This window comes from Haliotis rufescens, unplaced genomic scaffold (genome assembly GCF_023055435.1).
Source record: "Haliotis rufescens isolate VD_foot unplaced genomic scaffold, xgHalRufe1.0.p SCAF_2, whole genome shotgun sequence".
In the NCBI taxonomy this organism is placed as follows: Eukaryota; Metazoa; Mollusca; class Gastropoda; order Lepetellida; family Haliotidae; genus Haliotis; species Haliotis rufescens.
Window position 1 is genome coordinate 41,423,310 of NW_025963890.1, and position 124,607 is coordinate 41,547,916.

A 124,607-nucleotide genomic window follows, 5' to 3' on the forward strand; every position below is an offset into this window, starting at 1 on the left:
CAGCATAACCAGAGAGCATATAATATCTATTATATTGTCTCTGGCATAACTGGGGCGGTCGGGTAGCCTAGTGGTTAAAGCGTTCGCTCGTCACGCCGAAGACCCGGGTTAGAATCCCGATATGGGTACAATGTGTGAAGCCCATTTCTGGTGTCCCCCGCCGTGATATTGCTGGAATATTGCTAAAAGCGGCGTAAAACCATACTCACTCACTTACTCACTCTGGCATAACTAGTAAATGCAAAGTTCTGAGTTTATAGTGAAACTCGGGGTGTTATGCTGCTGAGTTTATGATGAAGTACAAGTTAATAAATGGTGTTAACCCCAAGCCTTTGGCCTTTGGCATTCGTGTAAGGACAACAGATAACCCGTAATTCCGAGTTTCGACAAGGTTATTCCTATATTCTCCAAAGAAAATTTGGGGATAAGGAAATATGAAAGTTGTCAGCTTTGGAAATTAAGTGCCAGAGATAGAACGGTGATGAACGCCTGACCTCTCCTGCTTCAAACTAGTAGACCACACAGCCAGACGCAGCCAAAATGTCCAATGTGTGTCAGTCTGCGATTTGCAGACTTTAGAACAGGTTTCTGCCTAGGTCAACACAAAATGGTAATGATCGGCCCCGCAAAGGGCGGCCTAGGTCAAAACACAAGTCCAGGATCGATAAATCAGAAAACAGGCTTTACGAATCTAAGAACTTATAACTCGCTTGCCTCGGGAAGATGGGTACCATAAGGTTTGTGCCCACCGTGCACGTATCGTAACTGCGACCGCCTTCAGCAGCAGAACATCACTAGAATGCAATGACCAGCCTTGGAACCTGAACTTTCCCCCTCATAAATAAAGCGACAAAACCCTTTCCATATCCAATAGAAATCTCTGTATAAAGCAGAATCGATGGTATGATTCCCACTATAATATCATAAACATGTGTTTATGAATCACTATCAAATAGTAATGATACCAGGTGTTCGCGAAAAGGTGAGCGTATCTTGCCCCACCGGTGGCACCCGTCACAAACACCTGCAAAGGCAAGTCATTTGTTCATTTGGAAAATACACGGGAACATATGGTACAAGACAAAATAGGGAATTGCATCCGACATCATTTTTGTCACTGATGCGTCAAAGTTGGACATGTCCTCCACATATCTACCATAAAACGTTTTGAAAGCTTTATAGGCCTTGAATGTTGTAACCTTGATCATACAACTTCTCAGCAAGAGTTGTATGACGCTCTTTGAAATCTTGGTAGAAAGAGCGTGCTCAATTGTATCTCAAAAGTTGTGAACTGTAAACACCAAAGGCTGGAGCTGCTGGAATATTGCTCGACACGAAGGGAAAGTTGACTATTGGAAAGTTGAAGTTATCCCTCTTGTCATACAGTCTTGTGCACGGAGAGTGTTTTGTCACCCATGAGACTGTCTCATTGGTCTCCTCTACGTCTTGTTCAGGTAACGCCAAGAACATGATCAGCATTCGTGACCAACTCGTGTTATTCCGAGACAAGCCGAAGAGCGACTCGTGCCCCTCTCATGGCCATTTTTGCGACCGGGTTCCGTCTTAGCGCAAACGGGCATACCTAAAACAATTGTCAATTCGTTGCGTAATTGTTCACATGTCTTTCCCCATATATTATATATATTTCAGATGTAATTTAAAGCACATCGGGACGTGAGGAATTATACAGTATGACTGAACACATTTAACTGTGTCTTGGGTATATTTTTAGATGCAAGACATATGTAAAATCAAAAATTGTTTCTGAGGGATTCTTTGACGAAGAACTTGAAATCATACGCGCATTCTGATTGGTTTGTCGTATTTTCGCACATTACATTCATTGATAGGGGGACGAGTCTTCTTTCAGGTTACGGAAAGGGGCGAGTGGTGACGAATGTATGATCAGGAGACCGACGTCAAAGGCCACCACTACGTTAACCGAACTGGGCCTGGCGCTGCAAGAGGAGTGGAGACCTGACACCCTCAAATTGTCACTGGGAGATTGATTTGGGCCATGCCACGTCGTATATGTTTGACTAATCGTGGGGACACGAGCCACTATTGATCAAGTCACCACAAAGGTTCTTTTTTTACTACACACCCCTGTCGTCTTTCGTGGTTGTTTGCTTTGCACCCTTACAATAAACCACAATAAACCAAAATCGCTGTTCTGTTTACTGTCATGTTACACCTAGCCCTTCCTTTTTTCTTATCCACCCAACCGCCTCCGTGGTCTAGTGGTAGAGCGTCCGCCCGGCGAGCGGAAGGTCCGGGGTTCGATCCCCGGCCGCGTCATACCAAAAGACGTTAAAAGATGGTACTTGTTGTTACCCTGTCTGGCGTTCGGCATTAATGGGCTGAAACAAGGACTGGTCAGTATACTGTGTCTGAGTGGGGTATTCATGTTAAGCTGCGGCATGGTATCTCAGTGAGCTAGCACTATAAATCGGCATCAGTCCGGTCTAGTACAAGCAGCCACACAAACACGTGCATGCACGTCGCTATATAAGTGCAATAATCTTGGACGCGACGTTACACCCCATTTCACCTCACCTCACCTCACCTCACCTCTTATCCACCCATTACCGTCACTCGACACCTCTTTGTATTTCTGTAACCACCTGTATTGACCACACATGATTATTGAAAACAGCCTGAGGGATGTTGTTCTGAATGTCAACGAAAGATTGGCCTAACTGAGCTCCGTTACCGACTGGTTCTAGACCTGTCGTAGGCGTCGGACCATCACATCCCAGATATGTTCTATGGGGGAGAGGTCTGGAGAATTGGACGGCCATGGCAGTACAGCAATGTTAAGCTGCCTAAAAAAGTCTGTTACAACACGTACAATATGTGGCCGGGCACGTTCCTGCTGCAATATGTGACGTTACGTCCCTGCATTTGCGCAAAGGGTAGAACATGATCTCGAACGATGTCGTCCTGGTCGCGTACGCCATTGAAATAGCCATTAACAATGATGAGTTGTGTTCTCGTATGAGTTGTGAAGCTACCCATACCATTACTCTTCAACCACCAACTTATTTGTTTGTTTGTTGTTTAACGCCGCACTCTGCAATATTCCTGCTATATGATGGCGGTCTGTCAATAATCGATTCTGGACCAGACAATCTAGTGACTGACATCATGAGTATCGATCCACGCAATTGGAAAACGATGACATGCATCAACCAAGTCAGCGAGCCTGACCACCCGATCTCGTTAGTCGCCTCTTAAGACAAGCAATGTCGCTTTTTACGGCAAGCATGGGTTGCTGAAGACCTATCCAACCCGGATCTTCACGGGTCTCCACCAAACTAACGATGTTGAGTAAAGAAAGCGTCACTAGAACGTTCTCATGGGCGCCTGTAGACCCTTGCACGACCATCTTATCTGTCCAGATGAAACCTGGACTCACCTGTGAACAGTACACTGTCCCAGTCCTATCTTCTGAACCCCATACTGTTGCTGTCTATGCACCAAGCTGACCGTGCCTGAAGGTGACGTGGAATAAAAAAAAAATGGGCGTATCGCTGGACTTCGGGGCCGGATGGCGTGCTCCCTCAACCGGTTGCTATACCGGCTATGTCACTAATTGGTCTTAACCCAAGAACTGTCCGAGCTGTTCAGGTGGCAGTTAGGTATCGATTCTGTAGATGCACCAACCGAATATGGTTGTCTTGTTGACGTGACGTCACAAGTGGACGACCGGCTCGTGGCAAGTCATGAGTGTTTCCCTGCTGCATGTGTTTCCCGTCTTCATGGGGATGATATTGTGTTTCGATGAACATTAAAATGTCTGGCAATTTCGTTTTGCGACATTCCTATTTGCAGCATACTCACGGCGCCTTGACGTAGCATTGTGTAAGCCTTATTTACGGTTAAACAAAAGTGTTTTTATCAACATTTGATAGCAAAACACCAATTGTGTGGTGTTCGCATTAATCATGCTCCTAACAAACATTTTAACGTCAAATTTTGGGAGACATGTGTTCATGAATATGTATTGAAGGATGCATTATATAATTTCAGAATATATTTTAACTGAACTCTATGTGAAGCACGTTTTATTTCTGTCAGTATTGAACGGCCTGTGTTGTATTATTGTGCTTAACAATGTCACTGATTTAGTACAGTTATCTTCAGGTTTTAGTGTGTTTATTATTAAAAGTAGCAGTCTGTGAAGTTAATATTTTTTATGTAATTATTTATAAGAATTGACTTCCGTATGTTTTTGCGTTTATGGAGGTAAAAGCGTAAATATCGGTATCACACTGTTACGCGGATTTAGGCTATGCACACCATAAACGCAAAGAAATTATTGATGTAAATTCTTAAACATTACCTGGGTTTTTTTTAGTGTGTGAGTGTGAGTGTGAGTGTGAGTGTGTGTGTGTGTGTGTGTGTGTGTGTGTCACTCCGAGAGTAAAAGGCAGCCTGTATTGTTCAGATGACGTCATGTAAACAATTTGTGAATTTTCTCAACATAGAGCGCTGTTACGTGTTTTGGCTTCAATTGACTAATCAACATTGGGAATCCCTAAAATGCACATTTGCAAATATCGGACACTTATTACACACGATCATTCATTAGTCCTCGCCTCTTGAAATAGAATCACGAAATATCGCGATGATTAATTAACGAAGAGAGCTGCGTGTGTGTTTATACTAAGTCTTATACATGCAGTAAACATAAGTCATTCAACCGATAGTGAATATTACTACCAGTAAAGACAAAAATTGTAAAGTGCGCTTTCAAGAAACATCCTTTTTGCTAGCGGTAGACTGTTTTTGACCATGCCGTTCATGTAATGGCCACTCGTTAACTACCTCTAATTACCAATGCCATACTTTATTTTAAACGAATAGGAAATTTTACAATCATTTTTCAAAATGATCAGTTGTTTTGCTTTCTGTCGAATACATTTGGCAAAAACAATTATAAAAGCTTTAGGGACCTTTCAAATCATATTATTAGAGCATCTTAACTGTCCAAGTTTTCATATATTATAAAAAATAAAATAAAACTCAAGACCAGAACGATTTGGCAAGTCTAGATTGGCTCACTGCTACGCCTGAAACTCTGGGCTCCATTTGGATATTAGTTTTTATTTTGTTGATATATATTTTCAAATAAGAGAACAATATTTCTGGGACTAAATGTAAGTCAATATCAGAGAAGTAGAAACATGAAATGTTTTGTGCGGACAACGCGACACGCCATAAATTCACGCTTTCCGAAAGATCATGTGATATTTAAACATTCAATCTGCCTGTTTTGGTAATTATCAGTATATAATTCCTTCAGCAACGACCGATTCTTAAACTCTAATGGTGACTTAACTGCATTACTTGCTGAAAAACAAACCAGTCCTGTTTGTTTTACACAGCGTTTGATAGCTTTTAACAATTCATTCATAAGAACGACTTGTAACGCTTCAGAATCCCTGAGCTCCGCAGCACTGCATGCTTCTGTTGAAGATGCATTAGATGTCTGTTAAATCAATACTCCATACTCTGTGCAGAAAGGTGGTCGTTTGCTTTGAAATTATATTAAGTTAGCCTGCACTTAGATAAGAGCGGGCCAAATGATTTCCCTGGTGGCTGAATTAGCGAAACATTGGTAGTCTAGCTAGCTTAATAGTAGAAAAGTAGGTTATATGGTTTTTACAACCTAACCCCCCCCCCCCCCCCCCCCCCTCCCAACACACACACACACACACCCTTCCCCAACCCCCCTCCGGATCAGACAAACAAGTGACTGATATAATGAGCAACACCACACTCACTTAGACACTGTATACTCTTAGTAACATGCTGTATTTCATCATTGATTCCAAACACCAGTGGGGCGGTGGGGTAGCCTAGTAGTTAAAGCGTTGGTTCGTCACGCCGAAGACCCGGATTCGATTCCCACATGAGTACAATGTGTGAAGCCTATTTTCCGGTGTCCCCCGCCGTGATATTGCTGAAAAATTGCTAAAAGCGGCGTAAAACCATACTCACTCACCCACTTGTCAGCTTAATGTGGGAGGAAAGCCCGAAGTGATGCAGGTCTCAGACGTTTACCACTTCAGTGAAACCCACTAGCATGGGTATGGTGCTGACATACCTAGAAACATAATCGGGGCGAATCGGGATTCGAACCCAGGATCATAAGTTTCTGGCAGCCCAAGGGACACAACTCCGCACAGCGAATCGCGGCACCTTAGACGACTGGGCCACCTGTGCCCCGACAAACTTTAGGAAATTTTGTGATGTTGTAATTCGGGTTTAGAAATCGTGGTTGTGTTGAAAATATATAACCAAGATGAGTTAATTACAGCGTTGTTATTAGTTGACTGTATCACCAATGAAACTTCCAAATGTATGAGGGGCATTGGGGTAGCCTAGTGGGTAAAGCGTTCGCTCGTCAAGCTGTCGACCGGGTTCGGTTGCTCGCATGGGTACAATGTGTGAAGCCTATTTCTTGTGTCCCACACCGTGCTATTGCTGGAATATTGCTTAAAAACCGACGTAAAACCATACTCACTCCAAATATTGAAAGGTTTTAAATTCAGGAATGCCTATCCTCGGACACTTTACAGCAAGAAAACCCATTTATCGACTCTAGATCATCCAAATTGTAGAGCGGAAAGGCGCGAAATGACAACGTGAGATGTGATGTATCGCTATGGTGAAACATCATTGTGTAAGATGAGCCAATGTCATTTCCCGCCAATTCAAGTTTATGCTTCCTCAGTCCCGGACTTATCACAGCATTTCCAGTAAAGAACAGACAGAAATAGGTCCCAGCGGGAACGCGAGTGTTGTCATTCCGATTATCAACCGATCCATTCATGGGCGAGCAGTTCGGAGATGAATAAATGGAACTCGCATCCAAATGTAAGGTGAGGTAAAATAGGTTTTATTGGAGGTTTAACGCGCCGTTAACATTATTGCAGTGATATAACGACGTGTGTGAGTTGTGTACGTGCGCACTCAAGCACTGGTGTTAAATTGTGCTGGATCAATGAAATAACATACCCATCCGACCAGTCCTCGATTTTTTCCTTCATGCCGAGTGCTAAGCATGGATATGACGCGGTCGTTTCAATTCGATACTCAGCTTGTTTTATTTTGTTGTTTAACGCCGCACTCCAGCTATACGTAGCGAGGTGTGGTGAAATTGGGTTTAACGTCGCGTCCAAGTTTATTGCACTTATACAGCGACGTGCATGTACGTGTGTGTGTTTGTGTGGCTGCTTGAACTAGTCCGGACTGATGTCGATTTATAGTGCTAGCCCACTGAGATACCATGCCGCAGTTTAACATGAATACCCCACTCAGACACAATATACTGACTCCGAGCCGACCAGTCCTTTTTTTAGCCCCTTAATGTCGAGCGCCAGACAGGGTAACAACAAGTACCATCTTTTAACGTCTTTTGGTATGACGCGGCCGGGGATCGAACCCCTGACCTTTTGCTCTCCGGGCGGACGCTCTACCACTAGTTTACGGTGGCGGTCACTCAGAAACAGCATGCCATCCGACCAGTCCTCGTTTTTTTCCTTCATACCGAGTGCCAAGCATTGATATGACGCGGTCGTTTCAATTCGATATTCAGCTTGTTTTGTTTTGTTGTTTAACGCCGCACTCCAGCTATACGTAATACCTGTGTCTGAACCAGACAAACAAGTGATTGATGTAAACAGCAACACCCAAGCCAAGCAATATACCAAGTCACCGAATCTGACCTCACGATCCATTTACTCGCTTCTTGGGACAAGCATGGGGTATAAGTGTACGAGAGAGTGAGTAGCCGCCAGCAAAATTCCACCTCCAATAGTTTAAATGGTGGATGTTCCAGTAAGTGTTGATGACACTAGAGCTGGCCTTACCGACGCCGAGCAGTCCTCGTTTTCCCCTTTATGAAATGCCGAGGGCCAGGCAGGGAATGAACAAGTAACACGACGCGGTCGGGGATCGAATCACCGCCCTTCCGCTCTACGGACTGACGCTCTATCCACTACACCAAGGCGGTCTCACGTAAGAGCGGTTTAACTATTCTGATGACACATAATCGTCCCCAACAAAGTTCAGATCCCCAAGGTAGATGTCGGAGTCTCATTGCATGCATCATTATTGAATTTGTAGCTGCAAACCCAAATTATATTTAACAGGTACAATTAAGCAGTTAGCCTACAGGTGCGAGGTCACAACATTGTTTCTGGGGTTGACACTTCAGGTTGAAAAGGTAGGTTTATTTCTCCAGGATCTTTCGACGCTACTTTATCCCGGTCTTTGTCACATGCCCTTGTATCTTTGCTTAAATGTTTTTAGATCTATTAATTTCCCAAGTGTTTCAAAAGTATTTATCTATTGAACAGTATTTCAATTATATAAGGGTTTATCAGCTTGATGTTGGAGGCAAGCCGGAAGTGATGCAGGTCAGACCTTTACCAGTTTGGTGAAACCCACCAGAAGGAAACAGAAACCTAATCAGGGTGAACAGCCTGTCAAACCAACCATCATAGGATTCTGGCACCACCAAGGGACGCGACTCGCATTGCAGGTCCAGAGAACTGGTCCTTAATGCCGCACTCAGCAATATTCCAGCTTTATGACGGCGGTCTGTAAAACATGGAGTTTGGACCAGATTATTTATTCAGTGATTGACACCATGAGCATCGATCCACGCAATTGGGATACGATGACATACATCAACCAAGTCAGCGAGCCTGACCGCCCGATCCCGTTACAGCAAGCATAGTCGCCATCCCAACTCAGTGAGTTTCTGACATTCACATTATGCCCAGTACGGTATATTCCTACTAGTTTACTTATGTTTAATCTGTTCCATCACTCCATCAGTACATTGGTCCATCAGTGCATCGGTACATGAGTCAATCAGTACCTGGGTACATCAGTCCATGAGTCAATCAGTACATGAGTCAATCAGTACGTGGGTCCATCGGTAAATGGGTAAATGGGTACATGAGTACATGACTTCATTAGTACATGAGTCAATCAGTACATGAGTCCATCAGTTCATGAGTCCATCAGTTCATGAATTCATTGGTACGTGAGTCCATCGGTACATCAGTCCATCAGTACCTGGGTACATCAGTCCATGAGTCCATCAGTACATTAGTCCATCAGTACATGAATTCATTAGTACATGAGTCCATCGGTACATCAGTCCATCATTACGTGGGTCAATCAGTACATCAGTACGTGGGTACATCAGTCAATGAGTCAATCAGTCCATGAGTCCATCAGTACATGAGACCATCAGTACATGAGTCCATCAGTACATGAATTCATTAGTACATGAGTCCTTTGGTAAGTGGGTCCATGAGTCCATCAGTCAATCAGTACATGAGTCCATCAGTCAATCAGTTCATGAGTCCATCAGTCAATCAGTACATGAGTCCATCAGTCCATCAGTACATGAGTCCATCAGTCAATCAGTACATGAGTCCATCAGTCAAAGAGTACATCAGTCAATCAGTCAACCAGTATATGAGTCCATCAGTCAATCAGTACATGAGTCCATCAGTCCATCAGTACATGAGTCCATCAGTCAACCAGTATATGAGTCCATCAGTCAATCAGTACATGAGTCCATCAGTCAAAGAGTACATGAGTCCATCAGTCAACCAGTATATGAGTCCATCAGTCCATCAGTACATGAGTCCATCAGTCAACCAGTATATGAGTCCATCAGTCAATCAGTACATGAGTCCATCAGTCAATCAATACATGAGTCCATCAGTCAATCAGTTCATGAGTCCATCAGTCAATCAGTACATGAGTCCATCAGTCAATCAGTTCATGAGTCCATCAGTCAATCAGTACATGAGTCCATCAGTTCATGAGTCCATCAGTCAACCAGTACATGAGTTCGTCAGTCCATCAGTCCTTCAGTCAATCAGTTCATGAGTCCATCAGTCAACCAGTACATGAGTCCATCAGTCAATCAGTTCATGAGTCCATCAGTCAACCAGTACATGAGTCCATCAGTCAATCAGTCCATCAGTCAATCAGTACATGAGTCCATCAGTCAATCAGTACATGAGTCCATCAGTCAATCAGTACATGAGTCCATCAGTCAATCAGTACATGAGTCCATCAGTCAATCAGTCAATCAGTACATGAGTCCATCAGTCCATCGGTCAATCAGTACATGAGTCCATCAGTCCATCAGTCAATCAGTACATGAGTCCATCAGTCAATCAGTACATGAGTCCATCAGTACATCAGTCAATCAGTACATGAGTCCATCAGTCAACCAGTACATGATTCCATCAGTCAATCAGTACATGAGTCCATCAGTCAACCAGTACATGATTCCATCAGTCAATCAGTACATCAGTCAATCAGTCCTTCAATCAATCAGTACATCAGTCAATCAGGCAATCAGTACATGAGTGCATAAGTACATCACTACATGTCACCAATCCAACTGATATCCATTTAAAAGAAAATCAAGTTTTTTTAAAGCTTTCTTTATTATTGGAAAATATATGAAACACAAAAGCTGTTGTACAAGGCAGGCCAACATATATCTAAGTATCTTTTCTAGAATGGGAAAGAGATGACGATAAAAAAAACCCATCAATATTTCCACAATGCCAAACATTGAAGGAATATGTAAAACATAAAATCACAGTGTATGTGACTGTGCCATATAGAAACAAACAACCGACGATCTGCAAAATGCGATTAATCATTCTGTCATCTCTCTTCTTTCTTTTTTATCTCCTGTTCATAAAGGAATAATGCCTTATTGAAGTGATGAAAGTCTCAAACGGTTACCATATTGGTAAACCCACGAGCACAGGGAACCTTGAAACATAATCAGGGTGAACCAGTATTCGAAAACACAATCAGAAGTTCCTGGTGTGCCCAAGGGAGGCAACTCTGCACAGTTAATTGCAGTTACTTAGACAACTCACCCACCTTCCCCCCACAGGGAAAAGAGATAACAGAATTATCCTATATAGAGATAACAACTGCCACTGTCAGGTAATAAGCATTTCTTCACATAAATCTCAATGACTGAAAAAACCCAGAGATTGTAACATAAAAAAACATGAAATGATAATACATTATGTAACATTGTAAAGTGACTGGATATTTAAACAAGGTAAATAAACATGCTAAACATTTAACTATTGTAAAAAACATTTTCATGGTTTCTCGTTTCTAAGTGAAAATGCAAACATATGGTATTATGCTCAGTCTGTTTTGTAGGGTCTGTTTCAAAAGGCCATTCAATTGCTAACCATGCCATATTAACAGGGACGTATCTACACCTGCACAGAGGCAGATATTTGGGCCCCAAATCTGATGCAATTGTCAGCAGAAATGTTATCATACCTCCATGTCAGGGAGATGAGATCTGATTGGTCCATGTGATCTTGATAAAATACTGTGTCACCCACCCTGGAGGGTAATAAATTTCTCAGCGGGGTAATAAATCTTTTATACCACGCCACAAGCACTACAAGCTGCACGTGCATTTCTGAGTTTCAAAGCAAAAAGACGCATGCTTTTTCTGAGTCCATGAATGTCATGTGACATAGTGCAAGCTGACCTCAGCTCAATCAAGCAGCTGTTTTCTATCAATTTGGAATTTATTTGAATTATTTTACAATGTCATTTGAAAACATGTCGGTAAGATAAATTCGTTGTAGCAGGATCACTAGGGGTACATGGGGTTTTATGCATCCCATGCTAAGTTTTATCAAACCTGACGAGGGACATAAAAAAAAACATGTACCCCGAGTACCGTAATCGACATAATAAGCGCCCAACTCTAATAAGCGCCCACGGTGACATTTGCTAACATATTGACTAGTGAACAATCCCAATTAGCACCCCTTCCGATTGATCAATGTACACAAGACTTATTTATTCGAGTATAATACGCACTCGTGTGTTATATGCACCCTTATTTATGGGCAATTAAATTCTGGAAAAATATATGTCGTACATAAACATTTCAGGCTGTCAGCATAATCCATGAAATTTATCTTTCAACTCTGTTTTTTTCACAAAAATAACATTCTAACAAGAGCCCCCTATTTCTAATTTTGAGAGCGCCCTGGGAGCTTATTACGTTGAATACGGTAATCCTGCTGCAACTTATATTATGTTATTGTATTAATAACTAATGTTATGGCTTTTCCAAGGTGACTTGTATTCCACAGGACCACTAAACCAGAAGAGACTATAATGTTTAGTTTTATGTTTTTGCATTGAATGAAATAATAATCTATTTATGAATTTTAAAAAATGACTTTCAAACAAATTCCAAATTTTGAATAAACATTTTCCCAATTTTGTTGGCAAAGGGCACGTGGACTCCTGGGCAAACCTCTCATTAAATACCAGTGAAGAACCACCCATCTTTGATCATTGAAGCGAATAATAAGATAGTCAAATACAATTGACCGATAAATTGGACAATGACCAGCGTTAGAAATTGGCACTAGTCCTGCAGTCCTTGCCAGACTGCCCAACGGTTAAGGTATCATAAGGACTAGTAGAAATATGCCCTTTTTAAGTGTTTTGCTATATGTTATCATTATATGGACTAGTGGACGAAAACTGTTAGTTTCTACCGCTGATGACAGTAAATTGTTTTTTAAGTTAGTCAAAATTATTTACACATTTGAACGCTTGATTATGTTAATGAAAAACCTGCATGAACAGGAGCAGGAAGGTACAAAAAGGTACTTTTCAAGTACAAGCAGAAACACGATTCACAAACACATCTCAAGCTATGGCTCTCAGCCAACCACTGTCTCAAAGAAAATAACTCTAGCGGTTTACTCACAATATCTTAATGCTGTCTGTGAGTGATGAAAGTGAAAACATACAATTTTATTGTATCAATATGTCTGATATGTCAAATACGTATACACAGAGGTAAAGTGAAATGGGGTTTAATGTCGCGTTCAAGATTATTGCGCTTAAATTGCGACGTGCATGCATGTGTGTTTGTGGTGTGTGTGTGTATGTGGTGTGTGGTGTGTGGTGTGTGTGTGTGTGTGTGTGTGTGTGTGTGTGTGTGTGTGTGCATGGCTGCTTATATTGGTTCAAACTCATGCTGGTTTTACAGTGTTAGCCCACTGAGATACCATGCAGTAATTTCACTCAGACACGGTATGCTGACTATGAACCGACCAGTCCTTGTTTATCCCCCTTATGCAGAGTGCCAGGCAGGGAAACAACAAGTACCATCTTTCCTTGTCTTTTGTTATGACGCAACCCAGGGGATAGAACCACCAACCTATCCACAACACCACAGAGGCAGTCAGGTGATTGAACCACCGACCTGCTCTCCAGGCAGACCCTCTATCCAGTACACCATGGAGGTGGCCAGGAGATCAAACCACCGACCTTCTGCTCTCCAGGCAGACCCTCTATCCACTACACCATGGAGGTGGCCAGGCGATCAAAAACTGACTTTCCACTCTCCAGGCAGACGCTCTATCCACTACACCATGGAGATGGCCAGGACATCAAACCACCGACCTGCTCTCCAGGCAGACGCTCTATCCAGTACACCATGGAGATGGCCAGGAGATCAAACCACCGACCGGCTCTCCAGGCAGACGCTCTATCCACTACACCATGGAGATGGCCAGGAGATCAAACCACCGACCGGCTCTCCAGACAGACCCTCTATCCACTACACCATGGAGGCGGCCAGGTGATCAAACCACTGATCCTTTGCTCTCCAGGCAGACGTTCTATCCACAACACAATGGAGGTGGCCAGGAGATCAAACCACCGACCTGCTCTCCAGGCAGACGCTCTATCCACTACACCATGGAGATGGCTAGGAGATCAAACCACCGACCTGCTCTCCAGGCAGACGCTCTATCCAGTACACCATGGAGATGGCCAGGAGATCAAACACCGACTTTCCACTCTCCAGACAGACCCTCTATCCACTAAACCATGGAGGTGGCCAGGAGATCAAACCACCGACCTTCTGCTCTCCAGGCAGACGCTCTATCCACTACACCATGGAGGCGGCCAGGTGATCAAACCACTGATCCTTTGCTCTCCAGGCAGACGCTCTATCCATTACACCATGGAGGTGGCCAGGAGATCAAACCACCGACCTTCTGCTCTCCAGGCAGACGCTCTATCCAGTACACCATGGAGGTGGCCAGGAGATCAAACCACCGACCTGCTCTCCAGGCAGACGCTCTATCCACTACACCATGGAGATGGCTAGGAGATCAAACCACCGACCTGCTCTCCAGGCAGACGCTCTATCCATTACACCATGGAGATGGCCAGGAGATCAAACACCGACTTTCCACTCTCCAGGCAGACCCTCTTTCCACTACACCATGGAGGTGGCCAGGAGATCAAACCACCGACCCTCTGCTCTCCAGACAGACCCTCTTTCCACTACACCATGGAGGCGGCCAGGAGATCAAACACCGACTTTCCACTCTCCAGGCAGACACTACACCACGGAGGCCCTACCCCAAACAGAGGCTTGTCAATACAATTTACTACCTAACAGGTTGATAATAGGAAAAAGATTCATTTTGGCATCATGAATGTTAGCATAAATGTTTTGTACAAATTGTGAGACTGTTAAGTGATGTGAACCTCTAGCTGATATGTTTGTATTACTCCATTTATAGCACTCAGATACAGGAGGTTCAACATCTGTTGCATCAGGATTGATACACCCAGTTAAGATCAGGCTATAGGCGAGGAGCTGTGGCTGATATGTTAGTACTACCAAGATTGTATATAAGGTTAATAAGCTTTCTTTCAATTACTCGTCTCATAGTGAAAGCTTTATCAACACTTAAGCAGCTCTCATACTTTGCCGAGGTGGTTGCCGAGCTCTCTTGAGCCTAACTCGGTTAGGACTCAGGAAGAGACTTTACATATATGAGTATCATACGAGTACGCTACGAGTGTGTTACGAGCCCCATAGGAGTCCAATAGGAGTCCAATAGAGTTTCTGGCGGCCGGACTGTTTTGAGCAGTTCCAAAGCTCTTGTAGATCAGTGTGAGGTATCCTGAGTTACCCCGAGTTTAGTATGACCTCACTACCAGCTCCATACGAGTACCCCCGAGTCAGCTCGAGTCCATACTCAGGACCTAACTCGGCAAAGTGTGAGAGCCCCTTTAGATACCTGAGATTAAACATATGCAGCATCAGTATCAAGGATCCTACTAATATCCCCTCTGCAGTTAAGAATATATGTGTATACTTGTCAGTGAGCTAGTGGATGACAAGAATTGGTTCAACTGCGCTTTCTATGTGGAGAATCACCTCTTCTAGTAACTCCAGCCCCTCCGGCTACCCTACTGCTTCTAGTAACCCGACCATCCCTAGTTACGCACACCTTATAGAAACCACACCCCCTCCGGCTACCCCATCCACCTCTAGTAACCCATCCGACCTCTAACCCCACCACCTAAGCATGAGCTTGGCAACACCCCTGCAGCTACCCCACCCCACCTCTCCAGGACACCCATCCCACCAACCATGGCTCCACCTACCCCGACCCCTATGGCTACCCTACCCCTTCTAGTAACTTCACCCCTCCAGCTACTCCATCCCCCTCTAGACTGCCCAACCCCTCCAGCTATCATACCCTTTCTAGTCTAAAGACTCCCTTGTAGCTAGTCACCCCCTTCAGTGACTACCTACAGGACAAGATGGTCTAGAGACCCGCTTCTGCTTGCCAGGTGTTGTGGAGATTCTCTTGTGTTGATTGCTCCTGGATCGGCCATATTGGCAGACAATTCTCGACTCACTATTTGTCCCAATCCATCGTCGAGACTGAAGGACTCATATTCTGAAATGGAAGCCACACCATGCTCTGTAATTTACAACATTGACAACAGTGCACTAATCATCACTACCAGATTACAAATTCGATAAATGACAAATCTTATCATTGTCTCAGAGCTTGACTGTCGTATGCTTATGTTAAACTATGGGACTTACGATCACCTTAGCGCTACAACTGTCTTAAGCCTATGTTAAACTATGGAACTTATGATCACCATGGTACTACGACTGTTGTAAGCTTATGTGAAACTATGGAATTTACGATCACCTTAGCGCTACGACTGTCTTAATCCTATGTTAAACTATTGAACTTACGATCACCTTAGTACTACAACTGTTGTAAGCTTATGTCAAACTATGGAACTTACGATCACCTTAGCGCTACGACTGTCTTAAGCCTATGTTAAACTATGGGACTTACGATCACCTATATAGCGTTAAGATCACTCTGTGGAACGGGGCCTATAGTTATCAAATTATTCAATGAAAATACTGTATTAATCTTTCATTCTTTATATATTATATGCTGGATAGCATGGTAGACTATTAATACTTTCAACTCATTTATGCCTTGATACTGTAATCATTAAAAAATAAGATTTGATATTTTATCGTAAAGATAATCTGTATTTTGATGATAAACTGCACTTAAAAAGACAACAACATTTTTTCATTTTGGTTGACTTTGGCACTTTAATCAGCACAATTTGACAAAATTTATAAAATGTAACAATCATATATGAAACAAATTTCATAAGTCATACATAACATCTTTGGCTGATTGCATATCAATTCCACATTAGAACATTTAATACTGATGCCATGGCAACCATACATGATGGCAATTAGTGGTGGGACGATACACCGATGCATCCGTGGATCGCGATATTTTACTTCCCGATACAAGAATCAATCACAGTCGCACACTAAGTAAAAAATATCGATTCATACCTTAAATGTTTACTTTAAAGGCTGTTACACTGAACACTAATAAGTAGTGAAAATTAGCATTAAAAAAGTAAATATTTTCATCCATTGACACTGGCAGCTGTGAATCGTCAGTGTGCCAGGTATTTGGCCATCTTGTTTATGAAAAAGATGGCTTACACAGCACAGATAAGAGTGAGTGAGTTGGGTTTAACAGTATTCCAGTTATATCGCGGCGTGTCAGCTAAATGTGGGAGGAAAGCCCTAAGTGATGCAGGTCTCAGACGTTTACCACTTTGGTGAAACCCACGAGCACGGGTATGGTGATGACAAACCTAGAAACATAATCAGGGCGAACCGGGATTCGAACCCACAATCATAGGTTTCTGGCGTGCCCAAGGGACGCAACTCTGCACAGCGAATCGCGGCACCTTAGACGACTGGGCCTCCCGTGCCCCCCACAGATAAGAGCACATACAAGCATAGTGATACATATCGGATCGTGATACGTATCGGATCGTATAGTTGGTGTATCGTCCCATCCCCAATGGCAATGCAATCACTATGAGTGACAACATGAATTACTGATTTGTCATATTAAAATCATGATAAATGTTGATGAGATCAACCGATTTGTGTAAAAATTATGCAAATGATTATCAAATACCATTCAAAACAATCACAGCTGACAATAAGTCTTTGGAGCAACGAAATCACTGTGTAAAATTCAGCATTTGTACAACACACTGAAATGATGGGACATTATTAATGATTAATGAAAGTTTATGAAATCATTCATTGTTTGACACATATATAATATGGTATATCATCTATAATTTCCTACCAATCAATACAACATTGAATACATTCGGTGAGCAACTTGTGTAGAACATTAAGGGACTATATCGCATGGCAAAATATGCCTACATGACAACAAAGGCTTGATATGTGGGTCTAACTAAAGCTAGATTTTGATCTATTGGACACATTGGGTATGTTTACCCAGGTGATACCCAGGTGATACCCAAGTGACCTCGTTAACCAGCCACCTTGATACCCAGGTGACCTAATTTAACCAGCCACCTTGATAACAAGGTGACCTCATTTAACCAGCCACCTTGATACCCAGGTGACCTCGTTAACCAGCCACCTCGATACTCAGGTGACCTTGTTAACCAGCCACCTTGATACCCGGGTGACCTCGTTAACCAGCCACCTTGATACCCAGGTGACCTCGTTAACCAGCCACCGTGATACCCAGGTGACCTTGTTAACCAGCCACCTTGATAACAAGGTGACCTCATCTAACCAGCCACCTTGATACCCAGGTGACTTCGTTAACCAGCTACCTTGATACCCAGGTGACGATGTTAACCAGCCACCTTGATACCCAGGTGACCTCATTTAACCAGCCACCTTGACACATTGGGTATGTTTAATTACATATGAAACATGCCATGCTAAAACACATTTGACTGTTAACAGTCATACAATGATTATTGTGATCTAACTAAAACATTGTAACAATATGGCCATGCTGCACAGCATCAATCCACCACCATCAACCATGTGCTTGAAAGCAGGGATTATTCATTATTCTCGAAAATCCCAGTCAAGGAATCAAATGCAGGGATTCTGCTGATTTGGTTGTGATTAGGGAGGAAGCCATCAGATTGTAGTAAATTTGTGGTCACTTAAATTTGCAGATCTGAGGAAGATTTACATCCCTGAAAATGGGAATTTTGACATTTTGAAGTTTCCAAGCAGCCGTTATTTTGTTAACTACTGTAATTGTCCAGAAGTGAAACAGATATATTGTTGATGGATTTTGACCAGTTGTTTCAGGCAACTCGAGGCCAATAACATCATGATGTCCAGGTTACTTTAATACATAGACACCTTGATACCCAGGTGACCTCGTTAACCGGCTACCTTGATACCCATATGACCTTGTTAACCAGCCACCTTGATACCCAGGTGACCTCATTAACCAGCCACCTTGATACCCAGGTGACGATGTTAACCAGCCACCTTGATACCCAGGTGACCTCATTTAACCAGCCACCTTGATACCCAGGTGACCTTGTTAACCAGCCACCTTGATACCCAGGTGACCTTGTTAACCAGCCACCTTGATACCCAGGTGACCTTGTTAACCAGCTACCTTGATACCCAGGTGACCTTGTTAACCAGCCACCTTGATACCCAGTCGACCTTGTTAACCAGCCACCTTGATACCCAGTCGACCTCATTAACCAGCTACCTTGATACCCAGGTGACCTCGTTAACCAGCCACCTTGATACCCAGGTGACCTCGTTAACCAGCCACCTTGATACCCAGGTGACCTTGTTAACCAGCCACCTTGATACCCAGGAGACCTCATTTAACCAGCCACCTTGATATCCAGGTTACCTTGTTAAACCAGCCACCTTGATACCCAGGTGACCCTGTTAACCAGCCACCAGGTCCAGTTGTAATCTTGTCAAAAAATTAATCAGAGGAGCCTAAGATTAAACTTCTGGAGCTAAAAACACTACCGGGCCTTACATAAATACCACATAGACTGTCACAGCAAAACTAAATAATATATTGAGAGAGTATCCAAATTTCTTTTGGGGGGACACAAGACAGTAACTGAGGCAAGCAAGCAGGACTCTGCCCTGAACACTTCCCTCGATGGAGGCCTGCTTCACAGTTCATCAAGCACATGCTGTGAAGATGTGGGATTTGCTGAGTCGTTGAGCTCATGATCAACTTCCTCCTGCCTACAACCCACTTCCTTGCTGGCATCTCATCCCAGAGCAGGATCAGATGCAGTGAGTCACCAGTACTATAATCCAGGCCAGTCTGTTGCCATGGTTACTGTGACTTCCTGTCAGCCTTAGTCAAGTCAGTACAACATACTTCATGTTGATACGGGTAATATTCATTCAGGGTAAAACATGTAAAAAAAATTCATTATTACCCCTGTAGAAAATGATCAAACCCTTGCGGAAGTTATCAACTTTTATCTAAAAACATATATATATTAAAAAGTTGATTTTCACCTATCAAAGCACAGCCAATCTATGAATTTGACTCACTTTAATAAAGTCAACAAGCTCCAAATCAGTGTCCGAAATAACTGTCTGCCCACCTGCCCGTGGCTGGTAACATTTTTGTCGGGAAGTGTTCCTCCACCTGCCCGACTGTCTGGCACATAATTTCAAGACTACTCTCATATTCAGACTTATTATAACTCCTTGTAAATTTTCAAGTAATTTTTTGCAACATTTCAACTGAATCATGACATGATTTGTCTCTTATTTTTGCAATTTTTCAATATTAATGCTGAATGTTAGCAGGTAACATTGAAGATGGGCAGGTAACATTGAAGGTGGGCTTTTAGAAACATCACCCAATGATTGGATGTGCAGTGTTTAGACATCAAGGTGAACATTATCGAGGGACCCACTAAATCTTTATTTTTTAACCTGAGGTTTAGCATCCCTTGACTTTAATTTTAATAAGCCTTCAAAATTGATGCTAGTCTGATGGCCCGAGGCTATTAAAATGTGCTGTGGACATAACAATTCAATGTTAATCCTCATTGACGTGCAGCATTATAATTCTGAACCAGTTCTCAATGTTTCAATTTTCTGAGAAATTGAAACTGATAAAACTGACAGTAATATAAACATAGTAAACAGTCTTGCTTCGTTCAAACAGGACTAGCTACAAACTCCAAGGACTAGTGAAATAAGGTCTACACAGTCCTCATGACTAGTCTTAAAAAAATTGATATTGACTAGTCTTAAAAAATTTGATATTGACTAGTCTTAAAAATAATTGACATTGACTAGTCTTAATTTTTTTTGACATTTTCTAAGTTTGTCAATGTTGAATATGCTGGCTGATAGATTCCTGACTATCATACAGATAAGCACTGTAAAGTATATGTCAATTGATTCACATGACTAGTCTAACATCCCCTGTCCCGATATGAGAGCAATTCACACACTGATATGCATGCAGTATAATTAACGATATAGCACAAGTCTAGCAGAATTGCAGTTAGATCCGCAATTTGTCATAGATCTCCTAAAGCCAAGAGATGCAATAGCGAAGGCCAAACTAACTCTATTTCTGAGAGATGGACAGCTACTAACGTATATAAACAGGGCAACCAAGGATAAAAATGAAATTATATCAATATTCGAAAATAATCATATCAATGCAAAAACAGAAATTATGTGAATACCAAACTCACAATAGATATGTGTACCCTTCTCACAGACCCAAAGAGGGACAGGTCAACCGAAATTGCTTAGGCAGAAGGCGACCTCTTAAACACTTAATGCAACAACAACAACAACAACGTCTAGCAGAGACATCCAAAACAAGCAGATCAATGTAAAATGTAAAATATATCTACATGAAGGTAAAAATCATTTCACATCATCATAAAAAAGACAAGTTATCTACAAGTCGAACATCGGATCTTTGTACATGAAGTAAACATTATCATGTTTCTGCTGCTAGTACATTGTATGAGACCAAGGTTTGAGCTGGTTCATGTGTTTACAGTCTTCAGATTTTCCATCTGACATCAACAAGTTTCAGGGATTTGAAGCTGGTCCAATTGTCATATATTTACTCGATGAATGAAATGCAGGTAAGACTGTGTCAGTTTGTATCACTCCTTGATAGGATGGTGTTCCACAACTCTGTCGATGATTTTAGTTTTTCTGTTTAAAAATAACTTTTAAAAGTCAAGTTAAGAGTTGGGAAACGTCACAAAATTGAAAGAAGTAATTTGTTATCTGACAAGAAAGTTAAGGTGAGGTGAAATTGGGTTTAATGTCGCGTCCAAGATTATTGCACTTATATAGCGACGTGCATGTACGTGTTGCGTGGCGGCTTGTACTAGTCCGGACTCAGTTTAACATGGATGCCCCACTCAGACACAGTTTACTGACTCCAAGCCGACCAGTCCTTGTTTTAGCCCCTTAATGCTGAGCGCCAGACAGGGTAACAACAAGTACCATCTTTTAACGTCTTTTGGTATGACGCGGCAGGGGATCAAACCCCGAACCTCCCACTTTTCGGGCGGACGCTCTACCACTAGACCACGGAGGCGGTCGGACGCTATTTAAAGACAAGGCTAAAAGTGTAAAAGACACTTATACCCCGACTTCGACTCCAACATATTCTAACTTCAAAACATGAAAAAGCAATATTTTCTCAGAAAATCCACTTATCAAAATCACACTTTGCACTGCACCCCTCTTATTGGTATAGAAACTGTACCCTCAATTGAAAAAGAATCCATGAAGTAGTTTTCAAGTTAGAGGTCACACAAATGTTGAAGTAAAATAATAACTAAAAACATAAACAAAATCATACTTTCTCAGAAACATCAAATTTTGCACTGCACCTCTTCTATTAGTATGGAAACCTTTGTTAAATTTGAAAAGAATCCATGCAGTAGTTTTCAAGTTATAGCCCGCACAATTGTTTAAGTAAAAAAATTCTAAGTAAAAAAAATAGTATTTTAAAAAAAAATCCAAATAATGAAATCAAACTTACACTGCAGTTCTCCTATTGGTATAGAAAGTGTTAACCAAGTTTGAAAAGAATCTATAAAGTAGTTTTCAAACTATTGGTGGCACAAAACAATGTGGGATGGACGGACAGAATTCCTTGGCATAACTATATACCCCCTCCCTTTTATGTCCGGGGTATAATAATCAGAGGTCTCCTACATTAAAGATTGACATATGACAGTTGTACAATCTCATTAAAATCAGATCTAAGTTTTCGCTACTGCTAAACAAAGATCTGAGGACATCCCAGTACGGGTCACGTCAGAACGACTTTTCATGAATTTTGACTGACCAATGAAATGACTGACAAGAAATCGACATTAGCCAATAAGAAGGCAGCTTTCTCGAGCTTTACAACACAAGTTTCAAACTGGTGACTACGCTTCGAAACATATTTTGACGTATTCTCGATTAAAAAAAATTAAAACTGAAAAGAAGAATATTCTGGAATGGCTTATGGATGGCCTAGATTGTATGGATATAATCATAAAACCCGTAACTGTCGTTCGGAATACCCCGTGTCAAATATTTCGTGGTTGCATGATTAGAAAACACTTTCCGACGGTCACTTTCATGATCTGGTAAGCGACGCTCTGATTGGTTGGATGAGAGGTCGTTCTGACGTGACCCTTAATGGGATGTCCTCAGATCTTTGTTTAGCAACAGCAAGAACTAAGATCTGATTTTAATGAGACTGGACAGTTGTAGTGTTAGAGATTTCAATGTATATCGCAATAGATTTTCAATGTTGATACTTTACCCATACAAATTTATAAAAGTGATTCTAAATTACTGATTACCTGCCACAGAATTGTTTACACGTATTAAGAGTACTACAGTGAAGATGGAAAAATAAATTTTAATATATCAGCCTGGTTCAGATTTAGCATTACCTTATTCAACGTAATAAGCACCCAGGGGGCTCCCAAAATTAGAAAAAGGGGGCTCTTATTAGAATATAGTTTTGTTAAGAAATAAAACCCAGAGTTAATATTGTGGTGTATGCTGACAGCCTAATATGATACAAAAGAAAAGTCTGTGTGTATTATACACGACAGATATATTTTCAAGAATTTAAAAGCCCATAATTAATGGTGCATATAACACACGAGTGCGTATTAGGAACGAATAAATAAGTCTTGTGTACACTCATTAATCGGTAGGGGTGCTAATTGGGATTGTTCACTAGCCAATATTTTAGCAAGTATCGCCGTGGGTGCTTATTACGTCGAATACGGTAAATGGATTAATTGCAGGCCTACATTGATAATTTTTATCTATACATATACAGAGTAATTAATGTTAATGTATGTTAATGTGTATATATTCAAGTATATTTCTGTTATCTAAAGTGTGCAGTGAGGCCGTCTTATTGTTGATAGTCATTTTTGAGACATAAATGCAAAGTTAATTATGACCACTCACATTTTTTGCATTTGATTAACGCTCGCGTTAATTTCAAGATTTACAGTATATTGAGATATCCTGATACTGTAGACCCCTCTATGTAGAGCTCAGATCAGTTCAGAGAACAAAGTATTGGACCTCCCACAACCTGGCCCCAGCATCACAAAGCCATCTTAGTTGCCTGCTCAGCTCCCTGTCATGTTTGATATTGTGATAATGATGACAGCAAGTACCATGAAACAGCAACTCAATCAACAGGTGACACGTGTACCGATAACAAAAATATATTCGAAAAGGATATTTCTAAAACCGTAATTTGCATTTTCATATGTAAGTATTTATACCATTGATGAAAAGGACGGAGTTTAACTGAGAAACTACTGATTATGCAGAAAACCAGGACATGACTGCCAATAGAACATGCGATACGTTGCTTGTGTCAGACAAAATCTGAAAATGTTTGCAAGAAAGGTAAAATGTTTAAAATATTGACAAATAATTCAAATTTAAGAATCAATCATGTATGTTTATCAAACTCACGTAAAACAAAGAGTTCAGTTAAAATAAGAGTATGTAAACTTTATAAAAATATAGAAACATGATAAAGGGTTCTACAATGTTAAATATAAAGTCATTTCATCTGCTAAAATTAGGACATAGTTTAAACATGATCAGTACATTAAAATGAAAATTGTTCAATACAGAACAGAGAGATGTGTCCGATGAATACTATACTATGAATGACATACAGAATGTGACTGCAAGATATTGAACTGTATGTATACAACAGGAGAGGGTGAGTCTAGGTCTCCACTTCACTGTATGTATACAACAGGAGAGGGTGAGTCTAGGTCTTCACTTCACTGTATGTTTACAACAGGGGAGGGCGAGTCCAGGTCTCCACTTCACTGTATGTTTACAACAGGAGAGGGTGAGTCAAGGTCTCCACTTCACTGTATGTTTACAACAGGAGAGGGTGAGTCCAGGTCTCCACTTAACTGTATGTTTACAACAGGGGAGGGTGAGTCCAGGTCTCCACTTCACTGTATGTATACAACAGGGGAGGGTGAGTCCAGGTCTCCACTTCACTGTATGTTTACAACAGGAGAGGGTGAGTCCAGGTCTCCACTTAACTGTATGTTTACAACAGGGGAGGGTGAGTCCAGGTCTCCACTTCACTGTATGTATACAACATGAGAGGGTGAGTCTAGGTCTCCACTTAACTGTATGTTTACAACAGGGGAGGGTGAGTCCAGGTCTCCACTTCACTGTATGTATACAACATGAGAGGGTGAGTCAATCTCTGTCAATACAATACAGGGACTTAGCATATATGCTTGTTATCATAATTATCCATGCCATTTGAATGTTCCAAAGTTAAATTTTGTTATACACATACCAAGGTCTTGAAAATGACACAGACATAAGTGAATGTTCTTGCTACGTTTACAAGAATTATATTTGGGCTTCGGACTTCGGTGAAAGTCAGTCGGCATCAGGAAGAAGTTTAGAATTTTAAAACCTGGCTATTTTGGACCTCTTGACACATCCAACTTTACTCTCTCGGTGGAGCTGACTGTATGAAAGATATTACTGTGAAACATGTTCATCCAGACACAGCCAAAATGATCAAGATGGACATGTTTCTATCACAAACATAATACATCTTTGCACTGATGAGGATCCATTTATCAACATCTTTGTAATACAATAATATTCCCTACTAAACATGCTAAAGGACACAAACCACCAAAGAACATGTTCCCATGGCAACAATAACCACTTTCAATAATTGTTACTATGATGATTGGTTTCTGAATGTGGGCATATTACAGAGGTCATATCCCGATGGTCATATCCAATGGTCATATTCCAGTGGTCATATCCCAATGGTCATATTCTAGTGGTCATATCCCAATGGTCATATTCCAGTGGTTATATCCAATGGTCATATCCCAGTGGTTATATCCAATGGTCATATCCCAGTGGTCATATCCAATGGTCATATTCCAGTGGTTTTATCCAATGGTTATATCCCAGTGGTTATATCCAATGGTTATATCCCAGTGGTTATATCCAATGGTCATATTCCAGTGGTTATATCCAATGGTCATATTCCAGTGGTCATATCCCAATGGTCATATTCTAGTGGTCATATCCCAATGGTCATATTCCAGTGGTTATATCCAATGGTCATATTCCAGTGGTTATATCCAATGGTCATATCCCAGTGGTTATATCCAATGGTCATATCCCAGTGGTCATATCCAATGGTCATATCCCAGTGGTTTTATCCAATGGTTATATCCCAGTGGTTATATCCAATGGTTATATCCCAGTGGTTATATCCAATGGTCATATCCCAATGGTCATATTCCAGTGGTTATATCCAATGGTCATATTCCAGTGGTTATATCCAATGGTTATATCCCAGTGGTTATATCCAATGGTCATATTCCAGTGGTTATATCCAATGGTCATATTCCAGTGGTTTTATCCAATGGTCATATTCCAGTGGTTATATCCAATGGTCATATCCCAGTGGTTATATCCAATGGTCATATCCCAGTGGTTATATCCAATGGTCATATCCCAGTGGTTATATCCAATGGTCATATTCCAGTGGTTATATCCAATGGTCATATTCCAGTGGTTATATCCAATGGTCATATCCCAGTGGTTATATCCAATGGTCATATCCGATGGTCATATTCCAGTGGTCATATCGCAATGGTCATATTCCAGTGGTCATATTCCAATGGTCATATCCAATGATAATATTCCATTGGTTATATCCCAATGGTCATATTCCAGTGGGCAAACGAAAGTGAGCAAAGTACAAGCCACATCACTGTGATGGATGCTACCACTGCTACTGTTATCATTAATGTAGTCATTGTTTACTATGGAAGTTGGGAAGAGGGTGGAGTTTGAGAGAGGGTAAAATGAAGTCTTACATTTGAGGTACTTATACAAACGGACTCATGTCAGTACTGTGCAGCATCATGACTAGAGGAATATTCATTCCATACGTTCTATCAGTCCAAAGACTTTTCACAAATTGAAAGTCAAATGATTATGGCCCAAATACATTTGCTCTCTTATGCTGTGAAGGGGTTGTACAGAATCTGTCAATGATAATGAACAGGTGGGTATGAATATATATGCATATACATTATATTATTTATATTCAGCAGATTTGGCAAGATGTAAGAAAAGCTGCCTGATCATGCTGACCTACAGTTTTGAGCTGAAGAAAACTAGTTAACCCCTAGTTAACTCTCTTGAAGACAAAAATGAGAATAATAACTACTAGTTAACTCTCTTAAAGACAAATATGTGAATAATAACTATTCATTATCTCTCTTAAAGACAAATATGTAAATAATAACTACTAGTTAACTCTTTTGAAGACAACATGTGAATAATAACCATTAGTTAACTCTTTTGAAGACAAAATTGTGATTAATAACTACTAGTTAACTCTTTTGAAGACAAAATTGTGAATAATAACCACTAGTTAACTCTTTTGAAGACAAAATTGTGAATAATAACTACTAGTTAACTCTTTTGAAGACAAAATTGTGAATAATAACTACAAGTTAACTCTTTTGAAGACAAAATTGTGAATAATAACCACTAGTTAACTCTTTTGAAGACAAAATTGTGAATAATAACTACTAGTTAACTCTTTCGAAGACAAAAATGTGAATATTAACCACTCATTAACTCTTTGGAGACAAAAATGTGACTAATAACCACTAGTTAACTCTTTTGAAGACAAAATTGTGAATAATAACTACTAGTTAACTCTTTCAAAGACAAAAATGTGAATATTAACCACTCATTAACTCTCTCGGAGACAAAAATGTGAATAATAACCACTAGTTAACTCTCTTGAAGACAAATATGTAAATAATAACTACTAGTTAACTCTTTTGAAGACAAAATTGTGAATAATAACCATTAGTTAACTCTCTTAAAGACAAAAATGTGAATAATAACCACTAGTTAACTCTTTTGAAGACAAAATTGTGAATAATAACTACAAGTTAACTCTTTTGAAGACAAAAATGTGAATATTAACCACTCATTAACTCTCTCGGAGACAAAAATGTGAATAATAACCACTAGTTAACTCTCTTGAAGACAAATATGTAAATAATAACTACTAGTTAACTCTCTTGAAGACAAATATGTAAATAATAACCACTAGTTAACTCTCTTGAAGACAAAAATGTGAATAATAACTACTAGTTAACTCTACTGGAAATGATATTTCTAGCATTAAGTGAACGTTTTTTAGTTAATGTCAATAATAATGTTAATAAGGCTAAAAAAATAATAGTCTTGGTTCTCAGGCACTGCCCCCATCATCACGTTTCAATTTTATTTCCATTTTAAAAACAACAACAAAAATCCTTAAGTAAGTCCAAAGAGAGTCAAATACTGTATTCCAGTACTTTAACCATCAAGGAATACATTTATATAGGGAGGCCCTTTCCAGGTTTAGGGAACACAACTGTTTATTTGGTTAAATACTAGTTTGAACAACCCCACCCCACCCCACTCCACCCCATCCCCCCAAAATAGAAGAAAAAAAAGCACCACCCGCCCGCACTATATTTTCAAAAGTCATTGCCTGAGAAACAATTCTTTTATTTTTTTAAGCTTAACCTTTAGAAACCTCGCTTGGACAAAGAAAAGTGAATGATTACAAACCAGTGAATCTCAAGCTCAAGAAAACTGACTAGGACATGGAATTGTCAAACTCTGAAAGGCCAAATATTGTCATTTATCCCATGGCTCCTGCTGTAGCTTGCAACACAAACCCGTTGTGCCCAAAACATTCACTCATACATCTGTTGATATGATATAACCACAGCCACATTATGACGATTCTGATAGCCCTGTGTTGGTAAAGCAACTTCATGGAAAGACAAAAAACTACAGGTTGCATGTTTCCATATAGATGGGTTTAACATCATTTTGAACTTTATCAGTTAGCATGATTATACCAAGTCATGTTTTATTAATGTGGGAGGCAAGTCCCAACCATCTTTCCGAGGCAAGAGAGTTAACTGACTTTAAAAGGCCAGTTTCCACCCTTGCGGAACTAGGCTGGAATTCCTGGGCTCAATCATAGCGCCACCAGTGGCTATTACAAGTTATGTCCCTTCTAAGCCTCTTCTATGGACCAATCAGATTCCGAGCGAAATCTGCATGACAGTTTACGAACCGGATTTCGATTTCATTGGCGATTTTGATTGGACTATGCATAGACTCGTTAGTCCAGCCAAAGTATAACCCAATAATACCAGCCTAGTTCGGCAAGGGTGGTAACTTGACTTTCATAGTCAGTTAATTCCCTTGCCTTGGGAAGATGGTCCAACTGGCTATCTCATAATGTCAGGGTGCACATTTCCGGTCCTAGTAGTCTATTTGAAACTGTTCTACTATGGAGCCATTGCTGGACGGGGGGAGGTCTATACCTTTCGACACGGGTCTCCGCGGCGGCAGCAGGAAGAGGATGGAGAGAGACATCAGCATGTGCCACACGCTGTGTGTGTACATATAGTTCTCCTGGGTCTCAAAGAAGGAAAACACCACCAGCCCAGCGCCAGCTAACAGGAACCCTGGGAGAAGGAACTTGATGTACCGCCATTTGGACGGAAAACAGGTTCGACGCTTGAACCAGACTCTGGCCTGCAATATTAAACAGGCAACATGTTCATGAACACTGTCTCCCTATAGTGTCATCTCAGTGACCTTGACCTTCTACTGAAGGCTATGGTTATTGGCAATAACACAATGATCATTACATACTTAATGTTTGGTTGTAATCAATTATTTATCATCAAAAAAGTTTCCAATCTCATTAAAATCAGATCTTGGTTCTTGCTAGGGCTAAACAAAGAGGACATCCCATGAGGGGTCACGACCTTTCATCCGACTAATCAGAGCGTCGCTTACCAGATCATGAAAGTGATAGTCGGAATGTAATTTCTAATCATGCAATGTCGAAAACTTTAACACGTGGTATTCCGAACACTAGTTACGGGTTTAACGACTGAATCAGTACAATCTAGACCACATATTTGCCATTCCAGAATGTTCTTTTGTTCAGGTTTCAAATTTTTAGTCAAGAATTTGTCAAAATAGCGTAGTTGCCAATTTGAAATCAGTGCTGTAAAGCACGAGAAAGCTGTCTTCTGATTGGCTAATGTCAACTTCTTGTCAGTCTTTCCATTGGTCTGTCAAAATTCGCGCAAGGTCGGTCTGACGTGACCCGTAATGGGATGTCCTCAGTTCTGTGTTTAAGCGATAGCGAGAACTAAGATCTGATTTTAATGAGATTGAAAAGTTTCATACCTTTACATTTCTTAAAAGTGACTTTGGTATTGTTCTGATCAGGCCAAAAATAGGACCCTCTCCAACAGTACTGTTTCATTCGTACAAGACATCCACGCAGGAGTCACTGAGTCTGACTCCCAATGCATTAAGGTCACCTCCATTGACAAACATACCCAGAACCCCATGGTATACGCCTAGGAGTGAGTGAGTGAGTGAGTATGGTTTTACGCCGCTTTTAGCAATATTCCAGCAACATCACGGCGGGCGACACCAGAAATGGGCTTCACACATTGTACCCATGTCGGGAATCGAACCCGGGTCTTTGGCGTGACGAGCGAACGCTTTAACCACTAGGCTACCCGACCGCCCCGATACGCCTAGGAGTAGAATACAGAAGCATATGATGTTTGTTTGTTGTATGTTCAACGCCACACTCGGCAATATTCCAGCTATGTGACGACTGCCTGGAAATAATTGAGTCTGGACCAGACAATCCAGAGATTGATTTTGTGAGCATAACAACTAAGTAACAGCTTGACCACCTGATCCATTTGGTTGTTGTTGTTTGTTGTTTAACGCCGCTCTCAGCAATATTCCAGCTATATGATGGCAGTCTGTAAATAATCGAGACTGGACCAGAAAATCCAGTGATTGACATCATGAGCATCAATCTACGCAATTGGGATACGATGACATGCATCAACCAAGTCAGCGAGCCTGACCATCCGATCCCGTTAGTCGCCTCTTACGACAAGCATAGTCGCCTTTTACAGCAAGCATGGGTTGCTGAAGATCTATTCTAACCTGGATCTTCAAGGGACGATCCATTTCTTATGACAAGCATAAGATGCTGGGGACTACTTCCTACCTGGAATCCCCAGAGAGGAGTAGCATATTGTGACAGCAACATCCAAAGTTCCATGGCACTTTCATAGTCAATACAATTCAAACATATCTCACCCATGAAATAAGTAGTATCAAAATGCCCCCACCAATGGGCAGGACGGACTCCCACAGGCCGTGTCTGTCGAAGTCCATCATTACAGAGATGCAGAGCACTCCCAGCATGTGCAGCAGCGAGCGTAGCTGTGGATGCAGGCGCGACATCGCCATCAGCGTCATCCAGAAGGACATGATGGAGCCCATGAAGTCAGCGTAGCTGAGGGTGTCATACTTCATGATGCACAGGATGTAGATCTTGCTGCTGTCACAGGCGTGGTAGAACTGTACACAGAAACAAGAGTGAGTGAGTGAGTGGGTGAGTGAGTGGGTGGGTGCAAGAGTGAGTGAGTGAGTGAGTGAGTGAGTGTGAATGAGTGAGTGAGTGAGTGAGTGAATGGGTGCAAGAGTGAGTGAGTGAGTGAGTGGGTGGGTGGGTGAGTGAGTGGGTGGGTGAGTGAGTGGGTGGAAGAGTGAGTGAGTGAGTGAGTGAGTGAGTGAGTGGGTGCAAGAGTGAGTGAGTGAGTGAGTGAGTGAGTGTGTCATAGTTCATGATGCACAGGATGTAGATCTTGCTGTTGTGGAAAGTGTGGCCAAACTTAACACGGAAACAGATTTAGAGCAAGGCGTGAGTTTAATGCAACTTTGTATCCCAGTATCTGAGTTACAAGTTGGCGTTTCAGCTTGATCTCAGAGGAAAGACTGAAGTGAAATAGATCTGAGACGTTCACTGCTTTGGCAAAACCCAACAGCTTGGGAATGGTGCTGCCAAAACCAAAGATCATAATCAAGGCTGAGATTCCACAATCAGTGGATTCTGGCAAGAGAAAGGGAAATAACTCTGCACAACAGCTATTTAAGATCCCTCAGATGACAGAACCAGAGAACAGTAGTAAACCTATATCACAGTGATTCGAAATCCCAAAGTGATTGAGGTGGTGGACATTAACCAACTGTTGGGTGAGTCTGGGAGTTGAACTCCAAATCAGCAGATCCTGGAACAACTAAAGGGTGCAACTCTGCACCACAAAGAGCAATCACTCGCTCAGCCATTCCCCTACATGTGAGAGGACACAGACAAGGCAACAACCCTTGTAATACATGGCCTTAACAGGTCAGAAATATTTAGTAAAACATTCATTATTTCATGAAGGATAATCCCTTTCTAGTTACTGACAGGATAAAAATTGCAGCTCCCAAGTGACAGATGGCTTGGTCTGTTTTTGGAAGTGACATTCTCTTTTGCTCCCAGCTGTGTTTTTTTATATGTCCATAGCCAAGTCTAATGCCAAATTAAAAGTTTGTGCCAAATTTAGATCTCATTAACTGAAGGCAACCAAAACGTCTCAACTCACTGTTGAAAAAAACATGTTGAATAAGTAGACCAACGCTTCCACAAAGTAGCGTCGATGAAGAGCCACGATGATGCCAGGGATGAAGAAGAGGTTGCTGAGAGACAACAGCAAAGTCATGGCCAACTCTGTTGTGTCCGAGTTTGCATGACTTCCATCTGTGCAGCCATACCCCCGCCAACCTGTGAAACAAGGAAAGTTGCCATGGTTACTGAGGGATAACAATAAAGTCATAGCCAACTCTGTTGTGTCCGAGTTTGCATGACTTCCATCTGTGCAGCCATACCCACGCCAACCTGTGAAACAAGGAAAGTTGCCATGGTTACTGAGGGATAACAATAAAGTCATAGCCAACTCTGTTGTGTCCGAGTTTGCATGACTTCCATCTGTGCAGCCATACCCCCGCCAACCTGTGAAACAAGGAAAGTTGCCATGGTTACTGAGGGATAACAATAAAGTCATAGCCAACTCTGTTGTGTCCGAGTTTGCATGACTTCCATCTGTGCAGCCATACCCACGCCAACCTGTGAAACAAGGAAAGTTGCCATGGTTACTGAGGGATAACAATAAAGTCATAGCCAACTCTGTTGTGTCCGAGTTTGCATGACTTCCATCTGTGCAGCCATACCCCCGCCAACCTGTGAAACAAGGAAAGTTGCCATGGTTACTGAGGGATAACAATAAAGTCATAGCCAACTCTGTTGTGTCCGAGTTTGCATGACTTCCATCTGTGCAGCCATACCCCCGCCAACCTGTGAAACAAGGAAAGTTGCCATGGTTACTGAGGGATAACAATAAAGTCATAGCCAACTCTGTTGTGTCCGAGTTTGCATGACTTCCATCTGTGCAGCCATACCCCCGCCAACCTGTGAAACAAGGAAAGTTGCCATGGTTACTGAAAGACAACAATAAAATCACTGTTGTTTCCCCAAGTCTGCAAGACTTCCATCTGTGCAGCCATACTGAAATAAGAGCCTTACAAATATCTCTTAACAGCAAAACTGATTTCAAATAATGCATCCATCACATTGCTTTTATGGGATCTTAATCTTCATTGACTAGGAATGCATGTATTGTAAATGTCATGAATTATAGTCACTTATTAAGGATTCCTCTTTCTGAGAATGTCATCGAAGTGTGTTCAAAATGGATCAGGGGCCCGTAGTACAAAACAACCTTAGCACATCTACTGTTGAAAACCTATGTTAAGATATGGGAGTTATGATCACCTTAGTGCTAAGATCGCATTGTACAATGGCACCCTGGAAGAAAAATCACTCTGAAAACCTGGAGAATCTTTATGAAGTTCCGTTTGAAGCTGCACCAACGACATACCTGCATAGCATTCACAGGAGCTGAAGATGTGGACACCGCTGATGTATTCCTTGCATTTGCCGTATCGGCCGCAGCGCTCCTCAATACACGGGGACAAACTCACCATGAACTCTACCAGCGGGGCACTGTAACATCCCCCCTGGGGCTTGCTGAAACAGAAAATAAATACAATCACAGTTTAGCATGTTTAGGTAGATGTGCTACAACAATTTCTTTTTCAGAATCTTATCAATTCTTGGAGAAGCAAGTGAGGTGAGGTGAGGTGAGGTGAGGTGAGGTGAGGTGAGGTGAGGTGAGGTGAGGTGAAATGGGGTTTAATATTACGTTCAAGATTATTGCACTTATATAGCGACATGCATGCAGGTGTGTGTGTGTGGCTGCTTGTACTAGTCCAGACTAATTCTGGTTTTATTTCGCTAACCCATTTTAACATGCTGCAGTTTAACATGAATACCCTACTCAGACAGTATACTGACTCTGAGCCAAGTTAAGCTGAGTTAAGCTGAGTGAAGCCAAGCCGAGCCGAGCCGAGCTGAGACAACTTATCCTTGACTTATCCTCTGAACGCAGAGGGCCAGGGAGGGTTATAACTAGTACCATCTCTTGACGACTATTGGTATGATTTGTTTGTTTGTTTTGTTTGTTTGTTTGTTTGTTGTTTAACGCCCCACTCAGCCTGGACCAGACAATCCTGTGATTGACAACATGAGCATTGATCCATACAATTGGGATCGATGACATGCATCAACCAAGTCAGCCAGTCTGACCACTTGATCCCGTTTGTCGCCTCTTACGACAAGCATAGTCGCCTTTTACAGCAAACATGGGTTGCTGAAGACCTATTCTACCCCGGATCTTCACGGGGGCAATAGCCAATAAGAAGGAGATTGTAGCAGGCAGTCTGTAAGGACAGGTACCTACTGTGGATGTGAGAGATTGTAGCAGGTGCTCTGTAAGGACAGGTACCTACTGTGGATTTGAGAGATTGTAGCAGGTGTTCTGTAAGGACAGGTACCTACTGTGGATTTGAGAGATTGTAGCAGGTGCTCTGTAAGGAGAGGTACCTACTGTGGATGTGAGAGATTGTAGCAGGCACTCTGTAAGGGGAGGCACCTACTGTGGATGTGAGAGATTGTAGCAGGTGTTCTGTAAGGAGAGGTACCTACTGTGGATGTGAGAGATTGTAGCAGGTGTTCTGTAAGGACAGGTACCTACTGTGGATGTGAGAGATTGTAGCAGGTGTTCTGTAAGGAGAGGTACCTACTGTGGATGTGAGAGATTGTAGCAGGTGTTCTGTAAGGAGAGAGGTACCTACTGTGGATGTGAGAGATTGTAGCAGGTGTTCTGTAAGGAGAGGTACCTACTGTGGATGTGAGATTGTAGCAGGTGTTCTGTAAGGAGAGAGGTACCTACTGTGGATGTGAGAGATTGTAGCAGGTGTTCTGTAAGGACAAGTACCTACAGTGGATGTGAGAGATTGTAGCAGGTGCTCTGTAAGGAGAGGTACCTACTGTGGATGTGAGAGATTGTAGCAGGTGCTCTGTAAGGAGAGGTACCTACTGTGGATGTGAGAGATTGTAGCAGGTGTTCTGTAAGGAGAGGTACCTACTGTGGATGTGAGAGATTGTAGCAGGTGTTCTGTAAGGAGAGGTACCTACTGTGGATGTGAGAGATTGTAGCAGGTGTTCTGTAAGGACAGGTACCTACTGTGGATGTGAGAGATTGTAGCAGGTGTTCTGTAAGGACAGGTACCTACAGTGGATGTGAGAGATTGTAGCAGGTGTTCTGTAAGGACAGGTACCTACTGTGGATGTGAGAGATTGTAGCAGGCAGTCTGTAAGGAGAGAGGTACCTACTGTGGATGTGAGAGATTGTAGCAGGTGTTCTGTAAGGACAGGTACCTACTGTGGATGTGAGAGATTGTAGCAGGTGTTCTGTAAGGACAGGTACCTACTGTGGATGTGAGAGATTGTAGCAGGTGTTCTGTAAGGAGAGGTACCTACTGTGGATGTGAGAGATTGTAGCAGGTGTTCTGTAAGGAAAGGTACCTACTGTGGATGTGAGAGATTGTAGCAGGTGTTCTGTAAGGAGAGAGGTACCTACTGTGGATGTGAGAGATTGTAGCAGGTGTTCTGTAAGGAGAGGTACCTACTGTGGATGTGAGATTGTAGCAGGTGTTCTGTAAGGAGAGAGGTACCTACTGTGGATGTGAGAGATTGTAGCAGGCACTCTGTAAGGGGAGGCACCTACTGTGGATGTGAGAGATTGTAGCAGGTGTTCTGTAAGGAGAGGTACCTACTGTGGATGTGAGAGATTGTAGCAGGTGTTCTGTAAGGACAGGTACCTACTGTGGATGTGAGAGATTGTAGCAGGTGTTCTGTAAGGAGAGGTACCTACTGTGGATGTGAGAGATTGTAGCAGGTGTTCTGTAAGGAGAGAGGTACCTACTGTGGATGTGAGAGATTGTAGCAGGTGTTCTGTAAGGACAAGTACCTACTGTGGATGTGAGAGATTGTAGCAGGTGTTCTGTAAGGAGAGAGGTACCTACTGTGGATGTGAGAGATTGTAGCAGGTGTTCTGTAAGGAGAGGTACCTACTGTGGATGTGAGATTGTAGCAGGTGTTCTGTAAGGAGAGAGGTACCTACTGTGGATGTGAGAGATTGTAGCATGTGTTCTGTAAGGACAAGTACCTACAGTGGATGTGAGAGATTGTAGCAGGTGCTCTGTAAGGAGAGGTACCTACTGTGGATGTGAGAGATTGTAGCAGGTGTTCTGTAAGGAGAGGTACCTACTGTGGATGTGAGAGATTGTAGCAGGTGTTCTGTAAGGAGAGGTACCTACTGTGGATGTGAGAGATTGTAGCAGGTGTTCTGTAAGGAGAGGTACCTACTGTGGATGTGAGAGATTGTAGCAGGTGTTCTGTAAGGACAGGTACCTACTGTGGATGTGAGAGATTGTAGCAGGTGTTCTGTAAGGACAGGTACCTACTGTGGATGTGAGAGATTGTAGCAGGCAGTCTGTAAGGAGAGAGGTACCTACTGTGGATGTGAGAGATTGTAGCAGGTGTTCTGTAAGGAGAGAGGTACCTACAGTGGATGTGAGAGATTGTAGCAGGCACTCTGTAGGGAGAGGTACCTACTGTGGATGTGAGAGATTGTAGCAGGTGTTCTGTAAGGACAGGTACCTACTGTAGATGTGAGAGATTGTAGCAGGTGTTCTGTAAGGACAAGTACCTACTGTGGATGTGAGAGATTGTAGCAGGCAGTCTGTAAGGACAGGTACCTACTGTGGATGTGAGAGATTGTAGCAGGCACTCTGTAGGGACAAGTACCTACAGTGGATGTGAGAGATTGTAGCAGGCACTCTGTAGGGAGAGGTACCTACTGTGGATGTGAGAGATTGTAGCAGGTGTTCTGTAAGGACAGGTACCTACTGTGGATGTGAGAGATTGTAGCAGGCAGTCTGTAAGGACAAGTACCTACAGTGGATGTGAGAGATTGTAGCAGGCACTCTGTAGGGAGAGGTACCTACTGTGGATGTGAGAGATTGTAGCAGGCACTCTGTAAGGAGAGGTACCTACTGTGGATGTGAGAGATTGTAGCAGGTGTTCTGTAAGGACAGGTACCTACTGTGGATGTGAGAGATTGTAGCAGGTGTTCTGTAAGGACAGGTACCTTCTGTGGATGTGAGAGATTGTAGCAGGCACTCTGTAAGGAGAGGTACCTACTGTGGATGTGAGAGATTGTAGCAGGTGTTCTGTAAGGACAGGTACCTACTGTGGATGTGAGAGATTGTAGCAGGCACTCTGTAAGGACAGGTACCTACTGTGGATGTGAGAGATTGTAGCACGTGTTCTGTAAGGACAGGTACCTACTGTGGATGTGAGAGATTGTAGCAGGTGTTCTGTAAGGACAAGTACCTACTGTGGATTTGAGAGATTGTAGCAGGTGTTCTGTAAGGACAGGTACCTACTGTGGATGTGAGAGATTGTAGCAGGTGTTCTGTAAGGACAGGTACCTACTGTGGATGTGAGAGATTGTAGCAGGCAGTCTGTAAGGACAGGTATCTACTGTGGATGTGAGAGATTGTAGCAGGTGTTCTGTAAGGACAGGTACCTACAGTGGATGTGAGAGATTGTAGCAGGCAGTCTGTAAGGACAGGTACCTACTGTGGATGTGAGAGATTGTAGCAGGCACTCTGTAAGGAGAGGTACCTACTGTGGATGTGAGAGATTGTAGCAGGTGTTCTGTAAGGACAGGTACCTACTGTGGATGTGAGAGATTGTAGCAGGCAGTCTGTAAGGACAGGTACCTACTGTGGATGTGAGAGATTGTAGCAGGTGTTCTGTAAGGACAGGTACCTACTGTGGATGTGAGAGATTGTAGCAGGCACTCTGTAAGGACAGGTACCTACTGTGGATGTGAGAGATTGTAGCAGGTGTTCTGTAAGGACAAGTACCTACTGTGGATGTGAGAGATTGTAGCAGGTGTTCTGTAAGGACAGGTACCTACTGTGGATGTGAGAGATTGTAGCAGGTGTTCTGTAAGGACAGGTACCTACTGTGGATGTGAGAGATTGTAGCAGGCAGTCTGTAAGGACAGGTATCTACTGTGGATGTGAGAGATTGTAGCAGGTGTTCTGTAAGGAGAGAGGTACCTACTATGGATGTGAGAGATTGTAGCAGGCAGTCTGTAAGGAGACAGGTACCTACTGTGGATGTGAGAGATTGTAGCAGGTGTTCTGTAAGGAGAGAGGTACCTACTATGGATGTGAGAGATTGTAGCAGGCAGTCTGTAAGGAGACAGGTACCTACTGTGGATGTGAGAGATTGTAGCAGGTGTTCTGTAAGGAGAGAGGTACCTACTGTGGATGTGAGAGATTGTAGCAGGCAGTCTGTAAGGAGACAGGTACCTACTGTGGATGTGAGAGATTGTAGCAGGCAGTCTGTAAGGAGAGGTACCACTGCCCAGCCTCTGGGTAGGGAATGTACAGCATGGCAGATGAGTTCTCCTCCGATGTTGTGTTGACAGTCATCAGAGCACCATCTGGACACCCCAGAAGCGTCTCCTTGTAGGGGACACGCCCCTTCATCAAGCACAGCCAGATCCTGTAGCCTTCAATCAGGTGCTGTTGCAGGAACAGATGATAACCATGGCAACACTTCAGACACTATCAGGGTATTCACTCATGGGGCATGGATGTTATTTGTAATTACCACCTCAATCAAGTCAGGAGGAGAACATTTAGCCTTAAAAAACATATTATCATCCAAAACTGGCTCCCACATGAGATATCGCTACATTGTAGATATTGCTGCGATGAAATTGCATCACAATGCTTTGCAGACCATTGTGACGCCATTGGTTACCATGACGTCACAATCAAATGACATCACTAATGGCTCTGCTACTGAAGCTGTTAGCAGTACTTTCTACACTTAAGACACTGCTTATTACTGTCAACAAACAGAAAAAGTTGGGAGAATGATGTTGGATGATAAATAAAATCTCACCCTAGTATCTTTTGATATCAAATACATCAACACTCACTGATAAAAGTGGAAAAAATCCTCGGCAAGACTTGGAGTTTTTCCCCTTTTATCAACTTGTGTTGATATATTTGATTTCAAAAGGCACTCGGGTAAGATTCTCTTTATAATCTTGGTTCTCAGGTACCGCCTGCATCATCATAAAGTCTGCCACACGTTTTGGTTTTATTTCCATTTTCCAAAACAAATAAAAATCCTAATACTAAAAACAATGTGATCCAAAATAGCATGCAGTTACTTCCGTTTACTTGCGCACTGTCACAACCCTCTGGCAATTAACCAAGATTTGGCCTAGAGCTGAGACCTAGAGAACCACACTCCGTCGCAGTGGTGACTCAGCATAACACCACTGCCACAGGCTAATTTGCATATCACGTGACCAGACTTTTCTCTTGTTTGTAAACAAACGCGCCTTTTCAGAAACCAGTATAGAACGGACTAATGTAAGTATTTGGGGGCGCTTTACATATTGTTTTGCATAACTATATAGATATGCTACTACAACTGCGACAGTGAGTTGCATGACAATATATATTTATGCATCAAAGTGACCGTGTCGCTAGCTCTCTGTTGCGCTTCGATGACAGCACGTGGAGCCGTACAACCAATGTAAACATAGGATAACTACGCAAAAACAAGTAGATTTTTACGTATTTGCATACTTTCTCAATGAAAGTTAACCATTCTTTGACATTTGTTTATGAAAATGTGTAGACTTGTCAAACATGAAACGGATGAAAAGCATATGCAATATCTTGAATGGACTGTGAAAGATGTGACGAATCGTCACATGGCGCTGGCCTGTGGCAGAGGTACTATGCTAGCTGGCTGCCGGCCACATGGAACTCTGGGTAGGAGAGTGCTAGAGAACACCTTGATAAATCCCAAGTAGCATACATATAAGTAACATATCCCAGCATGCACTCACTGCGCGATCCTCGAGGACAGCCAGGCTGATCTTGAGCGTGCCGCCTGTGTCTTCCACTTCGTCCAGGTTGAAGCTGGTGGAGAACGACCACTGGCTTGATAAGAGAATCTGGTTCTGTGGGATAGGCAGCTCCCCATAGTTGTGGATCACAAACACTCCTGAGAAGTCTATCGGTGCAATCTTATATCGGCCTAAAGAATTAGACGTTACACATTTTGCTTTCCTTGTTGGACGTTCTTGCCTGTAGGGTGAGTATCTCACTATGCCATCTGTGGTGTTCTTCACGCCCATGTCTACGAGTATGGTGGGCTTGTCGCATTCTGAAACACAGAAACATTCAGCTTTGTAACCAGGGTAACATGGCCAGAAAAAACCTCAAATTCTAAGACAGATCTCGTTTTTCCGTTCAAATCAAAATTAATAAATGTATCTGCCGAGATATTGCTGCAATACTGCTTATAACAGCATCATGTAGTTATGATATTAATACCAAATTACAGAACAAATTTCTTGCTCTGTCTATTTATACATAATTCAGCATTAATAGAATACATATTTCTCCAATCGGCCCTCTTATCATTCATGGGGGCAATGGTGGCCGAGTCGTCTAAGGCGCTGCAATTGGTTGTGCAGAGTTGAGTCCCTTGGGCAACCCAGGAACCTATGATCGTGGGTTCGAATCTTGATTCGCCCCGATTTGGTTTCTAGGTTTGTCAGCACCATACCCGTGCTCGTGGGTTTCACCGAAGTGGTAAACGTCTGAGACCTGCATCACTACGGGTGTTCTGGAGAACTATAGCCAGGAACATGAAATGTTCGCTGGGAATACCACTGGGAGTTAACTAGGAGCATTCGTGCGAACGCTGAGTGCTTCGCGGATTTTGTAGTTCGTGTAAATCGTGCGGCACGTGAAATTGCCTATGTATAGCAAAGCTTTGTGAAAATAAAGTCAGTTCGAAAAACACTGCGTAACAAATGGTAGCAGAGCGTGGTTTCGGATAGTTTAGAGCAGTGTTATCTGGGTATAGGGTGCAGTGTGCACGTTAGTAGAATAGTTGCATGTTATGTCGTGTGTTGACATTTAGTTAGGGTTATAGTGGAGTTTGAGTCACAGTTTATAGAACAAACAGGTTTTGAACTTATTTGTTGACTGTTTCTTTAAATCTCGTGCACCAAGTCATGTCGCAAACAGGGTCTAAAAAGTCAGCTCATGACTTTCCTGACTATGTGGCAGAAATAGCAGAACTTAGACGCAAGAAGGCTATAGTCAAATCAGCATTCACTAAAGCAACGAATAGACTTGAAAGACTAATTGATGAAGAGAATCGTTCCACTCGGACAGAAATCCGAGACGCGATTGACAAAGTTAATGATTGTCAGCTGAAGGCTATCGAGATAGTTATAGCATTGTCTGAAACATTTCACACAATAGGTGATCAAGATAGCATGACGAAAGTTACTGGCGAGGTAACACAGATAGAGGAGATAGGGAATGAAATACAAGAACGAGCTCAAGAATATTTGCGAAACAGGGCAGATACGAGATCGTTCAGCAGCGTTAGAACAGGATTATCCAGATTATTTACGGCTGAAAAAGAAAAGCATGTTACTGTTGTTACTGCTTCTCACGTAGAGCAAGCGGAACCACAGTGGGGTTTAGATCAGAGGTCACAAACAAATGTCATTGGGTTAGGTCGGCGGCAGCAGACCAATGCAGATGAATTTAGTCATATGAATAGGCCAGAACCCATCACACAGAAGAATGTTAGACATACAATTTCCCCAGAAACTGTTGGAAATTCGAGAAGTTACAATTTGGGAAATGATATGTGGAAACAGTTGCGACGTGTTTCCATTCCTACTTTCTCGGGTGATGCCAAATCATATGAGGGTTGGAAAGCGGCTTTCATGGCTTGTGTTCATAAGGCTCCAGCTACACCTGAGTACAAGCTTTTACAGTTGCGTCAGTACTTAGCTGGGGATGCAATGAAAGTCATACAAGATTTAGGTCATAGTGCGGCTGCATATGACGTAGCACTAGATAGATTAGAGAGGAAGTATGGTGGCAAGAGACGCCAAATTACATTACAGTTGGAGGAAGTGTGTAACTTTAGGCCATTTCGTCCTGGCAATGTCAAGGATATTGAGCGGTATGCTGACATGTTAGACACTGTCGTGGTGAATCTTAGAGATACTGACAGACTAGAAGAGTTGGGCAATGGAGCATTATATAATCAGTTACTGAAGAAAATGACAGAATCTATGTTAACTGACTATCAAAGATGGGTCTTTGATCGAGAGCGTCAAGAATCGGTAGACACATTGCGTGAGTGGGTGTTGAAAGAAACTGAGTTTAATGTTGTAGCATCAGAAACTTTGCATGGCATTTCCCAAAAGGGAACGATTACAGTTAGAGGTCAGAGCAAATCAGGTTCATACTTTGGCGATCGACAGACTGACACGAACGCTCAGTGTGTGCTCTGTAAAAGGGGTCATCATATTTGGAACTGTAAACAGTTCAAGACAATGACTGTTCCCACAAGATGGGAAACTGCTAAACAATTGAACCTTTGCTTCAGGTGTTTGGGCACTAACCATCGAGGTAATAGTTGCAGACGCAGAATCACCTGTGGAATAGATAACTGTACCGCAACTCATAGTAGATTTCTTCACTCAACAAAGAGAACTTGTGACAATGTTTCTAAAGCTGAAACTCCTGAAAGTGAAAAGCAACATGGAAGTCATGGTCCATCTGTAGTTACAATGTCTTCCACTAAATCTAGCAAGTCAACGCTAGTATCATTGAGAACAGTGCCAGTAGTTCTAAAGAATGGAAAGAACAGAATTGTTGTTAATGCACTATTGGATGATGCCAGCACACAGACTTATATTAATCAAGATGTTGCCTCAGAATTAGGGTTATGGGGTCCTACAGAGAAAGTTTCAGTTAATGTCCTCAATGGACAACATGAAACATTGGAAACGATGTCAGTTCAAGTTGGACTAGAGAGTTTGGATGGTTCAGTCAATACAACAATATCTGCCTTAACAACTACCCGGGTCACGGGACAGATGCAGGTTGTTGATTGGCAGAAGTTTGCAGGAAGATGGAAACACCTTGACAGCATTGAGTTTCCAAAAGTCAAATCTCCTCATATAATAGATCTTCTTATTGGAATGGATTATCTTGAACTGCATAGATCCTATCAGGATATCCCAGGTCACGAAGGTGAACCAACAGCACGGTTAACTCCATTGGGTTGGACCTGTGTTGGTAGGATACCAGGATTAAGTGATTGTCAGAATTCGGGCACATTCTTCACTGACAGTAGGGAAGTTGAATTAAGTTCAATATTGCAGAAATTCTGGGAAGTTGATGAAGTTCCCCCTTTGACATCTATCCTTTCCAAGGATGATGAATATGTGATTGAGTCTGTAAAAGATACAATCAGATACCAGAATGGTCGGTATCAAATTGGCATTCCATGGAAGGAAAATGCAAGTCCTTTACCAGACAATTGGGAAATAGCTTACAAACGTCTCTGTTGCACAGAGAAGAAATTATCAAAAGACAAACAGGTTGCTGATACTTATGATGGTATCATATCTCGGTATCTTGAAAAAGGTTACATTGAAAAGGTGTCCATTGATGAAACAGATGTACCCTGTGGATGGTACTTACCTCATTTCCCTGTAGTGCGTCCAGATAGGGAAACTACCAAGGTTCGCATTGTCTTTGATGCATCAGCAAAATGTGAAGGTGTATCATTGAATGACAGTATCCATCAAGGTCCAAAGTTACAAGGTGACCTATTTCAGATATTGCTCAGGTTTAGAAGGTACTCGGTAGCCATAGTATGTGACATTGCAGAAATGTATCTTCAGATAGAAATGTTGCCAAAGGACAGGTCATTCTTTCGATTTCTTTGGAGGTCAAACAATCAGAATGACATGACACAGGTTTACCAATTCTCAAGAGTAGTCTTCGGTGTTAATGCCTCTCCGTTTTTGGCACAGTACATATCACAAGAACATGCTAGAAGGTTTCAAGATACTCTACCCAAAGCTGCTGAGACTGTATTAAAGTCGACCTATATGGATGACAACATAGACTCTCTTCCAAATGAGATCGAAGCCATAGAGCTGTTTGAGCAGCTTACAGAGTTGTGGGGAAAGGCAGGCATGTGTGCACGAAAGTGGTTAAGCAATTCACCTGAAGTCTTACAGAAAATTCCCATAGAAAATAGGGCTACTGAGGTTGATCTTGGTAGGGATGAGTTGCCAACTACAAAAACACTTGGTCTGACGTGGGTGACAAAAGATGACGAGTTTAGCTTCCGAAGTACTAGTGCACAAAACAGTTGGATACTTACAAAGAGGGGTTTTCTTAGAGAAATGGCTAGGGTATTCGATCCGTTAGGATTCCTTGCTCCTTTCATCATCAAAGCTAAAATCATCATGCAGGAAGTCTGGCTCAAGGGTTTAGATTGGGATGAAGAGCTTGATAATGATTTGAAACAGAAAGCATTGCTTTGGCTCAATCAAATGAAAGAGTTGGAGACTGTTAGATTCCCGAGATGCTTGCAACTCAACTTCAAAATTGAGAACAGGAAATTACATGTTTTCGTTGATGCATCTGAAAATGCATATGGGGCAGTAGTCTACAACGTGACTACCTATCAAAATGGGATGGTGTCTAGTCGCTTGGTGGCATCAAAATGTAGAGTAGCACCTCTGAAATCAGTCAGCATTCCTCGAATGGAGTTAATGGCAGCAGTATTAGGAGTAAAGTTGATCTTGACTGTAGTCAAAGCTCTTGAAATACCAATGACTAGTGTGATTCTTTGGTCAGATAGTCAAAATGTGCTATATTGGATAAAAAACCATAGCCGCACGTTCAAAACATTCGTAGCTAATCGGATAGCTTTTATCCAAGAAAATACTGTTCCTAGTCAGTGGAACTACGTTCCTTCTGTTCAGAATCCAGCAGATATCCTGTCTAGGGGTACAACAGTTGCTAATTTGAACAAAGCATGGAATTCTGGACCTGACTTTCTAGAAAAAGATGTGACAGAATGGCCTTTACAGATGGTGAACAACCAAACATTAGATGATTCTGAAGCCAGGAAACCTGTTATGTCGACAAAGCAGTTCTTTGCAATGGCAACACCTGACCGGTGTTGGAGATTAGATCCGAGAAGACACTCAGATTGGCAAAAACTACTTAGGGTTACAGCATGGGTTTATAGATTTGTGAACAACAGTCGTTCTGACTTAGGTTTGAGAATCGCTGGGGGGCTAAGCCACGAAGAGCTTAGTGATGCAGAGATGTATCATTTAGGTAGTGCACAAAAGGAGGGATTCACCAAGGAGATATCGGCACTTGAATGTGGGAAACAATTGCCATCAAATAGTAAACTCACTGGACTTGATCCCATACTTGATGAAGATGGGTTGATTAGATGTGGAGGTAGACTGCAGTATGCAAATTTTCTCCCATTTGATGCACGGTTCCCGATAGTATTGCCCAGAAGAAATTGGGTAACAAAGCTAATCGTGAAGAAATATCATGAGGATGGAAAACACATCCTTGGTACAAATCAGATCCTTGCTCTACTATCTTCACGTTTCTGGATCGTTTCTGCTCGTGAAGAGATCCGTGAATATGAAAAGGAATGTTCTTGGTGTCGCAGACTTAAGGCAAAGCCTGGTGTGCAAATCATGGCTCCACTACCAAAGGTTAGACTGAAATACTCATTGAGAGCATTTGATCAAACTGGTGTTGATTTTGCAGGACCTTTCATCACAATACAAGGTAGGGGAAAGCAGCGAGTTAAACGCTACCTTTGTCTCTTTACTTGCCTGGCAACTAGAGCGGTGCACTTGGAAATGGCATACGGTCTTGATAGCGACTCGTTCATGAATGCCTTTTACAGAATGGTCAACCGTCGAGGCTTGCCAAGTGTAGTGGTTTCAGATAATGGGACTAATTTCACAGGAGCCGTTAAAGAGCTGAAACAACTTAGAGACAAACTTGATGAGGATTACATTAAAACCTCCTTGGCCAATCGTGGAGTTACTTGGAAGTTTAACCCACCATATTCACCACATTTTGGGGGTGCTTTTGAAGCAATGATAAAGTCTTCCAAACGAGCTATATATGCAATCCTTGGCAATGGCGACATCACTGACGAAGAACTTGTGACTGCCTTTACCGGAGCTGAATCACTGATCAATTCAAGGCCTTTAACTTACCAAAGTACACATCCACATGATGACGTTCCACTAACTCCTAATCACTTTCTTCATGGTCAGATGGGTGGAATATTTGCTCCTGAGTCGGTTGATAAGACAGGGTTCAATCCGAAAAAACGTTGGCGAAGAGTGCAAGAACTTGTACGCCACTTTTGGAAACGGTGGATGTCTGAATGGCTTCCTTCTCTACAAGCAAGGAAGAAATGGTTTATACCAAACCGTGATCTTGAAGTAGATGACGTCGTTCTGGTTGTCTCCCCTCAGTCACCTAGAGGCAGTTGGATCACCGGACGAATCATAAAGACACATCCTGGAAGAGATGGACACGTTCGAGTCGTTGACATACAGACAAGTAAGGGTGTTGTCACAAGACCAGTGACAAAAGTGTGTCCACTGGAATGGAATGTTTCAGGAACTGCAGCTGGAGAAGGCTTCAAGAACGGAACGGAACAGCAGAAGGATTCGAGGAACGGATAGAAGAATTCGTGAATGGAGGATTCAAAGAACAGCAGAAGGATTCGAGGAATGGATAGAAGAATTCGTGAATGGAGGATTGACAGAAGAGGTCATGTATAGAAGATGTTATTCAAGGATGAACATTCAAGGAAGTATTTCGAGTGACTGAAACATTAATATTTTTCATTTTGTAAAACAGGATGTGTTCTTTTTAACAATGAACATTATACTTACCAGTGAATTGACATACTTTCAAGTGGAATATTTCTTATTTACAGAGATGTGGACGTTGAAATGACTGCTTTGTTTTTCAGGACATGTGTGGACTTTTTTATGAACAATCTAGTCTCATATTATTTCATGTATGTACATATACTATGTTGTGATGGATAGCTACTATTAGAAATGATAGACTGGGATCTATCATTTGTAGGGGGGAATGTTCTGGAGAACTATAGCCAGGAACATGAAATGTTCGCTGGGAATACCACTGGGAGTTAACTAGGAGCATTCGTGCGAACGCTGAGTGCTTCGCGGATTTTGTAGTTCGTGTAAATCGTGCGGCACGTGAAATTGCCTATGTATAGCAAAGCTTTGTGAAAATAAAGTCAGTTCGAAAAACACTGCGTAACAACGGGCTTTCCTCCAACATTAAGCTGGCACATCCTGATATACAGGGATGTGGGCAGGTTTTCCCGAAAAAAAAGAGGAAAAGTCTAGGGGGGTCTGGGGGCATGCCCCCCCCCCCCCCCCACAGAAATTTTTTAAACATTTGATTGCATTTTAAGCAATTTCGTGCAGTTAGGACAACATTCACACCAAGAAATGTAATAAGTCAATGGCGAGAGTCAATAAGTCAAATAAACAGGATGGCAGATGCAGTAAAATTTCGAAGTTAAATCAGTACTTTTAAAAAATCGGGCATAGCTTTCGTGCCCCGGGCTACCCGCCAGGTCTGGGAGCAATACTGCCATAAACTTCAACCCCCATCCCCTAGACACAAGGACAACTGTCACAGCGTGCAATGTCTGACCCTTTCCCCATGTTGAAGCATATTGAAAAAAAACTTACCTTGTACTTACCTTTTGGTGAAAAAAACAAAACTCCATTGCAAACATAAGACATTAATACAACATATATCCCCATGTTATGGGGTTTTGGACGCTGAAGAAACATTCATAGTTTTCTCGCTAATCACATGAACAACTGTAAAACATCTCATTCACTTACAGGCTAAAAGACAACTTTATCTTAAAAACAAGCCATCAGCTGACTCTGAGTATTTACAATTTCTGTGTGACGCCACACCCCACGTTATAGTGCAAGTATTCGTGATAGAAAACGTATGATGTCCGAAAACCTATGCTGGTGAAGATTTCACATCCCTGGATATAACTGGAATACCGTTCAAAGCGGCGTTAAACCCACTCACTCACTCTAATCACTCACCATAAGTCATAAAATGAAGAATAAATGACAAAGTCTTCACTTCAGGCAATGCTGGGTTCCGAATGAACTTGATGTAAGTGGGCTCCAGAATGGGAGGTGATGTCATGGGGTAGATGCACGAGCTGTTGCTGACGCTGCAGTTGACAGTGACGGAGGTGTTGGAGGGAACCACCTCGTTGGAGAGCACGAAGCTGATGGGGCATGGTGAGATGGCCTGAGTGGTGTTGCCCTGCGTCGTCTCGCAACCACTGATCTGTATATCATACAGCACTGTGAAGTCCGGCGCTCTGAACCTGGATGAGAGGATGAGAGGAAAATAAGTCAACCCTAATTCCTATTTCTTGACTTCCGAGGCCTGCTGGGGCGGTCGGGTAGCCTAGTGGTTAAAGCGTTCGCTCGTCACGCCGAAGACCCAGGTTCAATTCCCGACATGGGTACAATGTGTGAAGCCCATTTCTGGCGTCCCCTGCCTAATATTGCTAAAAGCGGCGTAAAATCAAACTCACTCACTCACTCTGAGGCTTGCTTCACATCGTCATCTTGCCAATTCAAGTTTATGATAAAGTTTGTGAAATACTACAAAAATACAGAAACACCTTCTTGTGAAGTCTCTCCCTGACCTGACTATACACTAATGGAGGTACCTACTTGTGAAGTCTCTCCCTGGTCTGACTATACACTAATGGAGGTACCTTCTTGTGAAGTCTCCCCCTGGTCTGACTATACACTGATGGAGGTACCTACTTGTGAAGTCTCTCCCTGATCTGACTATACACTGATGGAGGTACCTACTTGTGAAGTCTCTCCCTGACCTGACTATACACTGATGGAGGTACCTACATGTGAAGTCTCTCCCTGACCTGACTATACACTGATGGAGGTACCTACATGTAAAGTCACTCCCTGACCTGACTATACACTAATGGAGGTACCTACTTGTGAAGTCTCTCCCTGATCTGACTATACACTGATGGAGGTACCTACTTGTGAAGTCTCTCCCTGACCTGACTATACACTGATGGAGGTACCTACTTGTGAAGTCTCTCCCTGGCCTGACTATACACTGATGGAGGTACCTACATGTGAAGTCTCTCCCTGACCTGACTATACACTAATGGAGGTACCTACATGTGAAGTCTCTCCCTGACCTGACTATACACTGATGGAGGTACCTACTTGTGAAGTCTCTCCCTGACCTGACTATACACTGATGGAGGTACCTACATGTGAAGTCTCTCCCTGACCTGACTATACACTAATGGAGGTACCTACATGTGAAGTCTCTCCCTGATCTGACTATACACTGATGGAGGTACCTACTTGTGAAGTCTCTCCCTGACCTGACTATACACTGATGGAGGTACCTACTTGTGAAGTCTCTCCCTGACCTGACTATACACTAATGGGGGTACCTACATGTGAAGTCTCTCCCTGGCCTGACTATACACTGATGGAGGTACCTACTTGTGAAGGCCCTCCCTGACCTGACTATACACTGATGGAGGTACCTACTTGTGAAGTCTCTCCCTGACCTGACTATACACTAATGGAGGTACCTACATGTAAAGTCTCTCCCTGATCTGACTATACACTGATGGAGGTACCTACTTGTGAAGTCTCTCCCTGACCTGACTATACACTGATGGAGGTACCTACATGTGAAGTCTCTCCCTGGTCTGACTATACACTGATGGAGGTACCTACATGTAAAGTCTCTCCCTGACCTGACTATACACTAATGGAGGTACCTACTTGTGAAGTCTCTCCCTGACCTGACTATACACTGATGGAGGTACCTACTTGTGAAGTCACTCACTGACCTGACTATACACTAATGGAGGTACCTACATGTAAAGTCTCTCCCTGATCTGACTATACACTGATGGAGGTACCTACTTATGAAGTCTCTCCCTGACCTGACTATACACTAATGGAGGTACCTACATGTGAAGTCTCTCCCTGACCTGACTATACACTGATGGAGGTACCTACTTGTGAAGTCTCTCCCTGGCCTGACTATACACTGATGGAGGTACCTACTTGTGAAGGCCCTCCCTGACCTGACTATACACTGATGGAGGTACCTACTTGTGAAGTCTCTCCCTGACCTGACTATACACTAATGGAGGTACCTACATGTAAAGTCTCTCCCTGATCTGACTATACACTGATGGAGGTACCTACTTGTGAAGTCTCTCCCTGACCTGACTATACACTGATGGAGGTACCTACTTGTGAAGTCTCTCCCTGGTCTGACTATACACTGATGGAGGTACCTACATGTAAAGTCTCTCCCTGACCTGACTATACACTAATGGAGGTACCTACTTGTGAAGTCTCTCCCTGATCTGACTATACACTAATGGAGGTACCTACTTGTGAAGTCTCTCCCTGATCTGACTATACACTAATGGAGGTACCTACTTGTGAAGTCTCTCCCTGATCTGACTATACACTAATGGAGGTACCTACTTGTGAAGTCTCTCCCTGATCTGACTATACACTGATGGAGGTACCTACTTGTGAAGTCTCTATCTGAGCTTACTATACACTGATGGAGGTACCTACTTGTGAAGTCACTCACTGACCTGACTATACACTGATGGAGGTACCTACTTGTGAAGACTCTCCCTGACCTGACTATACACTAATGGAGGTACCTACTTGTGAAGTCTCTCCCTGACCTGACTATACACTGATGGAGGTACCTACTTGTGAAGTCTCTCCCTGATCTGACTATACACTGATGGAGGTACCTACTTGTGAAGTCTCTCCCTGGCATGACTATACACTGATGGAGGTACCTACATGTAAAGTCTCTCCCTGACCTGACTATACACTAATGGAGGTACCTACATGTGAAGTCTCTCCCTGATCTGACTATACACTAATGGAGGTACCTACTTGTGAAGTCACTCACTGACCTGACTATACACTAATGGGGGTACCTACATGTGAAGTCTCTCCCTGATCTGACTATACACTAATGGAGGTACCTACTTGTGAAGTCACTCACTGACCTGACTATACACTAATGGAGGTACCTACATGTAAAGTCTCTCCCTGAGCTTACTATACACTAATGGAGGTACCTACATGTAAAGTCTCTCCCTGAGCTTACTATACACTAATGGAGGTACCTACATGTAAAGTCACTCCCTGAGCTTACTATACACTAATGGAGGTACCTACATGTAAAGTCACTCCCTGACCTGACTATACACTGATGGAGGTACCTACATGTAAAGTCACTCCCTGACCTGACTATACACTAATGAAGGTACCTACATGTAAAGTCTCTCCCTGATCTGACAATACACTGATGGAGGTACCTACTTGTGAAGTCTCTCCCTGATCTGACTATACACTAATGGAGGTACCTACATGTAAAGTCTCTCCCTGATCTGACTATACACTGATGGAGGTACCTACTTGTGAAGTCTCTCCCTGACCTGACTATACACTGATGGAGGTACCTACTTGTGAAGGCCCTCCCTGACCTGACTATACACTGATGGAGGTACCTACTTGTGAAGTCTCTCCCTGACCTGACTATACACTGATGGAGGTACCTACATGTAAAGTCTCTCCCTGACCTGACTATACACTGATGGAGGTACCTACTTGTGAAGTCTCTCCCTGATCTGACTATACACTGATGGAGGTACCTACTTGTGAAGTCTCTCCCTGGCCTGACTATACACTGATGGAGGAACCTACTTGTGAAGTCTCTCCCTGATCTGACTATACACTAATGGAGGTACCTACTTGTGAAGTCTCTCCCTGATCTGACTATACACTAATGGAGGTACCTACTTGTGAAGTCTCTCCCTGACCTGACTATACACTGATGGAGGTACCTACTTGTGAAGTCTCTCCCTGGCCTGACTATACACTGATGGAGGTACCTACTTGTGAAGTCTCTCCCTGGTCTGACTATACACTAATGGAGGTACCTACTTGTGAAGTCTCTCCCTGGTCTGACTATACACTAATGGAGGTACCTACTTGTGAAGTCTCTATCTGAGCTTACTATACACTGATGGAGGTACCTACTTGTGAAGTCACTCACTGACCTGACTATACACTAATGGAGGTACCTACATGTGAAGTCTCCCCCTGATCTGACTATACACTAATGGAGGTACCTACTTGTGAAGTCTCTCCCTGACCTGACTATACACTAATGGAGGTACCTACTTGTGAAGTCTCTCCCTGACCTGACTATACACTAATGGAGGTACCTACTTGTGAAGTCTCTATCTGAGCTTACTATACACTAATGGAGGTACCTACATGTGAAGTCTCCCCCTGATCTGACTATACACTAATGGAGGTACCTACTTGTGAAGTCACTCACTGACCTGACTATACACTAATGGAGGTACCTACTTGTGAAGTCTCTATCTGAGCTTACTATACACTAATGGAGGTACCTACTTGTGAAGTCACTCACTGACCTGACTATACACTAATGGAGGTACCTACATGTGAAGTCTCCCCCTGATCTGACTATACACTAATGGAGGTACCTACTTGTGAAGTCTCTCCCTGACCTGACTATACACTAATGGAGGTACCTACTTGTGAAGTCTCTCCCTGACCTGACTATACACTAATGGAGGTACCTACTTGTGAAGTCTCTATCTGAGCTTACTATACACTGATGGAGGTACCTACTTGTGAAGTCACTCACTGACCTGACTATACACTAATGGAGGTACCTACATGTGAAGTCTCCCCCTGATCTGACTATACACTAATGGAGGTACCTACTTGTGAAGTCACTCACTGACCTGACTATACACTAATGGGGGTACCTACATGTGAAGTCTCTCCCTGATCTGACTATACACTAATGGAGGTACCTACTTGTGAAGTCACTCACTGACCTGACTATACACTAATGGAGGTACCTACATGTAAAGTCTCTCCCTGAGCTTACTATACACTAATGGAGGTACCTACATGTAAAGTCTCTCCCTGAGCTTACTATACACTAATGGAGGTACCTACATGTAAAGTCACTCCCTGAGCTTACTATACACTAATGGAGGTACCTACATGTAAAGTCACTCCCTGACCTGACTATACACTGATGGAGGTACCTACATGTAAAGTCACTCCCTGACCTGACTATACACTAATGGAGGTACCTACATGTAAAGTCTCTCCCTGATCTGACTATACACTGATGGAGGTACCTACTTGTGAAGTCACTCACTGATCTGACTATACACTAATGGAGGTACCTACATGTAAAGTCTCTCCCTGATCTGACTATACACTGATGGAGGTACCTACTTGTGAAGTCTCTCCCTGACCTGACTATACACTGATGGAGGTACCTACTTGTGAAGTCTCTCCCTGACCTGACTATACACTGATGGAGGTACCTACATGTAAAGTCTCTCCCTGACCTGACTATACACTGATGGAGGTACCTACTTGTGAAGTCACTCACTGACCTGACTATACACTGATGGAGGTACCTACTTGTGAAGACTCTCCCTGACCTGACTATACACTGATGGAGGTACCTACATGTGAAGTCACTCACTGACCTGACTATACACTGATGGAGGTACCTACATGTAAAGTCTCTCCCTGATCTGACTATACACTGATGGAGGTACCTACATGTAAAGTCACTCCCTGACCTGACTATACACTAATGGAGGTACCTACTTGTGAAGACTCTCCCTGACCTGACTATACACTGATGGAGGTACCTACTTGTGAAGTCACTCACTGACCTGACTATACACTGATGGAGGTACCTACTTGTGAAGTCTCTCCCTGGTCTGACTATACACTGATGGAGGTACCTACTTGTGAAGTCACTCACTGACCTGACTATACACTGATGGAGGTACCTACTTGTGAAGACTCTCCCTGACCTGACTATACACTGATGGAGGTACCTACTTGTGAAGTCTCTCCCTGACCTGACTATACACTGATGGAGGTACCTACTTGTGAAGACTCTCCCTGACCTGACTATACACTGATGGAGGTACCTACTTGTGAAGTCACTCACTGACCTGACTATACACTGATGGAGGTACCTACTTGTGAAGTCTCTCCCTGGTCTGACTATACACTGATGGAGGTACCTACTTGTGAAGTCACTCACTGACCTGACTATACACTGATGGAGGTACCTACTTGTGAAGACTCTCCCTGACCTGACTATACACTGATGGAGGTACCTACTTGTGAAGACTCTCCCTGACCTGACTATACACTGATGGAGGTACCTACTTGTGAAGTCACTCACTGACCTGACTATACACTGATGGAGGTACCTACTTGTGAAGACTCTCCCTGACCTGACTATACACTGATGGAGGTACCTACTTGTGAAGTCACTCACTGACCTGACTATACACTGATGGAGGTACCTACTTGTGAAGTCACTCACTGACCTGACTATACACTGATGGAGGTACCTACTTGTGAAGTCACTCACTGACCTGACTATACACTGATGGAGGTACCTACTTGTGAAGTCTCTATCTGACCTGACTATACACTAATGGGGGTACCTACATGTGAAGTCTCTCCCTGGCCTGACTATACACTGATGGAGGTACCTACTTGTGAAGTCACTCACTGACCTGACTATACACTGATGGAGGTACCTACTTGTGAAGACTCTCCCTGACCTGACTATACACTGATGGAGGTACCTACTTGTGAAGACTCTCCCTGACCTGACTATACACTGATGGAGGTACCTACTTGTGAAGTCACTCACTGACCTGACTATACACTGATGGAGGTACCTACTTGTGAAGACTCTCCCTGACCTGACTATACACTGATGGAGGTACCTACTTGTGAAGTCACTCACTGACCTGACTATACACTGATGGAGGTACCTACTTGTGAAGTCACTCACTGACCTGACTATACACTGATGGAGGTACCTACTTGTGAAGTCACTCACTGACCTGACTATACACTGATGGAGGTACCTACTTGTGAAGTCTCTATCTGACCTGACTATACACTAATGGAGGTATCTACTTGTGAAGGCCCTCCCTGACCTGACTATCCACTGATGGAGGTACCTACTTGTGAAGTCTCTATCTGAGCTTACTATACACTAATGGAGGTACCTACTTGTGAAGGCCCTCCCTGACCTGACTATCCACTGATGGAGGTACCTACATGTAAAGTCTCTCTCGATCATGGCTGAGGTGAATTTTGTGACTTTTATCCATGGAAAGGTCCCAGACATCTTCGACCACCTTCGTCACAGTGATCACAGACAGGCTGTAGGTACAGTCTTTGGTTAAACCCTGCAGGGACATAAAACATCTCAATCTTAAACATGGGCTGTGTATCTATTGATACTGATAAGAGTATCTGCCTTTTCCACATTGTTCATTCTGGCTGCAAACAAGTTGGTCTCTAATACAAGCACCCTCCACACTCACCTGCCATTGTGACCTGAAAATCATTCTAGTCACCTGTAAGTTCACCTTCTCGAGGCAAGACTGTCTACTAGCCTAGATATCCCTAGAGTCAAGTACTGTTTGTTTCTTGTTTAACGCCGCAGTCAGCAATATTTCACCTATATGACGGCGGTCTGGAAATAATCAAGTTGGGACCACACAATCCATTGATTGACATCATGAGCATCGAACCACACAATTGGGATATGATGACATGGATCAACCAAGTCAGGGAGCCTGACACCCGATCCCGCTAGTCGCCTCATAGTGGCCTTTTTACGGCAAACAAGGGTTGCTGAAGACCTCTTCTACCCCGGATCTTCACATGTAGAGTCAAGTACTGAAGGAGAAACCACTGGGACCTTATAACACCTCTTGATTTTGAACTCTGTAGAGAAGTTGTCATCCATAAACTGTGTCTAGCTTGTCATCCGTCATCATGCCTATTATACAATTCAACTGTAATCACCATATATTATTAGACGCCAAGGCTTCTATTTATTTCGGACAAGCCTTTGACCCGGCGTCAATTAGAGGCCCGGCGTCTATTGGAGGCCCGGCTTCTATTAATACCCCAATTTCACTATGACCATGAATTTAAGTACCAAAAAGGGATCATTAATTGTATCAATTGATCGACCCGGCTTCTATCTTTTGCACTGAACAATTGAACCGACTTCTATTAGAGGCCCGGCGTCTTATAGAGGAAATATGGTATGATAATTAACAAAGCGCATACTGACCCTCTGTCTGATGTCGTCAGAGCTGTAATGATTCATGATGGCTGCAGCATACCACTTCCCAGAAAGGGGGGAGGGGAGCGTGGCTTCAACGGACGCGTTAGACGAGGGCACTACATACTCCTTCTGCTGTCTCTGGTGCAGATGGAAATAGTCCGGGAACGTCTCATTATTGGGACTGATCACTGGATACCTGCCCCGCTGAAGGAAACTGGGAAAGCAGGACGTCTTAAAAGAACTGTGGAAAGTTACTCAGCTGAACCTGACAGCATGTGGACAATACAAGTAGACGATCGAAGATGCAAGAACAGATGACCATTTACCATGTTTACTTCATTGTATTCCTTGTTTTGTTTGTTTGTTTGTTGTTTAACGCTGCACTCAGCATTATTCCAGCTATATGAGGGCAGTCTGTATATAATCGAGTCAATCCAGTGACATCATTCACCAATCTCATTAAAATCAGATCTTTGTTCTTGCTACCATGGCTACCGCTAAACAAAGATCTGAGGACATCCCATTACGGATCACATCTGACCGACCTTGCGCGAACTTTGACTGACCAATGGAATAACCCTTTAGAAGGCAGCTTTCTTGTGCTTTATGGCACTAATTTCAAATTGGCGACAACACTTCGTAAAATATTTTGACAAATTCTTGATTAAAAATTTGAAACCTGAACAAAAGAACATTCTGGAATGGCTAAGAGATGGTCTACATTGTATGGATTCAGTCGTTAAACTCGTAACTATCGTTTGGAATTCCCCATGTTAAAGTTTTAGAGATTGCATGATTAGAAATCACATTCCGACTGTCACTTTCATAATCTGGTAAGCGACGCACTGATTGGTCGGATGAAAGGTCGTTCTGACGTGACCCCTAATGGGATGTCCTCAGATCTTTGTTTAGCGGTAGCGAGAACTAAGGTCTGATTTTAATGAGATTGGGACAATAAGACACATGAAATAACAGATGTCTACTTACACCTTAACCTTCCTGACAGCACATTTGTCATCCGAAGCAAATGCTCTGAATGTCCAGAAAACCTGCTCCGTATGTAGAGGAATTGTGATAGTGACCAGTGACACGTCCTTGTAGGAGGAGTATTGAGTGACAGGTGCCCCCACCGTCCATTGAACCTCTGCTATATAATAACCATCTGAAACACAATCATATCATCACTTACCAAATAATAGCTTATATTCCAATATTTTAGGTGATTAAGTCTTGTAAGTTCCTAAAGCATGGTATCATAGTGCGTGACCCATTTGCTTGGGTGGTGACCATGGTGATCCTGGGATGTGTTTGGCTGAATTGTTTTTTAGAGGCTTGAAACTTTATTCAAGCACATTTCCATAAAGGATCGAAACAAGAAGGAAGAAATACATAGTGTGAGTTAGGATAAGTTTCAACATTTATTTTTATTACCTTTTTCCTTTATTGGATTTGTCCAATTTTTACTTTTTTAGAAATATTTTGTGCATTTGCATAATCAGTAATGAAAAAGATCCTTTAAAAAATTGTACCTTAATATAGATCTTTTTCTAGGTCTCTGTACACGATCATATCATCACTTACCAAATAATAGCTTATATTCCAATAAATTTGGTATCACTATCTGTTAAATATGCAAATTAGGTAGCATATCAGGAACTACTTAATAATAATAATAAACATCAATTATCACCACTCGCCCCTTTCTGTAATCCACCCGTGAAGATCCGGGGTAGAATAGGTCTGCAGCAACCCATTCTTGCCGTAAAAGGCAACTATGTTTGTCGTAAAAGGCGACTAAAGGGATCGGGTGGTCAGGCTTGCTGACTTGGTTGATGCATGTCATCGATCCCAATTGCGTGGATCGATGTTCATGATGTCAATCATTGGTTTGCCTGGTCCAGACTCGATTATTTACAGACCGCTGTCATAGAGCTGGAATATTGCTGAGTGCGGCGTAAAACAACAAACCAACCAACCAACCAACCTTTCTGTGACCTGTAACCTATCAAATGAGTGAGTATGGTTTTATGCCGTGTTTAGCAATATTCCAGCAATATCACAGCGGGGTACATTGGAAATGGGCTTCACACATTGTACCCATGTGGGGAATCGAACCCTGGTCTGCATGTGGGCCCAGCCAACGCTTTAACCAAACCACTAGGCTACCCCACCGCCCTGTAACCTATCGATGAATGTTTTGTGAGAAAATATGAAAATGTAGACTGTGTAATCCAACACCTGCTATTCTCATCTAACATTCAGTAAACACTCATTCTACACTTAACAAGGATTAATCCACATTGAACCAAGTTACTTTTCATGCTTGGGGCAACACGAGGGTTAACCACAGTTGTTTTCTGAATTGACAGACTGGAGTACACATGGTACATACAAACTAAGTGAATCTCCGAGGGTACATTCAACCATGAAACTGTGTTTACTCCGATCCGCCCTCCCCCTTCCTGAGCAGTGTCAGATTACATAGAGTCTACTGTATTAGGAACACAAACTATGCATGAGGCGACAGTAACCAGGAGATGACAGCCAGCCATCCACTGTGACCAGGGAACATGTTGCTAATCTAGGAATTGGAGCATGGCTGGCTATACACATGAATGTAGACTTCAGCTGCTGGGGCTTCTCTGGAACAACTCATTTGTCTCAATTTGTAAAACTGTTTTCTGCGCATCTAGGTCACTCTTATTTTCATAACAATATCTTACACAGTTCACTTGGAGTGTGGCTCTCAACAGCAAAAAAAAATATAACCTACTTCATCATGTACTTCATTACATTTGCACAAGAGAATTCCCATGAAGAATGAGTGGAGAAAGATTGTATTACCCTATTCGACGTAATAAGCGCCCACGGCGGTATTTGCTCATATATTGGCTAGTGAACAATCCAAATTAGCACGCCTTCCGATTGATCAATGTTCACAAGACTTATCTATTCGCGTACAATACGAACTCGTGTGTTATCATGGTTATATGCGCCCTTAATTATGGGCAATTAATTCTAGAAAAATATATATGCCGTACATAAACATTTCAAGCTGTCAGCATAAACCACAAAAATTATCTTTCACCAAAATAATATTCTAATAAGAGCCCCCTATTTCCTCTTTTGAGAGCATCCTGGGTGATTATTACGTCGAATACGGTAAATTAAATACCTACCCACGAGGAAGAAGTATGGAAATATAAACTATCATGTCGAGCTGACCTGTTTTGATATTCTATAATTCATACAACACTTACTCCTCATGTGTTATACAGCATATAAATGTTATATCAAGAACTGAGAGAAGAAATACAGTATGTAATAAGGATTGGATCGGTCCCATTATCTCCCCTTCAAGGATAATTAATCCAGCTGGCATCGATTTGATCACTGCTTACTACCAATCAGTGATAATTTAACTCCTGGCTTCCATTGCTTATCACCAAACTGCTAATTAACTGTTGGCTTCCCCTGTTAAGTGTCCACCTCTGTTATCTTCTTACTTTTGTTGTATTTTACGAACCGTATTCGATGTAATAAGCGTTCCGCTCCAATAAGCGCCCACGGCGATATTTGTTAATATATCGGCTAGTGAACAATCCCAATTAGCACCCCTTCCGACTGATCAATGTACACAAGACTTATTTATCAGTGTATAATACCCACTCTTGTGTTATATGCACCCTTAATTATAGGAAATTAAATTCTGGAAAATATATCTGTCGTTAAAACATTTCAGGCTGTGAGCATAAACCATGAAATTTACGATCTTTCAACTCTTGTTTTTTTTTCACCAAAATAATATTCTAATAAGAGCCCCCTACTTCTAATTTTGAGAGCGCCCTGGGCGCTTATCAGGTCGAATACGGTATATGCTCTCTCACCCTTGCATTCATTCACCTGATGAAGGAGTAAGCACACTCTCTCTTATCATTTGCTTATGTGTATCCAGAGCTACAGATAAGCAGCGTATTTGCGCAAAATACCTCCCCCCAAAAAATATTCAAAACACAACTACTTTCGTTGGTTGGTTGGTTGGTTTGTTGTTTAAAGCTGCACTCAGCAATATTCCAGCTATATGACGACGGTCTGTAAATAATCGTGTCAGGACCAGACAATCCAGTGATCAATGTCATGAGCATCGATCCACGCAATTGGGATCGATGACATGCATCAACCAAGTCTGCAAGCCTGACCACCTGATCCCGTTAGTCGCCTCTTACGACAAGCATAGTCGCCTTTTAGGGCAAGCATGGTTTGCTGAAGACCTATTCTAACCCGGATCTTCACAACTACTTTCAACTGACTTGTGTACAAAAACACATGCATTAAATATAAAACTCAAATGGTTAAAAACAGCACGCCTAAATACCTAATGAAACTTTTAGCATGCATACAACGGTGCTAATATCTTGAACACAATTACAAGCTAATTAATTTCCCAAGTCAAGTCTATATTTGGAACTGTTATCATGGTAAATACATTTAAAACATTATTTCATATTTATTGAAATGTAATGTACATAAGGATTCTCTTTCGGAAGATCGAAACTGAGAGCACAAGCACCAAGAATCAACTTGTACACTTTTTCTTCATTTTTACTGACATGGTACAATAGCAGGTTGCGTCAAGGGGAATGTTGATTCTGAATGACTTTTTTACATAACAGTTACCATGGTTACATAGAAAAATATTTGGACATAATGGCATTTCACCAAATGAGAGCTTACATGTGATACCGAGAATGTGTCCAGTGAAGCGCATATTATTGCCACCAACAGATACCTTCAGCAAAGCTGTACCTAACAACTGTTTGGGTGTAAGCGAGTTGGGTTTAACGCCGCCTTTAACAGTATTCCAGTTATTTCACGGCGTGTCAGCTTAATGTGGGAGGAAAAACCAATCAGCTTGGGTATGGTGCTGACAAACCTAGAAACATAATCGGGGCGAAGCGAGATTTCGAACCCACAATGATAGGTTTCTGGCGTGCCCAAGGGACGCAACTCTGCACAGTGAATCGCGGCGTCTTCGACGACTGGGCCACCCGTGCCCCCCACAACTGTTTGGATATGTGTTGATGTCCAGTTATGTACACAAGTATTTTGTACAACAATGACCACAGATTGCATGAACATATTTCTGTTTATCCCCCGATATTGACCTCAAACAATGTTACATATACAAGTGTGTAGATAACCCCAGTTTCTGTGTGGATACCACTAGCTTGATAACGATGTTAGTATCAACACTGAAGCATTCCGTTCTTTGAAATAAAGAAGTTGTATATCTCCTTGAAGTTGAACTGTCTCCTTAATTCATACCAACTTCTAAATGCCACTTTAAAAAATGTTGCATTTATATGACATAAGTTTACAACTAACTTAAGTGAAATAGTTTTATATAAATTCAGTTGCCATCGCTTTGCCTACAGTCACCACCATGGCAACCTGTGTTCTGTTTTTTTGTCCCCAAACTCAAACTCTGGTCTGACAAAATTGAATTTCACATACACACATTGATACTCGAAATCTAATTTTCAAACACATTATTGACTTTAATAAGTCTAATTTTAAATAACTTGCACTTACCGTATTCGACTTAATAAGTGCCCTGCTCTAATAAGCGCCCACAGCGTTATTTGCTAATACATTGGCTAGTGAACAATCCCGGTTAGCACCCTTTCCGATTGATCAAAGCACACAAGACTTATTTATTCGTGTATAATACGCACTTGTTTGTTATATGCACCCTTAATTATGGGCAATTAAATTCTCGAAAATATATCCATCGTGTATAATACACACAGATTCTCCTTTTATATCATTTCAGGCTGTCAGCAAAAACCACAAAATTTACAATCTTTCAACCTCGTTTTTAATCTCACCAAAATTATATTCTAATAAGAGCCCCCTATTTCTAATTTTGAGAGCGCCCTGGGTGCTTATTACGTTGAATACGGTATGCCAAAACCATGCACCTCCGATGCTGATTGGGTAGGGGAGGTATTTGCAGCAAGATGATGAGGCTATTGCCCCAAAGATTGAATGAACCCATTGCTCACTGAACCTATGAAAAGTACTTATTCAAGGGTAGAAATAAACAGGTAAAGCAGGTAATACAGGTAGTGTAACAAAATCAGTTTATACTCTGATTACTCAGCATGCTCAGAGGCAAGTGGATGCCAGGTAATTTGACATGAAACAACCCCATCCTACCCAAACAAAAGGATTGAAGAAGTAAAAACACTAAACTCTAAGAATGGTAAAGAGAGCTTGTTTGACCACTGACAGTGAATGCAGTATCATTATCCTGTACATACTGACAGATTGTGACTATATATATTCATTCTAAACATTGCGAAAGTTATGAAGGACATGGGGATTCCCCAGAAACGTCATGGGGATAAGCCATAACATGGTCTTTCGGTTTCAGTTCCTTTCTGCGTAATTTTCATTTTAAAAATCAGCCATCAAATCGTAGCTATTTGTTTGATCTTATTCATAATTAGAATAGACATAACCATAAACGTTGTTTTACAATAGAGCACCATCATGATCATAATGATCATAATAATCATATTGCACATGACCAAAGTTCATTCACTGTCAGTCGGCTGTATTGGAAACTTACTTCCAAGAGTCACCGCTTCACACAGGACAAGAAGCACGACGACAATCAGAACACTCAATCTGGTGCATTTCAGCTGTCTGCTTCCATCCTGATCGTCATGATTAAAGCCCATATTTTCTCATTTCTTCATCTTGTCTTACAGTCTAACATGTGACGTCACACATAAACTTCCGGGGACAAGCTCCTTTCCAGCGCGTGTCATCTTCGTTTCCTCCCGGATAGAGAACTCCACGAAAGGGATATCGCTGTGAGGAGCTCGATCCGGGAACCACGAAGGGAGGTAACTATCATACAAAGTGTTGTTCATACCACAATTCTTTAATATTAAGGGTTCAAGGATGTATTTGACCAATTCACGTTAGCCTGCTGTGGATCAAAAACATATTTTGTACTAACTTTAGCCAAAATTAAGCGCTTAAGACTTTTATGATAAGGAAATCGATCACATATCAAATTAAAGAACTATCTCACAGACTTTGCAACTATAACCCCCTTTCGAGCATCACGAGATAGCTCTATCTTAACGTCTATTTACGGTGACAGAAAGGGACGAGGTTGGCCGAAAGGAATTAGATGTATGGCACATGCGCATGTGACGTTTGGGGGCCCAAGGAAAGACTGATGAGGTGAATGTTGTTTAACGCGACAGTCAAGTCACAGGATGTTATTCAACATTAGGGCGCCGGCCCACAGGCAATTAATGGTTCAGGTCACTTAAAAATATTCACTTGACATCGCATTTTTAAGATTCCAGATTCGGAAACGGTACGTCAACAATACCTACCTTCACAAACTGACTTTGTAATGTAACAAATGTTATATTTGGAGTAACACTTTCTTAGTAAAGTACAGATTCTCGTACTCTTTGTGGGCTGAGTCCCGTGCGGGATTCGAACCCACACTGCCAGAGTGAGGAACCTACTAATCGCCAGCACATTAGCTGCCTCACTCTGGCAGTTTGGGTTCGAATCCCGAACGTGACTCAACCACCCAAAAGTACGAGAATCTGTACTTTACTCATCTTCCCGGGGCAAGGGATTTAACTGACTATAAAAGTCCAGTTTTCACCCTTTCCGAACTAGGCTGGTATTATGGAGTTACGTTTTGGCTGGACTAACGAGTCTATGCATAGCCCAATCAAAATCGCGCACCGAAATCGAAATACGGTTTGTAAAGTGTCATGCAGATTTCAGTCGATTGCAGGATTTGCAATGCATGTGCGCCGCCAACTCGTGATCAACAGATATTTTCTAAATCTTTTCATGTTTTTAATCAAGGTTCTCACGTGATTTGATGCACTTCGCGATGTAAGACTCGTTTTACCACAATATCGATCTTGATTATCGATCAGATCATATTGACAGGGCGCCACCATTTTGTTTGAAGCAAATGCATGTGATACAAGAGCTGGAATTTGGTTGGTCCATAGGAGATGCATGGAAGGGACATAACTCGTAATAGCCACAGGTGGCGCTACGATCGAGCCGAACAATTCCAGCCTAGTTCGGCAAGGGTGGAAACGTGACTTTTAAAGTCAGTTAACTCCCTTGCCTCGGGAAGATGTAATTTACTAAGAAAGTGTTATCCCAAATATAACATTTGTTACATTTGACCACTTTCTAAATGACATTGTGTGTTCATGATTATTTAATCTTTAACACAAACACAAGTGTAGGCATCATTTCGAAATCAGAAAACACCACATGAAAAGTTTACATGTATAGGAATTCGTAAGCAGTTTGACAAGGGTGTAAGATGGTTTCATGTAAATATAAGCGTCAGAGAACAACCAGTCTCGATTATCCACCGAAACCGATATTCCACTTGGCGTAAAAGGCATAAATAGCGGTGAAAATGATATAAATAGATCACTGTTTTTGCGAAAAGGGTAAGCACGCCCTTACCTATCAGTGTCAATCGCCACACACACAGCTGCAGTAAAATGTATGCGTTTATTGCCCGACACCGACCAGCAGTACTCATGCCATGCGACGGCGGCATGTAAATAAACCAGACAAGCAGGTGATGGATCATAGGAAATTCGGTAACACCACAGCGCATTAAACTGTTTTGAAAGAGTTGGAAGATATATACTCTTCCCCCAAAAAACCCGCACAGGTAGATTTTTAGTAAATTTACTGTGCCTAACAATTTAATATCATAGATACAAATATGAAATTTTGGAGTTTGATAGTCACTTGTTGTCGTTGTACAAATTAAGGCATTGAAAACTGTTCATTGCCATAGCACATAAGGCTACAAGGTAGCGCTGAACTGAGTATCTCGTGTGACCGCCCGGGCAGCAATTATGCCCCCCGTGTCGCCCCAGCCCCAGCCCCAGCCCCAGCCCCATAAGAAGAATGGACCTGACCACGTAACTTTTCCTCAAAACTATAAAGCTAAATTACATGTCACAGTCTTTATGATATATCACAGTCTATACGATATGTCACAGTCTGTAACATGTCACAGCCTATGCTATATGTCACAGTCTATAATATATGTCACAGTCTATAATATATGTCACAGTCTATAATATGTGTCAGTCTAGGACATATGTCACAGTATATAGCCTATGTCACCATCTACAGCATATATCATCGTCTATAACATATGTCACAAACTATAACATATGTCACCGACTATAATACATGTCACAGCCTGTGATATATATGTCATCGTCTGTAATATATGTACCGCCTCAGTGGTCTAGTGGTAGAGCGTCCGCCCGGAGAGCGGAAGGTAAGAGGTTACCAGGTGATACTTGTTGTTACCCTGGCGCTCGGCATTTAGGGGCTAAAACAAGGAATGGTCTGCTCGGAGTCAGTATACTCTGTCTGAGTGGGGTATTCATGTTAAACTGCGGCATGGTATCTCAGTGAGCTAGCACTATAAATCAGCATCAGTCCGGTCTAGTACAAGAAGCCACACACACACGTACATGCAAGTTTCAATAATCTTGGACGCGACGTTAGGCCCCATTTCACCTCATGTAACTGAAGCTGAATCAGTTGTCAAGGCACTTCCGTATCTTCACTGACAGCACACATCTCTGTGTTTCCCCTGAAAGTTGATAATTAACAAGGTATTAGTTGTCCAATAATACAACTGATGCTATTTTGTGTGGTTTAGACTTCAGGTCAGGTACTGTTAAATAAAACACAACAGGGAACAACAACACCTCTGATGATATCGACTGCTAATATCCTTAATATGTTCACCCTTATAACAAAGTGATAGCTGGAAATCATGATCTCCCACGCCAGGGCAACGTTTCACAAAGCGATCTCAGCACTAAGACGACCGTAATGCCATACCACATGGACTTACTACAGGCGTAGCGCTAAGATCGCTTTGTGAAGCGTGGCCCAGCTGTATTGGTGGGGTAAGGGGAGTAGGAAAGGGAGAGGAGGGAGGAATGGGAAGTTTGCAAATAGGATGGGGGGGGGGACAATAGAACGTGCTGCTAAGAGAAGGGAAGTAACTGCTGTTTGCTGATTAGGCCTATTGTTTTCACGTGGTTCACATTATATGTACAGTAAAGTACGGTTATAACGAACTCAAAGGGACTACTTATTTTAGTTCGTTATAACCGTAGTTCGTTATAAGCATATATACAGCATAATTACAGCAAATGGTCGGGACCAAAAAAGTAAGTTCGTTATATCCGTCAGTTCGTTATAAGCGTGTTCGTTATAACCGTAGTTTACTGTAATTAGACAATAGATCGATGGTACAAACAAAAGACAGGATGTAACATTAACATGTAAGCTATATAGTATAGGACAATGGAAAATCATCTTCCCGATTCAAGGGAGTTAACTGTCTGTAATAGTCCTGTTCCCTTGCCAAACTTGGCTGGCATTATGGAGTTATGTTTTGGTTGGACTAACGAGTCTATGCATAGTTAAATCAAAATCGCGTAACGGCATCGACATCCAGTTCGTCGACTGGTCGTCTACAGATATTTTTCAAAGTTTTCATGTCTTTAATCAAGGTGCTCACGTGATTTGATGCACTTCGCGGGGTAAGACCCGTCTATTACCATATATATCTTGATCACCGATCAGATAACCTTGATCTGACCAAAGTGTCCCCCCCCCCCCCCCCCCCCCCCCAACACACACACACACACACACACACACACACACACACACACACACACACACACACACACACACACACACACACACACACACACACACACACACACACCGTACAACCAACACCACCTATCCACCTACCCTGGGATAGTAGGATAGTACTCAGTGGGTGTTAAACAACAATCACACCATTGTTGGGTTTCGCGGAACTACAGTCAGTATTAGACTAAATTTGAGCTTCAGTGTTGACAAACTAGGGCAGCTATACTACGTCATCCAGATCCGGATATTCTACTTCCTACTCCGACGCTGCAATATTCAATCAGTAATTATGATGTGTTTTGTGCATACCAACAGTTTATGTAAACTATAATGGACGCTAGCATGCAATGTTTTATCATCAGCTTAAAATTCATTTTTCATATTTTCTTTTGGATTGAATATTGTTGACCCTCCGAACTGCATACGCCCACTCGCATATCAGTGGCCTATACATAGATAAAGGGAAATTTCGTGTAGTTTCCTTTTAAGGAATGATCCACCACGTGACTTCAGAATAAATTTCAGACAACCTGAAGGTAAGACGCTGTTCACAGTGATATTTTGGTTCATGTACACACTTTGAATGAATAGTGTCATCTCTAATCTCTTCTTTCATTCTGTCTTTATCGTTGTTCGCAGTGATATGTGGGTTCATGTACACACTTTGAATGTATAGTGTCATCTCTAATCTCTTCTTTCATTCTATCTTTATCGTTGTTCGCAGTGATATGTGGGTTCATGTACACACTTTGAATGTATAGTGTCATCTCTAATCTCTTCTTTCATTCTATCTTTATCGTTGTTCGCAGTGATATGCAGGTTCATGTACACACTTTGAATGTATAGTGTCATCTCTGATCTCTTCTTTCATTCTGTCTTTATCGTTGTTCGCAGTGATATGTGGGTTCATGTACACACTTTGAATGTATAGTGTCATCTCTAATCTCTTCTTTCATTCTATCTTTATCGTTGTTCGCAGTGATATGCGGGTTCATGTACACACTTTGAATGTATAGTGTCATCTCTAATCTCTTCTTTCATTCTGTCCTTATCGTTGTTCGCAGTGATATGTGGGTTCATGTACACACTTTGAATGTATAGTGTCATCTCTAATCTCTTCTTTCATTCTATCTTTATCGTTGTTCGCAGTGATATGCGGGTTCATGTACACACTTTGAATGTATAGTGTCATCTCTAATCTCTTCTTTCATTCTATCTTTATCGTTGTTCGCAGTGATATGCGGGTTCATGTACACACTTTGAATGTATAGTGTCATCTCTAATCTCTTCTTTCATTCTATCTTTATCGTTGTTCGCAGTGATATGCGGGTTCATGTACACACTTTGAATGTATAGTGTCATCTCTAATCTCTTCTTTCATTCTATCTTTATCGTTGTTCGCAGTGATATGTTGGTTCATGTACACACTTTGAATGCATACTGTCATCTCTAATCTCTTCTTTCATTCTATCTTTATCGTTGTTCGCAGTGATATGTGGGTTCATGTACACACTTTGAATGCATACTGTCATCTCTAATCTCTTCTTTCATTCTATCTTTATCGTTGTTCGCAGTGATATTTTGGTTCATGTACACACTTTGAATGCATACTGTCATCTCTAATCTCTTCTTTCATTCTATCTTTATCGTTGTTCGCAGTGATATGTGGGTTCATGTACACACTTTGAATGCATACTGTCATCTCTAATCTCTTCTTTCATTCTATCTTTATCGTTGTTCGCAGTGATATGTGGGTTCATGTACACACTTTGAATGCATACTGTCATCTCTAATCTCTTCTTTCATTCTATCTTATCGTTGTTCGCAGTGATATGTGGGTTCATGTACACACTTTGAATGTATAGTGTCATCTCTAATCTCTTCTTTCATTCTATCTTTATCGTTGTTCGCAGTGATATGCGGGTTCATGTACACACTTTGAATGTATAGTGTCATCTCTAATCTCTTCTTTCATTCTATCTTTATCGTTGTTCGCAGTGATATGTGGGTTCATGTACACACTTTGAATGTATAGTGTCATCTCTAATCTCTTCTTTCATTCTATCTTTATCGTTGTTCGCAGTGATATGTGGGTTCATGTACACACTTTGAATGTAGAGTGTCATCTCTAATCTCTTCTTTCATTCTATCTTTATCGTTGTTCGCAGTGATATGCAGGTTCATGTACACACTTTGAATGTATAGTGTCATCTCTAATCTCTTCTTTCATTCTATCTTTATCGTTGTTCGCAGTGATATGTGGGTTCATGTACACACTTTGAATGCATACTGTCATCTCTAATCTCTTCTTTCATTCTATCTTATCGTTGTTCGCAGTGATATGTGGGTTCATGTACACACTTTGAATGCATACTGTCATCTCTAATCTCTTCTTTCATTCTATCTTTATCGTTGTTCGCAGTGATATGTGGGTTCATGTACACACTTTGAATGTATAGTGTCATCTCTAATCTCTTCTTTCATTCTATCTTTATCGTTGTTCGCAGTGATATGTGGGTTCATGTACACACTTTGAATGTATACTGTCATCTCTAATCTCTTCTTTCATTCTGTCTTTATCGTTGTTCGCAGTGATATGTGGGTTCATGTACACACTTTGAATGTAGAGTGTCATCTCTAATCTCTTCTTTCATTCTATCTTTATCGTTGTTCGCAGTGATATGTTGGTTCATGTACACACTTTGAATGTATAGTGTCATCTCTAATCTCTTCTTTCATTCTATCTTTATCGTTGTTCGCAGTGATATGCGGGCTCATGTACACACTTTGTATGCATACTGTCATCTCTAATCTCTTCTTTCATTCTATCTTTATCGTTGTTCGCAGTGATATGTGGGTTCATGTACACACTTTGAATGTATAGTGTCATCTCTAATCTCTTCTTTCATTCTATCTTATCGTTGTTCGCAGTGATATGTGGGTTCATGTACACACTTTGAATGCATACTGTCATCTCTAATCTCTTCTTTCATTCTATCTTTATCGTTGTTCGCAGTGATATGTGGGTTCATGTACACACTTTGAATGTATAGTGTCATCTCTAATCTCTTCTTTCATTCTATCTTTATCGTTGTTCGCAGTGATATGTTGGTTCATGTACACACTTGAATGCATACTGTCATCTCTAATCTCTTCTTTCATTCTATTTTTATCGTTGTTCGCAGTGATATGCGGGCTCATGCACACACTTTGTATGCATACTGTCATCTCTAATCTCTTCTTTCATTCTATTTTTATCGTTGTTCGCAGTGATATAATGACAGCTGTCCCTAGCACGAATAAAGCGTTGTTTTAAGAGTTCGGCTGCATGGCCGTTAATAAATATCCTCGCAACGACTCATCTAGTAGCAAGCTCCGATTTCATACAGTTTGGCCCTTACTCTATGAAAACACTGCAGATGGAGAAGGCTTAACTTGGAGACATACGGGTGTGTAGAGACACTGCCGATTTAGTAGGGATAGTGGCTTAACTTCGATATAAAGGTGTGTGTAGAGACACTGCCGATTTAGTAGTGATGGTAGCTTAACTTCGAGATATAGGGATGTGTATAGACACTGCCGTTTTAGTAGTGATGGTAGCTTAACTTCGAGATATAAGGATGTGTAGAGACACTGCCGTTTTAGTAGTGATGGTAGCTTAACTTCGAGATATAGGGATGTGTAGAGACACTGCCGATTTAGTAGTGATGGTAGCTTAACTTCGAGATATAGGGATGTGTATAGACACTGCCGTTTTAGTAGTGATGGTAGCTTAACTTCGAGATATAAGGATGTGTAGAGACACTGCCGTTTTAGTAGTGATGGTAGCTTAACTTCGAGATATAGGGATGTGTAGAGACACTGCCGATTTAGTAGTGATGGTAGCTTAACTTCGAGATATAAGGATGTGTAGAAACACTGCCGTTTTAGTAGTGATGGTAGTTTAACTTCGAGATATAAGGATGTGTAGAGACACTGCCGTTTTAGTAGTGATGGTAGCTTAACTTCGAGATATAGGGGTGTGGAGAGACACTGCCGATTTAGTAGGGATGGTGACTTAACTTCGAGATAAAGGTGTGTGTAGAGACACTGCCGATTTAGTAGGGATGGTGGCTTAACTTCGAGATATAGGGGTGTGTAGAGACACTGCCGATTTAGTAGTGATGGTAGCTTAAATTCGAGATATAGGGATGTGTAGAGACACTGCCGTTTTAGTAGTGATGGTAGCTTAACTTCGAGATATAAGGATGTGTAGAGACACTGCCGTTTTAGTAGTGATGGTAGCTTAACTTCGAGATATAGGGGTGTGGAGAGACACTACAGACCTAGTAGGGGTGGTGACTTAACTTTCGGGCATTGAGATGTTTTATAGACACTACAGACCTAGTAGGGGTGGTGACGTATCTTCGGGGCATTGAGATGTGTATAGACACTACAGACCTAGTAGGGGTGGTGGCTTAACTTCGGGGCATTGAGATGTGTATAGACACTACAGACCTAGTTGGAATGGTGACTTAACTTCGGGGCATTGAGATGTGTATAAACACTACAGACCTAGCAGGGGTGGTGACTTAACTTCGGGGCATTGAGATGTGTATAGACACTACAGACCTAGAAGGGGTGGTGACTTAACTTCGGGGCATTGAGATGTGTATAGACACTACAGACCTAGTAGGGGTGGTGACGTATCTTCGGGGCATTGAGATGTGTATAGACACTACAGACCTAGTAGGGGTGGTGGCTTAACTTCGGGGCATTGAGATGTGTATAGACACTACAGACCTAGTAGGGGTGGTGACTTAACTTCGGGGCATTGAGATGTGTATAGATACTACAGACCTAGTTGGGGTGGTGACTTAACTTCGGGGCATTGAGATGTGTATAGACACTATACAGACCTAGAAGGGGTGGTGACTTAACTTCGGGGCATTGAGATGCGTATAGACACTACAGACCTAGTAGGGGTGGTGACTTAACTTCGGGGCAGTGAGATGTGTATAGACACTATACAGACCTAGTAGGGGTGGTGACTTAACTTCGGGGCATTGATATGTGTATAGACACTACAGACCTAGTAGGGGTGGTGACTTAACTTCGGGGCATTGAGATGTGTATAGACACTACAGACCCAGTAGGGGTGGTGACGTATCTTCGTGGCATTGAGATGTGTATAGACACTACAGACCTAGTAGGGGTGGTGGCTTAACTTCGGGGTATTGAGATGTGTATAGACACTACAGACCATAGTAGGGGTGGTGACTTAACTTCGTGGCATTGAGATGTGTATAGACACTACAGACCTAGTAGGGGTGGTGACTTAACTTCGGGGCATTGAGATGTGTATAGACACTACAGACCTAGTAGGGGTGGTGGCTTAACTTCGGGGCATTGAGATGTGTATAGACACTACAGACCGAGTAGGGGTGGTGACTTAACTTCGGGGCATTGAGATGTGTATAGACACTATACAGACCTAGAAGGGGTGGTGACTTAACTTCGGGGCATTGAGATGCGTATAGACACTACAGACCTAGTAGGGGTGGTGACTTAACTTCGGGGCAGTGAGATGTGTATAGACACTATACAGACCTAGTAGGGGTGGTGACTTAACTTTGGGGCATTGATATGTGTATAGACACTACAGACCTAGTAGGGGTGGTGACTTAACTTCGGGGCATTGAGATGTGTATAGACACTACAGACCCAGTAGGGGTGGTGACGTATCTTCGTGGCATTGAGATGTGTATAGACACTACAGACCTAGTAGGGGTGGTGGCTTAACTTCGGGGTATTGAGATGTGTATAGACACTACAGACCTAGTAGGGGTGGTGACTTAACTTCGTGGCATTGAGATGTGTATAGACACTACAGACCTAGTAGGGGTGGTGACTTAACTTCGGGGCATTGAGATGTGTATAGACACTACAGACCTAGTAGGGGTGGTGGCTTAACTTCGGGGCATTGAGATGTGTATAGACACTACAGACCGAGTAGGGGTGGTGACTTAACTTCGGGGCATTGAGATGTGTATAGACACTACAGACCTAGTAGGGGTGGTGACGTATCTTCGGGGCATTGAGATGTGTATAGACACTATACAGACCTAGTAGGGGTGGTGACTTAACTTCGGGGCATTGAGATGTGTATAGACACTACAGACCTAGTAGGGGTGGTGACGTATCTTCGGGGCATTGAGATGTGTATAGACACTACAGACCTAGTAGGGGTGGTGGCTTAACTTCGGGGTATTGAGATGTGTATAGACACTACAGACCTAGTAGGGGTGGTGACTTAACTTCGTGGCATTGAGATGTGTATAGACACTACAGACCTAGTAGGGGTGGTGACGTATCTTCGGGGCATTGAGATGTGTAGAGACACTACAGACGTAGTAGGGGTGGTGACTTAACTTCGGGGCATTGAGATGTGTATAGACACTACAGACCTAGTAGGGGTGCTGACGTATCTTCGGGGCATTGAGATGTGTAGAGACACTATATAGACCTAGTAGGGGTGGTGACTTAACTTCGGGGCATTGAGATGTGTATAGACACTACAGACCTAGTAGGGGTGGTGACTTAACTTCGTGGCATTGAGATGTGTATAGACACTACAGACCTAGTAGGGGTGGTGACGTATCTTCGTGGCATTGAGATGTGTAGAGACACTACAGACCTAGTAGGGGTGGTGGCTTAACTTCGTGGCATTGAGATGTGTATAGACACTATACAGACCTAGTAGGGGTGCTGACGTATCTTCGGGGCATTGAGATGTGTAGAGACACTATACAGACCTAGTAGGGGTGGTGACTTAACTTCGGGGCATTGAGATGTGTATAGACACTACAGACCTAGTAGGGGTGGTGACTTAACTTCGTGGCATTGAGATGTGTATAGACACTACAGACCTAGTAGGGGTGGTGACTTAACTTCGGGGCATTGAGATGTGTATAGACACTACAGACCTAGTAGGGGTGGTGGCTTAACTTCGGGGCATTGAGATGTGTATAGACACTACAGACCTAGTAGGGGTGGTGACGTATCTTCGAGATTTAGGGGTATCCGAACACTGCATACTTAGTAGGGATGGTGGCATATGCGAGTATTTACAGACCGCCGTAATATAGCTGGAATATTGCCGTGTGCGGCGTTAAACAACAAACAAAACTGTGTAGATGCAGTCGGGATGGTGGCTTAACTTTCGGATAAACAATGATTTCAGATCACCAGCATGTTAGATCATGTGTTCACAATGGGGGCGACATCCTATGATGCAGATGTTAGTGATGACATGAAACCTAACCACTTTTGAAAGTAGAATTCTTATTGAAGGAAGTTATTTTGTAACAAGCGTGCTATACAGGAAGAGTGGCTTCATGTGTGGCCGGAGCATGTGACATATAACCAACCCATGTCGTACGATACATCCGTGATACATAACATATACTGTTCAAAATATGTAGGGGCATTCCTCGTCTTCTGCGTGAATAGACGTAGCCATGTGGCAACGTCTTACCTCACGCTACAGACTTTCGACTGAGTTTTCGAAGTTATTGGTAGTTTATTGTGGTGTGGACAACGTCATATTGTTAGTTGTTTGGATTTGATACGGGTAAATGTAGACTTGATGGTCTCACAGTATCTTGATAGACATGTATTACTTATTACTTTCAAAACAATTTAATCACATAGCAGTAGGAGTTCGTGAATTTAAATAAAATGTGAAAAACTTTATATCAATTTGAACTCTCGAATGATGCAACAACGAACTTAAATGTGTGCACCCTTATTCTAAAAAGTTGCAGTAGGAAAATGTCTGTACACTTAACGGGAAAGGAGTGCCCCAAAGAGCTATAGCCGTTAAAAACCTAGAGCAAAATGTGGTTGTTCATGTGCCCCCCCCCCCCCCCCCCCCCCCCCCCCCCCCCAACATTTTTATTGTTGCTGAAGTGTTTGTGAGGAGGTGATACAGTTTTCACCAGACCGCGTTCAGGCATCGATTATCCCGTGTATCATTGACTCGCGAAGGTCCGGGTTAGAATTGGTCTCCAAGAAGCCATGCTTGCGGTAAGAGGCGACTATGGCTATCGTAAGAGGCGACTAATGGGATTGGGAGGTCAGGCTCGCTGACTTGGTTCATGCATGTCATCGTATCCCAATTACGTGGATGGATGCTCGTAATATCAATCACTTGATTGTCTGGTCCAGACTCGATTATTTACAGACCGCCGTCATATAGCTGGAATATTGCTGATTGCGTCGTTAAACAATACACAAACAAACAAACAAAGCTATTAATCTCACACGACATGAATAACTTAGCATTTAAAGATTCACTCAAACACTGAAATCCGGAATACAGAAATCCGTAAGCCTTTTTTTTGACGTTAAACTTTTCCATGGAAATCTTATCCACCATAACACAAACTGTTAGTGAAAAGGATTGTTCATTATCACATTCATTGCCAATATCCTTTATTCCAGGAGGAATATCTCCCCCATCGTAAAGACTTGCAAGTTTAAAGTTACTCAATGACGTCAGCAGCAAGTGTTAACGTCACGAACAATGACGTCAGAACTGTCCAAATTGGAAATGGGAATACGGTCCTCAATTTCCCAGATGAAATAGACTTGAATTTGAACATGAAAATAAATACCAAAAGTGATGTCGTTAACGTCACCCCGAACATCACGGTGTTGGTTGCTGATAAGAAAGAAGAAACAGCATCCAGCGTTATACCAGACGGTGAGATAGAGGTCAGGGTCACGGATGTTTCAGACGGAGGTGTTGAGGATGAAATGTCTGTTGATAAAACAGCAGCAAGCGCTACCTGGACAGAAAGCATATTTCAAACAGCCAGAAATATATTCTCCATGAGAACGTACTTTTACGGTAAGTTCGGTTGGAGTTCATAATTTGTTATTTATACGCTACTAGTGAGTGAGTATGGTTTTACGCCGCTTTTACCAATATTCCAGCAATATCACGGCGGGGGACACCAGAAATGGGCTTCACAAATTGTACCCATGTCTGGAAACGAACCCGGGTCTTCGGCGTGACGAGCGGACGCTTTAACCACTAGGCTACCCTACCGCCCCCTTAAACGCTGCTAATATTTAAATATTTGTATGAGTTGGCTTGTAATAAATGCTCTTTGAACGTACCTGGTAATTATCTAGATATTGATTGCATCCCTTTCAGTTGGGGCGCTAGAGTAGCCATGTGTGTCTTCATGCTTTGTGTGAAGAAGCACGGTCGATTCGTGACGTGCATGTTGGTACAATATGCAAATCTTGTTCCAGTTGCGTCGTTTATTCGTCCCGGATACCTGTGGTCTTTGGTTTGAACATATGTTGTGATTGGTTATCAGTACGGGTGTACTCTTGGGTTTCAAGAAAGTGGAACATGTCTGAGACCTATCTCACTTCGGGCTTTCTTCCCATATTAAGACCAAACGCCATGTTATGATGCAACACTGTTCAAACGGCGTTAAGTGGAGGTCTGGGCGACCACTATTCATACCTATTACTCTGTTTCTGACAGAGGGGGTGACGGGGCGACCACTATTCACACCTGTAAATCTGTTTTTGACAGAGAAGGTGTCTCGGCGACCACTTTCACACATGCAATTCTGTTTTTGACAGGCTCGGTGTCGGGGCAGTCTGATGACAGTGTGACAATCCTGGACAGACACCGGGTGCCCCTAGAACCAGGGGACATCGTCCTCGCAGATACCTTTGTACTGTATTCAGGTAAACACACGTATGATATATGTAAACACATGTATTATATACGTAAACACATGTATGATATATGTAAACACGTGTATGATATATGTAAACACATGTATGACATAAAATGTATGGTATATATGAACACATGTATGATCTATGTAAACACATGTATGATATATATGAACACATGTATGATATATGTAAACACATGTATGATATATATATAAACACATGTATGATATATGTAAACACATGTATGATATATGTCAACACGTGTATGATATATGTAAACACATGTATGATATATGTAAACACAAATATGATATATATGAACACATGTATGATATATGTAAACACATATATGATATATATGAACACATGTATGATATATGTAAACACATGTATGATATATGTAAACACATGTATGATATATATGAACACATGTATAATATATATGAACACATGTATGATATATGTAATCACATGTATGATATATGTAAACACATGTATGATATATGTTAACACATGTATGGTATATGTAAACACGTGTATGGTATATGTAAACACATGTATGGTATATGTTAACACATGTATGATATATGTAAACACATGTTAAAATACATGTATGATATATGTGAATAAATGTATGATATAAACACATGTATGGTATATGTAAACACATGTATGGTATATGTAAACACATGTATGGTATATGTTAAAACATGTATGGTATATGTAAACACATGTATGGTATATGTAAACACATGTATGGTATATGTAAACACATGTATGATATATGTAAACACATGTATGATATATGTAAACACATGTATGGTATATGTAAACACATGTATGGTATATGTTAACACATGTATGGTATATGTAAACACGTGTATGGTATATGTAAACACATGTATAGTATATGTTCACACATGTATGATATATGTAAACACATGTTAAAATACATGTATGATATATGTGAATAAATGCATGATATAAACACATGTATGGTATATGTAAACACATGTATGGTATATGTAAACACATGTATGGTATATGTAAACAAATGTATGGTATATGTTAACACATGTATGGTATATGTAAACACATGTATGATATATGTAAACACATGTATGATATATGTAAACACATGTAATATATATGTTAACACATGTATGGTATATTCTATGTGCCTTCCCTCCTAATCCTTGCAATAATCATAAATAGTTTACACAGAAGTGGGACGACTTGCATGACGTCGCTTCATCTGTCATCATTTCAGGATTGTCCAGTCAATTCAGACAAAAAGGAATGGTTACGCCTATAACATATCAAACAAATTGACGTTTCCTTGTTAATTTATGAATTAAAATATTTATATAACGTCAACCCCAGAGAATAACCAGTTTCGACTATCTGCCGAGACAGTTTACATTGGACGTAAAGACAAAAAGTGATGAAAGTTATATGAATGCATCACCAATGAAATCACTAAAGAAAATGTTTTGCCACTTGATTTAGAATTTGGTTTGTAAAGTAACATAAATCATGTAATGAATCGGAAAGTATAATATTTTTTTGAGAAATGAAAATATTGTCTTTTTATCATATCAAATCGAACTTTATCGAAATAGAAAAAGAGAACATTAAACACACATATCTAAACAAATATGTTTTCTCAATTAGCAAACAGAACACATAAAACCAACAAAATGGTTAAAAAATTATTAGAAAACTTAATTGCACTTTAAATTGAACTTGCATGTAATTAAATGCATACAATGTAAGAATACGCTGTACACACGCGTGAAAATAGCCTGGGTAGACGTTGAGGGCAAAAGTTTGTAAAATCCAAAGTTTGTGCAACTGGCATTAATTTTATCTAACCTGTGTTGCAGGTGGAGGAAGTATTCTGAGACGAGAGCAGGACACAGGAATGGTCATCAAGACGAAGTTGGACGTAGACTCCGAGTTTGAAAAATGGGAATTCTGGTAGCTATCATTTCCAATTCACCCTTATTGCGCATTTACACAACAAATATATTGACCGGTCAGGAAACAATATGGTACTGTCCTGTATTCATCCACATGCTAAGATAATCAAGGTCCAGGTAGTCAGCTACTATTTTTCACCGAGTGGCAAAGTCATCTCATGTGCGGCAATACTCTGTCCGGAGTTGCGTCCCTTGGGGGTGCCAGAACCAAGCTCCTTCCCAGCGCGTGACACCTTCGTTACACTCTCAGTGACATCGCTGCCACCAGTGTGGGCGCGGCCATTACAAGAATCTTGTAATTTGCCCTCTAACCCCATATGTAGTAACGTTTATACTTTTGTTTATGTCTTTGGGAATGCCATCATATTTCATTTTTAAAAGGTTTACGACTGACCATGTTTTCCAGATGATTTACTTTGTTGTTTTAATAATCAGATTGGTTCGAGATTGCAGACTTACGGAAAATCAACCAACGTCTCCCTTACATTCTTACTATATCAATTAAAGATGATACTTTTAATGCAATAGAAATTCAAATTGACAAACAAAGAAAGTAATTTAGCAGCGGTAAGTGTATTCGGCGACACGATAGTCGTCACTTGTTTGTAAACATAACGGTCATTCGGTTGCGAGTTCAACTCCAAGCATGGTTGTTGCCACCTACCACAGTTGGGAGTTTTGACTGGTGGCAGCGATAGTATAGAGAGCTCCGCGAACGGACTATCGCTGTGAGGAGCTTGTGCCAGAACCATATGATCGTGGATTCGAGTCCCAGATTTACCCTGATAATGTTTGTCAGCCCATTCCCCGTGCTTGTTGGTTTCACCGAAGTGGTAAACGTCCAAGACCTGCATCACTTCGGGCTTTCCTCCCACATCAAGCTGACACGTCGTGATATAACTGGAATACTGTCTAGAGCGGCGTGAACGCAACTCGCTCACTCACTATTATTAACATATGTGCCATAGTGTCATACATTGAGATGCTACTGAATACTGAGACACTCAGCATGAGTGAAATGTTATAAATGTAACGTCATATCTATATATAACGTCATATCCTATATGGTATGTCCAGAAACCAACGTTCTAATAGTTTCTGGTTTTCAATGATCCATTCCTATAATTTTCACCAATATTTTCCTTTTGCTTCAAATGGAATCTGTTTGGGCTGACAATACAGACTGATTATTCTCTGGTTTTGACGTTTTATGTTTACTCTGCCCAAATGGTTAGTCGACCCGTGAAGATCCGGGTTAGAATAGGTCTTCAGAAACCCATGCTTGCCGTAAGAGGCGACTATGCTTGTCTTGAGAGGCGACTAACGGGTTCGGGTGGTCAGACTCGCTGACTTTGATGCATGTCATCGTATCCCAATTGCGTAGATTGATGCTGATGATATCAATCACTGGATTGTCTGAGCCAGACTCGATTATTTACAGACCGCCGTCATATAGCTGGAATATTGCTGAGTGCGGCGTTAAAAAAATCACGGACAAACAAACAAACAAACAAACAACAATGGTTAGTCCGGACATAATTGACTCAAAACATTTAGGGTAATACCCTTGGTCATGTGTTTTATGCAGGAACACTCGCGACTATTACGACTTCTACACCCCTTCTGAACGGATAGCAAGAGCCTGCAGCATCATCGACTGTGTCTTCGAGGGGTCGGATTGTGACTTTGTGTGTTGGTGCTACGCAGGGATGATGTGGGAAGAGGTATTATGTCCTTGATTTCATAGCGTATATGTTGCTACTTGATGAGTCTAAATACTATCGGGGGCACGGGTGGCCTAGTCGTCTAAGGCGCCGCACTTCGCTGTGCAGAGTTGGGTCCATTGAGTATGCCAGAGACCTATGGTAGTAGGGGCTGTCGGGTAGCCTAGTGGTTAAAGCGTTCGCTCGTCACGCCGAAGACCCGGGTTCGATTCCCGACATGGGTACAATGTGTGAAGCCCATTTCTGGTGTCCCCCGCCGTGATATTGCTAAAAGCGGCGTAAAACCATACTCACTTAGTCACCTATGATAGTGATTTCGAATTCCGGTTCGCGTCGATTATGCTCCTCGGTCTATTCGCTGTGCAGAGTTTCGTCCCTACGGCACACCAGAAACCTATGATTGTGGGTTCGAATCCCGGTTCGCCCCGATTATGTTTCTAGGTTTGTCAGCACCATACCCGTGCTCGTGGGTTTCACCAAGGTGGTAAACGTCCGAGACCTGCATCAATTCGGGTTTTCTTCCCACATTAATCTGAGCTGACACGCCGTTTTAACTGGAATATTGTTCAGAGCGGCGTTAACCGATCTCATTCACTTACTCTCTAAATACTGTCGACTATTTGTCTTTTCTTATGATAAATATTTAATCTTATATTTGATAAATCGATTAGGTCGAACCATCGCAAAAACATTTTGTTGGTTGGCATTCATCGTACCGAACTGTGCTTCATTCATCTCTAAATCTTGTTTGTTGTTTTAACGACACCGTCAGGAGCGATGACACGCAATCGTCCAAGTCAATCAGTCTAATCACCTGATCCAATTAAATCTCATCCGCAATTGAGTGCTGGGAACTTATTCTAACCCTGATCCCCATTGTGCCATCATCTCATTCGTTATTTTCATAATTTTCATAGTTAATTTCAATTTTTTTCTGTCAGCACTAATATTTATTCATCATTTACTGGATCATACAAAGGATTAAGCATATTTATTTACTGATAATCATTCGGAGTAAATACAAGTCTAACAATTACCCTTACCTAGTTTCCCCGGGCGACGGGGTGGCCAAGCGGTTTAAGCGGTCGTTCGTCACGCCGAAGACCCAGGATCGATTCCCCAAATTGGTACAATGTGTGAAGCCTGGTGTCACCCGCCGTGATATTGCTGGAATATTGCTAAAAGCGGCGTAAAACAATACTCACTTACTCTTTCCTTGTTACGCAACAAGAACGATTTATCACATTACGTTTTTATTCACAAGTCGTTTTTGTATGACGACAAGGAATGTATTTCATTTTACTTATCTTTACAGGCTCACTGCAATGGATACGCATTATATTGCCGGTAGACTGGTCACCATGGAAACGAGTGGAGGGATGAACGTTTAACTGGATGTGAACAGATTTTCAAAGATACAGTGAGCGATTGAATGCTGATTTCGTTACACCAGCAAAGTGATGAGGAGTGTATTTACTGTTTCCCCAACCTGTCGTGGTGAATTCCCGACAATCTCTTGGAGAATGAGGCTGACCCGTAACAAACGTCCTTGGTTGACCGCAAGGATCTTTGGGTACCCGAGTCAGTCTTGCCTGAGACAGATGAACTTGGTTGACAATGATCTCTGAGTAGGAGAGTCAGTCTTGCCCGTTAGAGATGCACTTGGTTGACCGCAAGGATCTTTGGGTAGGGGAGTCGGTCTGGCCTGTGACAGATGCACTTGGTTGACAATGATTTCGGGGTAGGAGAGTCGGTCTTGCCTGTGACAGATGCACTTGGTTGACAATGATCTTTGGGTAGGAGAGTCAGTCTTGCCCGTGACAGATGCACTTGGTTGACAATGATCTTTGGGAAGAAGAGTCAGTCTGGCCTGTGACAGATGCACTTGGTTGACAATGATCTTTGGGTAGGAGAGTCTGTCTAGCCTGTGACAGATGCACTTGGTTGACCGCAAGGATCTCTGGGTAGGAGAGTCAGTCTTGCCCGTTAGAGATGCACTTGGTTGACCGCAAGGATCTTTGGGTAGGGGAGTCGGTCTGGCCTGTGACAGATGCACTTGGTTGACAATGATTTCGGGGTAGGAGAGTCGGTCTTGCCTGTGACAGATGCACTTGGTTGACAATGATCTTTGGGTAGGAGAGTCAGTCTTGCCTGTGACAGATGCACTTGGTTGACAATGATCTTTGGGAAGAAGAGTCAGTCTGGCCTGTGACAGATGCACTTGGTTGACAATGATCTTTGGGTAGGAGAGTCTGTCTTGCCTGCGACAGATGCACTTGGTTGACAATGATCTCTGGGTAGGAGAGTCAGTCTTGCCTGTGACAGATGCACTTGGTTGACAATGATTTCGGGGTAGAAGAGTCAGTCTTGCCTGCGACAGATGCACTTGGTTGACAATAATCTCTGGGTAGGAGAGTCTGTCTTGCCCGTGACAGATGCACTTGGTTGACAATGATCTTTGGGTAGGAGAGTCAGTCTTGCCTGTGACAGATGCACTTGGTTGACAATGATTTCGGGGTAGGAGAGTCAGTCTTGCCTGCGACAGATGCACTTGGTTGACAATGATCTCTGGGTAGGAGAGTCTGTCTTGCCTGCGACAGATGCACTTGGTTGACAATGATTTCGGGGTAGGAGAGTCGGTCTTGCCCGTGACAGATGCACTTGGTTGACAATGATCTTTGGGTAGGAGAGTCAGTCTTGCCTGTGACAGATGCACTTGGTTGACAATGATCTTTGGGTAGAAGAGTCAGTCTTGCCTGTGACAGATGCACTTGGTTGACAATGATCTTTGGGTAGGAGAGTCAGTCTTGCCTGCGACAGATGCACTTGGTTGACAATGATCTTTGGGTAGGAGAGTCGGTCTTGCCCGTGACAGATGCACTTGGTTGACAATGATCTTTGGGTAGGAGAGTCAGTCTTGCCTGTGACAGATGCACTTGGTTGACAATGATCTTTGGGTAGGAGAGTCAGTCTTGCCTGTGACAGATGCACTTGGTTGACAATGATCTTTGGGTAGAAGAGTCGGTCTGGCCTGTGACAGATGCACTTGGTTGACAATGATCTTTGGGTAGGAGAGTCAGTCTTGCCTGTGACAGATGCACTTGGTTGACAATGATCTTTGGGTAGGAGAGTCGGTCTGGCCTGTGACAGATGCACTTGGTTGACCGCAAGGATCTTTGGGTAGGAGAGTCGGTCTGGCCTGTGACAGATGCACTTGGTTGACAATGATCTTTGGGTAGAAGAGTCAGTCTTGCCTGTGACAGATGCACTTGGTTGACAATGATCTTTGGGTAGGAGAGTCAGTCTTGCCTGTGACAGATGCACTTGGTTGACAATGATCTTTGGGTAGGAGAGTCGGTCTGGCCTGTGACAGATGCACTTGGTTGACAATGATCTTTGGGTAGGAGAGTCAGTCTTGCCTGTGACAGATGCACTTGGTTGACAATGATCTTTGGGTAGGAGAGTCAGTCTTGCCTGTGACAGATGCACTTGGTTGACAATGATCTTTGGGTAGGAGAGTCGGTCTGGCCTGTGACAGATGCACTTGGTTGACAATGATCTTTGGGTAGGAGAGTCAGTCTTGCCTGTGACAGATGCACTTGGTTGACAATGATCTTTGGGTAGAAGAGTCGGTCTGGCCTGTGACAGATGCACTTGGTTGACAATGATCTCTGGGTAGGAGAGTTAGTTTTGCCTGTGACAGATGCACTTGGTTGACCGCAAGGATCTCTGGATAGGAAAGTGAGCGTGACAAAGTATATTTCAGCAATGAATTTACACATGGCAGTTGTAACCCAATAACATAGAATGCTCAGTCTGCTGCTCAGCTGCTATGAGGAGATTTCATATGTATACTAGTATACCGTATACACGCACATCACCATTGATATATTTTCCGTGTACATCACAAAGTCTGTCTGTACATTCTGCCAAATAAACATTTTCACATTCAAACAGAAAGAAACAACCTGTTTTCATTTCGCACTTAATATGTAATAAGCGCCTTTGACCCCGATGAACGATGAGTGAATATAGTTTTACTCCGCATCAAGCAATGTTGAAACCACATCACCAGGGATGAGATTCGTTAAGATCCGGGGTAGACTAAGGGGATCTAGTGGTCAGGCTCGCTGACTTGGTTGATGCATACCATCGTATCACAACTGCGTGGATCGAAGCACATGATGCCAATCACTGGGTTATCTGGTCCAGACTCGATCATTTACAGACCACCGTCATATGGCTGGAATATTGCTGAGTGCGGCGTTAAGCAACAAATAAATAAATAAACAAAAAAACAAACAAACAAACAAACAACAGAGATGACGCCAATAATGGTGATTGTACCAAGTGAGGAATCGATCCCGGTTCTTCAATTCGGCGTGACGCGTCAAAGCTTGAGCAACTAGACTGGGTTTCACATAACGTAACATTGTTTTGGAGCCACTCCACTGGGTTTCACATAACTAAACATTGTGTTGGAGCCACTAGACTGGGTTTCACAAAACGTAACATTGTTTTGGAGTCACTCCTCTGGGTTTCACATAACTAAACATTGTGTTGGAGCCACTAGACTGGGTTACACATACCGTATCAATGAGAAGGAGCCACTCGACTGGGTTTCACATACCGTATCAATGTGGTTGAGCCACTAGACTGGGTTTCACATACCGTATCAATGAGGTGGAGCCACTCGACTGCGTTTCACATACTGTATCAATGTGGTTGAGCCACTAGACTGGGTTTCACATACCGTATCAATGAGGTGGATCCACTCGACTTGGTTTCACATACTGTATCAATGTGGTTCAGTCACTAGACTGGGTTTCACATACCGTATCAATGAGGGGGAACCACTCGACTGGGTTTCACATACTGTATCAATGTGGTTGAGCCACTAGACTGGATTTCACATACTGTATCAATGAGGAGGAACCACTAGACTGGGTTTCACATACTGTATCAATGAGGTGGAGCCACTCGACTGGGTTTCACATACTGTATCAATGTGGTTGAGCCACTAGACTGGGTTTCACATACCGTATCAATGAGAAGGAACCACTAGACTGGGTTTCACATACCGTATCAATGAGGAGGAACCACTAGACTGGGTTTCACATACTGTATCAATGAGGTGGAGCCACTCGACTGGGTTTCACATACTGTATCAATGTGGTTGAGCCACTAGACTGGGTTTCACATACCGTATCAATGAGGAGGAACCACTCGACTGGGTTTCACATACCGTATCAATGAGGAGGAACCACTCGACTGGGTTTCACATACTATATCAATGTGGTTGAGCCACTAGACTGGGTTTCACATACCGTATCAATGAGGAGGAACCACTCGACTGGGTTTCACATACTGTATCAATGTGGTTGAGCCACTAGACTGGGTTTCACATACTGTATCAATGAGGAGGAACCACTAGACTGGGTTTCACATACTGTATCAATGAGGTGGAGCCACTAGACTGGATTTCACATACCGTATCAATGAGGAGGAACCACTCGACTGGGTTTCACATACTGTATCAATGAGGTTGAGCCACTAGACTGAGTTTCACATACCGTATCAATGAGGAGGAACCACTAGACTGGGTTTCACATACCGTATCAATGAGGAGGAACCACTAGACTGGGTTTCACATACCGTATCAATAAGGAGGAACCACTAGACTGGGTTTCACATACTGTTTCAATGAGGAGGAACCACTAGACTGGGTTTCACATACTGTATCAATGTGGTTGAGCCACTAGACTGGGTTTCACATACCGTGTCAATGAGGTGGAGCCACTAGACTGGGTTTCACATACCGTATCAATGAGGAGGAACCACTAGACTGGGTTTCACATACTATATCAATGTTGTTGAGCCACTAGACTGAGTTTCACATGCCGTAACAATGAGGTGGAGCCACTAGACCGGACTTCACATACCATAATATATTTGGTTGAGCCCGGGCTTTGGGCATACAGAGGGATTACACTCTCATTCAACAAGAGAACTGTGATGCCATAAAAATCAAAATATAGCCGCAAAATCGGGATAATGATGATAATAATATTTGGGGCACAACAGAAAAATCGAAATCGAAAATATTTCGAGCTGTGTAAATTGTGTTATTAAGTTTAAAAATATGATAATTAACATTGAATTGCCTATGTTCCGTTGACCCGTGCTTGGTAATTGAAACATTCACGTTTTAGACATGGTCAATGTGTTGAAACTTTACAGCCACAATCCCAGTGTGACTGTCTCTTACACTTCCCCACATAATTACGACCACATTCTAAAGATACCCTGATACCAGCCTATAAAACTTCAAATGAGCTCATGTCCTTGCACGCAAGTTTCTCACATCTGCTCGGCAACCACAAGGCCCACGGCTCCTTGTACACAATCTCAGCAATGATGTCTCTAAATGCCACTCACCTAGTTCTGATCCGATCTTAAACATAGCTGTAAATTTGCATTTAATATGTTGAATAGTGGAATGACATTAATATGGCTTGATATAAATTTTATTTGTTTAATGTATTTGATGTGTTTTTCGATGTATTTGATCTGTTTGATGTATTTGATGTCTTTTTCGATGTATTTGATCTGTTTGATGTATTTGATGTTTTTCGATGTATTTAATCTGTTTGGTGTATTTGATGTTTTTCGATGTATTTGATTTGTCTGATGTATTTTATGTAATTTTCGATGTATTTGATGTGTTTTTCGATGTATTTGATCTGTTTGATGAAACCTCCAGGGACATTGAATAAGATTTAATACAAAGTTATGTATTTTACTAAATCTGAAACAATTTCAATTTTCAAGAGATAAAAGAATCCTGTAAGTGTTCAAATGGTTTAATTCACCATACTGACTTCAGAAAATGCGTGATTCCATAAAATAAACATGAACATGGCAAAATGTCAATTTACAAATCAATAGCGTGTGTGTCCACCTCTGGTTGCGATGCAAGCAACAGATCTTCGTCTCATGGAATGGACCAGGCGCCGCACAAAGTCCTGTGGGATATCTGTCCATATCTGCTGGAGCATGTTTCGAAGTTCCTTGAGTGTCTGTGGAACACGTGGTTGACGTCGAAGGCGCCGATCAATCTCATCCCACATGTGCTCGATTGGTGAGAGATCAGGGCAGCGAGCCGGCCAGGGGATGACATTCACGTTGAAGAGAATCCTGAACAAGTCGAGCAATATGAGGCCGGGCGTTGTCATGTTGCAAGGTATTGCCTGGGCCATGACGACGCAAAAACGGTAGAACAACAGGGCCGATGATCTCGTCGCGGTAGCGCTGTCCATTGAGATTTCCCTCTACCACCAGCAAACGGGTCCTCTTTCTTGATGTAATCCCACCCCATACCATAACGCTGCCGCCCCCGAACCGATCTTCTTCGACGTCGGTACACTCGAATCCGTCCATCGCTGTGGCTGAGGTGAAAACGAGACTCGTCAGTGAATAGAACTTGTCCCCACTGCATAGCCGTCCAACGTCTACGCTGGACGGCCATGCAGTAGGGACGCTGTCTACACCACTGTAGACGCGCTTGACGGTGGTTTCCTGTCAAAATGGGACGTCTGGCGAGTCTTCTGGCGACAATCCCTGCACATCTGAGGCGACGACGTACGGTTTGTGAATATATTCGTCGAAGGCCAGGGATGCTTCTTGCAGTCACTGTTGCTGGTTGGAATCGATTTCGTAGGTGTGTTGTTCGAATCCAGTTGTCTTGTCGATTATTGGTTACGCGTGGCCTGCCACTCCGAGGATGGTCTCTGACTGCATTCGTCTGTTGCCAACGTTGCCATAAACACCAAATGGGGTTTCTGTGGACGTTAAATTGTCTTGCAACATCACGTTGACTCGATCCTGCTTCAAGCATACCAATGGCTCGCAGGCGCTCATTTTCGGACAGGCGTGGCATTTCGTAATGTTGAATAATTGCATAATTTTGTTGTTTTTCTGAGTGGTTGTTGTCAGCAGGATGCTAAACAATGCATGCATATGGAATCCCGTTAACGCACATGAAATGCATGGGGCTTGCATAAAAGTCAACTTTTGCACGGAATGCATGCTTTTCTGTAGCAGTTGCGTTTTTGTGACTTGATTCCATACATGTACTACAATATTGAAAACCAAACTTTACTTGTTTGAAAAATACACAAAAATACTGGTGTCACAGGAACTTTTGTTGTTGAGTATATTTGATGTGTTTTTCGTTGTATTTGATCTGTTTGATGTATTTGATGTTTTTCGATGTATTTGATCTGTTTGATGTATGTGGAATTACATTAATATGGCTTGGGGCATATTTTGAATAACTGCCATGGTAATTGACTTTCATAAAACTTGCCGGGCAAAAGAAAGTATTCACCCATGAAACAAACAATACATGGTTTTTCGATGTATTTGATTTGTTTGATATATTTGATGTTTTTCGATGCATTTGATCTGTTTGATGTATTTGAAGTCTTTTTCGATGTATTTGATCTGTTTGATGTATTTGATGTCTTTTTCGATGTATTTGATCTGTTTGATGTGTTTTTCTATGTATTTGATCTGTTTGATGTATTTGATGTTTTCCGATGTATTTGATCTGTTTGATGTATTTGATGTCTTTTTCGATGTATTTAATCTGTTTGATGTGTTTTTCTATGTATTTGATCTGTTTGATGTGTTTTTCGATGTATTTGATCTGTTTGATGTGTTTTTCGATGCATTTGATCTGTTTGATGTATTTGATCTGTTTTTCGATGTATTTGATGTGTTTCATGAATTTGATGTGTTTTTCGATGTATTTGATGTGTTTTTCGATGTATTTGATTTGTTTGATATAATTTAAGTGTTTTCGATATATTTGATAGGGTATCATAGTTGTGATAGATGTTGATTGAAAATGATCTCAGCAACAGTTGGTCTTCGTAGAATTTTCTTAAATAAATTAGTGATACCTGAAATTACCTTAATAAATTCTGTGTCACGACTCACAAACAAATACATAGTTGCAAGATGTCAAGGGTATTAGTTTTAATTAAGAACAGATGTCTGTTTTTGCACATGTAGCCAATCAATATCTTGTCTCCCATTTATAATAATAGAAGCAATGATCTTGAAAGCCACGTTACACGCATCCACCTCGCCCACTTCGATGTTTACTCCAAATGCTAAGTAACTAAATAACAATATTTCAACAACGCAAATAGAATTTTTAATTAATGTGTTTGAACATGTTCTCTCCATATACTGTAATGTTTAGAGTGTCATAGCCACGGAACTATAAGCCATTCAAGCAGTAAAGCATTTTCAAGCTGTAGTTTCAGAACTACCGTATTCGACGTAATAAGCGCCCCCCTCTAATAAGCGCCCACGGCGATATTTGCTAATATATTGACTAGTGAACAATCCCAATTAGCACCCCTTCCAATTGATCAATGTACACAGGACTTATTTATTCGTGTATAATACGTATGTTATATGCATTCTTAATTATTGAGAATTAAATTCTGGAAAAAAATATATCTGTCGTATATAAACATTTCAGACTGTCAGCATAAACCACGAAATTTACGATCTTTCAATTCTGTTGTTTTTCACCAAATTAATATTCTAATAAGAGCCCCCTATTTCTAACTTTGAGAGCGCCCTGGGCGCTTATTATGTCGAATACGGTAATCACTTTATTTCCGGCGTTTACAAACTGCAACAAATTTTTTCTTGCCATTAACTATTGACTTTGGAAAGACTTTCTTGCGTGACATATCGATCAGTGTCAGTCGATAGATTGGACAAAGCGCATTCAAAGGTTTAGATGTTGTTTTTTTGTTTTATGAAGTACAGCGTGATACTAGTGAGTGAGTGAGTGAGTGAGTTTAATTAAAGTCACGTCGGCATTATTTCAGCCATAATGCGTGATACTAGAAGATCAACCTGTAGGTCCCGTGACCAAATCATGGAAACAAAGGTTTGAAAGTGTTTTTGAGTTTCCTGATGTATACTGAACAATTTTGACTTGGGCTGCCCGGTTGAAAATCCCGGGCATTTTGGGGAAGGGTCAACAAAGGTCAAACAGGGGTCAAAATACAAAATTGTGTCGATATGCATATCAAATTACTCATCCAGTCATAAGGAACCTAGAAATATATAGTTCGTTATACTTCCGACCTTAAATTGGGGAGCTATGGCCAAAAACGTTGAAAGGTCAACGCACTTTTGGCAGTCGGTGAAATTCACAAACACAGTTAACATTGTCCGATAGTCATGATTTTAGTGTCTAATAATATGTTTTCTGACATGACAAGTTCAATCAAGCAACTTTTAAAAGTAAAAAGGGTTACCTTGACCTTGAGTGAGTGAGTGAGTGAGTTAAATTTTACATCGCATCGGCAATATTCCAGCCATATAGCGATGTGAACTTGGTATTTAATCTAAAATATCTGCCAACAAAGGACAGTAAAATAGTAAGTTATATCACAGTTTTTTCAATAAAACAAACTAGATCATAATTTCCTTTAAAAACATATAGTAATAAGAGATTAAGTCCTATCAATTAAAACAAGGCTATAGACCACCAATAACCAAAGTTAGACCACCTTACTGGAGATCATGGGGACTTACAGTACCTATGCTTCCTGCATGACTCCCCAGCAGGATTTATGCCATCACTTTGGTTACCAGTGGGTGTACCGTATGCTAGCCAATATTAAAAAACACAAAACAAATTGACAATACAATCAAAGTTCTAAAACGCAAGTCAATATTACTTACCTTGATCGAGAATGGATTTACGTGGCACTAGCAGGAGGACAATATTTTTACGCTACTTTAACCACCCGAGTGGCACCACCATCAACAATCTCAGTTGATGTTAATATTTAACTTATTTAAAATGTATATCATCTATCAAAATTTATCTAGTAGTTCTATTTCTCTTAAAAATTCAAGAATTAAATGAGTACTGACATTATTAAAAAAATCCTTCAATGAAGATGAATGATAATATTTATCCCTTGTGAGAGAGAAATCGACACAATCAAGCAAAACATGCTTGACGGTGATTCTCTCATCACAAGGGATACAGAATGGAGGATCTTCAGCTTTTAACAAATATTCGTGCGTATAACGAGAATGGCCAATACGACATCGTCGCAGAATGACCTCTTCAAATCTGGACTGACAACCCAAGTAAGTGTAACCGATGGTTTGTTTTATGGCATGTAGCTTATTTACACCCACTTGGGTGTCCCACTTCTTTTGCATAAGGTCCCTGATGTAACATCTAATAACAGGTTTAATATCACTGTATGGAATAAGAAGTGGGGTCACAGATTTGTTGAGTGCTGCCTTTGCAGCAGCATCAGCCATTGTGTTACCCACAATGCCGACATGGCTGGGCAACCAACAGAATACAATGTCGTATTGGCCAGAGGCAAGGTCATTGTACATTTCTAATATATCCAAGATAAATGGATGACCCGAAGACATGTTTTTAATCGCCTGAAGACAAGACAGTAAATCAGAAAATATTATAAATTGTTTGTGTATGAACTGCTGTTGAATGTATTCCAAAGCTGTGAGTATTGCCTTAGATTCGGCTGTGAATATAGAGCTATTGTCGGGTAATCGGGAAGAGATAGTTTTAGATCCAATGACAGTGGCACTAGAAACATTGCCACCGTCCTTGGATCCGTCAGTGAAAATAGAACGGTGAGAATCATAATTGCTCCTCAACTGAATGTAATCCTGTTGTTAGTGTAAGTCATTAGTTTCTGATTTTTTGTTATTAGCAAGCGTTAGATCCACTGTCGGTCGAACCAATTGCCATGGAGGAGATGATAAAAGTCTGTGTGGAGATACGATATCAAGTTCTATCCTGGCAGCAGTAATATGGGATTTCATCCGAATCCCAAGAGGTGGAATATGTTTGGGTTTCTTCTGAAACAGTTCTTCATATTGTGGATGAAAAACTGTATCATAAGCAGGATTTGATAGATTTGAACGTAGTTTTGCAATATACTGAAGAGACAATTTAATACGTCGCTGGTGAAGAGAAGGCTCATCAGCTTCGACATAAAGGCTATCAATAGGAGACGTCCTGAAGGCGCCAAGACAGAGTCTCAGGCCTTGATGGTGGACTGTATCTAATTTTTCGAGATTACTCTTACAGGCTCCACCATATACAATCGAGCCATAATCTAATTTGGAGCGAATAAGAGATCTATATAAGTGGAGGAGGGTTGTCTGATCCCCTCCCCACTTAGAATTTGATACGACTTTCAGTAGATCTAAGGCCTTCAGGCATTTATTCTTCAGATACTTAATATGAGGCAAATAGGTCAAATGATGGTCAAAAACAATTCCCAAAAATTTGGCCTCCTCAACAACCTTGATTGGAGTATAGTCAAGAAACAATTCAGAATCTTTATGAGGTTTATAACTTCGACAAAAATGAATACAATTTGTCTTGGATTTTGAAAATTTGAAACCATTTTTTTCACACCAATTCTGAATTTTATTTAAGCAAAGCTGCAATTGTCTTTCAATAGTGCGCATATTTTTGCCACGACACGAAATGTTAAAATCGTCAACAAATAATGACCCATCAATCGAGTCATTTAATACAGTTGCTAAACTCTTAATCTTAATACTAAAAAGTGACAGACAATATACTGCCCTGTGGGACACCCTGATCCTGATTATAATGATCAGACAGGGTTGAGCCCACGCGGACTTGGAATTGCCTGTCAGTTAAAAACTTTGATACAAATTGAGGCAAACGGCCTCTCAAACCAAAGTCATGTAAATCATTCAAAATACCATGTTTCCATGTGGTATCATATGCTTTTTCTAGGTCAAAAAAGATTGATACCGCATGCTGCTTATTTGCAATGGCATTTTTGATAAATGAATCCAAACGGACTAAATGATCTATGGTACTTCGGTTCTTTCGGAAACCACATTGAATGTTAGTGATTAAATTGTTGGTTTCCAAGTACAAAACCAATCTATTGTTTACCATACGTTCCATGGTTTTACAGACACAGCTTGTTAATGAGATAGGTCGATAATTTGAAGGATCTGAATGATCCCGGCCAGGCTTTGGTATAGGTATGACAATGGCATTATGCCAAGAAGATGGAAAATTCCCTGAAGTCCATATTTCATCAAAGATACAAAGCAGAACTTCTAAACATGATTCAGGCAAATGTTTAAGAAGTTGATAATGGATGTTATCAGCACCCGTTGCAGTATCATGGGCCTGTCCAAGTGCAGTATTTAGCTCATGAATTGAAAATATTTCGTTATAATCTTCACCATTGTCGGAACTAAAATTAATACTTTTCTTTTCTTGTTGTTGTTTGTATTTTTGAAATTTAGGTACGTAATTAGATGATGAAGAGTGTTTGGCCAAAGTTTCGCCCAGTTTATTTGCAATGTCATTCTTATCAGTCAGTAATCTATCTCCATCTTCAAGATGATGAACAGCAGGCAGACTTTGAACCTTTACCTTTGATTTTTTTTATCATGTTCCACACCTTTGAAATCGGAGTTCGGGAATTGATTTTTGATACATATCTTCTCCATGATTGGCGTTTTGTTTGTTTAAATGTACGCCGTGCCTTGGCGTTTGTTATTTTAACATTATCAAGATTATGTACCGTAGGATGTCGACGGAAATACCTTTCCGCCTTCTTCCTAATCTTTCTGGCCTTTTTACAATCTGTATCAAACCATGGTTTACGAATGTGTGGTATTACAGAGGACTTAGGAATAGCGTCGTCAGCAATTTCATGGAGTTTATCAGAAAACACCTGAATGGGATCAGGGACATTTATTAAAATATCAGTTGTCAATATTTCCTCACATAATGATTTGAATAAAGGCCAATTTGCCTTTGAAAAATTCCATCTCGTTGAAGGTGGCTCATCAGCTGGGTTGTTGGCAGGAAGAATAGAAGGGAAATGGTCACTCCCACACATGTCATCGTGGACTGACCATGTAAATTCGGTTCACAGATTTGAATCTGAGATTGAAAGATCCAAAACAGAATAAGAACCACTAGCAGGATGTAAGTAAGTTTTTGTGCCATCATTAAATATACAAAGATTATTATCAGTGATAAAATCTTCAATGACTTTACCCTTAGAATTTGTGCTATCACTTCCCCATAGAGGATTATGACCATTCAGGTCGCCCATGATGATACAGGGTTTCGGGAGCTGGTCATATAACGATTGTAGGTCAGATCGCTGAAGAGCTGAAGAGGGTGGAATATACAATGAGCACAAAGTAAAAACAACGTGCAGTGTGAGTCGAACTGCAACAGCCTGTAGATTGACATTCAGAGGAACAGGATTGTGGATCACATCCTGCCTCACCAGAATAGAACATCCCCCAGTAGCCTTAACAGAGGGAGGAGAAAATGAATGATGCGAAATGTATTTACGCATGTCAAACTTATCTGTTGGCTTGAGATATGTCTCTTGCAGACAGAATGCCGACGGCTGAAAGTCTTGTACTAATAATTGCAATTCATTAAAATTGGTCCTAAGTCCTCTGCAATTCCATTGTATAAGATTAGGATCTCTGTTCATGGAGGTTCAACTGGAGAACGTGGACTTGTGGAGGGGCCATTCCCATGGTCTGGGAGGGAAGGAGAGACCTCCATGGTCAATGGTTCAAAATGATTTTGAACCGGAACAGTGGTTACAGAAGAGGAGGGCACAGCCAGATGCTGAAGTGCCTTCGTCTTTTTCTTCAACTTTTTTTTTCTGTTTTTGTGAGATGTACATCACCTTGGGCTATATCTTGTGATGGTTCAGGTGTTGAGTCATCAGTTTGGCAAGCGGAAGAAATTTGGAAAGTTGGAGATACTTCCTCCAATAATCTTTGTGTGTCAGTTATCCATGATATGTCAGTTTGACAGGATATAGAAGCTGTTGTTGGTCTCAGAACAGAAACTGGAGCAGGAGAAGAAATTGCAGCTGAATATGTAAGAGATGGATTTGGGTTTGATTGAACAGGAACTAATTTTTTGGCTTCAAAATAGGAAATATTTTGAGTGCATTTGAGTTTCATAATTTTTGCTTCATATTCAAATGTTGGACAAGATTTTGATGATGTTAGATGTTCACCGTTGCAGTTAGCACACTTGATGTCATTTGTGCAATTATTGCTCTCATGAGCTTCACCGCAACGGGAACATTTTGTTTTTCCATGGCAAGATTTTGCACCGTGTCCTAATTTTTGGCATTTAAAACAACGGAGTGGATTTGGTACATATACCTCCACTCCGATGTTGCAATATCCGGCTTTAACAGACTTGGGAAGAGTTGTCAGTCCGAAGGTAAACAGGTAAGTATTAGTGTTTATGATTTCGGATCCTTGTTTCCTAGTGAACCGTTTTACAACGGTGACACCTTGAGATTTCAGCTCGTCTGCAATTTCTTCTTCTGACATGTCAGAAAGACAGCGGGACCAGTCTCTGACGATGCCTCTACACGAGTTCAGTGTCTTGTGCACTGAGACAACAACCTGGGTGTTTACAAACTGCTGTATACCCAGCAGATTGACAGATTGTTGTCTCCTTACACATTCCACTAATAGAGAACCACCTCTCAGTCGAGTAACATTTTTAACGTCTCCGCAGACACCTTGGATGCCCTTGGAGACGGCAAATGGATTCAGTTTCAATGGACTTCCATCTGCAGCTTCAATAACCAAGAATTTTGGCCAGGAATCAGACACAAATTGAGAAACTTCTTCATCTGATGAAGAAGAAAGATGTCTTCTTTTATTTGCTTTTACAGAACCAGAGTGTAATGTGTTAGCCATGGTAGGGTGATGCGGTTCAGCAACCCTGCTCCCCACCCGCCACCGAGTGTCAACAAAGACGATGTTGCAGTGGAAACCAGACTGAAACATCAGGGCTACAGGGGTGGTATACTCCAGAAACACAGACTTGTATAGCAAGGAGATCTGAAAGAAGAAACGCCAGGCTGGTTCGACCTTCAACATTTTTCTTGAGAAACCCAGAATACAGAGGTCCATATCACCAGATTGGCCCATGAGCCACCGCCTTCTGGCATAAGACTCTAGGCAAACGTTTACATAATAATTTGGGATGTCAAACACGTAACACATGACCAAGACCAAATAATACATTAATATCAATCACATTTGTGCAAACACAATATTATGCACAGGGCCTGGCATGACCAGCCGATTGATAAGACCGGGCCCATCTTACCACCCGTCTAGGCGAAGTAAGGGTCGAAGTAGTGTGTTGGGCAAAGGAACACAGTTCCAGGAACCAGTGCCCTCAACTACCAGACTCCCGTCCTCCGCCGACACAGGGACGCAACCCACGGCAAACAGGTTGCCCATTTTAGTCGCCTCATACGACCAGCAATGGGGGGCTGTGGAAATATTCTGCCCCGGTTCCACACGGGGGAAGAGCGATTAGCGTTACCCAGCACTCACCACGAGGAGGTTGCTCTTCACGAGTGCCCCCTTGACCTTGAAAATCGAAAATGGCGGAATTGGCTGCACGAAGAATTGTCATGCTTCAGCAAAGTCATTGGAAACAGGATCCTTGGTCCTTGACTATGACACAGTTAAGTACATCCGTCAATTAACGATTGAGTCGAGAGTAAAATAACTGCTTTGTCTGAAACACAATTATACACATATTAAAGCGTCGCGATCCAAGGGAAGCTGAGCCATGAGACTTGGAGCCTATCTGAACTTTGTCATCCGGTGATACACCAACAAGTGTTCAGTAGAGGGAAACTATTTACAATGTCAACCGAAACCGTAAGTGTAGATCAAAGTAGAAACTTGTGCAAGAACCACGCCGATCTCGTTGGGTTATCGATAGTAGTAAACGTCGAAGACCTAAACTTAACTTTCATTCTATAGTTATACGACGTGATATAACAGAAATAATGTCCGAAATAGCGTTAACATACGAAATTGTTTTATTTGAACACACGAATCGGTTAAGTCTCTTACATATATGAGCGTGAGAAATGTGTTTTATCCAATATGGCGGACACAAGGCCTCAAAGATGGCTGCCAATACAGTTGGTTGGTTTGTTGTTTTACGCCGCACTCAGCAATATTCCAGCTTTATGACGGTGGTCTGTAAATAATCGAGTCTGGACCAGACAATCCAGTGATTAATATCATGAGCATCGATCCACGCCATTTGGATCGATGACATGCATCCACCAAGTCAGCGAGCCTGACCACCCGATCCCGTTAGTCGCCTTTTACGGCAAGCATGGGTTGCTGAAGACCTATTCTACCCCGGATCTTCACGGCTCCTGCCAACACAGGAAAATGACAATCTGTCGTCTTCTCTTCGGAATGGATGAGAAAATTAAAAATTAGGTTTCGACCAGGAAGTTCATCTTTATATAAGATAATTATCGCCGATGATATGTAGTATAATTGCTGATCATATTGGCTTACTTTGAAGTGACAATGTGTAGCACCTATAAGCAATTGCTTCAATATTGTCAGTAACCCATTAACGTATCCATATTTTTTTCTGATACAGTAAGATACATTTAGTCGCTGCCACTGTCACTCAAGCCTTCAGGTTCATCATGTGCATAGTTTGGGCAACCAAAGCACGTACCGTTGTCAGTACGTGGCAGTCCAGGCATGAGACAAGGACACTTTCTGGTGACGGCACATGATCTGTCACTGCAGATGAGATGAGTGACATATCTGCAGCCATACTTTCGTCTGAAACATGGCTTGTCCTATTGTCGTGTTGCTTGAACGCATCTTCAACAGCAGGGAACATTGTAGCTGCCTTGTCACTGTTTTCAAATCGAAATGACAAGTTCTTCAACATTTCAACATGTGTTCATCAATGTTCAGTTTTGTTTGTTTGTTTCTTCGTTGTTTAACACCGCACTCAGCAATATTCCAGCTATATAACGGCGGTCTGTAAAATAATCGAGTCTGGACCAGACAATCCAGTGATTGACATCATGAGCATCGATCTACGCAATTGGGATCGATGACATGTATCAACCAAGTCAGTGAGCTTGACCACCCGATTCCGTTAGTCGCCTTTTACGACAAGCATAGTCGCCTTTTACGGCAAGCATGGGTTGCTGAAGATCTATTCTACCCCGGAATCTTCACGGGTCCAGCAATGTTCAGAAAGCTGTCTTCCTTGAATTTATAACCAGACATCACCATAAGCATATCACGTATCAGAATGTTATTCTAGATCACAATTACCAGCATGCAACTGCCTTTCCCGATTCACTTATAAAAAAGATAACAGAGAAAACCCAGTCTCGAAAAGCTCAACGCAGTGCAATTACGCTAATGAAGCTTGGGTACCAAGCAGAGTATAGTTAAGTGATACAGGAATATGAGTTCAAATAATTTTCATAAGATCTTATCCTTATCATCTCAGCTAATATTTAGTCGTCTAATATGGGCACTCTCCACCGACCGACCCACTCCTCTCTTTCACCACACAATTTGCATAAAAAGTAAATGCTTGGAAGTTGCCTACCATGCGACGGTTGTTTCTCAACAAACCTGAGAATCAAGGAATGGACCAGGTGTCGTGTCCAGTGACACGACACCGCATTTACTGTTTATTTGTGGTGTCATCAGTACACGATAGTGATTCATAAACGCATGCACATGATATAGTCAGAATAACACAATGGACTCTGCTTTTACCAGAGATTTCGTATGAATATGGAAAGGTTTTTATTCGGTTTTATTAACACGACAGTAACCACCAATGAACGATGCCCTAACGTGGCCAATCTGTTCAGATTTGAGTCTCAATGAAAGATTGAGCTGTGCAACGTGTTTACCCACGCCCTCTCCTAACAAACCGGGACCACCTCCGTGGTCTAGTGGTAGAGCGTCCGCCTGAAGAGCGGAAGGTCCAGGGTTCGATCCCCGGCCGCGTCATACCATGAGACGTTAAAAGATGGCGCTTGTTGTTATAATGTCTGGCGCTCGGCATTAAGGCTCGGAGTCAGTTAACTGTATCTGAGTGGGGTATTCAAGTTGCTCTCACTGCGGCATGGTATCTCATGCGACATGGGCATTAGTCCTGACTATAGTGCAAGCAGCCACACACACACACACACGTACATGCACGTCGCTTTATAAGTGCAATAATCTTTGACGCGACATTAAACACCATTTTACCTCCAGCAATTGCAACATTGGGATTTATATGTATATTTATACGACTGGAGGTCATGTGGCCCCCATGTGACCACTTTTCCATAGGGTGTATGACTTTGGTGGCGAGGAATATTGGCGATTGGTGTTGTTGTTGTTGTTGTTTAACGCCGCACTCAGCAATATTCCAGCTATATGACGGCGGTCTGTAAATAATCGAGTCTGGACCAGACAATCCAGTGATTGATATCATGAGCATCGATCCACGCAATTGGGATCGATGACATGCATCAACCAAGTCAGCGAGCCTGAACACCCGATCCCGTTAGTCGCCTTTTACGACAAGCATAGTCACCTTTTACGGCAAGCATGGGTTGCTCAAGTGAGTGAGTGAGTGAGTTTAATTAAAGTCACGTCGGCAATATTGCAGCCATAATGTGACTTGAACAAGTTATACAATAGGTATAAAAACTGTCGACGAGGGACAGTATAATAACTAGCAATATATCACAGATTGACTTAAAACTAGTTGTAGAACATTAAAAATTATTGAGGTACGATACAATATAAAAATGGGGCTATAGATCGCCAGCAACAAGGTTAAGATCATCATACTGGGGACCAAGGGGACTTACGGTACCTCTGCCACCTGCATTATTCCCCAGCAGGATTTACATTTCCCAAAGTTACTGGCGATTGTTGCAAGTTTAGCTAGAGGTTAAAAGTTACACATATTCTGCAGTTAAAATTGAGGTAGATATAAATATACTTTGAAAGAGGTGGTCTTACATACTCTCTCAGGGGGGCAATAATTTTACGCTACTTCAACCCCCATCGAGGGTAGGGTTGCTGAAGACATATTCTACCCCGGAAGGGCGATTGGTGTCTTCGCATATGAATTTGACTGTACTCTTTACTGTAAGTCTGTAACATAGTGCATTAGTATCGATTGTGATCGATTTCGGTGAACGATATTTTTTTATGAAATAAACTAGGGTCCGATTCTGAGGGCGTATACTTTCTTTTAAGGCTGAGTATATGTTGATCTTCATCTTCTTCGGATTTTCAAAAAGTGTGTCATCGTTCCCCATCGGTTTGTCTTCAAAGACTTGATTATCTACAGGCCGCCGCGTCAGCCTGAAGATTGTTACTCACAACGTAAAACAAAAGGCAACCAAGCTAAACAGTTGCAAAAAAAATAGAAATTAATTCTATTCCCGAAAGAAATCTTTGCAAAAAGCAGATCGATTGTACAATTCTGACTGTATCGTGAGCTTGTGTTTATGAGTAATAATTCTAGTGTTCGCGAAAATCAGCGAATCAGGATCAAGCACATATTCCGTCGAGGCATTAACTGACACCAATCATAGCCTCGGAGAAGCCGCGCAGCATACTAATCGCAATACATTAGATCAGATTTTTATTCTTCAGAGAAGTGCCGGGTTGTGTGTTAGCGTCTCACAAATGGGGCTTCTTGCGCTGACTGTTGTGTCGGTCTTGCAACTCAGTGTATCAGATTGCCTATGGTGCGAACAGGACTTAGTGCCACGCGTCCCCGATTTTGACAACTACTTGCTCACCGAGTACCTGCTGTGGTCTGTCCATGTGATGCTGAGGGTTGAGTGTTCCAGCAGGTGCTACTTTGACCCCCATTGTCACAGCTTCCAGGTGCTTAAGGCTAATAGTACCTGCATAGGTTTCGCTACGGGATTTGCAGACACTGGACATATGTATTCACCTCTGACGCCTGCCCCTGGATATCAACTCTTTCTGTTACCTAGAGGTAAGAAAATGTGATTACTCATGGTTGTCTACGGCAATTTTTCTTAGACGATTTTTCGACCATGTGAGTCTAACATGTTATCACTTTCGTCCAGTCTGAAATATGATGGCAAAATAAAAGCCATCTGGAAGATGGAGTTTTGACTAACGAAAACACAGATAATGATGACAATGTTCAATATTACCTCGTATAATTGAGTGAATAACACAGTCGAAATGGTAACAAACACATGCAAAGGCACGGCAATTTTTCACTGAAACGCGGGATTATGGATAGTGTTTGGGCGCTTTTATGTATATTATGATCTATGTGATGCTTTTATTTTAAAGCAAAATTCAGTGCAAACGTTGAACTGCTAAATAGGGCCGTATCTCTTGTCAAGAACTGTGTCTTCTCTATATTGATCTTTCTTATCTCGCTATCTTTAGCCTCCCACTACATAGGTAGTGCCTGTACCAGTGATAGCGACTGTCACGTGGCGACCTCTGTGTGCAATGATGGAGTCTGCACCTGTCTGTTGGGCTACATCTTTTCACCCCGACAACATGCCTGTATCACGGGTAAGTTCTTTCACGAGTGTAAAACCAGGACCAAGGGTCCCTCCTTGCTGATCTGTTTCCTTCTGCGTAGGAATTCTGCTCGTTTTGGCAAGGGGAATTTAGATATATTCATTTTGTATCGGAACGACAAAGCACTACCCACAGGATTGTATGACAAGAGTCATGGCTTTCCTCTAGTCCGCTTTCCATCTAGGTCGAGCAATGTTAGTGGGTGAGTGAGTTTAGGCTTTACGTCACATCGGCAATATTTCAGCCATATCGTGACGAGAAATCATACATTTTTAATCATTTTGTCATCAATGGACAGTAAAATTACTAGAATATCACAGATAAATATTTAAAACTAGCATACAACTATAAAAAGATATCACTATAAAAAACGATACAATATAAAAAAGGGCTATAGATCGCCAGCAGCTGAAGGTAGATCACCATGCTAGGGTCTATGGGGACTTACAGTACTTTTGTTACCTGCATAGACCCCAGCCGGATTTACATCATCCCTTCCGCTGTTGGCGATTAATGACACATAACCAGGTTAAATGAACATATAGGTCGAGCAACGTACCAGCGTCAAGTTATGCTTACGTGCCAATGGAGGAAATACCCGTTGACAGATTCCTCCTCTTCAAAGTGACTTTATTGTGTGTGAGGACATTGGGTCTGACGGGATATAGATCATGGCAGCCCGCATGTACGTCTGGATGGAATAAGGGTGTCAACAATAATGGATGGCTTGAGAGGATTTGTCCTTTCCTAGTGGTCAGGAAACTGTTTCATTCGCCCGTCAGTCATCTTCCCGAGGCAAGAGAGTTAACTGACTTTAAAAGTCCAGATTCCCGAGGCAAGATAGTTTACTGACTTTAAAAGTCCAGTTTCCCGAGGCAAGAGAGTTAACTGACTTTAAAAGTCCAGTTTCCCGAGGCAAGAGAGTTAACAGACTTTAAAAGTCCAGTTTCCCGAGGCAAGAGAGTTAACTGACTTTAAAAGTCCAGTTTCTCGAGGCAAGAGAGTTAACTGACTTTAAAAGTCCATTTTCCACCCTTGCCGAAATAGGCTGGAATTCCTGGGCTCGATTGTAGCGCCAGAGGGTGGTTATTATGATTGATGTCCCTTCTGAGCCTCACCTATAGACCATTGGATTCCATCACTTGCATTTATTTTAAACAAAATGGCGGCGCCCAGTCAAGACGATCTGAACGATAATCAAGATCTATATTGTGATAAAACGGGTCTTACATCGCGAAGTGCATCAAATCACGCGAATACCTTGATTAAAAACATGAAAAGGTTTGGAAAATATCTGTTGACAACGAGTTGGCGGTGCACATGCTTTGCATATCATGTAATCGACCGAAATCTAAACGATGGTTTACGAACCGGATTTCGATTTCGCTGCACGATTTTGATTGGACTATGCATAGACTCGTTAGTCCAGCCAAAATGTAACTCCATAATACCATCCTAGTTCGGCAAGGGTGGAAACTGGACTTTTACAGTCATTTAACTCCCTTGCCCCGGGAGGATGTCCCTCAGTGTAAGATGCCTGCCATGTTACATGGTACACAAAGGTTCGTGAAATCACGTTCCCACAAATATCTGCGAGATTACAGGGTTAACCAAACACCAGTCACGAACTCGTTAAGTCACGAACCTACGATTATAGTGGGAAAATACAAAAGATAGTTATATACTTATAGTGAGTGAGTGAATTTGGTTTAACGCCGCTTTAAACATTATTCCAGTTATATCACGGCGTTTCAGCTTAATGTGTGAGGAAAGCCCGAAGTGATGCAGGTCTCAGACGTTTACCACTTCGGTGAAACCCACGGGTATGGTGCTGACAAACCTAGAAACATAATCGGGGCGAACCGGGATTCGAACCCACAATCATAGGTTTCTGGCGTGCCTAAGGGACGCAACTCTACACAGCGAATTGTGGCGCCTAAGACGACTGCGCCACCCATGTCCCCTATATATACTTATATGCTTATAATATAGTGATTACACTGAAGACGTTTAGTGAAAGATGACGTTAAGATTAGGTATTATTTTCCCTTTGTTGTGAAATAGTCATAGGCTCCCGTCACAGCTAGAATGTATTCATCAAAAGACTGGATATATCATCAAACAATACAAGATACACTAACTGTACTGGCTTACCAGAAGACTTGTTATTGAGCTTGTGCGTTTAATGAATTTACGTTTCAGTAATCTTGGGATATCAATACAAATATCACATTATAACATGGATTAGTTTGTTGATTAACGCCGCATTCAGCAACATTATGACGGCGGCGTGTAAATAATCGAGTGTGGACCAGACGATCCAGTGATTGTTACTATGAGCAACGTCCATCGCCGGCAGCGTATAACAACAAGGAATCCACCAAGTCACGGGCTCTGACCACCCAATGTTATAGACCATCCCGCCCGACAAGCATATGTTCCCAAGGGGTTGGGACCCGTGAAGATCCGGGTTAGAATAGGTCTTCAGCAACCCATGCTTACTGCAAAAGGCGACTATGCTTGTCGTAAGAGGCGACTAACGGGATAGGATAGTCACGCTCGCTGACTTGGTTTGATGCATGTCATCGTATCCCAATTGCGTGGATCGATGCTCATGATATTAATCACCGGATTGTCTGGTCCAGACTCGATTATTTACAGACCGCCGTCATATAGCTGGAATATGTGCGGCGTCGCTGGTTTTGGTGACTGGTTTTATTTAAAGCGACAAAACCCTTTCCATATCCAGTAGAAATCTCTGCATAAAGCCGAGTCGATTGTACTATTCTGACTATATCATCGCATGTGTTTAAGAATCACTATCGAACAGTAATGATACCAGTAGTTCGCGAAAAGGTGAGCGTATCCTGCCCCATTGGTGGCACCCGTCACAAACACATGTTAAACAACAAACAAACATTTACCTACCATAATCTATTTCTTGTATTCGAGACTGCTCAACTTGGGGAAATGACCTCACCCGCTATTTTGGGTACTCTGTAACAGGCAACGATCAAGACATTATCCGCAACATATACACTGAATTCTTGTATTCCAGACTGCTCAACTTGGGGAAATTACCTTACCCGCTATTTTGGGTACTCCGTAACAGGCAACGATCAAGACATTATCCGCAACATATACACTGAATTCTTGTATTCCAGACTGCTCAACTTGGGGAAATGACCTCACCCGCTATTTTGGGTACTCCGTAACCAGCAAAGATCAAGACATTATCCGCAACATATACACTGAATTCTTGTATTCCAGACTGCTCAACTTGGGGAAATGACCTCACCCGCTATTTTGGGTACTCCATAACCAGCAACGATCAAGACATTATCCGCAACATATACACTGAATTCTTGTATTCCAGACTGCTCAACTTGGGGAAATGACCTCACCCGCTTTTTTGGGTACTCCGTAACAGGCAACGATCAAGACATAATCCGCGACATATACACTGAAGCCGACTGTCGAGTACAGTGCAGAAACAAGGACGCCGATGCCAACTACATCTGTGTGAGCGTTGAGTACAGCTTCAGCAAGGAAAGCTGCTACCTGGCGGTACTCACCTTTCTGCAAGTACCGCCAGCGGATAGGGTCGACACCAATGATAGTGTCCAATACCAACGTAGCTGTGCAGTGTAGACGGCCCAGACGAGAAAACTCAAGTCCTCCTTGATTTCAGAATGACGACTATCATCTCGCCCAAATTATTTGTTACATAAAACGCTTGGCCTAATTCTGATGTTTCTTCTTTTCATTATCCCCATCATCACCTGCTTGTACTGATGCCTACTGAACCCGTAGAGATTCTGGCATAGAATAGGTCTTCAGCAACCCATGCTTGCCGTAAAAGGTGACTTTGCTTGTCGTAAAAGGCGACTAACGGGATCGGGTGGTCAGGCTCGCTGACTTGGTTGATGCATGACATCTATCCCAATTGCATGGATCGATGCTCATGACATTAATCACTGGATTGTCTGGTCCAGACTCGATTATTTACAGACCGCGGTCATATGGCTGGAATATTGCTGAGTGCGGCGTTAAACGACAATTTTTTTTATTATAATATGTATTCATATATAATAATAATTTCAAGATGACAGGGATATTGTGCAAATACATGTAGAGATTAAAAGCTACAATGAAATATGGCAAAATTAAAGTGACACAAATCTCATACACGTTTTTGAACAGCTTCAGTATTTCTAAAGATGGTATTGATGAATTATAAGTTTTTCATATCTTTTAATCCAATGATGGATTTTCAATTTATACATAGTTGAGATCTTTAGGTACGTACATAGGCCGCCACTGGAGAAGCGCTTCACATCTGAATAGGTGATGAAACTCGTCACCGACCGCCGGAGAATTACATAAATTACACAAACGTTCCACTCTTGGGATATCAGACCAGCGTCCGGTTTCAATTGGAAAGTAATTGTTTGTGGTTCTAAATTTTAAGAATGGGTGATAAACGTTTTTAGGCAGATGAAGATATATTTCAAAGATTATATTTTCCTTAAATATTTAATAGTGCACACTTTTAGAACCTTTAGTAATGGAACTGTGCCTATTCTGCAGGAACTGGTCTTTCAATATTTCTTCAACTTTTAAGCCAGTCATGATGAAATCAAATATTTCACCGAATCCACAGTTGTTTAATATTTTCTTGATAGCGTCAGCCTTTGGTGTCTAGTTTGCCTTTGGTGTCTAGATTTTAGGTACAATTGAACATGACGTTTCTTCGATGAGCGTCGTACGACTTTTGCTCAAACGTTGATCAGGGTAACAACATTCAAGGATTTAGTAACACTTTCAAACAGCCTTATGGTAGCCTTGTGGATGATCTTCCTATCAGTGACCATAATGATATCCGGTTCTGATATTATTACTGCTGCTACTACTACTACGACCCCTGTTTTGCAGTCCAATACCAGCCATGATGAAGAATACATTAACAGGTTGTCAAACGGAGTCCACATATGTTTAATGTTTTCATGCCAACTGTTGTCCATGGAACCAGCGTAGTTATGAATAATTTTATAAATACTGTTTGTTAATTTTGGAGTCTGCTTGTACATTGCCATTTTATGCCAGAATAACGCGTTTGTACAGTTTGATGTAGAGGGGTTCCCTTCCGAGTTCTCCATAAATCAGTTTTAAATTAAACAAAGTTTTATGTTGCATTTCAAACACCTGCTGTCAGTTTAAGAAATTTTAAATGTATTTTTTTGATTTGATTAAAGTTTTCAAATGATTTCAGAACAGTACTTTAGGATTCCAAGGTAAGTATAATCATCGACAATGTCTACAGTTTGATTGCTGAAAGTGAACGAGTATTTGAGATTGCTGTTTCTAGCAGGCCAGCTTCCAAAAAACTATTTTGGTTTTGGACAAGTTTACATTTAATTTCCATCGTGAATAATATCTATGAAAAGTGTCAAGTGATTGTTATAGGTCTGGAGGGTCTTCATTGAATAAGACGGTATTATCTGCATATAACAAAACAATAAACTGCATGCAAAAGAAAGTTACCATATATACCATAATTTAGCAATTTAAACCATAGACCAGCCCTCTACACAGTGAACGCTTTTGTGTAATCAATAAAGACTTGCATTCGTTTAATAACATGGCACAGACTAGTTTCCATTCCTTTTCTTCTTTGTATAGAATTTTGAAATTATATGGAATGAATGGTTGTTCAATTTTCCTATCTAATGATATAGATTTGTAATCCATATATGTTTTTATGGATTTAGAAAGAGTCAAATTAAAAACTTCACATTTTTAAAAGTAATCCCATATATGATATACAACGGACAAATGTATCAGAGAAGGTAATTTTTAATCATTAATGTCCAAAGAAGGATTTCAATTAACGGTGGTAACCATAATTTGTTCCAAGCACCTACGGTATTCGGTAATAACATCGACAGTTTAAATAATAAGTCCCAAGCACGAGAATCTGATGGCACACAAGTTCAGTAGCGTGTATGGCCACCATGTGCGTTGACCACTTGCCACACATCGCCTCCGCATGGACCTTGTGATGCTTGTGAACACATGATTGGGAAGACGACGCCATTGTTGCTGCAAAATGGTGCCAAGATCTTGCAAATTCTGTGGTTGGTTCTGGAGAGTGCGCAGACTTCCGCCAAGAGCATCCCAGACGTGTTCGATGGGATTGAGGTCGGGAGACCTTGACGGCCAGTCCATGACGTTGACTCCCGCATTCCGAAGGAAATTCCTTGTCAAAATAGCTGTGTGGGGTCTGGCATTGTCGTGTTGGAAGATCAAACCGGGTCCATGTGCTGCCATAAAAGGCAGAAGTTCTGGTGCCAGTACCTGGCCGCGGTAAGCAGCAGCGTTGAGGTTGCCACGGATGACAAGAAGCCTGGAACGTGCATTGCCACAGAAAGCACACCACACCATGACACTTCCGCCTCGAAATCTGTCAACTTCCTGTACACAACACTCGGCGTAACGTTCATGACGGCGCCTCCACACCCTCGCCCTACCATCAGTGAGTTAATATTTAAAGTCACATCGGCACTATTTCAGCCATATCGTGACTTGAACAAGTGAAACATTTATATTATATATAAAAACCTGTCGCCGAAGGACAGTACAACAATTAGCAATATATCACAGATTATAATTTTAAAAACTAATTTTAGAGCAATAAAACGATCAAATTTAATCAGACGACACAGTATAAAAACGGGCTGTAGATCGCCAGCAACCAAAGCTAGGCCACCATACTAGGGACCATGGGGACTTACGGTACTTCTGCTACCTACATGGTCCCCAGCAGGATTTACACCATCCCTCGGGCTACTGGCGATTATCAGAAAGATTAGCCAAACAGTTAAAATCAACAAAAATGCTACGATTAAAATCACAGCAAAATGAAAAGATACTTTGAATGATACCGGACTTACGTACCTTCCCAGGGGGACAATTGTTTTACGATACTTCAACCCCCTGTGAAGATACAGCCACTAACAATCCAAGTCATGAATTCAATTTACCAATAAAAATCACTTTCTATATACTATACATATTATAATCAAAATTTATCTATTAATTCTATTTCTTTTAAAAAACCGATGAGTAAATGAGCACTGATACTAAAAAGATCCTTGATGGACGAAACTTTGAAATACTTATCCCTTGTAATGGAAAAATCAATACAGTCAAGCAGGACATGCTTGACTGTGATTCTCTCATCACAAGGGATACAAAACGGAGGATCCTCACCTTTTAATAGATATTCGTGTGTATATCTTGAATGGCCAATACGACATCGTCGTAAAATGACCTCTTCAAATCTGGACTGACACCCCAAGTAGGTGTAACCGAGAGTTGGCTTAATTTGATGTAATTTATTGATACCTACTTGGGTGTCCCACTTCATTTGCATAAGATCTCTGATGTAACATCTGATCACAGGTTTATAATCACTGTAGGGAAGTAGAAGTGGTGTCACAGATTTGTTGAGGGCTGCTTTAGCAGCAGCATCAGCCATTGTGTTGCCTTTTATGCCCACATGACTGGGCAACCAACAAAAGACGATGTCGTATTGGCCAGTTGAAAGATCATTATAAAGTTCTAAAATGTTTAAAATGATTGGATGACTAGAAGAGACTTTTTTAGTGCCTGAAGACAAGATAAAGAATCAGAAAAGATTATAAATCGGTTATATACAGATTGTTTTTGAATGTATCCCAAGGCTGTAAGGATAGCATTGGCCTCAGCAGTGAATATAGAGCTATTATCTGGTATTCTGGACGATAAATGTTTTGATCCAATGACGGTGGCAGATGCTACTTGGCCACCATCCTTGGATCCATCAGTAAAGATTGAACGGTGAGTGTCGTATTTATTTCTTAACTGTAAAAATGCTTGTTGATATACGAGTGGATTGGTCTCAGATTTTATAAAACGTGTGAGGGAAATGTCTACTTCTGGCCTCACCAACTGCCAGGGAGGAGAAGACAAAAGGCGGTAAGGAGAGATGAGATTTAAATCTATATGGGCAGCAATAACATTTAATTAATCCGAATTCCAAGTGGGGGAACCAGCTTTGGTTTCCTCAGAAACAGTTCTTCATATTGAGGATGAAAAACGGAGTCATATGCAGGATTAGAAGGGTTAGAGTGTAATTTTGTGATATATTGAAGAGATAATTTAATACGGCGTAGTTTCAAAGAGGGTTCATCAGCCTCGACACAGAGACTGTCAACAGGAGAAGTTCTAAAAGCACCAAGGCACAGTCTAAGTCCCTGATGGTGGATTGAATCTAGCTTTTTTTCAATTACTCTTGCAAGCTCCAGCATACACAATGGAGCCATAGTCTAATTTAGAGCGGATTAATGATCTATATAAGTGAAGGAGGGTTGTCTGATACCCTCCTCACTTAGAATTCGAGACGACTTTCAACAAATCGAGGGCCTTCAGGCATTTAGTCTTTAAATATTTAATATGTGGCAAAAACGTCAAATGGTGGTCGAAAATCAATCCCAGAAATTTGGCCTCTTTTACAACCTTAATTCGAGTACCATCTAAAGAGAGCTCTGGGTCTTTATGGGTTTTATATTTCCGACAGAAATGTATACAATTTGTCTTTGTCTGTGAGAACTTAAATCCATTCTCAAGACACCATTTTTGAATTTTATTAAGACACAACTGTAACTGTCTTTCAATTGTACGCATATTTTTACCACGACATGAAATATTAAAATCATCCACAAACAAAGACCCATCAATTGAGTCATTTAATACTTTAGATAAACTATTAATTTTTATGCTAAACAAGGTAACAGACAAAATACTGCCTTGTGGAACCCCCTGATCCTGATTATAATGATCGGACAGGGTTGATCCAACACAAACTTGAAATTGTCTGTCCGTTAAAAACTGTGATACAAATTGAGGCAAGCGGCCTCTTAAACCAAAGTCATGTAAATCTTTTAAAATACCATGCTTCCAAGTGGTATCATAAGCTTTTTCAAGATCGAAAAAGATAGATACAGCATGTTGTTTGTTTATAAAAGCATTTTTAATAAATGATTCTAAACGAACCAAATGATCAATTGTACTTCGGTTTTTACGAAAACCGCACTGGATATCACTGATTAAATGGTTGGTTTCTAAAAACCAAACCAAGCGATTATTCACCATGCGCTCCATGGTTTTACAAACACAGCTAGTTAATGAAATAGGTCGGTAATTGGATGGATCTGTATGATCCCTGCCAGGCTTTGGTATGGGTACAACGATGGCATTTCTCCATGAAGGAGGAAAATGTCCTGTTGTCCAAATATCATTGAAAATATTCAATAGTGTTGTGAGACAAGATTCAGGCAAGTGTTTTAGAAGCTGATAATGGATATCATCAGCACCAGTTGCAGTATCATGAGCTTGTGCTAAAGCAGTGTGTAGCTCATGTAGTGAAAATACTTCGTTATAATCTTCGCCATTGTCAGAAATAAAATTGATTTTTTTCCTTTTTTGCTGTTGTTGATACTTCTGAAACTTAGGATTATAATTTGACGAAGAAGAATGTATGGCTAAAGTTTCGCCCAGTTTGTTTGCAATATCTGACTTGTCTGTCAATAAATTATTGTCATCTTTGAGATGATGAATACTTGATTTGGAACCTTTGCCTTTGATTTTTTGGATCATGTTCCACACCTTTGACATAGGCGTGCGAGAATTTATATTGGAAACATAATCCTTCCATGTCTGTCGTTTATTGAGTTTCAAAGTTCGGCGAGCCTTGGCATAATTAATTTTTACATTATTCAAATTATGGACAGTAGGATGGCGTCGAAAATATTTCTCAGCCTTCTTCCTACGCTTCCTAGCTTGCTTGCATTCATAAGTAAACCATGGTTTACGAATATGTGGATTCACAGAGGACTTCGGAATAGTTTCATCAGCGATACCTTTCAGTTGATCAGAAAACAACTGAATCGGGTCAGGAACATCCATAAAAAGTTCGTGTCGCAATTTGTCAGTACATATGTTCTGAAATAATGGCCAATTTGCCTTAGAAAAATTCCATCTTGTTATAGGTGGATCATCAGTGGGGTTTATTGCTGTAAGTACTGTCGGAAAATGATCACTTCCACAAAGGTCATCATGGACTGACCATTCGAATTCATTATATAAGTTAGAATCTGTGATTGACAGATCTAATGCAGTGTACGTACCTGTTGCAGGATGTAAATATGTGTTCGAGCCGTCATTGAAGATGCATAGATTATTGTAAGCAATAAAATCTTCAAGGATTTTCCCTTTATTATTTGTATTGGAACTTCCCCATAGAGGGTTATGCCCATTAAGATCACCCATGATGATACAGGGCTTAGGTAGTTGGTCAAATAAATTCTGAAGGTCAGACTGCTGCAAATTTGAGGATGGAGAAATATATAGGGAACAAAGTGTGAAAGTTATTTGTAGAGTAAGACGGACAGCAACAGCCTGAAGGTTACAATGGAGATGAACAGGACTGTGGATGATGCCCTGCCTCACCAAAATGGAAGCACCGCCAGTGGCTTTATCACCTGGAGGTGAAAAAGAATGATAGGAAGTGTACTGACGCAATTCAAATTTATCAGTATGCTTAAGATAGGTCTCTTGTAAACTAAAAGCTGATGGTTTATAGTCTTGTGCTAATAACTGGACTTCATTAAAATTATTCCTAAGTCCTCTGCAATTCCACTGAATTACGTTAGGAGATTGAGTCATGGTGGCTCAATCGGTGAACGCTCACGTACACGTGAGGAGGAAGGACTCCTACTACTGCTCTGTGACGATGGGGTGACATCCATGTCCAGAGCATCAAAGGAGTTATGGATAACTATCTCTGAAGAAGAGGAGTTCCTGTTTGTCTGTTTTTTATTTAGTTTTTTTCTTTCTTTTCTCGTCAAGGTAACAACACCTGATTCAATAGTTGCAGGCTCTACTGTAACCTCTGGCTTTTCAGTTGTAGGCACAACATTATCAGAGTTAGCAATCAAGAGTTCAGATTGACTCACAGTTTGAGTCGAGGATGTGTTTGAGTGAGTGAGTTAAGATTTTAAGTCACATCGGCAATATTTCAGCCATATCGTGACTTTCAAAAGTTATATATAATAAATACATGTAAACCATAAAAACCTGTCGACAAGGGACAGTAAAATAACTAGACTTATCACAGATTATTATTTAAAACTAGCAGGGAACCATAAAAATACATCACTAGACAGGACAATACATTATAAAATGGGCTATAGATCGGCAGCAACTGAAGGTAGATCACCATACTGGGGACCATGGGGACTTACAGTACCTTTGCTACCTGCATGGACCCCAGCAGGATTTACATCATCCCTTCAGTTGTTGGCGACGATTAGGGAATGTAGCTGTATTTAAAAGAACATATATTCTACGATTAAAACTATGATAGGAATAACAGACGTCGAATGATATGGACTTACTATGCCCTCTCAGGGGGACAATAATTTTACAGTACTTTAACCCCCGTCAAGGGCACAGCCATTAACAATCTCAGTTCACAATGAGACACTATCAAATTAAGAAACAATTATGTACATCAAAATTTATTTATCAGTTCAATTTCTTTTAAAAAGTTAATTATTAAATGAGACGAAACATTATTAAAAAGATCCATTATTGAAGTTGCACTGAAATATTTATCCCTTGTGATGGAAAAATCAATACAGTCAAGCAGAACATGCTTGACCGTGATTCTCTCATCACAAGGGATACAAAATGGAGGATCCTCGCTTTTTAAAATATATTCGTGTGTATACCTGCTATGGCCAATACGACATCGTCGCATAATGACCTCTTCAAATCTGGACTGACAGCCCAAGTAGGTGTAACCAATATTTGGTTTAATTACATGTAATTTATTGATACCGACTTGGGAGTCCCACTTCTTTTGCATAAGATCACAAATATAAGATCTGATTACAGGTTTAAAATCAGTGTATGGGATAAGAAGTGGTGTCACAGATTTGTTGAGTGCTGCTTTAGCAGCAGCATCAGCCATTGAGTTGCCTTTGATGCCCACATGACTGGGCAACCAACAAAAGACGATGTCGTATTGGCCAGTAGCAAGTTCATTAAATAATTCAATAATTTTGATTAAAAGTGGATGTTGACAGGATACGTTATGGATAGCCTGCAGGCAAGAAAGAGAATCGGAAAATATGATAAATTTCTTATATTTTGACTGTTTACTGATATATTGTAAAGCTGTTAAAATGGCATTGGCCTCTGCCGTGAAAATAGAACTATTATCGGGTAATCTGGAGGAGATAGTCCTAGATCCAATGACAGTGGCGCTGGCAACAGCGCCACTATCCTTGGATCCATCAGTAAATATAGATTTGTAAGTATTGTATGTGTTTCTTAATTCATTGTATTTTTGTTGATAAATAAGTGGATTTGTTTCCGATTTCTTTAATTTAGTTAATGTCAGATCTACCTCTGGCTTTACCAACTGCCAAGGTGGAGAAGACAAAAGCTGCGTGGGGGCTATATCTTCAAGAATAATTTGAGCAGCTGAAATATCAGATTGAAGTCTTATTCCAAGTGGGGGTAGAACCGATGATTTGTTTTTATAGAGATTTTCATAAAGGGGGTGAAAAACACAGTCATATGCTGGATTCGAATTATTAGAGCGTAATTTAGAGACATACTGTAAGGATAATTTAATGCGGCGTTGTTTAAGAGATGGCTCATCAGCTTCAACGTACAGACTGTGAATAGGAGAAGTTCGGAAAGATCCAAGACATAGTCTTAGACCTTGATGATGGATAGTATCCAAAAGTTTAAGGTTGCTTTTGCAGGCTCCACCATAGACGATGGAGCCATAATCCAGTTTAGAGCGAATTAGTGTTCTGTATAATTGGAGTAGGGTTTTCTGATCCCCACCCCACTTGGAATTTGAAACAACTTTCAGTAGGTCAAGGGCCTTCAGGCATTTATTTTTCAAATATTTTATATGTGGTAAAAAGGTTAAATGGTGGTCAAAAATAATACCCAGGAATTTAGCCTCTTTTACAACTTTAATCGGAGTGCTATCTAAAACTAACTCAGGGTCTTTATGAGGTTTGTATTTCCTACAAAAGTGTAAACAGTTTGTTTTGGATTTCGAAAATTTAAAACCATTTTCTAAACACCATTTATTTATCTTATTGAGACATAATTGTAATTGTCTTTCGATAGTATGCATGTTTTTACCACGACATGATATGTTAAAGTCATCCACGAATAAAGATCCATCAATGGAGTCACTTAAAACCTTAGAGAGGCTATTTATTTTAATGCTGAACAATGTGACAGACAAAATACTGCCTTGTGGGACACCCTGATCCTGATTATAATGATCAGACAGGGTAGTTCCCACGCGGACTTGAAATTGTCTGTCAGATAAAAACTTGGATATAAATTGAGGCAAACGGCCTCGCAATCCAAAGTCATGTAAGTCTTTTAAAATACCGTGCTTCCATGTAGTGTCGTATGCTTTTTCTAGATCGAAAAAGATAGACACTGCATGTTGCTTATTTACAATGGCATTCTTAACGAATGACTCCAGTCGAACTAAGTGGTCAATGGTACTGCGATTTTTACGGAATCCACATTGGATATTTGTGATTAAGTTATGGGATTCTAAGTACCAGGTTAATCTATTATTGACCATGCGTTCCATGGTTTTGCAAACGCAACTAGTCAATGAAATTGGTCGATAATTGGAAGGATCAGTATGATCACGACCAGGTTTAGGTATGGGAATTACTATAGCATCACGCCATGAAGAAGGAAATTCTCCTGACGTCCAGATTTTATCAAAGATCATCAAGAGGGTTTCTAAACAGGACTGCGGTAAATGTTTTAAGAGTTGATAATGTATATTATCAGACCCTGAAGCAGTGTCATGAGCTTGCCCAAGGGCAGTATTGAGTTCATGAATGGAAAAGATTTCATTGTAATCCTCGCCATTATCTGAATTAAAATTTATAGGTTTCTTTTCTTGCTGCTTTTGATATTTTTGGAATTTAGGGGCATAGTTCGAGGAGGAAGAATGTTGAGCCAGAGTTTCACCAAGTTTATTAGCAATATCTGAAGTATCGGTTAATAAGTCATTCCCAGTTTTAAGGTGGTGAACACCAAATTTAGAACCCTTACCTTTAATTTTCTTAATCATGTTCCATACCTTAGATATCGGCGTACGTGAATTTATCTTGGAGACATAATTTTGCCAAGACTGACGCTTGTTTTGTTTAAAAGTACGCCTTGCCTTAGCGTTTAATATTTTAAATTTATTTAAATTGTGGACCATAGGATGGCGACGGAAATATTGTTCAGCTTTTTTCCTTGCCTTCCTAGCTAGTTTGCAATCATTGCTGAACCACGGTTTACGTATGTGAGGATTTGAAGAGGACTTCGGAATACATTCATCAGCTATTTGAATTAGTTTATCGGAAAAAAGTTTTATAGGATCAGAAACATCAATAAAACCATCAGGTTTTAGATGATTAGTGCAAAGGGTTGCATATAAAGCCCAGTTTGCCTTAGTAAAATTCCATCGTGATGACGGAGAAACATCAGATGGTGTCACAGATTGTAAAATGGTAGGAAAATGGTCGCTTCCGCATAGGTCATTGTGGACTGACCATTCAAATTCCGGAAGTAAATTGGAATCTACAACTGACAGGTCTAAACAAGAGTAAGTGCCAGTTGCAGGATGTAGATAGGTGTGAGTACCATCATTGAAAATACACAAATCATTATTCAAGAGAAAATCCTCAAGTATCTTTCCTTTATTATTAGTGTCATTACTACCCCAAAGAGGGTTATGGCCATTCAAATCTCCCATGATAACACATGGCTTAGGGAGTTGGTCATATAGTGCTTGAATATCAGACTGTCGAAGAGAGAACGACGGTGGTACATACAATGAACATAATGTAAAAACAATATTTAATGTTACACGTACCGCAACAGCCTGAAGAGGGGTATTGAGAGGAACAGGACTGTGAATGACGTCCTGCCTCACTATAACAGAAGATCCCCCAGTTGCTCTATCCCCTGGAGGGGAAAAGCAATGGTATGAATCATACTGTCTTATATCAAATTTATCAGTAGTTTTAAGGAAAGTTTCTTGTAAACAAAATGCAGATGGTTTGAAATCCTGAATTAATAGCTGAAGATCAGTGAAATTGTGCCGAAGTCCTCTACAATTCCATTGGATTAGATTAGGAGAGCAACTCATGGAGGCTCAATTGGAGAACGTGAGCGTGGGGAAGGTCCTCTACGCTGTAGTGGCAGCGATGGGGAGACCTCCATCTCAAGAGGTTCAAAGCTGTTGTGAACCTCTATAGGGATTGGTAAAGACTCCTTAATATGCTTAAGGGCCTTAGCTTCTTTTCGTTTCTGCTGTTTTCTTTCTTTATTGGTTAAACGTTTCGTTGCAATGATTTGATCTGTGTTAATATCTGGCACAGGTTCAGCATCTTGCATAGAATCAGTATCTGGCTCAGGGCCTGGTTTAGGTAGGTCAGCTGGTTGAGACTGAGGGGGAGATGGTATAACAGTCTGTGTTGCAGCGGATGTTGTCATCTCAGAAAGAGAGTAGAGCATAGTTTGCTGATCCGTGACCCAGCTAATTGCTGTCTGACATGAAGTATTCACCTTTTTGATGGCAGAAGAAACTGTGGCAGAGTATGACCTTGAGGAAGGAGTATTGGGAGCTTGGTCTGCTACCAATTTCTTGGCCTCAGAAAACGAAATGTTGTTTGTGTACTTTAATTTCACAATTTTAGATTCTCTGTCAAAGACAGGACATAACTTGGAGTAGGACATGTGCTCACCGTTGCAGTTTGCACACTTGATATCATTGGTGCAATCGATATTGTCATGTTTGCCACTGCAGCGGGAGCAAATTGGATCGTGAGTGCAAGATTTGGCCCCATGTCCAAAATGTTGACACTTAAAACAACGGAGTGGATTTGGAATATATATATCCACTCCGATGTTAAAATATCCAGCTTTGATGGATGTCGGAAGTTTTGACAGTGAAAAGGTCAAAAGATAAGTAGTGGTATTGATTATTCTGCCATTATCTTTCCGGGTGAATCGTTTTACGGAAGTCACCCCTTGAGATTTCAGTTCCACCTCAATCTCATCCTCTGACATGTCAGACAGACATTTAGCCCGATCACGAACAATGCCCCTACATGAATTAAGAGACTTGTGCACAGAGACAACTATCTCAGTATCCGCAAAATGATGTGCATTTAGCAGATTTAGAGACTGCTGTCTCCTTGCACACTCTATCAAAAGAGAACCAGACCGTAAACGAGTGACGTTCTTCACATCACCACATATTCCTTGAATAGATTTAGAACAACAAAAGGATTGATCTTGAGTGGTTGGCCATGAACACCTTCCACAACCAGAAATCGAGGCCATGAATCTACATTAGTAACACAAGTTTCATCATCAGAAGATGAAACTGTATCAGTGTCAACGTGTCTTCTCTTATTTTTGAAACGAGAACCAGTGTTTTGTGGGGAAGCCATGATGAAAGAAAACAGATTCGACAACCCTGCTCCCCACCCGCCATGGAGTGTCAACAAGGACAGTATTGCAGTGGAAGCCAACTACATACACTAGGGTTACAGGGGTGCTATACTCAAGCAATACCAACACAGGTAGCTAATAATGTCAAACAGAATAAGAGTAAGGTTGGTTCTGCCCAATACAAATATCTGATGACAATCAGAACCTGGAGGTCAATAATGCCAGATTGGCCCATGAGCCACCGCCTTCTGGCATAGGACTCTAGGCAAAGTTGTGATATGTGCAGAACGCGATTATATGCCATATATACTGCATGATATACTAATATAATCAAAATTGACATTTACCATGCACAGGGCACGGCATGACCAGCCGATTGATAGAACCGAGCCCATTCTACCACCCGTCTAGGTGAAGTAAGGGTCAAAGTGGTGTGTTGGGCAAAAGGAACACTTGTTCCTGGCTCCAATGCCCTCAACCACCAGAATCCCGTCCTCCACCGACACAGGGGCGCAACCCACGGCAAACAGGTTGCCCACTTTGGTCGCCTCTTACGACCAGCAATGGGGTGCTGTGGAAATATTCTACCCCGGTTCCACACGGGGGAAGAGCTATTAGCGTTACCCAGCACTCACCACGAGGAGGTTGCTCTTCACGAGTGCCAGGATGTGTTTGAAGTGATCACAGAAGTAATGCTGATAGGAGAATCTGATGTGACCCATGTCATTTCTGTTTGAATAGAAATGGATACTGTTGGAGGAGTTGGAGGGGTAGAGATAGCAGCAGCAGAGTAGGTTCTGGTAAGTGGAGTTGACGGGGCCTGACTGTCAATAACCTTCTTTGCCTCGAAAAATGATATATTTTGTTCATGTTTTAGCCTGATGATTTTTGATTGTTTTTGCCACACTGGACATAATTTCGAGGAAGCCAGATGTTTGCCACTACAGTTGGAACATTTAATGTCAGCTGTACATCCAGTGCTGTCATGGCCGTCACCACAGCGCTGGCAGACGACAGAGTGATTACAGGATTTAGACCCATGTCCAAACTTTTGTCACTTGAAACATCGGAGTGGATTGGGGACATACACCTCCACTCCGATGTTGAGATAACCAGCTTTAACAGATTTAGGAAGGGTCGACAGTGCAAAAGTAAGCATATACGTATTTGACGGGATGATGTCACCGTCTCTGGATTTCATTGTGAAACGCTTCACTGCACTTACTCCCTGACTAGTCAATTCATCTGTAATTTCTTGCTCCGACATGTCGGACAGGCAACGAGCTCTGTCACGAACAATGCCTCGGCAAGAATTTAAGGTTTTGTGTACGGACACAGCAACCTCAATATTTGCAAAAGTAGATAAAGATAGCAAATTGAGAGATTGCTGTCTCCGTGAACATTCAACGAGAAGAGAGCCACTACGAAGACGTGTCACATTTTTTACCTCTCCGCAAATTCCTGAAACTGCTTTTGAAATGGCGAAAGGATTAAGCTTTAATGGTTTCTTATCAGCTGCCTCGATCACAATAAATCGGGCCCAGGAATCCAATTCACGAGATAGTTTTTCAGTTTGATCAGACTCATCTAGATCCACATGTCTACGTTTTGATCGGTTTGAACCAGGGTATTGGTGAGACATGATGAAATAAAGTAATTCAGCACCCCTGCTCCCCACCCACCACGGAGTGTTATAAAGAACGGTGTTATGGTGCACCGGATATCCAAGATGCAAACACCAGGGATACAGAGATGTTATACTCCAGCAAATATGACACAAAGAGCAATATTTGTATACCAAATTAAATGCCAGGCTGGTTCGGCCCATGACAAGAAATTGGATACATACTGAATTTGGAGGTCAACATCACCAGATTGGCCCATGAGCCACCGCCTGCTGGCATAAGACTCTAGGCAAATTGGTACATAAATAGTTTGAAAATTCAAGCATGATATACACGTCCAAGTCTATAGCTAAATAATACATTTATAAAAATCACGAGAGTGCATACACAATTTTATGCACAGGGCTTGGCGTGACCAGCCGATTGATAGAATCGGGCCCATTCTACCACCCGTCTAGGTGAAGTTAGGGTCAAAGTGGTGTGTTGGGCAAAGGAACACCGGTTCCTGGCTCCAGTGCCCTCAACCACCAGACTCCCTTCCTCCACCGACACAGGGACGCAACCCACGGCAAACAGGTTGCCCATTTTAGTCGCCTCATACGACCAGCAATGGGGGGCTGTGGAAATATTCTGCCCCGGTTCCACACGGGGGAAGAGCGATTAGCGTTACCCAGCACTCACCACGAGGAGGTTGCTCTTCACGAGTGCCCCCTACCATCAGCAAATCGAAGATTAAATCGGGATTCATCACTGAAGACGACTTGATTCCAATTCCTCTGAGTCCATCGTAAGTGTCGCTGTGCCCACAATTGACGTTGACGTCTGTGTAATTGAGTCAGAATCGGCCCGCAATATGGCCGTCGTGCTTGAAGGTGAGCAGTTCTCAGACGGTTTCGAACAGTTTGCGCACTCAGTGTACCCCTAAACAGTTCATTTCTGGTTGATGTAGCCGTTAAAAATCGGTTACGGAGGTGACGTAAGACAATCTGACGACCCTCTACATGTGACGTCACACGTGGCCGACCTGGCCGAGGGCGATCAGCGGTGGTACACGTTTGCTGTAGACGCGTCTGTAAATCATAAACAGTCCGTCGACTACAACCCATCGTCCTTGCGACTTCAGCTACGGACGTCCCCGTCTGCAACATGCCGATGGCACGTTCACGTTGCACATTTGAAAGGCGTGGCATGACAAATGGCCGTGAAGACTTTTGTTTTCTTGTGTTTTTCTTTTTTTTGTTAATGCCTGCTAACAAGTATGTCTGAAACACGTGCGGTATTATGACCACGTGACCGGTTGCACGTGAAAAAACACTTTTTCCACTATAGTGCTGTGCACATGATTTTGATCGATTCACCTGCACAAAACGGGTGTTCATGATCTGAAGACAATACGTGGCCATTACTGTTGAAATACACAATAAGGGTCCACAATGATAACTGGTCAAAATGTTAAAATTTTAGGATTGTGAAGTTTTTAATTTGGTTAAGTATATATTTTAATGTATATTTCTCTGTAATTTCTTTGAAATTAAAGAATGTACCGTCATCTTTTATCAGATCATTGATGAATTTTATATTTGCGTTGAGGTAGTGTTTGTATATAATGGGTTCATATCCAATCTGGATATCATCGTTTCCTCATATGTACTGTTTTGGTAATGCTGCGTTATAGTTTGTTTTCTGAATTCTGCTCGGGCTGGAGTTAAAATATTTTTCATTTCTACAAACTAAGTGAGCCTCGCTTTAAGGATACTTGTGAAAAAAATTCCGAAACAACTGAAAATTCATGTAGGTCTACGTTTCGATATCAGGAGTATTATCGGATTTAGTCATATATCATTTATTTAGTAGCTTCCGGTATTCTTTTGGTGAATGTTTGTTTAGGTCACGACACTGTTTACTTGTCTCATTTTGATATTATCTTATACTTTTGTCCATGCATTTCTTATATGCTCTGACCGCCTCTGTTGTCTAGTGGTAGAGCGTCCGCCCGATCCCCGACCGCGTCATACCAAAAGACGCTAAAAGATGGTACTTGTTGTTACCCTGTCTGGCGCTCGGCATTAGGGGCTAAAACAAGGACTGGTCGGCTCGGAGTCAGTATACTGTGTCTGAGTGGGGTATTCATGTTAAACTGCGGCATGGTATCTCAGTGAGCTAGCACTATAAATCGGCATCAGTCCGGACTAGTACAAGCAGCCACACAAACACACACACACGTACATGTCGCTATATAAGTGCAATAATCTTGGACGCGACGTTAAACCCCATTTCACCCCACCTCTTATATGCTCTTGACATTTGATGATAGTGCGTTCTCTTTCATAGGGTGTTACGTGACTTATATTCTTTTCATCTTTAAGGATTTTCTTCCGTATTTTCCACGGCAGCATCTGAAACTGAGCAGAGTAGAATGAGGGCCTTAAGGTCAAGAACATTAAAAAAATGTAGGCCCAAGCTTTTTAGCTCAAGCAGAGAGACATACTCTTGCAATATACGCTACAAAACAGAACCAGTCAACCAGAAGGTTTTACTGCCATCACACTGAGCTCCCAGAGACTCGGTGATGACAGATGAAGTCTACATTTGGCAGGTTGGTTGGTTGGTTTGTTGTTTATGGGGCCGTCACACCATGAATTTCTGGTCAGCGTTCTATGACGTTTGAGGAAACGTTGGTGGTCGCTGGGATAGCGCCAGAAGAGCGTTGTGTGAACGCTATAGAACGTCGGTGATCGGCGGTGAACGCTGGTCCGGAAAAAAAGTTTTGAACATGCACAAAAGTTCTCACTGAGACCAGCGTTCTTCAACGTTTAATTTTAAACGCTCTTCGCCTTGTTCCTGTAATCTGTCTTCTGTGAGTTCCACAGCAGTTCGTTTTCGCGGGAAAAACTCCACCAGACTATCCTCAACCGCCCGGTCCAGGATCCTGCAATCCTGTCTCTGCTTCTTCCCTCTCTTTGTTATGGTCGGACCGTCCTCATTGGAGTTTTCAGGGTGTTTAGGGTCTTCAGGGGGTGTCACATGGTGCGTTAATTCTCGGATGTGCTCTTCCTCCTGGTGTTTTTCTTCGTACGAAGACATTGCTAGTGAAAGAGGCTTTGCATTCTTCTTACTTGCAGCGCTAGTAGCAGAAGCCCCCATCATACCCTTTTTTCGTCTTGGCGGCATGATGCTGATTGTTCAAACTCACAAGAACAACTGAATTCACTATGAAATTTCCAGCGTTTTGTACCCGTTCGACCGTAAAAATAACACGCCAGCAAGACGCTATTCTGTCGTTATTCACACGTTAGTCACACGCTCAACACGCTCGTCTAACGTTGACAAATCGTTCGTCGCGCGCCAGTGGCACGTTAGCACACGCTAATAGTTTTCAGGGGTATCTTACTTGGTCGCTGTTACACGCTTCTCGTGCGTTAGACACACGCTAGTCATGCCAGATGTGTCATCCTCATTCTAGAACGCTCAAAAATTGAACGATTGAAATGTTCAGAGAACTTTGACCAGAACGTCATGGTGTGACGGCCCCTTTAACGCCGCACTCAGCAATATTTCAGCTATATGACGGCGGCCTGTAAATAATCGAGTCTGGACCAGACAATCCAGTGATTAATATCATGATCATCGATCCACGCCATTGGGATCGATGACATGCATCAACCAAGTCAGTGAGCCTGACCACCCGATACCGTTAGTCGACTTTTACGACAAGCATAGTCACCTTTTACGGCAAGCATGGGTTGCTGAAGACCTATTCTACACTGGAATCTTCACGGGTCTACATTTATCAGGAACTTAGCAGCTTGTAAAACATCTTTGCGACTACATGTCATACACCATCTAAAAGGTCTAATCCTACTGATTATAAATATGAAAGGTATGTATATGACATTACTCCAAAAATGCTTAATAAACAATTGCCTAAATAAACTGCAGACCATAAGGGCCTGCTGAAATCAAAAACTATCAGTCCGAAAACTACGGTGGCCCATAAGGGACATGGAGTCTGTTTTTCCATATTTTGATA

General features: G+C 41.7%; 3 protein-coding genes and 1 long non-coding RNA gene across 7 annotated transcripts; 2 read left to right on the top strand and 2 right to left on the bottom strand.

Moving 5' to 3' along the window:
• Positions 1-12,571: 12,571 nt before the first annotated feature.
• On the bottom strand, positions 12,572-63,423 carry LOC124118740 (post-GPI attachment to proteins factor 6-like). Its single transcript, XM_048399991.1, has 12 exons — positions 63,201-63,423; positions 57,554-57,728; positions 56,573-56,780; positions 55,543-55,673; positions 48,367-48,659; positions 40,207-40,526; positions 38,646-38,857; positions 33,730-33,878; positions 32,398-32,576; positions 31,064-31,327; positions 29,242-29,455; positions 12,572-15,833 (listed from the first exon to the last, which is right to left on the bottom strand). The coding sequence occupies exons 1-12, from the start codon at positions 63,310-63,312 to the stop codon at positions 15,682-15,684; spliced, it is 2,409 nt and encodes an 802-aa protein (XP_048255948.1). The 5' UTR covers positions 63,313-63,423; the 3' UTR covers positions 12,572-15,681.
• LOC124118742 lies at positions 17,352-20,910 on the bottom strand. 3 transcript variants are annotated; one of them, XR_007222263.1, is made up of 3 exons: positions 19,020-20,910; positions 18,706-18,953; positions 17,352-18,672 (listed from the first exon to the last, which is right to left on the bottom strand). It is a non-coding gene; the product is annotated as an uncharacterized LOC124118742 (long non-coding RNA). The 3 variants fall into 3 exon arrangements; XR_007222264.1 differs by having other exon boundaries at positions 17,352-18,022; positions 18,123-18,953; XR_007222262.1 differs by having other exon boundaries at positions 17,352-18,953.
• A 4,356-nt stretch (positions 63,424-67,779) lies between the features above and the next one.
• LOC124118735 lies at positions 67,780-84,756 on the top strand. Its single transcript, XM_046480979.2, has 6 exons — positions 67,780-67,881; positions 75,830-76,238; positions 76,991-77,098; positions 78,979-79,072; positions 80,663-80,798; positions 82,114-84,756. The coding sequence occupies exons 2-6, from the start codon at positions 75,878-75,880 to the stop codon at positions 82,147-82,149; spliced, it is 735 nt and encodes a 244-aa protein (XP_046336935.2). The 5' UTR covers positions 67,780-67,881; positions 75,830-75,877; the 3' UTR covers positions 82,150-84,756.
• A 16,673-nt stretch (positions 84,757-101,429) lies between these two features.
• LOC124118736 lies at positions 101,430-106,221 on the top strand. 2 transcript variants are annotated; one of them, XM_048399244.1, is made up of 3 exons: positions 101,430-101,769; positions 102,198-102,329; positions 105,291-106,221. In XM_048399244.1, the coding sequence occupies exons 1-3, from the start codon at positions 101,451-101,453 to the stop codon at positions 105,485-105,487; spliced, it is 648 nt and encodes a 215-aa protein (XP_048255201.1). In that variant the 5' UTR covers positions 101,430-101,450; the 3' UTR covers positions 105,488-106,221. The 2 variants fall into 2 exon arrangements, with proteins under 2 accessions (XP_048255201.1, XP_046336937.1); XM_046480981.2 differs by having other exon boundaries at positions 105,715-106,221.
• The last annotated feature ends 18,386 nt before the right edge of the window (positions 106,222-124,607 follow it).

Coding starts and splice junctions, on each gene's coding strand:
- LOC124118740 (XM_048399991.1), bottom strand. CDS start 63,312: ATGGGCTTTAATCATGACGATCAGGATGGAAGCAGACAGCTGAAATGC. Junction 31,328..32,397: donor TCAACATGTTTTTTTCAACA/GTGAGTTGAGAC, acceptor TTCTGTGTACAG/TTCTACCACGCCTGTGACAG. Junction 15,834..29,241: donor GCGGAGACCCGTGTCGAAAG/GTATAGACCTCC, acceptor CTTCCATTTCAG/AATATGAGTCCTTCAGTCTC.
- LOC124118735 (XM_046480979.2), top strand. CDS start 75,878: ATGACGTCAGCAGCAAGTGTTAACGTCACGAACAATGACGTCAGAACT. Junction 76,239..76,990: donor CATGAGAACGTACTTTTACG/GTAAGTTCGGTT, acceptor TGTTTTTGACAG/GCTCGGTGTCGGGGCAGTCT. Junction 79,073..80,662: donor TTTGAAAAATGGGAATTCTG/GTAGCTATCATT, acceptor TGTTTTATGCAG/GAACACTCGCGACTATTACG.
- LOC124118736 (XM_046480981.2), top strand. CDS start 101,451: ATGGGGCTTCTTGCGCTGACTGTTGTGTCGGTCTTGCAACTCAGTGTA. Junction 101,770..102,197: donor ACTCTTTCTGTTACCTAGAG/GTAAGAAAATGT, acceptor CGCTATCTTTAG/CCTCCCACTACATAGGTAGT. Junction 102,330..105,714: donor ACAACATGCCTGTATCACGG/GTAAGTTCTTTC, acceptor CTTGTATTCCAG/ACTGCTCAACTTGGGGAAAT.